The 144179-nt window shown below is 47.0% G+C and overlaps 1 protein-coding gene and 2 long non-coding RNA genes across 5 annotated transcripts; 2 read left to right on the plus strand and 1 right to left on the minus strand.

Annotated features, from left to right (window-relative positions):
• Positions 1–3918: 3918 nt before the first annotated feature.
• Positions 3919–50455, minus strand: DIPK2B (divergent protein kinase domain 2B). Its single transcript, XM_023248930.2, has 5 exons — positions 49977–50455; positions 42655–42919; positions 10341–10514; positions 6860–7148; positions 3919–5436 (listed from the first exon to the last, which is right to left on the minus strand). The coding sequence occupies exons 1-5, from the start codon at positions 50207–50209 to the stop codon at positions 5096–5098; spliced, it is 1302 nt and encodes a 433-aa protein (XP_023104698.2). The 5' UTR covers positions 50210–50455; the 3' UTR covers positions 3919–5095.
• A 1033-nt stretch (positions 50456–51488) lies between these two features.
• LOC123383451 lies at positions 51489–83101 on the plus strand. Of its 3 annotated transcripts, none has more exons than XR_006593190.1 (5): positions 51489–51708; positions 61881–62008; positions 70589–70725; positions 81138–81193; positions 82154–83101. It is a non-coding gene; the product is annotated as an uncharacterized LOC123383451 (long non-coding RNA). The 3 variants fall into 3 exon arrangements; XR_006593191.1 differs by lacking the exon at positions 51489–51708 and adding an exon at positions 60351–60513; XR_006593192.1 differs by lacking the exons at positions 81138–81193; positions 82154–83101 and adding an exon at positions 71636–72677.
• Positions 83102–102712: 19611 nt separating this feature from the next.
• LOC123383420 lies at positions 102713–117045 on the plus strand. The gene is made up of 3 exons (XR_006593130.1): positions 102713–103203; positions 103289–103426; positions 116986–117045. It is a non-coding gene; the product is annotated as an uncharacterized LOC123383420 (long non-coding RNA).
• The last annotated feature ends 27134 nt before the right edge of the window (positions 117046–144179 follow it).

Here is a 144179-nt window from a genome sequence, read left to right on the forward strand (position 1 = left end):
AAAAGAACCCAACATGTCCCCTACCCTGGCTATTATGAGTGACTGCTGCTTTGATAACTACAGGGTTAGCCTCCTTCATTCCTCCTGCCCTATAGACGGGATATGGAGATGGGCAATCATGGATTTACCCCCACTTCTTGACAGCATCCAATCCAGAGCAAAGCCCCCCTTCCTTGAACCGTCCCCAAACTCACCCAACAAGCTCTAATCCTCTAAGAAGTCCTTTCTGACCCCCCTCTTATTGGGACACCTTATGTTGCTCCTCGGGGTGCATTTTCTCCTTGTTCCAAGGAGCAATAGACCCTACTTGTTCAACTTGTGGGTGGGTTCCTGGTAAGTCTTGGCTGGTGGCCATTGACACCACCGATGTCCTTCTTCTGGATCAGGATCCAGACGAGGATCCCACGTTGCATGTAGTTCTCAGGTCCCGTTAGTTTCCCCCTCCCCACCCCCACCCCCCAATCTGTGACAATTCTCTAGTCCTTCCTTGCTTTTCATGGCCAATCGTCGGACGTCCCTCAACTTGGTAGATGTTATCTCATGAATTCGATTGAGGTTTTGCATTTGGGGCAAGAATACCACGGAAGTGATGCTGTGCCCTTCACGGGGCATCATGGTGGGGAGCACACGATGTCTATGTGACTCATCACTGCTAATGTTGACCCTCCTCACCTGGCTAAGGTCGCGTCTGCCAGGTTTTTTCAACATCAAGTTACTATTTTTCCTTTCACGCTTAATGAGTATGTTGGTGGCAAGATAACTTTGAGATGATGCAAAGGCCCTGTTTCTCATACTTTCATCTACTAGTTTTAGCCCCCACTGGGAATTCTTGCTTACATCTATTATTATTACTTTTTTAAGTCTGTTTATTTATTTTGACAGAGAGAGCGAGCGAGCAGGGGAGGGGCAGAGAGAGAGAGAGAGAGACAGACAGAGAAGAGAGAGAATCCCAAGCAGGCTCCGCAGTGTCAGTGCAGAGCCCTGTGCGGGGCTCGATCTCACCACCGTGAGATCGTGACCTGAGCCAAAGTCAAGAGTCCGACGCTTAAGCGACTGAGCCACCCATTGCCTGCAACAATTATTGGTGTGGTGTTGGCCAAGTGGTCATTTTCCACTCCCACCCTTTCTTCTACATTCATGAGTTGGAATTCTGTAAGGAAGAGCCCTCGCCTTCCCCATTTATTTACTTATTCGTGTATTTATTTAGATCAGTATGGTCATGTAAGAATGGATGTCATTTCTGGGTTATGATCTGTTGCTAGCATTATTTATTTTGTGGCCCTTTTGGCTGAGAGACCCTCTGTTCGTGCCCTACATTGGCAAACACAGAATGCCTGTACGTGCCAGGCTCTCGAGACACACTCTCTTATTGAAATAAGACAGCAACCCCGAGAAGGTAGATCTCCACCCCCCCACCCCCCTGGACTCCGCCCCCGCCATTTTATGGAGACTCAGAGAGGTTAAGCAACTTGACCCAGGTCGCATAGTAACCAGCAGAATCATTGTTTGAAACCAGGTCTGTCTGATTCCAGGGCTGTAGATCTTTCCAGAAAGAACACAAATCCAACAAAGTATTTATGTTGAACCCTAGAGGAAATGGTCAGGCTCACGGAATCACTTACGGGCAGAAGTCAGATGTTACAGGAGAGGTCTGGAAGGCGAGGGACCTAACAACTGTCACTCTGAGCGAATTGCCTGAACTAGTTTTCTCATTTGAAAAGTAGGACTCGCCCACCTCATAGCTGCAGCCGGTGGAGTCCTTTCTCGTAGATCAGTTCCTTGGCCATGGTGGTGATGAAGTGTTTTGTATATCACCTCTGATCCCACACCTAGTCCCCTTGGTTGTGGAGGTCAAGTGAGACCCCAGTGAATCCCAGGAGCCCTCTACACCAAGGTTAACAATTAGTATTCTCAAGCACCCAGGACCAGCTTCACGGGCCATGCAAACTGTACAGTCTCACAGGGCTTGCACTTAATTTAATGCTCTGTGGTCTCGCAAATCTCAATACTGGGAGGCCCCCCTGTTTCGTTTTCTACTAGTCCCCCCCCCCAAATTATGTAGCTGGTCCTGCTATAAAATGGCGGTGGCTAGCAAAACTCAGCAATACACTCTGAGGCCTCCAGTAGGATTCCCGAGGACTGAGAATGTACCACAATGATAATCTTTGTGACCCAAGTCTCTTGAGTGCTGACTCAACCCGTCTCCCGGCCGTTGAGGGGAAAGAGCCGTTCTCAAGGAAGCCCCTCTGTCCTGTCTATGGCCAGCATAATGTCGTAGTCTGTTCGGGCTGCTGTAACCAAATACCACAGACTGGGGGAGGCGGGGTGGGCTTGTGAGCAATCGAGAGTCGGTTCTCACAGTTCTCACAGTTCTGGAGGCTGGGAAGTCTGAGATCAAGGCGCCGGCAGATCTGGTGTCTGTTGAGGGCCCACTCTGGTTCGTGGGCGGCCATCTTCTCACTGCGTCCTCATTTGGCACAAGAGACAAGGGGGCTCTCTGGGGTCTCCTTTACAAGGGGACTAATCCCACCCCCGAGGGTCCCACCCTCAGGAGCTAACCACCTCCCAAAGGCCCAGTACCAAGCAGCATCACACGGGAGGGTAGGATTTCACCGTAGGAATTCTGGGGCGACGCAAACATTTCGTCTAGAGCACACGGTCTGTGACAAACACCAAGCCAGAAGGGCTGGAGAATGCAGTCGTTGTCCTCATCAAGAGCATTTTCCAAGCACCCGCTCTGTGTCCAGCCCGGCTGCCGTGGGGAACACAAAAAGACCCCATGTCACAGCCATGCTGAGGGAGCTCCCAGCTGGATGGCGGGCTGGGACACAGATCTGGAACCATCTGAACCTCAGCCCTGGGTACAGGTGCATACAGTGGGCAGGTCCGGCTTTGGAACCTGTCACTATAGACTGGCGTTGGGGAATACTGCAGGTCGGGTTCTTGAGGAGCAGACGCTAAGACAGAGTGTGGGGGCGCGTGTCAGTTTCCTGTGGCCGCTAGAACCAATTACTACAAAATGGGTGGCTTTCAGCTGCTAGAAATGTATCGTCTCGTAGTGCTGAAGGCCAGAAGTCTAGAATCAGTTTCGCTGGGTTGAAAGCAAGGTGTTGGGAAAGGTGGTCAATCCTTGCCCTTCCAGACCAAGCCAGAGGGCAACGGCCTCAAAGACTCTCAGGCAGCCCAACCCTGCCCTTCCAGAAGCTTGGCCCGTCATCCTCACTATTGTCATTGCCCTGGGGATGGGGGGGTGGGGTGGTGCCTGGAACAGTCGAAGGGCAAACCCCAAAGACAACCAATCTGGTGGACCACAAATACGACTTTTCTTGGCCCATCTTTAAATGTGAGTGAAGGGACCCAAAGTGGTTAGGACGGGGTGAAAATCAGCAGGTGACGGGGAAGGTAGGAGGGGCGTGGACTGGTAGCAGGAGTTCTGGAACTATCTCAGCGAGTCGCTCTTCCTCCTTGGGCCTCAGTTTCCCCATCTGCCGTGTGAAGCCTGTTAAGTCAGGCATTCTGACCTAAAGGTGGTGATTCAGAGGGAAGAAAGAGGAGGCCGACCGGGAGGTCCCTGAGAGGAGAGGGCTGACAGGGAGGCTGGACAAAGGTCCAAAGAGCCCCCCACTGAGGTTTGAGGTGCCGGGGCAAGACTACACACAGGGGCCCACATAGTATGTGGCTAAATATTTCAAAGGTACAAAGCAAACTAACAGACTGTCGAATAGAGTATGTTTTGTTGGCTGACCTTGAAAAACTATTTTTTAAATGTTTATTTTTGGGAGAGAGAAGAGAGAGAGAGAGAGCACGCGAGCAGGGGGAGGGGCACAGAGGGAGAGGGAAACAGAGAATCCCAAGCAGGCTCTGTGCTGTCAGCACATTCCCCGACTCGGGGCTCGATCTCACGAACTGTGAGATCATGACCTGAGCCGAAGTCAAGAGTCAGACGCTTAATGGACTGAGCCACTCAGGCGCCCCCCCCCCCCCCCCCAACCACCAAAATTTTTATAATGACCTGTAAGGTCAAGTTGGAATGCACATTCTCAGACTCCTTAGCCTCCCGCACTGGAGGCTGTTGGTGACGACAGAGCTGGCCTGGGGCCCTGGCTGTGGCTGCGGTGTCCTCACAGACCTCCCGCTCCAGGGAGAAATCCATCTTGGCGGTTAGGCCAAGGCCACGCTCGCCGCAGGCTGTTTTCTTGCCAGCGACCGAGTGCAGCCGGGATATGAGGGCCGGCTGGCCTGGGGAGACTCGGGGCTCCTCTGACGGCTGGCTTGTCCTCCAGGAAACCCCAGCAGCCCTGCCGAACCTTCCTTTAGATTGTGCAGCTGACTGTCTCTCCCTCACTTGGGCTCAGACTTGAGTTGCTCCTTCTTGCCTTCCACGCGGGCATCTTCTTGAATCCGATGCTCGCCCCTCTCACCCCTGTCCTGACACCTGCTTCTCGGAGCTCCTGGACCGACACATCGCCCCCCCCCCCCCCCCAGCCCACCCGTCATCGCTTCTCACCCTTGGCTCGCCCGGAGTGTGGCCCTGTCCATGTGTCTCCTCCCCCCGACCCGTGGCAGTGTGGGGAGCACGGCAGGAGGGCCAGTGGGAGCACACGGAGAGCAGGCAGGGGGCCCCTCTCCTTGGAGTCTAACAGGGTCTTGGCCAGAGGGCCTCCCCGTCCCCCTGCCTTCCTTCCCAACGGCCCCCACCTCCACGGCTCTGTCTCATTTGCCCCGCCTGCGCACACTTCTGGGACACTCTGTAACCACCGGCAGGTGTCTGTGACCCTTCACATCCCCCTGTCTTCTTTCACGAACTCGTGAGTCTGATGGAGAACAGGGGACACTGAGGCTCCGAGAGGTCCAGGGAGTGTCCACACCCGAGTCTGCCACCGCCCGGCCCTGGGATAATCACATCGTGTGACACAAGCCCCCTCTGGCTGTCAGCAGGTTCCTCGGGTCCTGGGAAATGAACGTGCATTTCTCCTAATGTCTGGGGACACAGCCGCCTCTTTGCACCCTGTAGCCACGCGACTGGGGGGGGGGGGGCGGGGGGGAGGAGCCAAGGATGTGGTCCCCCGCCGGGCCACCAAAGGCCCCGGGCCCCTCAGAACTTCTCATTATACTTGCAATCCGGGTAGCGGTAGGCGAATCTGGGGTCGCAGGTTCTCAGGGGCCTCAAGAGGTCCTTCAGGCGGCTGGCGGCCCCGAGGACTTCGGGGTCTGGGCTGGCGTCCTCCCCACATCGAGCAAGGGCGGCGTCTATCTCGTCCTGCACGGGGGAGGGGAACTTGCCCTGGAGAAGCTGAGGCAGCACCCGCCGACACACCAGCACCAGGCTTTGCTTCTCGGGGACGGTGTCGCAGGAGGGCAGCGGGGCCCGGCAGCCGGAAACCAGGCAGCTGAAGATGTCTGGACTCTCTTCTGCCCCGGTGGCTGCCTGGCTGCCTGGAAGAGAGATGGGAGATGTTAGACGCCCTGCAACCGGCAGGGGGCGCCACTGGCTAGACTTGCGGGGTGAACGGTGCGGCCAGCGCCCCGGCGTGTCCCGTCACCAGATGCAGAGCGTCGGGGACACAATGGTCCCGGCTGGGAACAACAGTGGGACGGGCTCTCTGTGCTGCGGTAGGATGAAGCCTGGGCACGGAGCGTGCGCTTGTCCCTGCCACAGGCTGGGTTCGAATCAGAGGGCTCGCATCCACACTGCGATGCTCCCATTATGACTCAATAGGCGAGCCCCAGAAATCGCTAGAACGGGATCCGCTGGTCCTTTTTGAGTCCAGAGTTGGGAGAAACAACAGATGATTCAGAATATGCATTCAGTGCAACCGACAGGTGCAATAGTTTTTGTATCCCCAGTATTATGGAACCAGACTCATTTCTTCTAACTTCTTTTTTTTTTTTTAATGTTTATTTATTATTCTTGAGAGAGAGAGAGAGAGAGAGAGAGAGCACAAGTGGGGAAGGGGCAGAGAGAGAGAGGGAGACAGAATCCGAAGCAGGCTCCAGGCTCTGAGCGGTCAACACAGAGCCCGACGCGGGGCTCGCGCTCACGAACCGTGAGATCACCACCTGAGCCGAAGTCAGACATACAACTGACTGAGCCACCCCGGCGCCCCCTGACTTGATTCTTGTTAATAAAGGCAAATCAGGAAGCAAGTGTGGCTTAACCGGCCTGTCTTCGTAGGCCTTCTCGTATAAGCAAAATCGGAGATCAGAGAAGAAAATCCTCTGTCCTCTGATTGGGTTCGGAAAATCCGGTCACCGCTAGAAACTGGGACGTTCCAAGAGTTCTAGAACCCTGGATGAGCCGGGGCACATGGGGAGAAACATGATTCGCTCATACACCTCAATTGATGCCGTGGTTTTTAGTCTGAACATCTTTACAAAGCGAAAGTGCCGAAAGGGATGGCAACGTGTAGCAGTGAATCAGCCAGATATGTAAGTTTCAGATAAGGGCTAGAAGCATCTGATGTGCAAGGCTCTGAGAAAATGGATCCGGTGGTGGTGTGTGTGCGAAGAGGGGGCAGGGCGAGTCCCAGTGTGCCCAGACCGAACTGGGTCAACAGCAGCGCCCTGAGGGTGCAGTCGGGGCCGGGCCACGATGCAAAATGCCTCCATGGCCAAGGTCCAGTTCCCCTTTAGAGATAGAGTCGGAGCACAGACTCAAACGGGGGAGAAGGACATTTTATGTGACAGCTGACACCCCCCGCCCCCCCCACGCCGACCGTGGGCTGCTCTCACTGTGACACCCAGAGACTGGAAAGACCCGGGGGTGCGACCTCCCCCTCCCCACTCAGTCACCCCTCCCTGCCTCCTGTCACCCCGACTTCCCCTCTGACAGCTGCTCAGCCGGGCCCACGCTGGGTACCTTCCTGCTTGTCGATGACGCCCAAGGCGCTGGCATCCCGGATGAACAGATGCCCGTTGTTAAAGATGCCAAACGTGCCCGCATCGACGTGGGTGAAGTAGAAAAAGTAGTTCAGATCGTTACTCCTCAGGGACTCCAGGACCCCGAGGAGCTGGTAGGCCAGGTCGGCCGCCTGGTCCGGGGCCGCGCCGTAGAATTCCCGCAGAGGGCTGGTGCTGGTGCTGACCAGGAATCTGCCGCAGGAGCCCAGGTACTTGGGCAGCGGCCAGCCCTCGGCGCCGGGGAAGATCTGGAAGCGGGAAGGAGGACGCATTAGAGGATGAGAGAGAAAAACTTGCCGGGACACCTGTTCCCCTGCCTCTCACCGGCAGCACCCAGAGGGATCAATCAGCCTTACCGGGCACCCTCCATCTCCAAACGCGTCCGCCACGGGGCCCTCAACCACCCTTTTTTTTTAAGAGTTGAAGAGTTGAGAAAATATGACCAGTATTTGGGATTTCACAGACACCAGTGCCTAGGAAGAGGCCATGGGCTTAAAAAAAAAAAAAAGAGGCTGATTTAAAGAGAAAAATATTTTTAAAATGTTTATTTATTGAGAGAGAGAGAGAGAGAGAGAGAGAGTGCAGAGGGGCAGAGAGAAAAAGAGAGAGAGAGAATCCCAAGCAGGCTCCTCGCTGCCAACGCAGAGCCGACTCGGGGCTTGAACTCACGAACCGTGAGATCATGACCTGAGCCGAAAGCAAGAGTGGGATGCCTACCCAACAGAGCCACCCAGGGGCCCCAGAGAAAAATATTTTTTAAAATGACAGCACAGGCACCGGGTTCTGGGATAGAGCAAAAATCACGAAAGTGGCCCCTGGTGGCACAAGTTTTGGGAACCATGGCACTGACTCTGGGTGAATCTGCCTGGTTTGGGTAACTACCTAATCACAAATGCCCCCCCGCTCCCAAAACTGGAACCTTCCAACAGCCTGACACTGATCTAGGGAAGCATACAGCCCCCAGCGGATGTCCTTTGTGTCCTCACAAGAGCACCACTTGTGTGGATTTGGGAGATGACAGAGGGAGGCGGGAATCCTGGCTGGTCTTTTCTTGACTATTTATTGAAGCAGCTGTATCTAGAATAGTTCCTTCCTTCCTTCCTTCCTTCCTTCCTTCCTTCCTTCCTTCCTTCCTTTTTATTTATTTTGAGAGAGAGACTATGAGCCGGGAAGAGTGCGAGGGAGAGAGAGAGAGTTCCAAGCAGGCTCCGCACTGTCAGCACAGAGCCCGACGTGAAGCTCGATCCCACGAACCGTGAGGTCGAGACCTGAGCCGAAATCAAGAGGCGGACGCTTAAACGAGCCACCCAGGCGCCCCTAGAATGGTATTTCTTTAAACCAGGGGGAAACGGCAGAAAGGATAAATACCACTTTTTGTTTCTTATTTTCCTTCTTTAAGAAAAAGAACTGATTCCCCTCTCTGATGATTTTCTGTGGCCTTCTGCCCCCCTTTTAACCCATCCGCATGTTGTGAGGCTCTCCCACTATTGCCGTAGAGGGAGGTCTTGGCCTCCCCTCCCCCAGCCCTGCGTGGATGGAGGGTCCCAGCCCAGGCCTCTTGGGAGTTGGCTGCCACCACTGAGGTTGGGACAACGGGAAAGAAGACCCTCGGGGGTCACTAGGCAGGTTTTAGCGGAAAGAGTCCGGACCCGGCACTGGATTTGGGTCCCAGACGGCTCTGGGTTTGGGTCCCATTGCTGACCTTAGCTAAGTGACTTGTGGTCAGGTCACCTCATATCTCGGAGCCCCACCCACATCATCTGGAAAGGGGGACAATGATAATATTTCCGTGCAGTTGTCGAGTGGTCGTGATGTAAAGCATTCAACACAATATCCAGTACCTGGCAGGTGCTCAGGAAGTGAGCAGCTCATTATATTTACGACACAGTAACTTATACATTAATATATTAATGGTTATATAGCAAATCATATTATGATTATTAATATATTATTATATATGTTATCATAGAATTATAACTCATTTTATATATTTTATATTATATTCTATTATATTTTACAAATTATATTACACATGATGATTAATTTTATATTATAGTCTATTATTATATTTTACAAATTATATTATGCATGATGATTAATTTTATATTATAGTCTATTATTATATTTTACAAATTATATTACGCATGATGATTAATTTTATATTATAGTCTATTATTATATTTTACAAATTATATTACACATGATGATTAATTTTATATTATAGTCTATTATTATATTTTACAAATTATATTACACATGATTAATTTTATATTATAGTCTATTATTATATTTTATAAATTATACTATGCATGATTAATTTTATATTCTATTATTATATTTTACAAATTATATTACGCATGATGATTAATTTTATATTATAGTCTATTGTTATATTTTACAAATTATATTACGCATGATGATTAATATATATTAATATATGATATATAATAAATAATTATATATCAAATAATTATAGATGAGAAATATATTAATATATCAATTAGTTATTAATATATGGTAGAATATGAAATCTAATTAATATAACAATAATTATTAATTATGCACAATTAACAACAGCATATGATTATATTTAAAGTTACATTAACATGATGAAATTAATAATTATAGAATTAATTGTGATCATAAATGTCAAGTGTCTTTGCTGGGGCGTCTTCTTCCTCCACTTGTACCTTCTCCCTTTCCTTCTCTTTTCGTTCTTTTGTTTTTTTAATTGCTTTTTCATGTTCATTTATGTATTTTGAAAGAGAGAGAGCATGAGCGGGAAAGGGGCAGAGGGAAGGGGAGACAGAGAATCGCAAGCAGGCTCCACACTGTCAGTGCAGAGCCCGACAGCAGGGCTCGAACTCACAACCCACGAGATCATGACCTGAGCCGAAATCAAGAGTCAAGAGTCGGATGCTTAACCGACTGAGCCACCCAGGCGCCCTTCCATGTCTTTTCTGTCCCCCTCCCTCCTCTTTCTCCCTCCTCCTCTCTGTAGCCCTCCTCCTTTTCCCGCTCCTTCCCCTCACTTCCTAGTTTCCTTTGTGCCCATGGTGTGAGCATCCTGATTCTTGGCATTTGGGGGAAATGGGTGCGACTGGGCTCCCCATGTTCTGTGGATGCTTGTTGACTTGCTCGGTGGCTGCCTCCAGCACTGGATTGGAAGCTACAAGAAAACGGGGAGCCACCATGACTGCCTTACTGATCAGTGTATCCCCAAGTTCAAGTGCACCCTCATTTATTTGCCCATTCCCCTATTGTAGACATCTAGGGTACTTCCACGGTTTTGTCCTTTCTAAGCATCGCTGCGGGGCTCATCTCCAGGAGGTGTGGCCCCAAGGCTTGCTGTAAAGGGGAAGAGAGCTAAGCCCGGGACTGGCCCCCTTGGAGCCCGACCTGAACCCCCTCCCCAGGGTGGGGGGGGGGTCCCCGCGTACCTGCAGGAGGATGGGATGCGCGTTGACAGCCAGCGTGTAGAGCAGACGTAGCTTGTCGCGGTCCGTGAAGTGGTCCATGAAGATGCTGCCAGCATCGGCCACCTCGGCGTAGCGTCGGACCACACGGTCCAGGAGTCGCTGTGACGGGCAGCGCAGGAAGGGACTGGGCAGGCCCTGTGGGAGGTGGGTGGGAGAGCCCCCAGGAGGGGGAAAGGCTGCTGAGGTCTTGTGGGGAGCCATCAGGATGGGACACAGGCAGGCCCTGATGGTGGGAGGAGACACTAGATTTGGAGGATGGAGAGAGTAAGGGGCTGCACGGGCTCGGGCTGGGGGTGGCCTGGGGGGGAGACCCCGAAGGCCAGGGAGAAAGGATGAGCTGTCCTAGGGGCAAGGTAAGCGGGCGCTGGGCAGGTGGCACAGCCCAGCAGGCAGTGAACTTGTTAGAGATCCTGCATTTGGCCACTGTCACACCCCCACTGTGCCCCTCCACGGAGAGCCAATCTCACACCGAATTAACCAGAGCGGCCCTCACTGACCTTTCCGATTCCTTCCACCGTCTCGTGACACCTACCACGATCGTGGTGTTACACGTGAGCATCTTCTCGGGATCAAATTGGGAGGTCCGGACCTATGCTTACCTTCCGTGACCTTCCACCCCGCCGCCATTTTCTCTTCACGCTGAACCAAGAGAATGAACCCAACCGACTGATAAAAGCGAGTTAAAAATAGGGGCCTGGGGCCCAGCTGGCCACAATTCAGCCCCAGCCCCACACCTACCGGCTAGCTGTGTGACCTTGGACGAGTTACTTCATCTCTCTGTACTTTGCGTTAAAGTCTAAAGCGAGGGTGCCAGTAATAAGAGATCATGAGGATGAAATAAACCAATAGCTGTAAAATACTAGAAGAGCGTCTGGCCAGCAGTAAGCACTCAGTAAACGCTATCGGCTCTTATTACATGAAAGAAGTTTAAACTCCCAGCACAGAGGATGGGGTGATAGCCAATGATAGCAGGGGGAACAGGAGTCAGGCTTTGTGGCTGAGAACAGGATTTTCAAGCTCTAAGAGCCTCGCTTTGAAGATTGCAAACCAAAGCCTGAAAGGTCCAGGGCCAAAAGTGTCCCACAGGTGTCTGTAGACCGTGTTTCCGGGCTGCCCGCCTAGCGGAGGCTCTGGCTGAGTGAGCCGTTGGGGTAGGTGGCGAGGGGGGGGGATTCTCCAGAGCCCCCGGACATCCTAGCATGGGGCCGGGGTGGCAGCCTGGAGCTCCGCCATCCGCACAACCAGAACCCAGGAGGATGGAAGGATCACTGGGAGCCTTGAGATGCCTTGAGCATCTTGGAGGTTGAAGAGGGCACAGATAGACTCAACCATCCCTGTTTGCTTGGGACTGAGAGTTTCCTGGGACATGGAGCTTTCAGAGCTGAAACTGGGAACCTGAGACGGTCACATTCCCACATGGCTAGACCACGGCCGAGGGCACGGCATGCCTCTGCCCCCTGACGACGACCAGAACTGACTGGTAGAAGCCAGTGTGGATGGTTGCTGAACTACCATGGACAGTACCATGGTACCATGTTGAACTACCCAGTGAGCTCTTGGACTCCCCAGGGAGGGAGGGGGTTGGTCCAAATTCTGAAGTGACTGGGCATGATGGAATGTGACTGGGGTCGTCTGACGGTGTTCAGATGCCCCAGCTTACTCCCCAGAGGGGTGACAGCGCGGGAGTTGAGCTCAGAGAGAGAAGATTAAAGACCATTCCATTTTTGCACCTCTGGGTCTGTGAGGGCCCAGTTCATGTGTGTTCCATCCTTCGGGAATGTTCATAGATGGGAGGAGTGGGGACTAACCCACCACCTGCCAGGCAGTGAGCTGGGTATTCCCCGTGTAGTAGTTCATTTCATCCTCCCAGGCACCCAGGAATTGCAACCGAGGAATTGGAAGTCTTCAGAGTGTGGGCAAGGGTTGGATTCAGGATTTGAACCGGGTAGGGACTGCATGTTTGTCCCCCTGCCGCCCCCCCCCCCAAATTCATATGTTGAAACCTTCATCCCCAGCGGGATGGTATCAGACGGTGGGGCCTTTGGGAAGTAACTAGGCCACGAGGGTGGAGCCTTCATAAAGGGATTAGATAAGAAAAGACACGTTGGGGCACCTGGGAGGCTCAGTCTTGATTTTTGACTCTTGATTTCGGCTCTCATGATCTCATGGTCATGAGATCGAGCCCCGATTTGGGCTCTGCATTGGGTGTGGAGCCCACTTAAGATTTTCTCTCTCTCTCTCTCTCTCTCTCTCTCTGCCTCTCTTGCTCTCTCTCAAAAAAAGAAGAGACACGGGAGCATCACACAAAGAGAGAGCTTTCCCTAGGAGCCAATGGACCGGCACCTTGACCTGGAACTTCCCAGCCTCCAGAAGTGTGAGAAATAACCTTCTGTTGTTTAACCCCCCCTAGTCTATGCTACTCTGTTACAGTAGCCCGAGCTAAGACAGGACCTGATCCGTTAGATCCGCGCCATTTCCCCTGAATAGGTCCTGCCCCGCTTCTGTCCCCATAAGCTACCCAGGTGGAGTCCACAGAAGATGATTTGAAGCTACAAGAACATCTCTTTGCTTCTGATCTCTGTCCCGGGGAGCCTGAAATTCCACCTTTACAGATAATCATTGGGGACAGGGGGAGATAAGTAATCTCTTCTCTTCTGTGAGCCCAACGCCTGGGAAAATACCTCTGGAAGAGGTAGGACACGATTTGGCCATAACAACCACAATAATAATAGGTGATAATTATTGAGCGCTTCCTGTACAACAGGAGCCGTTCTAAGCCCCTCACAGGTAGTGGCTTCTTTTATTTACGCCTTCCAAGAGCCGAGGGAGGCATGTAGTATGAATATTGAGAAACGCGAACATTTTCTTGAACCCAAAAGCTCAGTTTTTCTGCGCGATTCTAAAAGAAACGAAAACACATCTATCGGCTCATCAAATCTTGGAGGACGGGGACGTCTCGGCTGAGGCCGGAAGCGTGGGTAGAGTGACCCCACAGAGAGGGTGGGAGAGGATTCTTTGCAGACGGAACACCTTGAATAAACCTTGAGATGAGAGAGAATACGCTAGTGACAGTGGGAAGAGAGGAGGCCAGATGGCAGGAACCTTGGGGTCATTTTAAGGAATGTTAATTTTATCCCGAAGGGCTGGGAACCACTGAAGGCCTTGAGCAGGGAAGTGATACACTCACATACGCACTTGAGGAAAATGATTCTGGGTGCAGTGTGGATAGATTCAGAGAACTGTGTCTTCTAGTTATGGGCTCTTGGATGCTAGTGAGGCATATGGCTGCCTAAAGATTGCATTCTCTCAGCTTCTTTTGGAGCTAGGTGTGGTGATGTGACTGGGTACTGGTCAATGAAATATACGGAGAAAGTTCTGGGAAGGACCCTTAAAGGGACAGGGTGTATCCTTCTTCATTCTTCCCCCCCCCCCCCGCTGGAATGCGGAAGCGATGGCTGGTGATTAGGCAGCCATTTTGGACCAGGGCATACTGAGTGTTGTAGAGCAGCAAAATGAAAATAGCCTGGGTCCTCGAGAATTACAGAGTCACTGTATCATCCCTGGACATTCAGGTATCAGTTTCTTTTCTTTTAAAAAAAAAATTTTAATGTGTATTTATTTTTTAGAGAGAGAGAGAGGGAGAGAGAGAGAAACAGAGCATGAGCGGGGGAGGGGCAGAGAGAGAGGGAGACACAGAATCCAAAACAGGCTCCAGGCTCTGAGCTGTCAGCACAGAGCCCGACGCGGGGCTCGAACCCACCGACCACGAGATCATGACCTGGGCCGAAGTCGGCCGCTTAACCGACTGAGCCACCCAGGCGCCCCTGGATCTGTTTCTTTTACGGAAAAGGGAAATATATCTCGATCTTGTGTAAGCCACTGTGATTTGAACTTCTTGTCATATGCGACTGAACTTAATCCCAAGTGTCACAGGAAGAAAGAGTGGACGCAGGGAAATCAGGAAGATGCAGTGGTCCAGGTGTGAGAGGGGAGGATGAAAAGCTTTGATTTGAAGATATTCGTCGGTAGTAGAATCCGTAAGTCTGGGCGATTGGCTGGATGGGGGAGGAGGGGCAAGAAAAAGGGACATGTTGGAGATAACACCCAACGTGAGGGTGGATGCCATTTGCTGAGTTTTTTTTTTTTTTTAATTTTAGAAAGAGAGAGAGTTGGGGGGGGCAAATGGAGGAGAGGGGCAGAAGGAGAGAGAGAGAGACAGAGGGGGGTGGGAATCTCAAGCAGGCTCCCTGCTTAGCACAGAGCCTGACACGGGGCTTGATCCCACAACCCCGGGACCCTGGACACGTGCTGAAATTGAGTCAGGCGCTTAATGGCCTGAGCCACACAGGCACGCCAGCTGTGGTCATTTTAAAACATGTTCGCAAACTCTTCGACTCTCCTCCCCTCAAGGGGTGGAGTCTAATTCCCCTCCCCTGGAACATGGACTGGCCTGGGTGACTCACTTTTAGTGACTGGCATGCTTAGGGGAGTGATGACACATGACTGCCGAGCCTTGGCCATGAAAGGTGATTCAGCTTCTCCTTGGCTGTCTCTCGCACCCAGCTACCATGCCGTAAGAAAATCCTGGCCGCAGGGAGAGGAGGCAGCCCTCAGTGGAGTGCCTCGATGACACCAGCCCCAACGTGCCACCGCGTGACTGAGCCATCTTGGAAATGGCTCCTGGTGGCTGTATTGAGCCACCCCAGCGGATGCCACGTGGAGCTGGGTGAGCTCGCTCCTCTAAGCCCTGCCCAAGTTGCCTATTTTTGGACAAAATCGATGGTTGTCGTTGTTTGAGGCCACTAGGGTTTGTTACACAGCAATACGTAACTGACACATTTGCCGAGAAGGTTCTGAGCCCCGCCCCCCCGCCTCTAGAACGATGGCCAGAAAAGGCTCTGAAGCCATCTCGTACCCCAACTCCCTTTATGGTGGAGGCAGCTGCTTCTCGGGGTCCCACCCGCAGAGTGGAGCTCCAACTAGTTCCGTCTGGGGTGTATTCTGGCCAAGTGCAAGCCCGCGATTATCTTGGCTCACGGCGAACAGAATTGGGAAACGAAGCATTTTCAGTAAAACCATGATTCATCCCCAGGCCAAAGGCACCCTCTTCGGGGATCGCCCACTGCTTTGGAATTTCTAAGCCACCACTCCCTTCTCAACAGGGCTAACGCAGCACCTGCCAGTGAGAGGTTAAAGGAAACACAAAGCCTGGTCCTCTGTTGACCCGCTCCTCCCAAGCGTGCCTGGATTCCTTATCTTTGCGTTTCCTGCCTCATACCATCTCCTGGGGCACCCGGGCAGCCGGTCAAAGTCTTCATGCTGTGCTGCTAGTGACTGGGCTTCTGCTCTGCCACACGGCCACTTACCAGGGGCCATCTGTGCTGGGTGGGTCACATGTCTCCTCTGCAATCCCTAACAGTCTGTACATCGGCCAATACAATCTAACGGGTATGTCACCGTGATGGCATTTTACGTGTCAACTTGGCTGGGCTATGGAGCCCGGTTTTCAATCAAACGCTGATCTAGGTGTCGCCGTGAAGAGATTTTGGAGATGTGGTTACCATCTACGGCCAGCTGACTTAAAGGAGAAGGGATTATCCTCCATAGAGTGGGTGGGCCCGATCTAACCAGCTGAAAGGCCTTAAGAGCAAAACTAAGATTTCCCCGGGGAGGAAGAAATTCTGCCCTGTGGATGTGGGATTTGCCAGCCCCCCATCATTGGGTTCTGCTCCTGAAACCAAGACTAGTCTGTCTGTTAACTAACTTGAATTTAAATTAAGAAAGACAAAACAGGGGCGCCTGGGTGGCGCAGTCAGTTGGGCGTCCGACTTCAGCCAGGTCATGATCTTGCGGTCCGGGAGTTCGAGCCCCATGTCAGGCTCTGGGCTGATGGCTCGGAGCCTGGAGCCTGTTTCCGATTCTGTGTCTCCCTCTCTCTCTGCCCTTCCCCCGTTCATGCTCTGTCTCTCTCTGTCCCAAAAATGAAAAAAAAAATTAATAAAAAAAAAAAGAAAGACAAAACAAAACAAAACAGAAAAAGCTATGCATGGGTTCGCCTGGGTGGCTCGGTCGGTTAAGTGTCTGACTCTTGATTTCGGCTCAGGTCATGATCTCACAGTTTGTGGGCTCGAGCCCCGTGTCGGACTCAGCCCCCCATCATTGCATAAGCCAATTCCTTGAACTACATCTCATATGTATGTATATATACGTACATACATGTGTATTTGTATATATACATGCATATAAAATATTAGATATTCTGCAAAATATTTGTATTATATTAATAATTTACACCATGTGAACTAATATTAATTAATAAATGATTAATATGGCACTGAATATAACCTATTAACACGATACACAAGATACGTTACACCCAGATTACACACTGGTGCTAAAGGAAAAGCATTTGTTCATTGTGGACATGACAGTAACTGAGACCAAAATCTGGAGGTGCTTCCACTTTTGAAGCCTCTCGGGAAATCTGAGTACACGAGGCCTAACTTCCCCGATGAGTTCTTTGATGTTTGGTTGGCTTTTATCCACATTCTCGCGCGTGTTTGCTCAAAAAACATCACCAGCCGCCAACAGGGTCCTCATTGCAAGGGTTCTTACGACAACAGAAACATCAGTGTCGAATTGTCTAGACAAATGATCCCATGACTCTGTTGGAGGTACTTAAACAGGGAAGGGTTCGTGTCCAAAATCTATAAAGAACTTCCCAAACTCAGCACCCCAAATCAAATCATCCCATGAAGAAACGGGCAGAAGACACGAATAGACGCTTCTCCAAAGAAGACATCCAGATGGCCGACAGACACATGAAAAGATGCTCCGCGTCACTCCTCATCACGGAAACGCAAATCAAAACCACAATGAGATACCACCTCACACCTGTCGGAATGGCTAACGTTACCCCTCAGGCAACAGCAGACGTTGGCGAGGATGGCAGGAGAAAGCGGAACCCTTGTGCGCTGCTGGTGGGAATGCCAACTGGTGCAGCCACTCTGGAAAACAGTATGGAGGTTCCTCAAAAAATTAAAAATAGAACCACCCTACGACCCAGCAATCGCACTACTAGGAATTTGTCCAGAGGATACAAAAATGCTGATTCAAAGGGGCACATGCCCCCCAGTGTTTATAGCAGCCCTATCAACAATAACCGAACTATGGAAAGAGCCCAAATGTCCATGGATGAATGGACAAGGATGTGGTATATATAATATATATATATGTTATATATATATTATATATATTATATATATTGTGTATATATAATATATATATATTATATATATACATGGTATACACACACAATGGAATATTACTTGGAGATGAAAAAGAATGAAATGTTGCCATTTGCAACAACATGGATGGAACTAGAGGGTATTACGCTAAGCAAAATAAGTCAGTCAGAGAAAGACGGGTATCATATAATTTCACTCATATGTGGAATTTGAGAAACACAACAGATGAACATAGGGGAAGGGAAGGAAAAATAAAGATAAAAACAGAGAGATAGGCAGCCCGTAAGAGACTGTTAAACACCAAGTATAAACTGAGGGCTGCTGGAGGGGAGGTGGGTGGGGGGGATGGGCTAAATGGGTGACGGGCATTAAGGAAGGCACTTTTTGGGATGAGCACCGGGCGTTATATGTAAGTGATGAATCATTGGGTTCTGCTCCTGAAGCCAAGACTAGTCTGTCTGTTAACTAACTTGAATTTAAATTAAGAAAAAAAAAAACAAAACAAAACAAAACAGAAAAAGCTATGCATGGGTTCGCCTGAGTGGCTCGGTCGGTTAAGTGTCTGACTCTTGATTTCGGCTCAGGTCACGATCTCGCGGTCCGTGAGTTCGAGCCCCGCGTCGGGCTCTGTGCCGACAGCTCAGAGCCTGGAGCCTGCTTCCGATTCTGTGTCTCCTTCTCTCTCTCTCTGACCCTCCCCCGTTCATGCTGTGTCCCTCTCTGTCGCAAAAATAAATAAACGTTAAAAAAAAAAAAAGAGCTATGCATGTTGTTCCTTTCTAGAAGCTAGAGATAAGAGAGTTCATCCATAGGTGGAACAAGACGGGACTTTCCCTCGGAGCAGATCACCACTTCAAGTTATGTGGATCTTCAGTAATTGTGCGAAAATGGCCCCAGCTTCTTCTCAAGTTCCATCCCATGGGTGAGATCTGCCCAACCTGAGGGTTTCCACTGGAAGTGAAAGATGGCAGCCAAGGGACCGCATGTGATGATTATCACGGGAGCTGCTTGTGCCGAGAGGCCTCAGCAGCGATCACTGTTTGACAAACAGGGCTGGCATGACACCATCAGGGTAAGGAAAGTAACGCCTTCTACAAGTTATAAGCGTCAGGCTCTATGGCCAGCCTTGTCGCAGACATTACCTCGGCGTTTGCAGGGACTTTGAACCTTTAGTTCTCTCTTGCCCTGGTGACGATCCTGGACATTTAGTGATTGCTTCACAAATGGCTTCCAAAAGTTGTGGAAAATTCCGTGGCGTTCAGTTTCACAGCCCATGCTGCCAAATGCAAATGGTAGGCTGTATCATCAAGGCAGCTAGTAAAATGCACCCATTTTCCAGAGAAGTGTACTAAGGTAAGAACCAGGAAACAGAAGTGACTTGTTAAAGATCATGCTGCTTACTGGTACCCAAGCCTGCTTTCATACCCAGATCTCAGTAGGGGATTTAAAATGATTGCATGGAGAGAGAGAGACAGACAGACAGACGCTGGGAGAAACTGGTGATTTCAGAGTAGGGTAGCATGTCCCAAGCTTGACCGACAACTGAAGCCTTCAAAGTGCGATAAAAATACAGATCCCTGGGGCACCTGGGTGGTTCAGTCGGTTAAGCATCTGACTTCGGCTCAGGTCATGATCTCATGGTTCGTGAGTTCGAGCCCCGCATCGGGCTCGCTGCTCTCAGTGCGGAGCCTGCTTCGAAACCTCTGTCTCCCTCTCTCTCTGCCCCTCCCCTGCTCACTCTCTCTCTCAAAACTAAAATAGACACTAAAAAAAAATACAGATTCCCTTGGCCCCATCTGAATAGGTAGGTCCAGTGGGGGCCTAGGACTCTGCATTTTTTGACAGGTGTCCTGGGTCATTCTTGTTATCAGGCAGGTGGGAGATGCGGGGTGTGGGGGGGGGGGTGGCGAGCTTTATTTTGGATGCAAACACAGTTGTGCACTTTGGATGGCAGAGTGTGGACACCTGGTGGAGAAACACTTCCCAGACACTCCTCAGACCGTTTGAGACCTTCTTCCAGAAGAGCGACCCTCTGAAGGGGGTGCTGTGCATGCCGTAAAAGGGATGCGGGGACCACCTTCAAAACCCAGCTGGATGAATCTCTCAGGAGGGAATCAGATGCCTGGAGGAGGGATAGGTGGCTGACCCCTGCCGTCCCGTCTCAGACCTGCTCTGTTTTCTTAGGAGGCTGGAACATCTCTTGCAAACAACGTCTCTTCCTCGGGGGGGGGGGGGGAGGCGAGCTACAGCTGGAAAGGCCTCGAGTGTCCAAGGGCCGCGTACTGACCCAGACTGCCCATTGGTCTCAAGCCACAACCCAGGGGGACAGGACCGGAAGGGGGGGGCTGGACTCCTAGACTCCTCCATTTTTATGCTTCCTATATTGGGTCAGGGATGGGTCAGGATGGCCCCTTTGGTTATCTTGGCCAGGAGATGGCTCCAGAAGTCACACAGCTGAGTTGTCCATTTTCACATGGTAGACAGGCTGGAGAAGTTGTTCACATTCGCCACTATGGCCTGTCCTGCTATCTCTTTGAGGACTGGGCACAGACCCAGTTTACAAGCCCCGCAGAACACGCGTGCAAAAAGCTTGGTGTGGCGGGAGGTGCGTGTTCTGTATTCAGTAAATGGTACAGATCATTGTCGCCCTCGTTGTCATCAACATCAACGACATCACTGCCACATTATAGACGCGCCTTCTAACCAGCCATGGAACTCTCCATGCACTATGTCCCCGTTTAGCTGAGGCTTCCCTTCCCCGGGCTACACGCCGGGGGGGAGGCCATCTTTGATGGGATCGGGGTGCCTGGTGTGAAAGACTCTGTCTTGGAGTTTAGATTTGGATTCCATCTGAGAAACAGGGAATGGGGCCGAGCTGTGGAAAGAAGGGGTGCCATGAGCCGGGGTGATTGGGCGCCCACGAGAGACTGGCTGATGTGCTAGACGCACGGTAGCTGGATGTCAGAGTTGCCTCGGGTCCCGGAAGCTTCCAGGCCCAGTTTTAGGCCAGGATGAGCCTTACCACAAACTCCTTTTCCAGAGAGTGGGTTCCCTGACTCTTTGCTCCCGAGCAGCCTGATTAACCCAGAGAAGGTGGCCTCGTTGAAGCACGAGGGAAAGTCAGTGGGTCCGGATCAGAATCTTGGCCCAACTGAGACTCAGTTTCCTTCCCTGCAAAAGGAGATGATGGTGCCTCTTCTGCCTCACAGGATGGCAGGAGGGCTCGGGAAGATAACACGGGTGAGTGTGAGCGCATTATCGGAAGATAATGCGAATACTCTGTAAAGTATTCGACGCGAAAGGGGAACCCTCTTGCCGTGCTGGTGGGAATGCAAACCGGGTGCAGCCGCTCTGGAAAACAGTGTGGAGGTTCCTGAAAAAATTAAAAATAGAACTACCCTACAACTCAGAAGTTGCGCTACTAGGGATTTATCCAAAGGATACAAAAATGCTGATCCGGATGAAGAAGATGCGGTTTATATAGACAATGGGATACTACTTGGCAGTGAGAAAGAATGAAATGTGGCCATTTGCAACAACGTGCATGGAGCTAGAGTGTATTCTGCTCAGCGAAAGAAGTCAGAGAAACATAAATCTATGATTTCACTCATATAGAGAATTCAAGGAACACAACAGACAAACGTAGGGGAAGGGATGGAACAATGAGATAAGAGAATGGGAGGCAACCCATAAGAGACTCTTCATCATAGAGAACAAACTGAGGGTTGCTGGAGGGAGGGGGTAGGCGGGCTGGGCTAAATGGGTGATGGGCACAGCATCAATTGAGGTGTATGAGTGAATCATGTTTCTCCCCATGTGCCGCGGCTCATCCAGGGTTCTAGAACCCTTTGAACAAACATCCCAGTCTCTAGCGGTGACCAGATTTTCAGAACCCAATCAGAGGACAGAGGATTTTCTAAAATTAAAACACTAAACAAACAAACAAACAAAAAAATTAAGTACTCAACACCTTGGGCCGCTTACAGCCGTACTAACCCCCAACTCGTTTCCCAGATTAATCGTCCCACTTGGTTCTGGATAACTTTTGGCTGTTTCCCAAATGCAAATATGACTCAGAAGACAAAAGATTTACCACCACCGGACATATTTGAACACTTGCTCCGATGGAAACAAATGTGTCGAAGAAAGAGCGCTAACTGCTCTCGGAAAGAAAATCTACGATGAGAAGGGTCGCTTTTCAAGGACATCGTCAACGGACCAGTGGAGAGCTTCATGTTGAAATGAGAATTAGTTTTCACTTGTCAGATAGAACCTGTTCTTTTAAGGCTTTACAGAACATAGAAATAAGGCAAATAAATACGATTTTTCTTCTTATTGTTTAAATTATTCCTTTTTTGTATGCTTATTTATTTTTGAGAGAGAGAGGGAGAGAGAGCACGGGCGGGGGAAGGACAGAGAGAGAGGGAGACAGAGGATCCGCGGCTGGCTCTGCGCTGACAGCAGAGAGCCTGATGCAGGGCTCGAACTCACAAACCGCGAGATCGTGACCTGAGCCAAAGTCGGATGCTTAACCAACGGAGCCACCCAGGTGCCCCCAAATAAATATTATTTTATGTGCATAAATTATGGCACACGTGCTTAAGTCACTTCCCCCCACCCCCGGCCCCCCTTTTAACCTTCTCCACCTCCTTCACCAACAGTTAACCAGTGCACTTTTTTTTCCCCCCATGCACTGGGAGGAAAGAAGTTTCCAAAGTTGGCCATCCGTGCACACTCATTGTGGGACATTCAAACCATTTCCAAGCAACCATCGTTACACGTGGGGATGTAGGAATACACTCGTAGTGATACCCGGGAAAAAAAAAAAATTGGAAGTCAGCTTTTCCAGTAAGAAGGCTGCCCTGCTCTGATTTGGCGGGATTGGGAGGGCTGAGGGAAATCTCGAACACGTTTTTGTTTTGTTTTTAAATTTTTTTTTTCAACGTTTATTTATTTTCGGGACAGAGAGAGACAGAGCATGAACAGGGGAGGGGCAGAGAGAGAGGGAGACACAGAATCAGAAACAGGCTCCAGGTTCTGAGCCATCAGCCCAGAGCCCGACGCGGGGCTCGAACTCCCGGACCGCGAGATCGTGACCTGGCTGAAGTCGGACGCTTAACCGACTGCGCCACCCAGGCGCCCCAGAACACGTTTTTGTTTTTAGTGAATTCACTGTTATCAAGCTCTCCTAGCACCCAGGGAGAAGAGGAGAGCGTTCGGGTGCTAATAAAGCCCCGAGTGGGTTTTCTGGATACACACCCGAACACCTTGTACATGATTTAGTTGTTAAATATGCTCGCGAAGCAGGGTTTAGGTTAATTATGTATCAGAGTTAATCAATGTGTCATAATTAAAACAGCGATGATTCACTGGCTGTACCCGTTGTTCTGGATAATTAAGTCGCAAGTTACTGAACGTTTCTTTGAGCTGCATTGTATTTATTCAAAACCAGGAAAACCCCCTCGGCTTTTGTTATCACGAGAAACAGCTCCCAGTTCTCTCCTACTCCAGTAGACGGATCTCTGACCCCCTTTTACTGACGTGCTTTCTGATCGTCTTGTGTTTTTTGCTTTTTCATCTAAACTTTTTAAACCAGCCAGCACAGCGATTATTTGGGAGAAACCATTTGGCTGATTTAAAAAGTTTAGATGTCTAACAATGTCCTCAGGGGCACCTGGGGCTCAGTTGGTTAAGCGTCCGACTCTTGATTTCGGCTCAGATCACAGTTCATGAGTTCGAGCCCCATGTCATGCAGTTCCTGGCACCAGAGAAGGGAGGGGACTTTGTACGGTAGGTGGTCCCTTCTTTCGATTTGGCTTTGGAACCCGTGATAGGGTAGATTTATCACAGATTTATCACTTCCCCATGAGGAAGTTTCTCTCCGCTACAGATTGCCTGGGCTTCTCAGTTCAGGGTCCATACAGGTCAATCACTGATGGAAAGTCGGGCTCAACGAGTAGAAACAGAGACAGGAAACAAGCCAGGAGCAGGTCGCGAAGTTAGAGTTTGCTGTGGATCAACTCAGAGTGGACAACACACCCAGGAAGGTTGTGTAGATATAAAAACAACATTAATTTAAAAATTGGGGCGCCTGGGTGGCTCGGTCGGTTGGGCGTCCGACTTCGGCTCAGGTCACGATCTTGCGGTCCGTGAGTTCGAGCCCCGCGTCAGGCTCTGGGCTGATGGCTCAGAGCCTGGAGCCCGTTTCAGATTCCGTGTCTCCCTCTCTCTCTGACCCTCCCCCGTTCATGCTCTGGCTCTCTCTGTCTCAAAAATAAATGTTAAAAAAGATAAATAAATAAAAAATGAACAGGGAGGCTGAGGGGTAGAAAATGTTTCCCTTGCACAGGAAGGTCTGTCTCTGGCTGAGCTCTGGTTTCCACGGAAAACAGGGCCTCTAACTCTGGGTGACATCCTTTCCTTGCGGAGGGCTTCTGTTTGCTTGGATTCGTGGTACTCTGCGGTTTCTGCGTTGAGCCCTGGTGGAATGTTCGAGAAGTTCTGTTTGAATCGATGGACCAGGTTCAAAGGAGAAGAACGATGAAGAGTTCCCCCCCCCCCACCCTCCAGAGGGCGCAGTGGGTGGCCTTTTCCTTTCTCATGCCTCTACCGCGGCTCCTCTGCCCGAACGGGCCTACAGCCTTCACCCCAAACTATGAAGGTGAAAAAGTGACACCACGACAAAGTGGTTCGGAGCATGTCCTTTAGAGACAGGCTGCCGGGGTTCACATCTCCGCTGTGTCACTTAACGACCTGGGGGGAGCTCTTGAATTGATCTGTGCCTCAGTTTCCTCATGAGTAACTGAGGGAAAAGAGTTAAGGAGACCTTACGACCCATCTTCTAAACCAGGATAGTTTTGAGAGGGAAAGGGATGATATGAGTAATTACATCGGCACGACAGGCATACGCTGGGACTGTCTCAGGCAACCCTGAAGGTATGGTTACCTTAATAATTAGGGCACCCACCTTATCCGGGTGCTGGGGGGTTTTAGATCTGTGCGAAAAGTGTCTGGTGTGGGGCAAAGGCTCTATAAGTGTTTGTTGTTGTTTACCCCAAAGACAGCACCTTTCCCTGTTTTTCCCACTCCTGTAAGTGAGCCCGTGATTCTCCTTGTCCTCCAAGGTCTGGGCCTGTTTCCTCGTCTCTTTATGTGGGCACAATGATGGCTGCTCAGCCTATACCAAGGACATCACGCCGTTGCTTGGCTCTCATGGGACTCTGGACATTGTAGGCACCTGATACGGCTTTCCCGAATGCGTGATGAACAGAGACTGTGAAGGGCCTTGCGAACACAAGAGACTGTGGTCAGGTCGGGGAGTCGATGGGCTCAGTGGTCATACACCCCTCATTCATCAATTTCACAAGCTATCATCAGATCTCTGGGTAGGAAACGAGGTTGCTTTTGGAGGGTCCAACAAATGACCTCCACGCTGTGACTATGATTGACCCCGGACTGTCTTTACACATGGGAAAACCAGTTGGGAGCCCCGGGAAACCCGAGGCAGAGAGGTCTGGAAGTAATAGTAACAGATGGGAAATGAGTGTTATTGTCTTGTTCCCCATTTGCAGAGGCCAAGCGGACATAAAGGGTTGGTCAGGTTGGGCACGCGGACAGGAAAATCCCAGCATCAGAAGTCAGCCTTGGGGTCAGCCTCCAGCACTGTGTCCCACGGGCAGGTGGCTGGGCCCCTGACGATCCGTTGGCAGAGCCCTTCTCGAATGGGCACCCGCCCACCACCTTTCTGACCGCAAGCTGTCTTCTACGGCGCTTGTCTTCATGCACAGAGAAGTACATTCCACGCTGGGTGACGGTAACGCTGTTTTAGTGGCCATTTCACTTGGTGACCAGCGCAAACGCCAGCCTGCGAGGTTCTTTAGGAGCTGGCAGAAAGGATGGCCTTTCCGGCGACACACCCGCGCGTGGCTGTGTTTTACATCCTCTGATGACGATAGCAGCCGCAGCTAACGTCATCGGGGGGCTTGCTCTGTTTCGGGCGTGGCGCTCTGTGCCTCACATGGGTTGCTTTGGTGACAGCCCACGGTGAGGATTCTGTATGCCAGGATGTTTAGGGATACTCAGGGTTTCCTACTAAGTGCTGGAGTTAGGGTTCGAACTCAGGCCCGTCTGAGTCCCAGACCAGACCATACTGGCCTCTTGCGTGGGCCCCTGCAGCCTCCGTATTAGGCCTTCTCTCCCAGGTATTGCCAGGTGGTCATGACCTGGATCCCAGGTGTCCTTGTTCCTCCAGGAACCCTGGGCATCAGCCGGCCGGTAGCAGATGCCGTGCATCGTGGATGTGCCCTCCCCTCCCCTCCCCCAACTTTCTTCACCAGCAGCTGTTGTATGTGTATGGCCCTGTCTTACTTTTGCTGTCCAGCCGCCCCGACCCCACTCTAGACTCTTGTCCGTCCACCCTGCCTACTCCTTTTTTAGGCCCATTTCTGGAAAGATCCACTGTCCTTAAGCCACGTTCCTCTAGAAATGCAAATGCTGGGGCGCCTGGATGGCTCAGCGGGTTCAGCGTTTGACTTCGGCTGCGGTCATGATCTCACGGTTCGTGAGTTCGAGCCCCGCATCGGGTGAGCTCGAGCCCCGCATCGGGTGAGCTCCAGCCCCACTTCAGTAAAAAAAAAACCAAAAAAACCCACGAGCCCCGCTTCTCTCTCTCTCTCTCTCTCTCTCCACCCACGCTCACTTGTGCTCTCTTTCTCTTACAAAAAAAAAAAAAAAGAAGAAGAAGAAAAAGAAGGCGGGGGGGGGGGTGGGAAGAAATGCAAGTTCTCAGCCCCTGCCCCAGACCTGCTGAATCAGAACCCCTGGAGCTGGGTCCCAGCGATGCCTGTGTTAACAAGCCGTCTGGAAGATTCTGCCGCAGGCTCAAGTTTGAGAACCCCTGTACCCCTGTCTTACAGAATGAACTTCAACACCTCCCTGCCTCTCAGTCCTGCCCTTGCGATGTTACCCACTGCTGTTGACACAGACTGTGATCACGGGGCTTGACACTTTCTACGTCCTTAACAAGCAAATCCTGGGTCACGGACTGATTGATGTGCCAGGGCGCGCTTACTTGGGGTGTCTGCTCCAACCCACAGTTCCTGAGAGGCTGAGTCAGGTGGCCGGTGTCTGCCTCCAGGTGCCTTAGAACTTTCTAGTTTCCATGAGGTCCAGAGGGATGTACTTCCAGCACAATAAGTCCCCCTTTTTTTACTTTAATTGTTCTAAGGTTTCTCTTTCTTTCTTTCTTTCTTTCTTTCTTTCTTTCTTTCTTTCTTTCTTTCTTTCTTTCTTTCTTTTTTTTATGTGTGTTTAGTTTTGAGAGAGAGAGAGAGCAAGAGACAGCAAGTGGGGGAGGGGCAGACAGAGAGGCGGACAGTGAGCCCGGCGTGGGGCTCGAACTCACGAACCGTGAGATCATGACCTGAGCTGAAGTCAGAAGTTCAAGCGACTGAGCCGCCCAGGTGCCCCTCTCAGGAGGTTTCTGATCGCTGCTTAGGTTACAAGCAAATGTTTCCCTTTTGGAAGACATGTATCACTGTGGTTCCGTAGGTGACTGTCTTAGCTGCACTCCCCACTGTGTGACTCCTGGCATCTGTGTAGCGGAAGCTGTGATCAGGGCTCCTCCTTTCCTTGCCTACCTGGGCTCCTTGCTGTCAAACTTCCGGCCGCCAGAGGCTCACTTGGTGGCAATCGTGGTCCCCTCTTCCGTGGGGGGAGCGAACGTCTTCGATGACCCTGCCTGTGGGGTTGGTGGCTAGCTTCGTCCTATTGGAGTCTCTCTCTTTCTTCCCACCTCATGCTCCGTCTTCCCCCATTCTGGGGCCCCAGGCTTTGCCCCTGAGGGATTTGTGAGCTGCTCAAAGCTTCTCACTGTGGCAGATGACGTCATCGTGGCGGCGGCAGGCAATTCAGCTGATAGTTGGGACAGACAGGGCAGCTGATGCAGAGTAAACCACATTATTTCATGGTCTGTCATTCTGATTCAGGCATGCCAAGGTTGGTCATAATTCTCCACAGGGCCGTTCCATTTTATGGGCTGCTGGGTTCCCTGCCACACCCCGCCCCCCACCTTTCTTTTTGAATCAGAAGACAGGACACCGAGTGCTTCTGACAACTCATTTGAGCGTGCAAGCTTGCAGAAACTTCCATAGGAGCTCAGTGCCTTCTGCCGTGCAAAGGTCCTGTGGTTCAGGAAGCTCAGACAGAATCCTGATTGTCAGGGAAAGCTTCAAACTAGCCTTGTGCTCGCCTGGGGGCGGGGATGCCAGGCTTCTTCTCTCCGGCCCCTCTCTGTTGAGGTTGTACCACCCGTATCTGTCACGGTTCAGTCAGAGAGGCAGAATCACTAGGTTCTTTGTTTTTAAAAGCAGAGATTTGGCCTCCCACAATGACAGGAGTAGGTGAAGCAGTCTCTGTGGGGCTGCTGTCCCCCTATCTGATGCTGCAGCTGAAGTCCACAGGCAGGCAAGATCAAGGACAAGGCTGAACCCACCAGCACAGACTGGAGCTCACGAGGCTGGACTGAAACCTATGTCAGATCTTAGCCTGATGCTGCGGTGACCTGTGGAAGCCGGGGTCCCGTGGGATGGAGCTAAACCCAGCCGGGGAGTCAGAGAAGCTGAGGCCACCCTGTGTGTGAGCGACGAAACGGTCACTCTTTCCCTTCTGCCGTCCAAAACTCCCAATCAAATCTTGAAACAGACATCGACGGGGAAGGGAATTCTGGGAAATGCAGCTCGGCCCCGCCCAGGCGACACCTGACAAAGCCACTGCCGCGCATTGACCTTTCTGTGGGTCTCGCCCGGTGACTTTTCTCTTCATTAACGATATAGGAGATAGTACGAGATGCAATATTAAGTTACAGGGGAACGTGCCACGATCCACGCATTGAATATTTTTTTTTTAATTTTTTTTTCAACGTTTATTTATTTTTGGGACAGAGAGAGACAGAGCATGAACGGGGGAGGGGCAGAGAGAGAGGGAGACACAGAATCCAAAACAGGCTCCAGGCTCTGAGCCATCAGCCCAGAGCCCGACGCGGGGCTCGAACTCACAGACTGCGAGATCGTGACCTGGCTGAAGTCGGACGCTTAACCGACTGCGCCACCCAGGCGCCCCCACGCATTGAATATTTAAAGATTATTCTTGTAAGTTTTCAACTTATTCCACCTACTATTTGACTTATTTTCATTTATTTAGTTTTTAAAATGTGTTTTAATTATTTTTGAGAAGGAGAGCACAAGTTGGGAAGGGGCCGAGAGAGAGAGGGAGAGACAGAGCAGGGGAGGGGCAGAGAAAGGGAGACACAGAATCTGAAGCGGCTCCAGGCTCCGGGCTGTCAGCACAGAGCCCGACGCGGGGCTCGAACCCACAAGCTGCGAGATCATGGCCCGAGCCAGACGCTTAACTGAGCACCCAGGCGCCCCTGGACTCATTTTTAATGAAGTTAATATGACTAGAGGAAAGACTAGAAGAAAGAACTCCAATGGGTTAATGGTGGTTGCCTCTGGGGGGGCAAGGGGTGAGTTGTGATTTCCCCCCCTACTTCCTTATGGGTTTTTCAATCTATATACTTTAGCCATTTTTATAATGAATATATGTTCCTTTGATGATTAGCAATAACATTTAAGCATTGAACATGAAAGGAAAGATCTGGTTTTGGGGGTGACGGGTGACAGGTGGCCGGGGTGAGAATGTGTCCGGGAACGGAGTGCTGGGGAAGAAAGGGACAGGTCACAGGGCTCCTTGCAGCGGGCCGGAAGTGGTGTCCTCCAATCCCACGGCGGGCGGGGAAGGGCTGGCACGTTGTGAAGGGGAAGGGCTGGGTTGGAAGAGCTCTCTGTGCACAGCCAGGGAGTCGGAACAGAGGGGAGGCGATCTGCCCCGGGGACCTCCAGGGGGAAAGTGTGCTCAGGCAATCCGATGGCCTCCAGACCCGCGAGCCCTTGAGGAATTCAGCTGAAACCGACAACCGAAAGGGGAGGCCTTACATAGAGCGCTCGCTACTGGGCCATGGGCAGGATATCTGGGAGGACCGGGGGATCACATGGACCCAGGAACAGATAGACTTCTTTAGACCAGAGCCCCGGGGGAGGACCATAACTTTAGGATGACAAGAAGATGCCAACTTCGAAATGCTAGAAGGCCGTTCTGTTTGTTGGCTAATACCCAAGTCATCTATGTCGTCGAAACTGCCTGCCCCACGAGAAGCACACAGGCCGTCCACTGTCTTGTCCCCAGGATTGGAAAATGCCAGTCCGAAATGTCACCTGCTGAATCTGAATAAATGATGGTGTGCAGAAGGTCTCCACCACATCCAGTGGTGCCATTTTGGGGGCCCTAGATGCACGGTCACCCCGGCCCCCTGACCTTCCCAGAAGCGCTTCGTAGGGAGGCAGTGCTGACCCTAGGAGGAAGAGTGATGGAAGGGGGATTAGTCTCTGCACTTCACCTCTCCTTCTGGTGTCTCACCTTCCCTTTGAAGTACAGTCCTCGGAAGTGCTCAGTCCAGCTTATCAGGCAACCCCCTGGAAGAACCACCCCTTGTTGTCCCGAGTAAAAGGCATCTACTTCTTCCTCCCCTGCCCTGGGTCAAAACACCTTCGTGGTCTCTTTTCCAAGGCCACAGTGGAGAGATCAAGCCCTGGAGAAGGTTAACGGATAACCAGGTCACCATCCCTCCTCACCTAAATCTGGTAGACGTTTCTGGCAGTGAGAGTCACATTCCAAGGAGTAGGGACCATGATACTTTCGGACGTGTTAACACCTGGGGCAAGCCGGTATAGAGGTTCTTTGGGAGAAAGTCAGGATCTTCAGGCTCTGAAATCCGACGGCTTCTAGAGCTGACCAGGGACTAGGCGCTGGCTTGGACTGAGAGTCACCCTGAAGCCACGAATAGCGAGTGGTGAATGATGTCCCATTCATTCCCTCATTCTATCACTCCTTCATCTCCCAGACTTTTCTGAAGTGTCTACTCCATGTCAGACATGCGTGAGGGAAGACATTGATGAATAAGATGCATCCCTGGGGTGCCCGGGTGGCTCAGTCAAACGTCCAACAGCAGCTCGGGTCATGATCTCAAGGATCGTGAGTTCGAGCCCCGCGTCGGACTCTGTGCTGACAGCTCGGAGCCCGGAGTCTGCTTCCGGTTCTGTGCCTCCCTCTCTCTCGCCCCCTCCCCCGCCTTGTGCTCTGTCCCTTTCTCTCTCTCTCTCTCAAAAATAAATAAACACTGAAAAAAGCTAAACAACAACAACAAAAAGATGCCGTCCCTGCCGGCAAGCAGCACCCTGTCTGGCTGGAGAGGCAAAACCCGAGAGACAGAAAACCAATGCCATGTACTCTATAGAAAGTGCCTTCCTGGTCTGCTGTGTGTTAGCAAGTCAGATTCTCCTCCGGCTCCCAGGCCAGGCTTCCTTCCTTTCATTTTTGCTGGTCGGAAAGCCACAGGTATCCCCTGCACTTCCTTCAGCCTTGAAATAGTATCCCAAATGCCAAAGCCTTTGAGAATAAGGTGAGATTTTCAAAAGCAAGAAAGGCGGCTTTAATAGCTATATTTAGGATTTGGATAATATGAATGCAATAGCACCAGTTTTTTTTTTTTTTCCCCCTCTCCTGGAAAGTAGATCATTCTGAGATTCCTAGCTCTGATCGTGGCAGAAACACTGGTATCAGTAAATAGCTCTAAAACCTGGACGAAATATATAGAACAACAGCTTGTGGGCATTGGATCACGACCAACATAGGGCAATGGTTCTGGAGAAAAAGAGTGCCCATGAGCCAAACCCCATATTCACACTATCTTCTTTCCCTGAGGGCATTTTCCAAGCGGCAGTGCAGGGTCTTGCTGGGTAAAGGAAACAGTTTGGGGCTGCCAGAGTAGCTGGGATTGGGTGGGGGGGGGCAGGGTCCTGTAAAAGAGAAAGCCACAGAGAAGGACCCCCTCTCCCCTCCCGCCATATATGTAAAAGTGGCGGTCAGGTCTTTGGCCACACACTGCTGGCAGGATGGAGGCTGGACCTTGGGCATCTCAGCACCCTGGGCTTTGAATCGGACCTCAGCAAGTCCTACCGTGTCCGTGGTCCAAGGAACATGTGCTAGGAGCAAAAGCAAAACTGAAAAAGATTTGCATGAACCGAGTCTAATGCCCAGCCTCAAAAGGACGAAGGCAGTGGCTCTCAACCGGCGGACAATTTTGGACCCTACGAGATGTTTTGCAACATCGAGAAACGTTCTGAGTTGTCACGGTTGGGGGTTGTGAGGCTACTGGCGTCTAGTGGGCAGGGGCCAAGCACGCTGCTAAACACCTTACAAGGCACATCCTCCCAACAAAGAATAACTGTCCCCAGATGTCAATAGTTCCAAGATTGGGAAACCCCGGATTTGGGTCATCTGCAAGCAACATCGTTGGCTCCTGGAACAAAACTCAACAATCTTTCGTGGAAGGCGATGTAATTCGGAACCTCTACAAAACTCCCGAAAATCCGGCATCTAATAAAAAATTACCAAAAAAAAAAAAATGTGAAGAAGCAAGAAAAACTGACAATCAAGAAAAAGGAAAACAACCCACAGAAGTGGGAGTAGAACCAGAGATCACCCAGAGTTGGCACGTATGGAATTCAAAGTAACTATGATTAAGATTTTAAGAAAATGGGGGAAAAGACCGATAAAATGAATGAAGAGGAGAGAATTTCAACAGAGAATTGGGATTTATAAAAAGAAAAAAAACCCCAAATGACATTTAGAGATACACAGTGCAATATCTGAAATTAAGAACGTAGTGGCTGGATTGAACACCAAACTGGGCACAGCAGAGCAGATGATTAGCGAGCTGTATATGACAGATGACTCGTGGAAGCTTCTAGAAGTACATAGGGGAATACGTTTAGGATCGCGGGGTAATCAGGATGCTAACAGCATTAACTTTAAAATACACAGTGAATACATTGGACTACACTGAAATTTAGGATTTCAGTTCATCAAAAGATACCATTGAGAGAGTGAAACGAGGAGAAAATGAGGAGAAAGTGAACTAGGAGAAGATATTTGTAATACACATACCCAACAAAGGGCTCGTGTCTTAGAATGTAAATGCAACTTTTACGCATCAGCAAGAAAGGCAGGTGACCCGATAAAAAATGGGCAACTAAACCCAGCGTTTTACAAGGGACGAAGTCAAAGCGGCCAATACATCTACAAAAAGGGTCTCTATATTATTAGTTAGGAGAGAAATACAAATTCAAACCACGCAACGAGATACTGCCAGGCACCCACCGAGATGACGAAAATGGAAAAGTAACAATATGAGTGTTGAGGGCGACGGACGCGGGACAATGGAACTCGCTTCGGTACAACCGCTTTGGAAAACTGGTAGTATCTATTGAATGAGTCCACATGTACATGCTATCATCCAGCACTTTTAGCTCCGTAAGTATACTGATGGTCGCCAGTTGACATACGCAAGAATGTTTGCAGCAGCTGTAATTCACAATCGCCCAAACTAAATACAACCCTAGTGTTCATCAACAGCAGAATGGATAAATAGCGACATCATCACACGGCGGAATACTATACTGCGATGAAAAAAAAAACCCAGACTACGGATTCATGCAACAACATGGATAAATAGTACAACACCGTGCAGGATATGTACTGTGTGATTTCATTTCAACGAAGTTCAAAACCAGGCAAAACCAATTCATGGTGAGTTAGGTCAGAATAGTAGTTGCCATTGGGGGTGGGGTGGGGTGATCAATGGTTCTGGTTTGCTTAGGATTGAGAAGTTTCCTGGGATGTGGGTATTTCAGTGCTAAGCCCAGGATAGCCTCGAGAAAACCGTGCCATTGGTCACCCTGGGGGGGGTGTCTTTTTAGGGAGGGGACATAAAAGAGCCTTCTGAGGGGCTGGAAATGTTCACAGTCTTGATGTGGATCGTGGTTACATGAGTGGATACATGCAAAACTTTAGGTGTTCACTGAAGATTTTTGCATTCAAGTATATACTTTCTCCTTTGATTTTAAAACTTTGAAAATAGCTATATTTTATAATATAGGATTCATTGAATGAAATCATCCTAGACCAACTTCAGTTTTTTTCTTTGACCTCATTATTTGATTTTTAATCCGAGAAATGCAATAGACTTAGAATATATTGACTTCAGCGAGCCATTCAACAGTAATGAGAATTAACGGATTAATCCTCATCAAGAAAGACTTTCTCTTTCTCCCTGATCTGTTTAACATTTTTATTTATGACTAGGACCTAGATAAAAATTGCTTTCATCAACATAAGATGATGATACATAGTTGGGGTGATAGTGACAATGATAAGTAACAGAATCAAGTTGACAGGCTCTTAGAGTAATGGATTTAATCTAAGAAGGTCATATATAACCGGATAACTAAAAGGCTGTGTTTTTCAAAACTAAAATCTAGCTGTGGAAGGGGCTTTAGCTGACACAATGTTTAATATGCATCAATTTGAGGGGAATGACCTAGATAGGAAAGGGAATTGGGGATTATCTAGACTGGGAAGCCAGGATTTAGGGGGCAAATATATGGGAGGGGGAAGTGTCATATGTAACTCCAAGGAGTAAAAATAATTTAATAATTTAAATGAGCGAAAGCCACAAGAGGACAGATTTGAGATGAACTTTCTAATTATTTGGTCGGTTCAAAGAAGGAATCGGCTGTCTCTTTCTTTTAATTTATTTATTTTGAGGGAGAGAGAGAGTGCGTGAGAGAGAGCAAGCACGACCAGGGGAGGGGCAGAGAGAGAGGAGAGAGAGAATCCCCAGCAGGCTCCAAGCTGTCAGGGCAAAGCCCGACTCGGGGCTCAACCCCATGAACCGTGAGATCATGACCTGAGCCGAGATCAAGAGTCAGATGCCTAACTGATTAAACCACTGGGCGCCCCAAAGAATAGGCTGTTTCTGAAGATAGTGAGTTTCCCAATTTGTTTGGCAACGTAAAAGATGCAAAGATGTTGAGAGTTTCAATTGGTAAGATTTCAAGTTTCTTTCAACCCCAAAGGTGTGGTTCAGTGGGTAGAGATCTATGTCGATCTTTAACAGGTTGATACATTGTTCTGCGGTTTGCTCTCTTATATGTAAACCAGGGGTAAATAATCCACTTATTTCATACTTAATCTAGCGAAACGGTTTACAACTCAAGCCTTCCATAGAATTCTCGGTAATCCTTAAAGAGAAGGGCTAAAAAAACTGGAAAATTTTTATTGTTATAAGTGGCCCTAAGTCAGGACCAAATTGACATGTAATTCCTCATTTTTATGTCTTTTTGTATCATTACTCCTCTGCATTAATGGCCAAACTTGTATCGACAGCTGCCTAACACAACAATGGAGCGGTTTCCAGTTTTCCTCTGAGCAGTGATTTAGCAAAGGTTAAATCATAGATTGGGGGTACATAGAGTTTTTATCATTGTTATTTTCTCGATATAATTACAATTTCAGTTATTTGTGGCTCCAAAGATAATGTTTTGAAATTCCGGGGTTGGCAGGGTTCTTTTTTCTCCCCCTTTTTGTTATTGTCAATGTCTGCTGTCATTGGCTTTTAATCAGAGAAAATGGTCTGTGATATTTCGACGTTTTCAAATTTATTGAGAGGTTTTGTGGCCAAATAATAAACAGTTTTCAGAACACCACCAATATATCAATCAGTTTCAGCATCGGTTTTTTCGAGTGAGAACCTTTGTAGATATCTATTATATACTATATAGTTTAACCTCTGTTTACTTAATATTATGTGGACATGTGTAGAGGCACAGCCAATTATCAGGCCGCTGAGCCAAGCAAAAGCATTCATTCCAGCATATGGAAAAATAAGGATATTGAGAGGTGCCTGGGTGGCTCAGTTGGTTGAGCGTCTGACTCTTGGTTTCGGCTCAGGTTATGACCTCACGGTTGTGAGTTCAAGCCCCGAATCGGGCTCTGTGCTGAGTGTGGAGCCTGCTTGGGATTCTTTCTCTCTCTCTCTCTCTCTCTCTCTCTCTCTCTTCCCTTCCCGATCATGCTCTTTCTCTCTCTTTCTCAGAGAAAGCTGAAAGCCTGCTTTGAAAGCACGGCCTGCTTTGGCTGGTCCATCTTGATGATTGTCCAGGCTTCAGTTAGGCCTTGGCTGGGGGCTGCGTCTATTCTGCATCTGAGCCCTTCGGGAGGGAACCCCTGGTGACTCATCTCACACCTCCCTTCCCTGAGTCTTCTCTTGCCTCTTTCTAATTTCCCAACTTGTTTGTGTCAAGGTGGGGAACACCTTTCACCGTCTTCCTTTCACTCATGAGCTCCATCAGGAGTCATTTAGGAGTCATTTGAGCGTGACGGGCTGAGTGGTCCGTCAGTCCTTTTTCTATGAGCCTTCCATACAACGGAGGCCTGGAAATTAATAGGTTAGTCTCTACCCCATGCCAGATAACCCGTTTGCCCCAAATGCCAAGGTGATGAGGTCTCGGTGGCTGTAACCCTCAACAAACCCCATGATTCAGTGTCTTAGTTGTTTCAGCTGCCCACAATTCCGTGACTAGAAGGAGAAGGTGGGTGGGGCGGGGCTCAAGCCCAGGCCATCATCTCTCTCCAGTTGACTCCCGACACCCCCACGGGCAACAGGCAAAGCACCAGGAAGACTTCCCAAGGGTCATGGCGAGCAGGTATGTGCTGATGTTCTGGGAATATCGACCTACGTGGGACTGGCGAGGCACTTTTAGTAGCTTAAATTTCCTTTTCTACAAATACTCATTTCATCTTTGATGCCCAGCATCAATCAAGTCATGTCATGTTTAAAAAACAACGAAGGTTGGGGCACCTGGGTGGCTCGCTTGGTTAAGCGTCTGACTCTTGCTTTTGACTCAGGTCCTGATCTCACGGTCGGCGAGTTCAAGCCCCGCCATCGGGCTCCACGCTATCATTGGGGAACCTGCTCTCTTCCTTCTCTCTCTGCCCCTCCCCTGCTCTCTCTCTCTCTCTCTCCCTTTCTGAAAATAAATAAATAAACTTAAAAACATAAAAATAAAAACAAGACGGTAACTTTTTGGAAAGGTCTTTGACCTGGTAGCCTGTGACACATGAAAATATTTACACTCTGGAAACTAGCTGTGAGCCCAGTATAAAATTTTCATCTTCCTTCAAACACTTTATCATAACCTGTCTTGTATCACAGTGGGTCAGCTGGGGCCTGTCCCTCCCCAGTGTCCCTCTCCCAGAGTGCAGGGACCTTGTCTCCACACCTTTATGCCCTCTCCCCGGCCCTAGGGTAGGTCTCGCAATGACCCCTGAAGTGTTTTCGGATTAAGTTTAAGCAAGAATGAATTTTATTTTAGTGTTTATCTCTCAGACCATGTTCTGAGTAGATGGCCAACATGCGTTTTTGCTTAATGTCCTTATTTCCCTTATTCTAGCTATTAAAAAAAATAATTGAGACGGAGGAAGAAACATTGCTGGCCATCCCTGTTTAAACAAAGCTGCCTGGACGCTCTATGCTGCCATCTAGTGGGAGAAAAGGATTCAAGGCCACGGAATCCGGTCCCGCGAGAGGGCAAAACAGGGTCTGTGTTTAGAACAAGGTCAGCGACGCCAGAGTGGAGGGGATGGGAGGGACACACGATGGGGGATATGTGTTTTCCTCCCATTAGCCACGCACCGCCGCCGAGGGTGGCTGCCTCTTTGCACTTGGCATAATAGAGGAGGAAGCCTTCTCTGCGGTTTCTCGAACAAGCACATCACGATAAACTGGGTGGTGTCCTTGGCTGTGATTCTATCTGTGGGCTAGTAATTTAGGCTGTGGGACATTCCCATCAGAACAATGCCGTTTTTAGAGGAGAAAAGTCATGGTTTTATTAGCATAAGTGACACACACACACACGCACACGCACACACACACGCACACGCACGTAGACACAATGCATTGTTTCAGCCTCTGGCTGATTTCTGGTCCTGCGCTATCTCCTTAATCCAAAGCAGCACTTGGCCCTACAGGAGGGAGACGCGGGGTCCCTGGCTCAGCCTCTGATGATGACTACTGGGGCTTTTCATCCCAGTCGACTTTATTTATTCATAAGCAGAACGCACACTCAAGGTTCTGTGGGCCCTGTCCCGGTCACATCCCCCTTGCCTTCAATTTTCTTTTATTTCTTTGTTTCCCTTCTCTCCCTTGCCGTTCCTCTGAGCAAACCGGTGAGTTCCTCGGGGCCCCTTTTTCTTTCCCCAAACACACACCAGCACTCGTGCGCGCGCGCACACACACACACAGAAGCACAGTCTGGAGGGCCCTGGCCTAGATCTTTGTTGGAAAGTGGCTTTTGAGAAAATCAGAGAAAACCCACTTAGGTCACGGTCAAGAGAATCCCTGGGGCCAGCAGAGCTGTTCAGCCAAATCTGGGACAAATGATCACTCAGAAAGAGGCTGCTTGGGGGGCGCCTGGGTGGTTCAGGCAGTTAAGTGTCTGACTTCGGCTCAGGTCACAGTCTCGCGGTTCGTGGGTTTGAGCCCCGCATCGGGCACTCGGTTGACAGCTCAGAGCCTGGAGCCTGCTTCGGATTCTGTGTCTCCTTCTCTCTTGGCCCCTCCCCCACTTGCACTCTGTTTCTCTCTCCAAAATAAATAAACATTAAAAAAATAAAAAATAATTAAATAAAAGAGAGAGGAACAGGCTGCTTGCTCGGAACATCGAGAAGGATTCTGGGGGCACATCTCGGTCTTGTGGGGGGAAGAACTCAGGGATGTATCAGGAAGGTGTGATGGGTGGACGAGAAGGAGTATTACCCTATGGGCTTAACCCAAAAACGGTTTCTTGGGAGGCTAACAGTGAGATGCTGTTAGCTGTTAACATCCTGGCTCGAATCAAATTACTGGATTAGCTGCCCATCAGGGCTCCAAAGAAATACACTCACAGAATTGGTGAAGTTTCTTTGGGGCTGAGTCTCCCTTTTTTTTTTTCTTTGCTTTGTTTTTAGGTGAGATGCAATTCACATAACATGCAATGTACAACTTTCATTCTAACCATTTTAAGGTATAAAATTCAGCGGCTTTTAGTATCCTCACAAGGCTGTACACCTATCACCACTCTCTAACTCTGGAATTCTTCCATCACCCCCAAAAGAAAACCTGTACCCATTCAGCATTCTTGCCTAATTCTCGAATTCGTGCCCTCTGCTCCTGGTGGCCGCTAATCTGCTTCCTGTCTCCATGGATTTGCCCATCCCGGACATTTCCTATAAATGGGACCCTCCAATATTTGTCCTTTTGCATCTGGCTTCTTTCACTCAGTGTAATGTTTTTAAGGGTCATCCGTGTCATAGCAGGTGTCCGTTCTTCACTCTTTTTTACGGTCAAATAATATTCCATTGTATGGATATAACCTATTTCGTGTTATTCCCCCCTCAGTTGATGGAGGTGTGGATTGCTTCCACTTTTTGGCTACTGCGGAGAGCGCTGCTCTGAAGGTTCACGTACAAGTTTTTGTGTGAACACACGTTTTCAACTCTCGGGCAGAGAGGTGAGTTTCTCCCCCCATCTTTGGTGATGACGGATCCATCGGAAACTGTCTGGTAGGTGAGTTTTGTTAAGAAGAAAAGGGCAGGAATTTCGGTGCTGCCCGGATGAGGGAGGTCTGGGAGGGAAAGGACAAAGCGTCTCTGGAAAGGAGAACAGGAGAGGGAGGAGACGGTGCCAGACGGGATGCCAATAACCTTGAGCTTTGGTGGGTGGAAGAAAAAGGGGGTTTGTTCCGAATTTATAAAATGGCTGCTGATATTTTTCTGTTTTTTTGTTTGGTTTTGTTTTGTTTTACAACGAAAGGAAAGATCTCTGGTGGGGATGATAAGGTGGGTTAGCAGAAAAGCAAAAACGGTTATGGCTTCGGCAGTGTCGTAGGGGGAAGTCCTGGGCTTAAATGCGAGATCAACTGGTTAGTGAGCGAAGGACCCAAGTCAACAGTTTGTCCTTCGCTCTCTTCCAGGGTGTCATCAGAACATAACATGCGTTGCTTTGCGGTGGTTGTTGGTGTTCGAATCTGTCCTCGCTAGTGGGCCGCGTGCGCCTGGGGGTGGGGCTTGTGTCGCAGTCATCTCTGTGTCCCCAGGTTACAGCGCAGTGTTGAGACTTGTTGACCAGAGGCACCGGAAGCGGAAGCCCTGTGCTCTTCCTGGTTCTCTGTTCCTTCTCATTTTGCGGCAGCTTTTAGCGGCAGAGTCGGGCCTCAAGGCCAGTGTCCGGGCCCCAGAGATCTATTACCAGGCCCTCTACGATAATCCCCACCGTAGTGTTATTATGGAAATCTCTGGAAGCTGAGGGAAAGAGGAAGCTTTCTTCAGTTCAGAGCCTAAGGTCAGTCTGGCTCCTTTCCGTTGGGGTCTCAAGTGTATCCTGAACACCGGGATGCCTTCTGGTATGTTGTCCAGGTCCCAAGTGGAGGTCGTCTGGAACCAGGGTCTTGGGGGAACTTTGTCCTTCGGCACGGGACCTGACAATGATGGGGGCAGGAAGAGGTGATGGGGTTTTCGAGGGGCTCTGAGACAATGCCTTGTGTATCTTGTTTTGTTCTTCCTGGGGACTTCTGCTTGCTCCTGAGCACATACTCGAGGCAAAGCAGGAAAGGTCTCATATCGGTTCTCCTGCGCCTCAGTACTTGAGGGCAGCCTGCCAATGGCAGATGGCAGGTACCCAGGCCAGCGTGTGGAGGGTCTGTCGGCGAGTGCAGAAAAAGAGGTGCGGGGAGATCGTGCCTAGGGTGTGGACCCTGGCGTGGGCTTTGTTATCTGTCTTCTGTCGCCAGGTTCCGCTCAGCGTTCCGCTCCCTGGCCTGGGAACAGCTTGACTTCCTCTGGCTCATCTCTCCTCACTCCGGTGCCAGTGACATTCACAGAGTCTAGAGTGTAGATTGGTAAGCTCAGCGTCAGATGACGGCCATATTGTCAGCCACTCGATTCCTCCTGATTTCGAAGCGGTTTCTGCACAACCTAAGAGCGAAGCCAGATGGCCTTCTCACGCCTCTTCCTTCCCATCTTTGCTGAAGGGGAGCCCCTCCTCAATCCTCTGGGGTGGCATCTTTGCCCCCAAGAGGCCCAGTGGGGGGTGTGTGGAAGCACATGGGCATGATGGGGGGACGATAGTGCAGGAGGGGAACAACGCGCGATACGACAGCACTGGCAATTTCCGAGGCAGCCTACTCGTGCGAGTGAGTGGGAGCTCTCAAATGGGAAGAGGGAGCTGGATTACCAGAGCCTCCTTCTGTCGTGACTCAGATTGGGTTCTTCTTTATGGTGGGAAATCGATGAGAATCTGACTTTCTTTTTCTTTCTTTTTTTTTTTTTAAATTTTTGCATTTGATTTAAATCAAGTTAGTTAACACACAGCGTCATCGCGATTTCAGGAGTAGAATTTAGTGACCCATCGCTTCCACATGACAGCCAGTGCTCATCCCAACAAGTGCCCTCCTTCGCGCCCGTCCCCCATCTAGCCCATTCCCCCACGCGGCAACCCTCTGTTCTCTGTACTTAAGAGTCTCTTATGGTTGGGGTGCCCGGGTGGCTCAGTCGGTTAAGCGTCTGACTCTTGGTTTTGGCTCATGACCACATGGCATTGTGGGTTCGAGCCCCGCATCAGGCTCTGCACGTACAGCATGGAGTTGCCTTGGGATTCTCTCTCTCTCCCTCTCTCTCTGCCCCTCCCCAACTCGCGCGGTCTCTGTCTCTCTTAAAATAAATACATACGCTTAAGAAATTTTTTAAAGTATTTATTTATTTTTGAGAGAGAGAGACAGAGAGAGAGCGCGAGCAGAGGAGGGGCAGAGGGAGAGAGGGACACAGAATCCGAAGTAGGCTCCAGGCTCTGAGCCGTCAGCACAGAGCCCGACGCGGGACTGGAACTCACGAACTGCAAGATACCTGAGCTGAAGTTGGACGTTTAACCGACTGAGCCACCCACGCACCCCAAATAAATAAACTTAAATAAACTTAAATAAATAAACTTAAATAAACTTAAATAAACTCCCTCTCCGTTTTTATCTTACTTTTCCTTCCTTCCCCCTATGTTCATCTGTTTTGTATCTTAAATCCCACATACGAGCGAAATCATCTGGTATTTGTCTTTCTCTGACTGACTTATTTCGCTTAGCGTAATACACTCTGGTTCCAGCCATGCAGTTGCAAATGGCAAGATTTCATTCTTTTTGATTTTTGAGTAATACTCCATTGTGTGTGTGTGTGTATGTGTGTGTGTGTGTGTGTGTTTTGAGAGAGAGAGAGAGACAGAGTGTGAGTAGGGGAGGGGCAGAGAGAGAGGGAGACACAGGATCCAAAGCAGGTTCCAGGCTCCGAGGTGTCAGCACAGAGCCTGACGCAGGGCTCAAACTCACAGACCGCGAGATCATGACCCGAGCCAAAGTCGGACGCTTAACCGACTGAGCCACCCAGGCACCCCTATACCACATCTCCTTTATCCATTCATCTGTCGATGGCCATTTGGGCTCTTTCCATACTTTGGCCATTGTTGCTAGTGGTGTTATACATGTGGGGGTGCGTGTGCTCCTTCGAATCGGTATTTTTCTATCCTTTGGCTAAATACCTAGTAGCATTATGGCCGGGTCGTAGGGTAGTTCTATTTTTAATTTTTTGAGGAACCGAGGAAGCTGATTTCCAAAGCGGGCTCTCTGGCTGGTGAAACAGGTTGTGTAGTGAGACCTTCCAAGAGAGGGCACAGTCTGGGGGTTGGCCTAGGTCCCCTGAGAAGGTCGTAGGGAGGGTTGGTGAGGGTCATCCCGTCGGATCTTCAGACCAGAGGTAGCAGCCAGAAACCGTTTGCCAAATGGCTGCTGGGGGTCGCATCGGCGAGCATGGAGGATGACAATGGGAAGGGTCCCTACCACTGAACCTGTTAGGTCACTGTCTTCCCACGAGCCACTGTTTTGTGGCCTTGTTTGGTCCCATTTCCGGTAGATCACGACCCCTCTTCCCCCACCCTGAGATGTGAGGTGGGAATAGACACCTCCCCCCCATCTCACCCCTGTGACCAGCACACTCACCTGCACCAGGTCCGGCGTGAGGCGCTTGGCCTGCAGCCATTTCTGGAACCTTCCTGTTTTCCGCAGGACGCGCTCGATGCTGCAGGTCTTTGGGGCTGCTGCAGAGGCACAGATTCTCCCGTCCGAGATGTCACTTTCCTGTTTGCCGACCAGCCTCGAGATCTCCACAGGGCGCCAGGTTTTGGAATCATCTGAGTAATTTGCAGGGTAAGAAGGTAGGGGGTCGGGAGGCAGTCCGAGGCGGGAGGCCAGCCGGCTGTCAAACCTGGAAGAACAGCCCTTTTAGGCTCTGCCTGGAGCCAGAGGGACGGAGGGGGGGCCGAGGAGGGACTAGCTGTTCTTGCCAGAACCAGCAGGGCCTGGGGACGGGGAGACAGGAGACAACACCCAGTCTGCTCCATTTCTCCTCCTTACACGGGGGCGCTCCAAACTCTGCGAGAACACTACTTTCCTTTCCTCAAACTCAGGAGGTAAATATGTGAGGCCAGAAGAGGGGACATAGATGCATGCCAGACGCAAACTTTCTCCTCTTCATGAAGCTGGCACGGAAGGACTAACCATGGCTTTCTGAACTTCCTCTCCAGGTAAAGACAGCAGCTTTACACATGCCGGTCCCTTAGGATTCTCCTAATACCCCATCCCCACTTCACAGATGGGAAAACTGAGGCTTCTCGAGCTCACGTACCTTGCCCAAGGTCAGGCGATACGTTGCCAGGCAGAGGGGCAAACCCAGGGCCCTCTGTCAGAAAACCCCAGGGTCTTTCCCCTTCCCTACACCAGTTCTAGAAACAACCTACCCTCTGACCACTGGCTGGGTCTTGGAAGCATAGTTCGTGAAGAGGCTTCTCGGCCTTCACTCGGACGAGCGCGGCTCTCCATATCCCTCCCCCAGAGGCCCCATCAAATTTGCTCTCAGTTGAAAGATTTAAGTCATCCGTACCAACCAAGTCACAGGGAGCGGCGGCTGCTAAATGGTCACCAAACCCAAAAGCCATCTGGGATCCAGGAAGGGTGTAATTCCAGGGGAGAGGCACTGGCCTACGACCTTGACCCTTTTCTCCAGTCATTCTTCTAGCTGTGTGCCAACATTTCCATTAGGGAAGAATATTAAATCTTCTTCCGATTTATGGATGAAAAATTACCAAGGCGCCATCTACTCTCATGATTAATAACATTTGGCTTGTAAGATCTGCTCTATATTTAATTGAAGGAAGAATCTTTAACTTCTTGCTATCAGACATTATGGGACAACCTCTTTCTCTATATCCCTCTCTCTCTGCCCCTTCCCAGTTTGTGCTGTCTCTGGCTCTCTCGAATCACTAAATAAACTTAAAAAAAATAAAAGTATATTACGAAAAAAGATGAAACCTTGTAAACTAGCAATGAGTCCATTTCACTGGCATTTTCAGGACAGCCACTGGAAATGAAACAAGCATGCCAGTCACTGCTGAACGCTTGGTGTGTATTAATTCAGTTAAACCTTGCAGCAAGCCTATGAAGTCGGTACCGTTATTAGCCGTACGGATGAGGAAACTGAGGCACGGAGAAGTCAAGTAATTTGTCCGAAGTCCTACAACCAGAAATTGAAGGAAGCGGCATTCAAGGCTCCAGAGCTCGCAACCTCAACCGCTTTGCCGTTGCTTAGTCCTCTGTCATCCTTTTTATGAGTTAGCTTTGGGGACCAGATCGGGAACATTATTAGGGGGTGTAGCTAGCAGGGTCCTTCATGACAGGTGACCTGTAATGGATGCGTGGTACACATTCAGGGGTGGCCCTCAAGGCATCCCGTTAAGAACCAACTGAGAACAAATAAACAAGTTTACAGGCCGCTTTCCCCCCTTCCGAAGCGGTACTAAATTTACGGCATGGAAAGGAAAACATGTATATTCTTACAACTTTGAACCCTACTTTACTGAGCAGAAGAGTGTCAGTGAGAAAATAGGGTCTTCCCCTTCACTAACATGTTAAAAATCCCAGAATTTGGAAACCTGCAAAACAGACGCAGCATCCTTTTTTTTTTTTCTTTCAGAGAGAGAGCGCGTGCGCATGTGTGAGTGGGGGAGGGGGCAGAGGGAGACAGAGGCACAGAGAGAGACAGAAAGGGGGAGAGAGAATCCGAAGCAGGTTCCATGCTCAGCACGGAGCCCAACACAGGGCTCCATCCCAGCACCCCGGGATCGTGACCGGAGCCCAAATCAAGAGCCGGATGTTCAACCGACTGAGCCACTCAGGCGCCCCCCGCCCCCCAAAGGCAGCCTTTTAATCTTCCTTCTGAACTGAGATCATGAAAGATACACAAGCAGTATCACAGCTTCCACAGCAGGAAGCAAGCAGAAAGGTCGTGTGGTCCAATCCCCACGAGCCCCTCAACCTGGAGAGCAGGGTGGAGGTGCGGAGGAAAGCAACAGTGTTGCAATGAGAATAAAACACTCCCTTCTAGGGCATGACCCTCAGGCTTCCGTCCAGTCGAACGCCACGTGGGTAGACATGCCTTCCTAAATATTTCTTCCCTGTCTTTCCTCATCTCCATTCGCCAGCTCTGCACAGAACCCTCAAAGCATCCGGCGGCTTCCCAAAGCTCAAAGGACGCAGTTTGCACTCCTTAGGTGTATGGATGGATAGATGAGTGGAGGGATACGCGGAGGGCTGGCTGGCTGCAGAGTGGTGGCTGGGTGGAAGAATGCATGGATGGATGCCCGGATGAATGGGTAAATGGAAGGATGGGTGCATGTTCGGACTATTAAATGTGTAGACGGAAGCTTTGGTCATAAGCTCTGGGGCCCTGCAGCTCTCAAGACTTCCGAGGTGAAAGAGACAGGTGAGGGCAGGGGAGAAGAGAAGGCAAGGTGGCGCCTAATGATTTACTGATTTTACCGTGAGCCCTCCGCTACTCAGAAGTATTTAAAACATCCCTTAAGACGTGGGGAGTGGGGGGCAGGGACGTAAGGCCAAGCGAGTACATTAAGGAAGGGCAAAGTAAAGCATCTGTCTTGGTAGGAGCCCAGGAATCCGTAGGAGCGATTCTGATCAGAAATAGTGCTACTAAGTACCCCCCTTTCTTCCCCCTGAACCCCCACCTATTACCTGCATATACACCAATACCGATCAGTCAGTTCCTGGTACATCTTGCCTCTGGCTGTGATATCACTTGGGATTTCACAGATAGGTATGTTTGCAGGAGGAAGAGTGCGTCAATCAGGTTTACTCTTTTTTTCTTTCTTTTTTTTTTTTTTTCTGGCTTCCCTTAACTTTTTCGTTTAGGATTTGAAAGTCCACATGGAATGCATGGGAAAACTGGTACCGAAAACAAGGAGACGTTCAAAGGTTAATGGGTGAGTATGGGAAGCATCTGATTGATTTATCGTTAGCATTCTTGCCAAAGAGAAGATAAGGGAGAGAAAGAAACATGACTTTCATCTACGAATTACGCATCTTCAGCTTCCCAGGCTCGCTCTCGGCTGCTGAACAAACATTATCCAATTTGTACAGAGGACCTGGCCTGGAATGTTAATGCTTGCCTGGTGAGGGCATTTCAGTCAAACATCTGCGAGTTTGGGAGGGGCTTTTTCCTAAGGTATCATCGTCATAATTTTTATTATTTTTATGATTAAAAAAATTTTTAATGGTTATTTATTTTTGAGAGAGAGAGAGAGATACAGAGCGTGAGTGGGGAGGGGCAGAGAGAGAGGGAGGCACAGAATCCGAAGCAGGCTCCAGGCTCTGAGCTGTCAGCACAGAGCCCGAAGTGGGGCTCGAACCCACGCACTGCGAGATCGTGACCTGAGCCGAAGTCAGATGCTTAACCGAATGAGCCCCCCAGGCCCCCCATCATCATAATAATTGTTAAAAGCGGGAAAATATTTGGAGATGAACGAGGCGAATGAACACACCATTTAGAGAGAGAGGCAAACGATGTGAACTTGTAGACGATTTAGCGAACGAGAAATAGAAACAGCCAGTAAGCCCGAGGAAAAAAAAAAGGCTCGACTCAGAAGAAATACATACGAAAAGTACAAATATTAAATATTTGTGAGTGTGCAATCTCTTTAAAATGTGCTGTATTTTTTGACCCAGAAATTCCACCCTTGGGAATGCGTCATGGGAATTTATCACTGATATGCACAAAAAGCCGGCAACAGCAATGTTCAACATAATGTTTTAGAAGACTGAAAAACAAACAAACAAAAAAACATAGTCGTCTCATAGTATGGGCTGGTTCAATAAATTATGCTTGATTGACGCAATTGAATACCACAAAGCCATTAAAAATCTAATTGTGGATACATCATTTGCAAATATCTTCTCCCATTTAGTGGATTGTTTTGTTTTGTTTTGTTTTGTTGATGGTCTCCTTCGCTGTGCAAAGGCTTTCTATTTTGGTGCAGTCCCAATAGTTTAATTTCACTTTTGTTTTCCTCGCCAAAGGAGACATAGCTAGAAAAATGTCTCTGTGGCTGATGTCAAAGACAAGAGTTAATAATGTGAAAAGGGCGTTCCGGACACATTGCTAAAGAAAAGTTTGCAGAAGGGTGTACATAGGATGATCGCAGTTGTGTGGAAAGAATGTTAAATCCATATACTTGGAAAAAAGGTGGCAAGGACACTCACAAGATGTTAAACTAAGGGACGATCTCTTGGCGGAGGCATTGTACGTGATTTTTATTTTGTGCTTTCTACTATCAATATTGCCAGAAGATTCTAAAATCAACAGGCACGACTTTTAAAATAAGGAACCAGCTGCTTAAATTGTCAAGAATATAAACGAGACCCACTCGCTGCCTCTCTCTGCTTCTTTGTGCTTGAGGAATGTGCCTTCTCAAGGCGGAGAGCCCTCAACCCCAACCTGCCCGCCCCACCCCCCACCCCCCATGCTTTCCTGAGTGTATCAGCACATATCCCTTTCAGGCGCACGCAGAAAATAAATTCCGAGGGAGCTGAAGTGATATCCTGAACTTGAATGGATGAACACAAACCTATTTGGGGAAATGCTTCCCGAATTTGGCTAACACCTGCCCGCTGAGAAAAACTTCATTTACTGCCACTTGGTGAAGTCAACTGTAAGATTCATATACTCTTGTTTACTTACCTGGGAGCCCCCTTTAGTCGAATCCCATAATTTCCCTCCCTCCTCTCTGAAAATATGTCCACATTCTCCCTGCCTCCTTTCTCTAGGGAATCAGCCCCAGATCGCCTTTGTTCTTGGTCCTCTCCATCCTGTCTCTTAGGGGGGAATCTATCTCTTTTTTTTTTTAATGTTTTATTTACTTTTGAGAGAGAGAGAGAGCGCGCATGAGTGGGGGAAGGGTAGAAAGAGAGGGGACAGAGGATCCCAAGTGGGTTCTGCGCTGACAGCAGCGAGCCCGAAGCGGGGCACGAACCCACAAACCATGAGATCGTGACTTGAGCTGAAGTCACCAGTTCCCCCTGCGCGCTGCTTTCCATCAGATTCTTCCCTAACACAAGGCACGTCTTGTGCCTACCCCCTAAACTCCTTCCCCATCGTCTGCAAGAGCTCCCGCAGTTGGGAAGGTCTTTGAACGTTTCACCATTTCAAATGCCTTTAAAAGGGGCCTGATGGGAAAAGTCCACATCAATACAGTATCTGTCATCTCACAAAAGAAGTTCCCCATTTTTGATCAATGTTTTCTATTTGTTATATCTGTTCGGTACCTTAGAGGAATCATCCAATATGTCTTTGGTTAATAAAGATTGGAAATCATGTTTATTTATTTATTTATTTATTTATTTATTTATTTTTTTCAACGTTTATTTATTTTTGGGACAGAGAGAGACAGAGCATGAACGGGGGAGGGGCAGAGAGAGAGGGAGACACAGAATCGGAAACAGGCTCCAGGCTCCGAGCCATCAGCCCAGAGCCCGACACGGGGCTCGAACTCACAGACCGCGAGATCGTGACCTGGCTGAAGTCGGACGCCCAACCGACTGCGCCACCCAGGCGCCCCAATACAGATTGGAAATCAAATTGTTGTAAATGAATGCCTTCTGCTCACCCTAAGATAGGTCCTTGGGGGAGGGCTGAGGAGCAAAGGCCTATTACGAAGGGTCTTTAGTATCGAAGGGGCAGGGAAACACTGGCCCACAGGTGAAGGTCCCAATTCCTGGGCACGGCATTCAAGGTCCCTGCCCCATTTGTCTCTTCAAATCTCCTTCTGCCACATATGCCCCATGTTCCAGCCTCTAAGTGCTTCTCACCTCTCCCCACACTCTGGGCCATTGTTTCGCTGGTCCTTCTACCTCAAACCCTTCTCCTGAATCTCAGCTCCTCCTTTAAAGGCCTTGCTCACAATACTTTCCCCATTTGACAGTTCCCTTCTGGCCTGCATCAGACCAGGTCATATTACTGTTTTTTGTAACACGGCTCCCTCGTCCTGCACCCCTGGAGGGCCATGGCCAGAGTTCTAGGGATGTCCCTAGAGTACCTGCTGGCTCTTAGTTGCGGGAAAGACTCGCTGACCGTGTGCCGACAGGCTTGAATTCCAGAGTGTGATACGATCCTTGGGTGAGATCCCCGTGCACCGCCATTTACTAAGCTTGGCTTTTCCTCTGGATCAGAAAATTGGTTCAGGAACTTGAGAGCAACCTGCCCTGATCTGAATCCCAGATCTGCCACTTACTAGGTGGTGACCTTGGGCGAGTCACTGAATCTTGCTGTGTCTCAGTTCATTATCTGAACAATGAGTTGCAACACAGTAACTTCCAGGATGGTGACGAGGGGTAAATACAACTAACTTGGTAGCGCCTGGGTGGCTCAGTCGGTTAAGCGTCCGACTCTTGATTTCAGCTCAGGTCGTGATCTCACGGTTCCTGGGATTGAGCCCCGAGATGGGCTCTGCGCTGACAGTGCTTGGGATTCTCTCTCCCATTCTCTCTGCCCCTCCCCTGCTCACACGCGCACCGGCTCTCTCTCTCTCTCTGTCTCTCAAAATAAATAAATAAACATAAAAAATAGCTTTAAAATGTCTGTCACGTAGTAGGCCTTCTAGCAATTTTATTTCCCTCTTTTTATGAGAAACGAACTTGGTAAACAACATAATCCCAGGCTACTCCATCCGTGGGAAGGAACACTTTAAGCTCCCACCTCAAAAGAAAACTTGGAAGTCAGCATCTAGGGTTAGAATTCAGCTTCATACCTTCTCCCCCTCTGCACCCCAACTTCAACCGGTCACCACTATGATTCAATGGCTGTGCCTCGGGTCCCACCCATCAATTACATCCTGACTCCTTTTCAGTAACCCCCTGGATATCATCACATGAAGGGAACAGAATTTTGCCCCTCCGCGTTAGCTAATGGAGATTCTGACCTTATTTCTTCTTTAAAGAACTTCTTGCAAATGGATGTCCCGATGCAGGCATTGCATTTATCAAGACCGAGGAAAGTCCTTCCAAAATTGTAGCTGGTTCTGATTCGGGGCACCAGAGAAGGAGAGGGAGAAGCCAGCGAGGAAATGCAACAGCTCAGGGCTGAGACCCACAGCAGCAGGTGCGGCCGGCCCGGGCAGAGGCTGGCAGCCGTAGGCCCCAGCTGGGGTTCCATCTCAGGCTCAGGATTCCGGCCACAGCCTTCAGCTGCCCACTCAAGGCTGCGCAGGGGTTAGGTCTTGGCAAAAGACAGGGGGCTGGCTTCAGGGCGCTGAGCCCATCCCAGGCTCCCCGGTTCCTGTCGGAGGATGCTAAGAAGCTTGGGGCGAACGGGGCTGGGGAGGAGGTGAGGAAGTCCATGGAGGATGCTGATAACACAGTTTCCAGAGTTACTCTTCCTTTGTCTGGGGCGGCTGCCGCAGGCTGGGGAAGGGCTGACTGGCAGATTTCGGGAAGGACAATGGTCAGGGCTTTCCCTGTGCGGTCCTTTTGACAAACACAGGATATCCTGGCTGGGCAGGAAAGGTCCATGCAGGATGTGTGTCCCACCTGGGTTCCACCTGGGAGTTTCAAAGGATCCTGAAGGCCTCCGCCCTCCACTGTTTCAGTTCTGAGTACATCTGTCCCTATGGATCATACACGCACACACACACACACACACACACATACACACACACACACCCCAATTACATCTGTCCCAATGGATCACACACACACACACACACACACACACACACCCCAATTACATCTGTCCCAATGGATCTCACACACACACACACACACACACACACACACACACACCAATTACATCTGTCCCTATGGATCACACACACACACACTCCAATTACATCTGTCCCAATGGGTCTCACACACACACACACACACACCCCAATTACATCTGTCCCTATGGATCATACATGCACACACACACACACCAATTACATCTGTCCCAATGGATCACACACACACACACACACACACACACACACACACACCAATTACATCTGTCCCAATGGATCACACACACACACACACACACACACACACACCAATTACATCTGTCCCAATGGATCACACACACACACACACACACACACACACCCCAATTACATCTGTCCCTATGGATCACACACACACACACACACACACACACCCCAATTACATCTGTCTCTATGGATCACACACACACACACACGCATACAACTTCCCCTGTCTGCAGCGGATACTTTGGCCTACCCCTTGACTAGCCAGACCAGCCCCACTTTGACTCTATTTGGCTGTGAACTAACCCGAGGTCAGTTTGCTGGCCCTTACGTGGCACATTTAACACTGATTCAAATGGCAAAAACTTTTGGCTGCTTAGGGAATAGAAACACTCAAGTAAGCCCGTGTTTCAGCTCCTCCCCCAGGTCTAAGAAGGGAGGGGAAAGAATCTGGTGGCCTCTGATGTGATGAGGGAGCATCAGAGAGATTCTTCCGCCTGCCCCCAGCTGTGTCTGTCCCTCTCCCCCGCTGCCGGCGGGTCCCACTTCCCTTCACCATCCTGCCTCGCTTCTCCGCGGCCGGCCTGACTTGGTGGCATTTCCTGCCCCGAGATTGACAGCAAGATAAGGTCCACAGCATGGACCAAATCAGGGAAGGCAGGCTTGGGTTAGGAGAGGGGAGAAAAGGCAGGTAAGACTGGGCCGAGGATGGTCTCAGGAGAATTGAGGAGTTGTGCCAAAAATTGGCAGGAAGAGCAGGTTAATGGCACTTCTCTGATGGTTAAACATGGGCTTATTAGCAAACTGTCTATTCTCAGTGAAATGCCTGGTTGTGTGTCTGTTTTTTTCAAGTAGTACAAACTTCAAATTTGTTTGTTTGTTTGTTTGTTTGTTTGTTTGTTTAGAGAGCATGAGCAGAGGAGGGGGCAGAGAGAGGGGGAGAAAGAATCCCAAGCAGGCTCTGGGAGCCTGACGAGGGGCTCGAAATCACGAGCCTCGAGATCGTGACCTGAGCGGAGACCAAGAGTCAGACGCTTCACCGGCGGAGCCACCCAGGCGCCCCTTGTGTTTGTTTCTAATTCTGGAATCGTGAGAATTCTTTATGTATTCTAGATACTAGTTCTGTGCTGGATATGTGGCTTACAAATATTTTCGCCCAGGTGGCAACTTGTCTTTCGTCTTCTTAAGAGGGCCTTTCGCAGAATCAACAGTTTTTAAAATTTTTATTTATTTATGTGTTTTTTAATGCTTACTTATTTTTGAGAGAGAAAGAGAGAGACAGAAACAGAGACAGACATAGAGCACGAGAGGCGGAGGGGCAGAGAGAGAGAGAGAGGGAGACACAGAATCCGAAGCAGGCTCCAAGCTGTGGGCACAGAACCGGACGCAGGGCTCGAACTCACAAACTGCGAGATCATGACCTGAGTCGAAGTCGGACACTTAACCGACTGAGCCCCGCAGGGGCCCCAAAAGTTTTAAGGTTTTGTATTTTACACTTAAGTCTATGATCCGTTTTGAATTCGTTTTTGTGTAGGATGTGGTTAGGTCAGACAAGGCTCATATTTTTTGCGGTTGAATTGCTTTTGCATCTTTGTCAAAAATCAGTTGTCTGTAATCGTAGGTGGCTGTGTCCGGATTCTCAATTCTGTTCCATAGACCTATGCGTCTGTTCCTCTGTCAATATCACACAGTCTTGATTATTGTAGCTATAGACTGTGTTTTGAAATCGGGTAGGCTGATTCCTCCAACTTGCTTCTTTTTCAAAGTTATTTTAGCCATTCTAGTTCACTTGCTTTTCCATATACATTTTAGAATAATCTTGTCTATATCTACAAAAAATCTTGCTGGAAGTTTGATAGGGATTGAGTTAAATCTGTATATCAATTTGCGGAGAATTGACTTCTTTTTTTTTTAATTTTTAATGTTTATTTATTTTTGACAGAGAGAGAGAGAGAGAGAGAGAGAGAGACAGAGCATGAGCGGGGGAGGGGCAGAGAGAGAGGGAGACACAGAATCTGAAGCAGGCTCCAGGCTCCGAGCTGTCAGCACAGAGCCCGACGAGGGGCTCAAACTCACAGACCGCGAGATCATGACCTGAGCCGAAGTCGGACACTCAATCGACTGAGCCACCCAGGCGCCCCGAGGATTGACTTCTTTATTATGTTGAGTCTTCAACTGCATAAACATGTTATGTCTATTTATTTAGATTTTTATTTCTTTCATCAGGATTTTGTAGTTTTCAGCATCTAAGTCCTGTACATTCTTTTTTTTTTTAATGTTTATTTTTGAGACAGAAAGAGACAGAGCATGAGCAGGGCAGGGGCAGAGAGAGAGGGAGACACAGAATCCGAAGCAGGCTCCAGGCTCTGAGTTGTCAGCACAGAGCCTCACTCGGGGCTCCAACTCATGAACCGTGAGATCACGACCTGAGCTGAAGTCAGACACTTAACCGACTGAGCCACCCAGGCACCCCTAAGTCCTGTACATTCTTTTCTTTTTTCTTTTCTTTTTTTTTTTCAGAAAGAGAGAGAGAGAGAGAGAGAGAGAGAGTGAGCAAGCAGGAGGGAAGAGCAGAGGGAGAGAGAGAGAATCTTAAGCAGTCTCTATGCTCATCTTGGAGCCAGATTCGGGGCTTGATCTCACGACCCTGGGATATGACCTGAGTCAAAATCAAGAGTCAGATGCTCAACTAAGTCACCCAGGTGCCCCCTGTATGTTTTTTTTTTTGATCTACACTTAGGTATTTTATTTTGGGGAGAACATTTGTAATTAGTGTTGTGTTTTATTGATTTTTTATTTTTTAAAAATTCTTTATTTTTTTAATGTTTTTCTTTATTTTGAGAGAGAGAGAGAGAGAGAGAGAGCACGAGCAGGGAAGGGGCAGAGAGAGAGGGAGAGAGAGAATCCCAGCAGGCTCCAGGCTGTCAGTGCAGAGCCTGACATGGGGCTCGATCAAAAAATCAAGCACATTTGAGACAACTCAAGAGGAAAAGGAAACTATATTGTATTCACCCAGGTTGCTACTCTTTCATTGTTCTTTTTTTTTAATGTTTATTTATTTTTGAGAGAGACAGAGAGAGACAGAGTGCAAGCGGCCAAGGGGCAGAGAGAGAGGGAAACACAGAATCTGAAGCAAGTTCCAGGCTCTGAGCTGTCAGCACAGAGCCCGATGAGGGGCTCGAACTCACAAACTGAGACCATGACTGGACCTGAAGTCAGACGCTTAACCGACAGAGCCACCCGGGGGGCCCCGATCCATTGTTCTTTCTTCCTTTTTGATGATACAAGATTTCTTCTTTTGTCATTTCCTTTCTGCTTAGAGAATTTCCTTCAGTTATTCTTTTGGGGCAAGTCTGTTAGTGACAAATTCTCTTAGTTTTCCTTCATATGAAAATGTTTTATTTGCCCTTTGTTCTTGAAGGATATTTTCTGTGGATACAGAATTCTGTGCTGACAATTCTTTTCTTTTAGCACTTTAAAAATGTTCTGTTGGGGTGCCTGGGTGGCTCAGTCGGCTGAGCGTCTGACTTCAGCTCAGGTCACGATCTCGCGGTCCGTGGGTTCGAGCCCCGCGTCGGGCTCTGTGCTGACAGCTCAGAGCCTGGAGCCTGTTTCTTTGTTCTCTCCATTCCGTTAAGTCTTTCCAGTAAGTCTTAATTTCAGTTAGCGGATTTTTCAGTTCTAAAATTTCTATTTTGTTCTTTGTATCTTATTTCTTTTCTGGGACTTTCTCTTTGTTTACTCAGTCTTCCTGTTTTTTTTTTTTTTAAGTTTATTTATTTATTTTGAGAGAGAGAGCATGCAGGAAAGGGAGAGTCAGAGAGAGGGGGAGAGGAAGAATCTCAAGCAGCCTTCGTGCGGTCAGCATGGAGCCAGATGCGGGGCTCGAGCTCATGAACTGTGAGATCGTGACCAGAGCCACAGTCGGCCACTTAACTGACTGAGCCACCCAGGCACCCCTACCGAATGGTGTAAGTTCTTAATATATTTTAGGTATCGACCCTTTATCAGATAAATGATTTACAAATATTTTCTCCCATTCTGTAGGTTGGCTTTTTGTTAGTAGTTTCCTTTGCTGTGCTGAAGCTTTTTAGTTTGATGTAGTCCCACTGGTTGATCTTTGCCTTTTTTTTTTCCTTTGCCTTTGCTTCTGGTGTCAGTCTAACAAATCATTGCCAACTGATGTAAAGGAGCTTACCACCCATGGTTTTTTCTAGGAGTCTTACGGTTTCAGTCTTATGTTCATGACTTTAATCCATTTTGAAGTGAGTGGTGTGTATGGTCTAGTAGAATGGCGTACCTTCACGCTTTGGCAGAAGCTGTCCGGTTTTCTCAGCCCTATATATTGAATAGACTGTCCTTTCCTCGTGTATATCCTTGGCTCTTTGTTGTAAATTAATTGTCCTTATATGCACGGGTTTATTTCTGAGCTCTCGATTCTGTTCTATCGGTCCATGTGTCTAACTTGATGCCAGAACCATACTGTTTTGATTACTAGAGCTTTGCAGTGTAGTTGGAAATCAGGAAGTGCGATGCCTCCAACTTCATTCTTTCTCGGGATTGCTTTGGGCTATTTGTTTTTTGTTTGTTTGTTTTGTTTTGTTTTGTTATTATTAGTTTTTTGGTTCCATGCCAATAGTAGGATTTTCTTTTAATTTTTGATGAAAAATGTCATTAGAATTTTGATAGGGATTGCACTGAATCTGTAGATGGCTTTGGGTAGCCTTGACGTTTTAACACTATTAACCCTTGCAGTCCATGAACAGGGGATATCCTGCACTTATTTGTGTGTTCTTCAGTATTTTTCAGAGAAAGTCATAGTTTTCAGCATACAGATCTATCACTTCCTCGGGTAAATTGATTCCTAAGTATTTTATTTTTGGTACCGTTGTGAATGGTGCTGTTTTCTTTATTTCTTTTTCAGACATTTCATTGTTGGTGTGCAGAAATGCAACTGATTTTTGTATATTGATTTTGGCTTTTAAAAAAATTTTTAAATGGTATTTAAGTAATCTCAACATCCAATGTGGGGCTTGAACTCACCACTTGGAGATCAAGATTTGCATGGTCTTCTGACTGAGCCAGTCGGGCACCCCTGTGTGTTGATTTTGAATCTGGTAACTCTACTGAATTTTTTGATTAGTTCCAATGTTTTTTGTTGTTGCTGCTGTTGTTACTGAAGTCTTTAGAATGTTCTATATATGAGATTGTATCATCTGCAAACAAAGGTAATTTTGCTTTTTTTCCCCACTTAGGATACCTTTTATTTCTTTTTCTTGCCTGATTGCCCTGACTTCCTTGTACTATGTTGAATAGGAGTGGTGAGAGTCGGTATCCTTGTGTTATTCTTTTTTAAAAAATTTATTTATTTAAAAAAAAATTTTTTTTTCCAACGTTTATTTATTTTTGGGACAGAGAGAGACAGAGCATGAACGGGGGAGGGGCAGAGAGAGAGGGAGACACAGAATCGGAAACAGGCTCCAGGCTCTGAGCCGTCAGCCCAGAGCCTGACGCGGGGCTCGAACTCACGGACCGCGAGATCGTGACCTGGCTGAAGTCGGACGCTTAACCGACTGCGCCACCCAGGCGCCCCAAAAATTTATTTATTTTTGAGAGAGAGTGTGAGAGCATGAGTTGGGGAGGGGCAGAGAGAGAGAGGGAGAGAGACAAATCCCAAGCAGACTCCACACTGTCAGTGCAGAGCCTGATGCGGGGCCTGAACCCACAACTGTGAGATCATGACCTGAGCTGAAATCCAGAGTTGAACGCTCCACTGACTGAGCCCTCCAGGCGCCCCCCACCCCCCATGTGTTTTCTTTTTTGTTGTTTTTTTGTTGTTGTGAGAGAGTATTTGAGTATTTGAGTCTTCTCTCTTTTTTTTTTAACTGAATCTAGCTAAAGGTTTGTAAATTTTATCTCTCCGGAAACGCAGCTCTTAGTTTCACTGATCTTGTCTATTGTTTTTTCTAGTGTCTATTTCATTTATTTCTGCTCTGATCTTTGTGGTTTCCTTTCTTCTGCTAAATTTGGGCATAGTTTGTTCTTCTTTTTTTCTAGTACCTTGAGGTGCCAAGTTATGGCTGTAAAACTGCCCCTTATAACTGCTTTTGCTGTATCCCATAGGTTTTGCTGTGTTGTGTTGCCACCATTGCTTATTTTGAAATATTTTTTTATTTCCCTTTTGGTTTCCTCTTTGGCCCACTGGGTTTTCAGGCGCGTGCTGTTTAGGTCCTACATGCTTGCACCATTTCCAGCTTTCCTTTGTTGTTGTTTTCTAGTTTTGCACCACGTGGTTAGAGAAGATTGCTATATCTTCTTGATGGATGGATCCCTCTTCTTGACGGATGAGTCATTATATAATGACCCCTATTCTTGGTATCATTTTTAACTTAGTGTCTTTTTCTGTCTGATGTAGGTATAGAGCTACCCGGCTGTCTGTTTTCCTCGTGCGTGGAATTTATTTGTCCAGCCCTTTGCTTTGAAACTATGCGTGTCCTTAAAGCTTCAGAGTCTTCGGTTGGCCATCATATAGTTGATTCTTGTCCCCCGCCCCCGTCCAGCTAGTCTATTTCTTTTGATTGGAGAATTGAATCCCTTTATATTTGGAGTAATTATTCACAAGGTTAGGAGTTACGAATGCTGTTTTATTCATATTTTGGGGGATTGTTTGCAGTTTTCTTGTTCCTTTCTTCCCTTCTTGGTGCCATCCCTTGTGACTTTATGATTTTCCACGGTGCTCTGTTTCGATTCCCTCTCTTTGTCTGTTGTGAACCTACTGCAGGTTTTGCCTTGTGGTTATCATGAGGTTTGCATAAAACATCTTACTGAGGTAACAGTCTTTTATGCCAATAACAATTTAACTTTGATCACATTCAAAAGCTCTACCTTTTTTTCTCCCTCCTTTTATGTTTTTGATGTTGCAATTTCTCTCTTTTTACATGACATATCCATTAGCAATTATGGTGGCTGTAGTTATTTATTTATCTATTTTAGATTTTGGACTGGTCTATCCCTACATGGCCCAGACTCAGGACTGATCCAAAGGAGGCTGGAGGTCAAGTCATGTAACGCTCAGGGGCATAACTCACCCCTGCCCTCAGGCATCAAGCCCTCCCAGCCTACTGAACAGGGCCCATCCTTTCCCAGCAGGCCATCATCCTGAGGCCAGCAACCTTCTGCATACTGCCACTGGCCAGGAGGCCTGAATTATTGTCACCATGAGACCCCACACAGCCCTGAGGTCCCGGAGGGTCCTTCGGGCCTAAGGTCCCACCTTGCCTTAAGTAAAGTTATTTTGAGTATTCTATCCTTCAACATTTATACTAAAGTCAAGTGGTTAATACACCACCATATTATAACACTAGAGTATTCTGAATTTGTTTTTTTTTAATTTTTTACATTTATTTTTTGAGAGACATAGAGAGACAGAGCACAAGTTGGGGAGGGGCAGAGAGAGGAGGAGACACAGAATCCGAAACCAGGCTCCGGGCTCCGAGCTGTCAGCACAGAGCCCAACGCAGGGCCCGAACTCACAAACTGTGAGATCATGACCTGAGCCGAAGCCGGACGCTCAACCGACTGAGCCACCCAGGCGCCCCTAGAGTATTCTGAATTTGTACACTTACCTTTACCAGTGTTTGTATTCTTTCTTCCTGCAAAACCTACCAACAGCCTTTTGGGAGTTTCCTTTTAGGTTACAAGCTTATTTTCTCTTTCTGGTTTAAAACATTGGTTTTTTTTTTTTTTTTTGATTTTTGAAAATACTATTTTAATGTCTTGGAGAGGATCTCTTTGAGTTTGTTTGGTGACCCATGAGCTTGATTAACTTCCCCTGATTTGGGAAGTTCTTGACCGTTACTCCTTTAAATTTTTTTTTTTCAACGTTTATTTATTTTTGGGACAGAGAGAGACAGAGCATGAACGGGGGAGGGGCAGAGAGAGAGAGGGAGACACAGAATCGGAAACAGGCTCCAGGCTCTGAGCCATCATCAGCCCAGAGCCCGACGCGGGGCTCGAACTCCCGGACCGCGAGACCGTGACCTGGCTGAAGTCGGACGCTTACTCCTTTAAATAATCTTTCTTCCCCCTCTCCCTCTCTTCTTCTCCAGAACTGCAATCATTTGCAACTGGTTCCTTTGATGGTATCCCATAGATCCTGTTTTTCATCCTTTTTTTCTTTGTCCTTCTCTGACTGGATAATTTCAAGGTTCCTGTCTTCTAACTCAAAGATTTTTTTTTTTTCTGCTTGATTCATTCTGTTGCTGATGCACTCTAGGGCATCCCCTCCTCCATTCCATTCATTATATTTTTCAGCTCTAGAATTTGTTTTCTTTAAAAAAATTTTTTTAACATGTATTTATTTTTTAGAGACAAAGAGAGACAGACCATGAGCAGGGGAGGGGCAGAGAGAGAGGGAGACACAGAATCCGAAGCAGGCTCCAGGCTCTGAGCCATCAGCCCAGAGCCCGACGTGGGGCTCGAACTCACGAACCGCGAGATCGTGACCCGAGCTGAAGTCAGATGCTTAACCGACTGAGCCACCCAGGCGCCCCTAGAATTTGTTTTCTGAAATGATTTCTATCACTTTGTTAAGCTTCTCGTTTTGTTCATGTATTGTTTCCCCTATTTCTTTGAGCTGCTTTTCTGTGTCTTCTTGTACCTTAGTGAGTTTCCTTAACATAGCTATTTTGAATTCTCTAGCGGGTAAATTGCAGATCTCCGTGCTTTGGGGATGAGTCACCAGATTTTGTGATCCTTTGTTGGTGTCATGTTTCCTTGATTTTTCATAGCCCTTGGAGTTTTGCATCCCTGCCTTCACATCTGAAGGAGCGGTCACCTTCTCCGGTCTTTACTAACTGCTCTTGGGAGAGAAATATCCTCTGTCAGCTCTGCTAGAGATTCTGAAGCTTGGATCGATACACCTTCTCCACACCCCTCACTCCCCCTTGCGGCAGAATTCTTAAGCTTGTGAGCCTTCTCTCCATCTTGCAAAGGACCAGAGAGAGTGCTGACAGCCTCACTTCCCCCCCACCCCCCAAAGGTAGCACTAACGCTCCGGTCTGTGGTCTCTTCCTGGGTCAGTTTTCTGCAGGTGCTCCCTAGTCCCCCACCGAAGCTTGCCCTTGACCCCATCAGGAGCATGCACAGCCAGCCAGCCGCAGAGATTTGAGACTGAGGTGCTCCTGGTGGCTCATAGACAGGCTTCTTCTCGGAAGAGGGATGATGCAGGTAAGGTCAAGCTGTTCCTCTAACTGCCTTCAGTGCATCCAAACGTGTGTGTGTGTGTGTATATATATATATATATATTTTTTTTTTTTCTTTTTTTGGCCTCAACAACATGCTGGAACTTCTCAGCCGGAGACCTGGAGTTACACAAAGGCCCTGTGATCTGTGGGTGATTGTCCAAGACGGTGTTTTCCAGGGGATCTTAGAATGTGACCAAGAAGGGGCTGGAGCCGGTCCGTAGGTCACTGCAGGGTCCACAGCCAGGATGGAGGTCTGTATGTCTCTTGCCCGTTCCGTGGGTGGGCGACACTTCTCCTGAATCCGTGGCTCCCACAAAGGCACTTTTGTCTGTGAGCGGACAGCAAATTGTCACTGAAGAGGGGGACAGGAATAAGAAACCTCTCACTCCGGCATGATGTGGATGTCGCTCACCGCGTCTTGGCCCTTGGCTTTAGTTTCAGCCGCGGAGATAGTTTGGATTTGAGAGTTCGTGACTACCAATTTCTGTCTCCCGCAACATGGGCAGACACCGTGTGGACAAAAGGGACAGGGAGGCTGAAAGAGGTACGGGGCTTGCAACAGAGCCCTGGGCAAAGCGTTGGGAATGGTGAGCCAGGGTCAGTGTGATTTGGCTAAATGTTTGTGGTGCTCACCATTACCTCAAAGCCTTACTTTGGGTCCTGCAGGTGGGGTCTACAGTGGGGGAGTCAAGAGCCCAGGGAAATCGCTCACGGCCAGTATAGCACTGGGCTGTGGCAGGGAGGACTTGACTCAGCTCCCGAGACATCGGAAACGGCTCTCCTTAGGGTTACCGACTGTCTCAATACGCCCAGGACTGTCCCTTCCTCTTGGGAAAACTTGGACAGGTGCGCCATTTAGCTATGAGATTAGAGCATAACCTTTGGGGTTGGAGGGCTTGAGAGACCCCTTAAGGCAGACCTGTAGATTATACCACACACACACACACACAGACACACACACACACACTCGCGCGCGCGCGTTTTCTTTGTTTTAAAAAAACTTAACTTTAACATTTTCTCATGTCATTAAATATTCTTCTGTGAGACCATTTATAAGTACTGCATTCCAGGGGGGCCTGGGTGGCTCAGTCGGTTCAGCGGCCGACTTCGGCTCAGGTCATGATCTCACCGTTCGTGGGTTCGAGCCCCGCACGGGGCTCGGTGCTGACAGCTCGGAGCCTGGAGCCTGCTTCGGATTCTGTGTCTCCCTCTCTCTCTGCTCCTGCCCTGCTCACACTCTGTCTCTGTCTCTCAAAAAAGTGAATAAACATTAAAAAAAAATTTAAAAAATACTGCACTCCATCATATAGATGTAGCACAAGTTATTTAACAAAGCCCTTATTTTTGACATTTTGGTTGCTGATGGATAGGATTTTGACAGCTGAAAAATCCTAAAAATGATGAAAAACAGTTTTTTTTCTCATTTCCAAAATGCCATGAATCGTAAGAGCCACCATCAATTTAAATAGCAGCTTTTAAAGGAAGAAAAAAAAAAACCCAGAAGAAACACGACATCGAGCATCCATTAAACAATGATGTAAATTACCCCTGTAATTTTTGATATCTGCTGCTTCCCTTTTTAGAATCATTACCCAATTTGAATGTTTCTCACATTCAGGGCCTGAAGATTTTCCTGAGTGGTTCTTCTCCGCAAGCATTCCAAGCGACTCACTGCTTTTCATAACGTCCTCAAGGTTCTCGGTCTCTTTGGTACCGTTAATTTCATGACCTGGCAAGTGTCGGAGGGTAAGACTCTCAGTCTGGACATTTACATGTGTAAGGCCTGTCGCTTTACATTTTGTGACTTACCTTCTATTTTGAGCCCTCCGTGCCGGATTGGTGGGAAATCGTAGCACGGTTATTTCCTGAGTTCTTTTCTCTTCTGGAATTTCCTTCTGGGAGATTTCCTTGAGATGCAGCCATCGGATGGGGATGCTTGCGGACTCTTGTTTCTTTTCCATGTGGCCTGTCGTGACCAGTTCCAGCTGCTTCCTGATGCTTTCAGGCTCCACTTGGGACACACGCTTCAGCCTCCAAAGCTGCTCACCATGTACCTTTAGAGGTACCTCAATTGCCTTTTCCTTCTTTGGCGTTTCGCTGCTCCCTTTCTCCTACTACTACCAACAGATGGAGCTTAGATCCCCTCTCTCGGGCCATATTTCTTTTTTCTTTTCTTTCCTTTTTTTTTTTTTTTTAACTTTATAATTAAAAAAAAAATGGTTTCAGGAGTAGAATTTAGTGATTCATCCCTGAGGGGCCATATTTATTTTCGAACCTGCCGCACCCTCCCCCTTGAGGAAATAAGAGAGAAACGAACTCTTGGCTTGAACTGGGGGGGGGGGGCAAAGGGCAGAATGAGGAAACAAACAGGGGTGACGATGTATAACAGGTTTTATCTTCTTTGGCTGAAACCATAATTTCACTTTGCCCCCCAAATTGAGTTATTTGTCATTAGAAGTGAAAGAGCTTCGGGGCGCCTGGGTGGCGCAGTCGGTTAAGCGCCCGACTTCAGCCAGGTCACGATCTCGCGGTCCGGGAGTTCGAGCCCCGCGTCAGGCTCTGGGCTGATGGCTCGGAGCCTGGAGCCTGCTTCCGATTCTGTGTCTCCCTCTCTCTCTGCCCTTCCCCCGTTCATACTCTGTCTCTCTCTGTCCCAAAAATAAACGTTGAAAAAAAAATTTAAAAAATAAATAAATAAAAAAAAAAGAAGTGAAAGAGCTTCTCTTAAAAGTCAAGCAGACCCAGCGACAGATTTCTCACATGTATGCTCCACCAGGGTAGAGATGCTTATCTGTTTTGCCTCAAGCACCCAGAGCGGTTCTGAGCATATACTGCCTCATTTTGAGTACAGATTAAGGACCCTACGTTAATGTACAATTGCAGTGACCATTAGACGAACGGATCCCTTCGACGCTTTGCAAAATTCTCCGTTGGCCTTTCTTAACCTCTTCTTCAGCTCTGAGGCTGACACTTTCTTCCGCCCTTGAATACAAGGTGCTTCCTAATTTCAGAAACCCCGGGAGGCTTTAAACATGTGTAGCTCAGCGTTGAAGAAGTCTGCAAGGCAGCTGATAACCAGGATGAGGCACAGTATGGGCAGTACTTTGATTTGTGTGGGTTCAGGGGTGGGACCCATGGGCAAATGGACATAGATGGGAAGGGCATAGATGAAGGGGCCTTGGTTAGCAAGCCAATGGTTTGGGGCCACGGGGAAGGTCAACGTGGATGGCGAGGGATGTATTTGCAGGACACAGCATGGGGTCGGAAGAAATGGTGCCCAGGGCCGGGGACGTAGCAGTAGGAAAGAAAACAAAGGGATGAATGTAAGAGGCAATGAGAAGTGTAGTCTGCCTGACTTGGAAACTGAGTCAGTGAAAAGAATAAGGGAGCAGCAAGCATCCATGTTAACTCAGAGCTTTCAAATCTGGATGTCTAAGAAAATAGAATACTATTGACAGCAACTGGGAACGAGGGAGAGGAGCTAGTGTGGAAGAAGACAAAAATCCTAGCTTCGGACGCTTGAATTTAAAATATTAGCTGCTGGGGCGCCTGGGTGGCTCGGTCGGTTCAGCGTCCGATTTCGGCTCAGGTCATGATCTCGCAGTTCGTGGGTTCGAGCCCTGCGTCGGGCTCGGTGCTGACAGCTCGGAGCCTGGAGCCTGTTTCAGATTCTGTGTCTCCCTCTCTCTCTGCCCCTCCCCTATTCACCCTCTGTCTCTGTCTCAAGAATAAATAAACATTAAAAAATTTTTAAATATTAGCTGCTAACACAGGTCCTATTAATTGATCCCTGGTGGATCTGATTGCTTTAGAATACCAGAATTTGCCCAACTAAACTGTTACCCATGCTTCTATCTCAATGATAAGGCCAGAAAATGTTTTGATAAATATCTTACTGAAATCCAATTATGCTATATCATCAGTCTAAACTCTCCAGAGGCCGCCTTTAAAAACCCACAGATCAACTACGAGGATCGCAGTTAGCTGATGGTTTCCAAAATGTTTGTATTTCGGGATCCATCTTGGTTGGATCCCGCTCTTCCTGGGCAGCCCCAGCCAACAGCTGGAGCCAATGGCAGAGGCAGGAAGGTCTGGCCATGTCTGCTCATCAAGGGATACCTTTAATGGGGAATCTTGGCTCTAGAGCTCCCTGTTGGGTTGACTAAGGCTTGTCAGATGTGCATCATGGTTTGAAGTTCTCCCTGCCCCAAGCTGCTTCCTCTCCCCTTACCTTTCCCGAGCATCTCCTACCAATAAATCTTTTGCACTCCAAACCGCACCTCTGACTGCCTCCTGGAGGACCCCACGGACACGCACACGATTGTTCTATGCTCTCCTGGCATTGGTCCTGGGATCAAACGTCTAAGTTTTAGAGGCAGGCAGTTGGAAATAATTTGTTTAGCCTGAAGTCCCAAGGAAAAGGTCCCCTGATTCCTTTAGGTGGCTTGGTCTTTGCTTCTTTCTCGACAATGTTAGCCCTACTCTTTCCTATTTGGAAATTATTCCCCTTGATATAAAAGATGGCAACCCAACAGAGTTCAACTTTCTCTCTGTCAGCACCTTCTGCCCCAAGAGGTTAAAAAATTGCCCCTGAACATATTTATAATACCTAGTTCTCCACTTTTTCATTTTCCTGACCAGGACTTCAAAATCACTAATGATACTTTGGATTGTGGAGACTTCTAGAGTTTTATAAAGCACTTTCACATTGATTATTCCACTCCATTCTTCTAATCACCCTCATGACGCTGGTTTCAGTTTCTTGCTGCTTCCTTATTCCGGCTTCCCTTTGGGATTCTTTTCTTCCATCCTGCGAAAGACCCCTACTTCCTCTCCAGTAAGTTAGCTCATAGAAGATGTTACTCAAGCCCTGTCTCCTCTTCTGAAGCCAGGAGATCGGTTTGTACCTACCTCGTTCCCACTGGTGAGTGACTCGGGCAGGAGGGCAAACCTGGTGATGCCCATCGAACTGGGGGAAGCCTTCTCACATTGTCCATAACCCTTGTGTAACAAGAGAAAGGGATATCTTTTAGGGCTTCCTTGATAACTCTGCCCCATACAGCTCATGAGGCTGACTTTTTGAAACATAGGTTGCTGCAGACTCCTGGCCACTTTCCGCCCCTCGGTAGGTCCTCTGATGCTGGACGTGTGGTTTTTTCCCTGAGTTGAAGAAATAGAAGAAAGAATCCATGAAAGCCCCTTAGTTATTATTTTCAAATACCATCTTTAAATTTTTTTTAATGTTTGTTTATTTTTGAGAGAGGGACAGAGCATGAGCGGGGAAGGGGGAGAGAGAGAAGGAGACCCAGAATCCGAAGCAGGCTCCGGGCTCCGAGCTGTCAGCACAGAGCCCTACACGGGGCTCGAACTCAGGAGCCGCGAGATCATGACCTGAGCCGAAGTCGGACGCTTAACCGACTGAGCTACCCAGGCGCCCCTCAAATACCATCTTTTAAAAAAACGAATACAGGGGCACCTGGGTGGTTCAGTCAGTTGAGCGTCTGACTCATGCTTTCCGCTCAGGTCATGATCTCACGGGTCATGAGTTCCAGCCCTGCGTCGGGCTCTGGGCTGACCCTGCGGAGCCTGCTTGGGATTCTGTCTCCTCTCCGCCCCTCCCCCGCTCGCCCTCTGTATCTTTCTCAAAAATAAATAAACACTTAAAAAAAACAAATATAAAAACAATGCATCTTCTTAATAGAAAACTTGGAGGATGCCAAAGAAAAATAAAGTAAATGTGAACAGTTCTGAGTATTAGCCTTTATTTTTTTTCAGTGTGTTTATGCCATACTTGTTTTTTCACTTAAAAATACACTGAAATAATTTTCGGTGTCATTAAACAATTTTCTTAAGGGAGGATTTTCCATGGATGTATAGTATGTGCCATGATCTATTGAACCAGTCCCTGTTATTAAGACATCTGCTAAAAATTATGCATGATTTGGTTTGCAAAGGGCGAGGTTTCAAAACAAAACATTTTTTATTTTGGTTCCTGAGAGCTTTGGAAAGGTATATCAGATCGGATTATCTTTAACTGCAAGTTACAGAATATTCCTACTGACACTGGTCTAAATATTACAAAGTCTATTATCTCATGTAAGAAGTTCAGAGATTCATTGGGCTCTGGCTGCTCAAATAGGTCATCAAGGAAACTGGATCTCGCCGTCTCTCCACTTGGTAGATGAGGTGAGTCAGTTTTCCCTGCAGGCTGGTTTCCTGGTCCTGAATTGGCGGCTGCGGTCCTGGGCATCACACTCTGATGTGTCAACTTCCAGCGGAAGAATAGGGGAGGTCTCTTGTTTTCTTTTTGGAGCAGAGAACTATTTCCCAGAGTTCTCCCTTCAGATTTCCCAGAAGTCTCCCTTCTCGTCGGCTAGGACTGGATCAAATCCTACCCCGTCACTGGGAAGGGGACTGAGATCACCATGGTTGGCTTGGCTCTATCTTTAGAGCTGTGGATAGGAATGTATTTTCTTGCGTGCTCTATTGGGGCACCTGGGTGGCTCAGCCGGTTAAGCGTCCGACTTCAGCTCAGGTCATGATCTGGCGGTTCGTGGGTTCGAGCCCTGCTTTGGGCTCTGCGCTTATAGCTCGGAGCCTGGAGCCTGCTTCAGATTCTGTGTCTTCTCTCTCTCTCTTTCTGCCCTTCCCCTGCTTGTGCTCTCTCTCTCTCAAAAATAAATAAACATTAAAAAAAAAAGTGCCTTATCAAGCCAGCTACTACTATGGACAACTGGGGTTCAATCCGCTAGGGGATTCTGAGAGACAGTGAACTGCACACACTTCAGAGTTATTTCAGCTGACTGATTGAGGGCCGCTCTGGGGGATATGAGCTCCATGGTCCTTCTAGCCTGCCCCCCACCCCCCACCGAGTGAACTGTGATGGTCCAAAAAGGCCTCAGGCAAAGCACTGCAGTGTTTGAAGTGGGAAGGCATCCGTTAAGTGGCAAGTAAGGGAAGGAAGCGCCAAGGGCGCGTGTCCACAGCGTCCGTCAAGGTGAGAAGGCAACAGCGTGTACCACAGGAGGCACCTAGGGAACTGCTGAAGGAAAGGTTGAAATCCCCCGGTGCAGGCTGAAGACCAAGGCTAGTCCGTACAGCAGAAGGGATCACAGGGCTGGAGAGCTGGAGACAAGCTTGGCAATGATCCAGACTAGTTTCGTCTCCTACGCCCTTTTCCCTGAGGCCAGAACAGGTGCATCGACGCAGATCTTGGGATGGGGACGCCGGCAGGACTAGCGACCTAACCGAATGTGTGTTTAGGGCACCCGCCAAACAGGAGCATCAGTTCGGGGGGCAAGAGTTTGGTATTTCAAGTACCGAGGTTGTCGTTATGGAACCATTCGGAATTCTGTTAAGCTTTCTTGCACTTACTTTACAATGTGAGTTAGGTTTATTGTGAATCACAGTATATATGGGGTGTGGCATCTACTGTTCTTGAGCCTTTGGGCTTCTTCTGAAGTTTCTGATCGGGACCTGAAGCCCGGGGCTCCGGGCTCAGCCTAGTGAGCGCCGCCTGGCCCCAGGCTCCTTCTTCCCAGGGAAGCACTGTCACTGCTCTGCCCTGGGGCTGCCGTCAACAGGGGGCTCCGATGAATGGACTCAACATTGAGAGGTGAACTATTGGGTTGGAAGATACCTAGGGATGTGGTTCAATGTTTCCTCTTTCTGTAATGTTTACTTATTTTTGAGAGACAGAGAGAGAGAGAGAGAGAGAGACAGAGCATGAGCGGGGGAGGGGCAGAGAGAGAGAAGGAGATGCAGAACCCGAAGCAGGCTCTAGGCTCCGAGCTGTCCACCCAGAGCCTGAAGTGGGGCTGGAACTCACCGACTGCGAGATCATGACCTGAGCCGGGCTCGGCACTTAACCGACTGAGCCACCGGGACGCCCCTGTGGTTCAGAGTTTCTTGAAGTATGTTTTTGGGGAAAACAAACCTGCGAGAATGCTCATAGGTTTTACAAGCATAGTATGACACAGGGAATAAAAGTTACAGCATAGAGAATACAGCCGATGAGAACGTAATAGCGTTGCATGGTGACACTTGTGATGAGCAAAACGTGGAGATGGTGACCCTCTATGTTGTATACCTGAAACTGATGTAACACTGTGTGTCAACTATACTCCAATGAAAAATTTGAAAAAAAAAAAAAAAAACAAACAACAACCCAGAATAAACGCATTTATGGTCGCTTAAGTGTGGTTTTTGTTTCTGTTGTGTTTAACTGCGAGGCTTGTTAGAGCTCTTGAAATGTCAAATTGCTCTACGAAATTCCAAGAGAAAAAAATAGCGTGAAGTGTCTCCTATAATTTAAAAAGTTTAAAAATTCTCAGTTGCTTTGCACTAAGAAAAAAACCCCAAGGAACCAAAAAACCATGGGATGCCTGGGTGGCTCAGTCAGTTAGGCGTCCAACTCCATTTCAGCTTAGGTCCCGATCTCACGGTTCGTGAGTTCGAGCCTCTCGTCGGGCTCTGCACTGGTAGCGTGGAACCTGCTTGGGATTCTCTCCCTCTCCCTCTCTCTCTGTTCCTCCCCCACTTCTGCTCTGTCTCTGTTTCTCTCAAAACAAATAAATAAAAAAATTTTTAAACTAAAAAACCCTCCAGTTTATCCATTTCTCCCACTTACCACCCCCCACCTCTTACAACCACCAATCTGTTCTTTGTATTATTAGCTTGGTTTCTTGTTTTTTTGTTTTTCGTTTTGGTTTTATTTGTTTGTTTTTTAAGATTCCATATATAAGAGAGACCATACAGTATTTGTCTTTCTTGGTTTGACTTATTTCACTTAGCGCGATGCCCTCGAGGTCCATCCATGCTGTTATGACTGGTACGATTTCATTCTTTATTGTGGCTGAAGAATATTCTCATATATATATATATGGTGATTGTATACATATCACAATTTCTTAACCCATTCATCCATCAGTGGAGACTGTTTCCATGTCTTGGCTATTACAAATTATGCTGCAGTGAACAAGGAAATGCTCATATCTTTTAGGGACAGTGATTTCATTTCCTCCAGATATATACCCAATAGCAAAATTGCTGGGTCGTAGGGTAGTTCTATTTTTAATTTTTTGAGGAACCTCCATACTGCTTTCCAAAGTGGCTGCACCGATTTATATCCCCCCTGACAGCGCACGAGCGGTCCCTTTTCTCCACATCCTCCCCAACAGTTGTGATTTATTGTCTGATACTAGCCGTTCGGGCTGGTGTGAGGTGATAGCTCATTGTGGTTTTGATTTGCAGTGCTCTGATATTCATGATGTTAAGCATCCTTTCAGGTACCTGTTGGCCATCTGGATGCCTTCTTTGGGAAAATGTTCAGATCCTTCTGCCCATTTTTAATTGAATTGTTTGATGTTTTGCTATAGAGTCAGAAGAGTTCTTTACATATTTTGGATATCAGCCCCTTATCAGATGTATGATTTGCAATTCTTTTCTCCCTTTCAGTAGGTTGCTTTTACATTTTGTTGACCTTCCTTCCTTCCTTCCTTCTTTTCTTTCTTTCTTTCTTTCTTTCCTTCTTTCCTTCTTTCTTTCTTTCTTTTTTTGCTGTACAGACTTTTTACTTTGATCGAGTCACATTTGTTTATTTTTCCTTTTGGTGTCATATTAAAAAGAATCATCACCAAGACCTATGTCAAAGGGCTTACTGCTTATGTTTTCTTCTTGGAGTTTTATGGTTTCAGGTCTTTTTTTTTTTCTTTTCGTTTTTAATTTTTTTTTAATGTTTTTATTTCTTTTTTTTGAGACAGAGACAGACAGATTATGAACAGGGGAGGGGCAGAGAGAGAGAGGGAGACACAGAATCCGAAGCAGGCTCCAGGCTCTGAGCTGTCAGCCCAGAGCCCGACGTGGGGCTCGAACGCACGGACCGCGAGATCGTGACCTGAGCCGAAGTCGGCCGCTTAACCGACTGAGCCACCCAGGCGCCCTGGTTTCAGGTCTTATGTTCAAATATTTGATCCAATTTGAGGTTATGTTTGTGTATGAGGTAAGAACCTAGTCCAGTTCCATTCTTTTGCATGTGACTGTCCAGTTTTCCCAGCCCCATGTATTGAAGAGACTGTCCTTTCCCCGTTGTGGGTTCTTGGCTCTTTTGTTGTCAATTAATTGATCATATATGCATGGGTTTACCTGTGAGGTCTCATTTCTGTTCGCTTGTTTCCTAGAGTTTTTTTGAACACACACCCTCCTTGGAAATGCTAATATGGTCTCTACCTAACCATTTTAGACGTCCAGTCTTCTTGTGAACGTCTTGGGTTGCCTGATTCATCCTGAATGGGGAATTGAGGCCTGGTCTATGTTTTCCTTTCCCAGGACCATCCTTCCGGCTTCTTTCAAACTGTGTTTCCTAGCTGCCTTCTCTTGGAAGAGGCTTCAGCGGTCTGCCTTGGATCAATCAGTGTCATCTATTTGCAAGGGCCTTTGCTCGACAAAGAGACGAGAGCCAACAGGTAATCTCCCCGCAAAGTTGCCAAGGTTGGTGGGAATGTGGGACCCTTACCGGCAGACCGTCGGGCTCCGAGGGGCCCCTCGGTGCTTTTCTTCAGAAATCTTTTCATTCCCCAAACATTTTCAAATTGCTGTTTCCTTTCCTTTCTTGTGACACAGTCAAAAGAGGCAGTTTTTTTTGTTTTTGTTTTTTTTTCCTGTGGAAAAACAACGCTGGGTTCTGGTTTCTCTTTGTTGGAAGAGAAAGACTTGAAGTGGGCCTCACGGGCCTGAACTATCAGATACACAAACTATGTGGGGATCCCCGGGGTCCTGGCTATGAGTATGGGCTCCCAACATGGCTTAGTATCATCTGTAGGTTTGGCCCAACTGTAATTTGTAATTGGAAAGGGCTTCGTCCTCTGTGGCCCTTCCATCAGTCATGGGCCATAAACTTGGCACAAAGATTCCACAACATGAGAGAAGGGAGATGTGACGTTTCAGAAGGCGGCTGTTGGTTCTTGATGTAAACCGTCAGATCCGATTGGTGATAAGGCCAAGTTCAGACATCGTAAGCTCCTTAAACCAGTGAGTGATGGAGCAGGGGAGCTAAGTGGCTGTCTGGAACGGGTGCTCCTTTCCAAGTCAGGAAAGAAGAGGCTTTTAAAATATTTCCCAAAGCAGTTGTGGTCAAAGAGAGGGGAATATGTGTCTTGGAGGGGAAAGGAGATGATTTTCACGCGTCCCTAAACCCCCAACTGGGATAAAAACGCAGGTAGGTTTCATCAAGGCATAGTAATTTTGTAGAGGTCCAGAGATTTGCCGACTTGACCGACGAGGCCTTGGTTTTTGGAAGGATGGAAAAGAGTGACGTCGATGGCGTCCGGAGATGGTTTGTTTTCTGTCCCTTTACTTTCTCTACCCGCCTTCTAGGTGTTTATGAGACAAGATGAGCCCTAAGCAACTGCCAGTCATCATTGGAAAACGTGCTTTTAACTTAGCTGGTGGGTTTGAAAATCTGACTCCTTCTCTGGGGGTGGGGGGCCTGTTCGTAGCCCCTCCTCCCCCCGAAGACATCTAACGGTACTTTCCATAAGCGGGTAACACATTTCCCTGTTTCTGCGTTCCCCTCCACTCCACGATCCAGTGAAGTCAGATTCTCCTTGTGAAGGTTTTAGGCCTCTCTTGGGGGTCCTCGTGGGCAAGATTTAAATAGTTCCAGATCAGCTGTCTCTCCGATGCCATTCTCAGGCTCCCCAAACTCTGAGAGTGTGGGCTACCCCCAACACAGCAAACTCCTCCCAGCTGCCAGATCTCTCCCCTGTGAGAACTTTTTGTCATGAGCTGGACCCCAAGCCGTTGTGTTTCCCCCAAGTTCTGGGGACGCCTTTCAGACACTCTAGGTGATCCTGTTGCAACCTTACATTGGCTTGAGGTGAGCTCGATAACTCCAGAAAAATTCTATCTAAAATCCTTCTTCCCTTAGGAGGCACCTGTGAGGCTCAGTTGGTTGAGCATCCAACTCTTGGTTTCGGCTCAGGTCATGATCTCGCAGTTCGTGAGTTCGAGCCCCGCATCGGAGCCTCCCTTGGATTCTGTTCCTCCGCCACTCGCAGTCTGCTTCTCTCTCTCTCTCAAAAATAAAGATTTAAGAAAAAAAAAAAAGAGTGCAGATGTTCTACTGGGGAGTAGCACCTGTGCCAGTGAAAGGAGGAAACAGGATTGGGCAGGGGAAACCATCAGACTGTGATGAGACCCCCTCCTCACCCCAGGAGAGAGGTCTGGAGACACGGATGACCAGCTCCAGGAGTCTTGCATTGCATGGAGATGGCAAGGCCTGTTGCCACCGCCTTGCGCAGTCGGTTGCCCCGGGGGGGCTGCCCAGGAAGCAAGTGCCCTCAGCTATCACCTCTTTACTCCGTCATTCACTGGGGGCAATGACCGCCGTACCCTGAGAAAGGCATGACCTTAGTTTGAAGGCCCAGGCGAACCTTGATGAAGCAAATGGGTGGAAGCTGTAAGTTAACCACACTTTCCAGAACTGGACAGCAAGTTCTTCCCTGAAGGGGGTCTGACACAAAACTTTAGTCCATATGCTCTGAGACCAAGTACAGATCTTTTGGCTATCTTTCCCTGTCTTCCTGTCTCTCTCTGAGAAGCCTGTGTGGCTTCCTCTGTCACTTCATTCAGGCCTCTCCCAAAGTGGCCTTCTCAGAGAGGCTTCCTGTCATCACCGTGTCTTCATCCCAATTGGGGCAGAGATCTTGTCTCTTTGGTTCCTTAAATATCCCAGACCTAGTACGCCGTCTTACACGTATTTTTGAACGACTAAATGAGTCTGGGTCGCTTGCTCCCCTTCCTTTCTGGTCTCCTTGCTCTGACACAGAGTGGGGAGGGGAGCTTGGGTCACAGGGCTGAGTCGTTTACACAGCCCTGCTCCTCCAGGGTTCCTGCCCCTGCTCCCTGGTGTCAGCAGAGACGTGAATGTGAAAAAGATCACACTTTCTTTTGTTCGTCTCCACACGACTAAACAATGTTGGTCAGGCTTTTCTGAAGGCCCAGGGCTAAAGAGGAACAATAAAAATTGGAATATTTCGGATGTCTGTCCCTGTGGCCCAAGGGAAAACATGTTAAGCCTTTATTATGGGCTGAACTGGGTTCCCCCATAACTTGTGTTTAAGTCCCAAGCCCCAGTCCCTGAAAATGTGACTGGATTTATACATCGGGCCTTGAAAGAGGTAATTAAGGTTAAATGAGGTCAGTAGAGCAGGCCCTCATCCAATATGCTTGGTGTCCTTGTGAAAAAGAGGAGATTAGGACACAGGCACAGAGGAATGAAGACGAGATGACACATGGAGACGCTGGCTATCTACAAGCCAAGTGGAGAGGTCTCAGAAGACAGAAGAAACAATCCTGCCAACACCTTGATCTTAGACTTCTAGCCTCCAGAACCATGAGAAAATAAATTTCTGGCTCATGAGTTCGAGCCCTGTGTTGGAAGCCTGCTTCGGATCCTCTGTCCCCTTCTCTCTCTGCCCCTCCCCTGCTTACACACACACACTCTCTCTCTCTCTCTCAAAAATAAATAAACATAAAAAAGATTAAAGTAGGGAGATACCTTGATTCCCGGCCTTGTGCCCTCAGGCACATAGTCCAATTCCTAGCCAAGGCTGCTTTCCTGAAAGAAAAGTTTCTTCGAGAAGAGAAATCAAGGAATTGATCCCATTTGCAATTGCACCCAAACCCATGAGATACCTAGGAATAAACCCAACCAAAGAGATAAAAGATCCGTGCTCTGAAAACTATAGAACACTTATGAAAGAAATTGAAGACGACACAAAGAAATGGAAAGACCTTCCATGCTCAGGGACTGGAAGAACAAACATTGTTAAACTGTCTCTACTCCCCAAAGCAACCTACACGATTAATGCAATCCCTATCAAAATACCAACAGCCTTTTTCACAGAGCTAGAACAAACAATCCTAAAATTTGTATGGAGCCACAAAAGACCCCAAATAGCCAATCTTGAAAAAGAAAACCAAAGCTGAAGGCATCACAATTCCAGACTTCAACTGATATTACAAAGCCGTAGTGATCAAGATATCAAGACGGTATGGCACTGGCACAAAAACAGACACAAACATCAATGGAACAGAATGGAAAACACAGAAATGAACCCACAACGATATGGTCAGCTAACCTTCACCAAAGCAGGAAAGAATATTCAATGGAAACAAATCTCTTCAACAAATGGTGTTGGGAAAACTGGGGAGCAACATGCAAAAGAATTGAACTGGACCACTTTCTTACACCATACACAGAAATAAATCCAAAATGGAGGAAAGGCCTAAATGTGAGACAGGAAACCATCAAAATCCTAGGGGAGAATACAGGCAGCAACCTCTTTGACCTTGACCAGAGCAACTTCTTACTAGACACATCGCTGGAGGCAAGGGGAACAAAAGTAAAAATGAACTATCGGGACCTCGTCAAGACAAAACCTTCTGCACAGCGAAGGAAACAATAAACACAATTGAAAGGCAACCTTGGGAATGAGAGAAGATATTTGCAAACGACATATCCGATGAAGGGTTAGTATCCAAATTATATAAAGAACTTATAAAACTCAACACCCAGAAGACAAAGGATCCGGTTAAAAAATGAGCAGAGGACACGAATAGACATTTTCCCAAAGAAGACATCCAGATGGCCAACAGACACAAGGGGAGATGGTCAACATCACTCATCATCAGGGAAATGCAAGTCAAAAGCACAATGAGATCAGAACTCACACCTGTCAGAATGGCTAAAATTAATAACACAGGAACCAACAGGTGTTGGTGAGGGTGTGGATATAGGGGAAGCCTCTTGCACTGTTGGGGGGAAAGCAAACTGGTATGGCCACTTTGGAGAACAGCATGGAAGTATCTCAAAAAAATGAAAAATAGAACTGCCCTAGGATCCAGCAATTCACTACAGGCAGCCCAATGTTTGTATCCACTATCCACAATAGCCAAATTATGGAAAGAGCCCAAATGCCCATCGATTGATGAGTGGATAAAGAAGATGTGGTGGGGGGCGCCTGGGTGGCGTCGGTTGAGCGTCCGACTTCGGCTCAGGTCATGATCTCACGGTCTGTGAGTTCGAGCCCCGCGTCGGGCTCTGGGCTGACCGCTCGGAGCCCGGAGCCTGTTTCGGATTCTCTGTCTCTTTCTCTCTCGGACCCTCCCCTGTTCATGCTCTGTCTCTCTCTGTCTCAAAAAAATAAAAAAAAAGTTAAAAAAATTAAAAAAAAAAAAAGAAGATGTGGTGTATGTTTACAATGGAATATTATTCGGCGGCCGAAAAGAATGAAATCTTGTTACTTGCAACAACATGGATGGAATTAGAGTGTGTCATGCTAAGTGCAATAAGTCAGCCAGAGAAAGACAAGTACCATACGATTTCACTCCCATGTGAAATTTTAAGAAACGAAACAGATGAACATGGGGGAAAAAAGAGAGGCAAACCAGAAAACAGACTCTCAGCTATGGACAACAAATTGAGGGTTGCTGGCAGGGTGTTGGGCGGGGAGACGGGCTAAATGGGTGAGGCGCGTTAAAGGGGACGCTTGTGGGGATGAGCCCTGGGTGTTGTACGTAAGTGATGAATCAGTGAAGTCTGAGCCTGAAACCAATATTACACTGTATGTTAACTACCTGGAGTTTAAATGAAAACTTCAAAGAAAACAGGAAAGAAAAGTTTCTTTAATACTGCACGGTGTGAATTTCCATCCCCTGCCCAGAGGCCATGCCTGGGGTGTAATCGTGACTCTGCGTGGGGGGCTACCAGGGAGTTAACAGCTGTCGGCGGAGTTTGGATCTTTTGTACGAAATGTGGAAAAGTCCTAGGTCCTCCCTGGCTGCCGAAAGCCTGCGTTTCTGAACTCACTTTGCTTGCCAGAGGAGGGCGGACTGTGGGAGGGCTAGAAGAGGAATTAGGAGACAGGAAGGAAGTAGTCACGGCAGTTCAGATAAGAGGGGATTGTGGCTTGGATCACGGCTCAACGAGGAACGAGAAGGAAAGAACGATGGCCAGGATGTGTGTGAGAGACGACTCAAGTTTGACTGCAAGGTTTTATCCTGAGCAGCTGGGTGAATGGCGGTGTCATTTACTAAGACGGGAAAGCCTGGGGGAGGATTGGAGGTTGAAGGGAAATTATGACTCTGGTTCTGGACATGATAACATGCTGCACTGTGAATTTGATGTGACAAATGCACTGTGACATTCGTGATGTCAGTGAGATGTCCAGGTCAAGGTCAGAGGAGAGGTCCAGGCTGGTGATTGGTGATTGTGTCTAAAAGCCCAAATTATCTATGAGATCAACTGGGGAACAGGTGTAAAATAACCCCTAGGACACTCCAAACTGTAGAGATCGGGAAGAGGAGAAGGATCCAGCAATGCAAAGGAGCAGCTAGTGAGATACTAGGAAAGCCAAGAGATGGGTCATTTGGAAGTCAAATGAGAGAAATGCTTCTAGAAAGAGGGAATGATGGATTGTGTCAAACGCTACTAACACGGCTGGCTTCGGCAGCACATATACAAATGCTACTAACAGATGGTTTTCATTTCTCGTGGCTTCAAGCACTGCGGCAAAGAACATTCTCATTATCGGGTCTCTTCACGGGCCTGAGTTTCTCGAGGGTTGGCACCCGGAAGTGGAACTCTCAGGTCACGAGGTGTGAACATCTTCCGTTGTTTTGTTGTTGTTGTTTTTTTAAGTTTCTTTATTTATTTTGAGAGAGACAGAGAGAGCACAAGCAGGGAAGGGGCAGAGAGAGAGAGGGACACAGAGGATCCAGAGAGCCTCTGGAAGGATCCCGAGAGCCGCATGCGGGGCTCCAACTCATGAACCGTGAGATCATCACCTGAGCCGAAGTCAGACGCTTAACCGAATGAGCCACCCAGGCACCCCTTCAGTTGTTTTTTTTTTTTTTTTTTTTTAGTGTTTATTTTGAGAGAGACCGGGTGTGCGCACGCGCGAGTGGGGGAGGGGCCGAGAGGGGGGAGAGACAGAATCCCAAGCAGGTTCCGCACCGTCAATGGAAAGCATCTTCAGTTTTTTTTTTGTTTGTTTTGTTTTTTAACATTTATTTATTTTTGAGACAGAGAGAGACAGAGCATGAACAGGGGAGGGGCAGAGAGAAAGGGAGATACAGAATCCGAAACAGGCTCCAGGCTCCGAGCTGTCAGCACAGAGCCCGACGTGGGGCTCGAACTCACGGACCGTGAGATCATGACCTGGGCCGAAGTCGGACGCTTAACCGACCAAGCCACCCAGGCGCCCCGCATCTTCAGTTTTAATAGGCAGCTCATCCTCACAGCCCTTGATGTTATCACACATTATTCTTTTTTACGATCTGATGGGTATGAAGTGCTGTCTCCTTCTTTGTCACTTTCATTGTCCTCGGTACTCTTGTCTTGAAGCCTCTTGTCATATGTTTGCTGGCCATTTTGGCTTCTTCCTGTGCCCATTTTTTCTATTTGACTGGCTGGTTGGTTTACGAGTTCTTTAGAAAAACATTTTTCTCCCCTCTAGCTTACTTTATCGTGAGAGTAAAGTATGTATTACATGTCACACACAAAATATGTATGAATCGGGTGCTTGTGTTATCGGTAAGGCTTCTGGTCAGCAGCAGTAGGCTGCCAGTAGTTAAGATTTGGGGGAGTCGAAAGTGAAACGCAGATTTTTCAACTGCATGGGGGGGGTGGTGCCCCGAACCCCCGTGTTATTCAAGGGTCCACGGTATTCTGGGTGTTGATCCTTTGTAAACTTCGTAAGTGTTTTTCTTTCTTGTTTCTCTCTTTTTTGATGTCATTATCAAGGACTTCTTCCTTGCCCCAAATGTATACATAAATTCTCCTACATCATCTTCTAAAAGTTAAAAGATTTACTTAGGTATCTAATCCATCAGGAATGAATTTCTGTGTTGGGATCTATTTTTATCTTTTTATAAGAATCACAGATTATCTCGGTATCATTTATTGAATTCTTGTTTTATGTAGGTACACCCGTGAAACCCAAACCCTTATCATGAGACAGAACATGAGTATTATCATTCCAGAAAGCTTCTTCATGCCCCTTTCCAGTGGGCTCTCCGCCCCCAAACACCGCTGTTCTGAGTTTTTTTCACCACAGATTAGTTTTTCTTGTTCTGGAATTTCATTTACAGGGAATCAAGCAAAATACATTCCTTTGTGTAGTGAATTTCACTCAGCACGGCGTTTTTTTTTTTTTTTTAATTTTTTTTTCAACATTTATTTATTTTTGGGACAGAGAGAGACAGAGCGTGAACGGGGGAGGGGCAGAGAGAGAGGGAGACACAGAATCGGAGACAGGCTCCAGGCTCTGAGCCATCAGCCCAGAGCCCGACGCGGGGCTCGAACTCACGGACCGCGAGATCGTGACCTGGCTGAAGTCGGACGCTTAACCGACTGCGCCACCCAGGCGCCCCAACACGGCGTTTTTTAGAGTCATACATGGTGTTGTATGTACTGGGTTCTTCCATTTTATCACCAAGTAGTATTCAGTTATACCACACCGCTTACTGGTTTCTATGCGCTTTTTTTTTCCTTTTTGAGAATCTTTTTATTTCAGGTTAATTCTCAATTCGCTCAAGGTTGCAAAGACGGTATAGAGAGACCTCGCGCCCCCTTCCCCCAGTTTCCTCCGGGAGTTGCATGTTACGTAACTACAGCACAACATCAAAACCAGGAAATTGGCATTGGCACAACGTATGTGTGTGGATCTGTAATTTTATCACCAGTGTAGATTCGTGTAACCGCCACTGTAATCAAGATACAGAACTAGTCGATCCCCACCAAGCTCTCCCTCCTGCTACACTTTTATAGTCGTATCTCCGTCCCTGACCCCTGGCAACTACAATTCTGTTTACCCACAATTTTGTCATTTTGAGGATGTTACATAAGTGGCATCGTATCGCATGAGACCCCTTGAGATTGGCCTTCTTCGCTCTGCATGACCCTGCTTCGTCTTATCGATAGTTTGCTCCTTTTGGTTACTGAGTAGTATTCTATGGTATGAAGGTGCCACAGTTTAACCAGTCCCCTCTGAAGGATATTTGGGTTGTTTCCAGTTTTTGCTTATTAGTGGTAAAGCTGCCATAGACATTTGTGTACAGGTTTTTGGGTGAATATAAATTCCCAGTCCTCTGGGATCAATGTTCTCCAGAGTGGCTGTGCTCTTTTATGTTCCTATCAGCAACATGTGAGAGATATCGTTTGTCTCCATCCGTGCCAACATTTGGCATTTTACTATTTTTTCTTTAGGTGTCGAGTAGGTTTGTAGTGCTATCTCATCGTGGTCTTAATTGGCATTTCCCGAACGGCTAGGGAAGAATATCATTCCGAGTGTCTATTCAACATCTGTATAACCTCTTTGATGAAATGTCCCTTCATGTCTTTGTCCCCCTTTTAAAAACAAGGTCCATTTATTTATTTTGAGAAAGAGAGAGAGCTCAAGCAGGGGAGGGGCAGAGAGGCGGGGGAGAGAGAGAATCTCAAGCAGGCTCCACGCCGTCAGCACAGAGCCCAACATGGGGCTCGATCCCACAAACCATGAGACCGTGACCTGAGCCGAAATCAAGAGTCGGAGGCTTAACTGACTGAGCCACCCAGGCGCCCCTCTTCTTCCTCTTTTCAGTAAATTTTTTTAGCTGTGGGGTTTTGAGAGTTCTTTATCTATTCGAGATATGAAGGATCGCTCAGGTAAACCTGAGTGAAGGATGCACAAGGCATCTCTACTTGTATGTGGCTAGATTCTCTTTTGTTTCATGGATCCACATGTTTATCTCTCTGCCAGTAACACACAGTCTTGACTACTCTGGCTACATAATGTCTTGCTTTTGCCTAGAGTGATCCCTCCCATTTTATTCTTCCTTTTCCAAATTGCTTTAGCAACTCTAGGTCTTTGTATTTCCATATACATTTTAGACCATGCTTGTCACTATCTATCAAAAGATCTGGCTGGATTTTTGATGGACATGGCTTTATGATATAAATTGCTTGTCATGCTTGTCAATATCTACAAAAAAACCTTGCTGGATTTTTTACGGGAATTGCTTTAAACCTGTGTACCAGTTTGGGGGAGAATTGATCTCTTTATAATGCTGAGTCTGCCAAATCACAAACACAGTGTGTCTTCCCATATATTTAGATCAGAGATCTCTGATCTGAATAAGTTTTGTAGTTTTCGGCATCCAAGTCCTGTACCTATTTATTTATATTTACACCTAAGCATTTCATTTTGGGGGCAATTGTGAATGGTGTTGTGTTTTAAATTTTGTGTCTATGTGTTCATGGCTAACATATGGAAATACGATTGAGTTTTTAAAAAAAATTTTTTAACATTTATTTATTATTAAGAGACAGAGCACGAACAGGGGAGGGGCAGAGAGAGAGGGAGACACAGAATCCAAAGCAGGCTCCAGGCTCTGAGCTGTCAGCACAGAGCCCAACGCAGGGCTCGAGCTCACAAACCTCAAGATCATGACCTGACCCGAAGTCAGATGCTTAACCGACTGAGCCACCCAGGCGCCCCTGGAAATACAATTGAGTTTTATATGTTGATCGCGTATCTTGTGATCTTGTTAAACTGACTTATTATAAGACTTTTTTTTTTTGTAGATTTCTTATTACTTTCTATGTAGATTATCATGTCATCTGCAAATAGGGAGTTTCATTTCTTCCTTTCCAATCTGTATGCGTTTTATTTCCTTTTCTTGCCTTATTGTGCTGGCTTGGATTTCGAGCCCTAGGTTGAGTAAGAGTAGTGAGAGCAGACAGCCTCGCCCTGTGTATTAGTTTCTTGTGAACGTTGTGAAAACTTACCACAAACTTGGTGGCTTACAACAACAAAAATCTATTCTCCCGCAGGCCTGAATGCCAGAAGTACCCGAGATCAGTTTCACTGAGCTGAAATCAAGATGCTGGTAAGGCCGTGCTCTCTCTGGAGGCCCTAGGGGGAGACTTCTCTCTCGGCTTTATCATCACATTACCTTCTTCTCTGTCTGTCTTCTGAAATCTCTTTGTCTCCCTTTTATAAGGATACATGTCCTTGCATTTAATCCAGATAATTTAGGATAATGACCCCATCTCAGGATTCTTAATCACATTTGCAGTCTTTGTTTTATATAAGGCAACATTGATCAGTTCTGAGGATTAACATTTATAAGATCTTTGGGAATCACCATTCAACCCACTACAGTCTGCCCTCTACCCCTCAAAGGTTTATATTCATCCCACATGCAAAATACACCCCATACCAACATTCCTAAAAGCCTCATCCTATTATAGCGTTAACTTGAAATTCAAAATGTCAAGTAAGTGTCATTAGCTCAAAAGATCCCAAACTCATGATCTAAATAATCTTTTTTTAAATGTTTATTTCGTTTTGAGAGATAGAGACAGGGCGCGAGTCGGGGAGGGGCAGGGAGAGAGGGAGACACGGAATCTGAAACAGGCTTCTGGCTCTGAGCTGTCAGCCCAGAGTCCGACGCAGGACTCGAACTCACGAACTGGGAGATCATGACCTAGGCCAAAGTTGGACGCTTAACCGACTAAGCCACCCAGGCGCCCCTCATGATCTAAATAATCTTAATCAGGTGTGGGTGAGATTCTGGATACGACTCACCCCAGGGCAAAATTCCTCTCCATCTGTTAGCCTGTACAACTAAAGAACAAATTGTCTGATCCCCAAATACAATGGCGGGGCAGGTATAGTATGACCGTTATAGATAGTCCCATTCCAAAAGAGAGATGGAAGGAAGAAAGGGGTCCCTGGCCCCAAGGAATTTCAAAATTGACCCGTGCAAATTTCATTAAGCTTTAAGATAGTACATTTTGCAGCTGAGTAGTTTTATCAACCTGTTTTTTCTTTTTTTTGCCTGTAGAGTTTTGAGAGTCCAATGGCCTTCTTTCATTCTGTCCTGTCTCTACCACATTCGCCCCAAGCTAATGGTGTTTCTGCTGCAGCCACATTCTGAAAAAGCTTGTGAATTACCTGGGCATGTCACAGGAATTCACACGGTTGGAGAAGAAATGTCTCTACAGATATTTCCTGGCTTCCGCTGAGATGGCGGAGGGGACCCATGAGTCATACCCCCAATCTCTTAAGTACTAGCCAAAGGTCATCCAGCCACCCCCTCGGCCTTCTCTACAGAGCATGCTTTCCTGACAGTGAATCTCCTTTTTTGAAAAAATGTTTATTTATTTTTGAGGGAGAGTGCGAGAGAGAGAGTGAGAGAGAGTGCACAAGCAGGGGAGGGGCAGAGAGAGGGGGACCGAGGATCCAAAGCAGGCTCTCCGCTGACGATCCCGACGCGGACCGCAAGATCATGACCCAAGCTGAAGTCAGACGCTCAACGGACTCGGCCAGCCCGGCGCCCCGACGATGACTCTCTTAATTTTAACATCCTTTGCAATCTGGTTAGCCTGAGAATTTCCCAGATCAGGTACTGGTTCCTTTTCGCTTCGTAGTTCTTTCTTCAGTCGATCTCTGTCCTCTTCCACTTGGCTGTAAACAAAGGAAGAAACCAGGCTACACCTTCACACTTTTGTGTGGAAATCTCGGCGAGATATCCAAGTCCTGCCGTCACTTCCAAGGGCTTGTAACATCACTCACAGGTTCCCCTTTCCGCACAGCTGTCGGACACAACCCGGCTAAAGTGTCCTGCTACCGTAGAAACAAGGATCATCTTTTCTCTAGTTTCCTGTGACATGTTCTGACCCCCTACCAGGTTTCCTCTGATGCTACTCGCAGTAAGAGTTGAGGTATGTCATTATAATCTAGTGGGGGTGGCGGTCTGGACTCGCCACTGTTTTTTTTTTTTTTTTTTTTTTTTTTTACTGGGGGCGGGGGGGTGGAGTTGCGTTTTTTCTCCGCATAGTGTTTGCCTGGAGTAGATCAGTTATTGCCTAAAAGTTGTCTGTCCTGCTTGGTTCTTCCTTTCCTAGTTCTTTGGGTAGAGAAAGCAGGCTTTTTTTTTTTTTTTTTTTTTTTTTTTTTTTTTTTTTTTTTTTGTGGTCTGAATAACGTCCAGGGTCTACAGTTATACTTAGGTACTTAGCAGGGGAATAGGGAAAAGTGCGTCTATTCCATTTTCCTGGAAACGGAAATGCCTCTATAGTTTGAAAAGAAATAAAACTCTTCCATATATATGAAATGCATTTGGCTTGGCCTTGGAGTCAGGCCAACCTGGATTTGAAATGTTGCTTGACTTTTTTTTTTTTTTAATGTTTATTTATTTCGAGAGAGAGAGGAAGTGAGAGAATCCCAAGCAGGCTATGCACTGTCGGCACAGAGCCCGATGTGGGGCTCCATCCCACAAACTGTGAGATCATGACCTGAGCCGAAATCAAAAGTCGGACCCTTAACCGACGGAGCCACCCAGGTGCCCCAAAATTTTGCTTGACTCTTAACCAAAGGTATAACTTAGTCTGATAACCGTCCTGTACCCCAATTCCCTTGACTATACAATGAGAATAGGAATATCTATTTGATGAGGGGTTTTTTTTGAGGGTGAAGTCAGAAATGTGTGCAAAATACTTACCATAGTACCTAGCATGCTCTAAGTATTCAATACGTGGTAACAAATATTGTTACGTTTCAAAATAATGAGATAATTTGTCAGATTCTTCAATAAATAGTTCCTTCCTCATTGCTGTGCGATCCTTCATTATGGATCTTATATTAGGAAGTTTCTGGGTTAGTTATTTATTTTTGGTGATGAATGTATCTGTATGTTTTAGTTCTTTGTGTTTTTATATTTTTTCCCTGTTATTATGTTAGACGTTCTTTGAAAATCTCTTTCGGAGTATCTAAAACCAAATCCCATGGGGACTTTGACTGCAAGTTTGTCTGGCCTTGAAATTAATCGGGGGAGGAATTGATATCTGTATATTCCCGAGGTATTGTCATCTAGGAAAAGCGTATATTTTTCTGGCCATTAAAATGTTATCTGAACAATGGTTTGGAATTTTTCACAGAACTTCTTAGATTCAGCAATTATTACGTTGGAACGCTCAATTCTATTATCAAATTGATAACTAGATATTTTCGTTATGATGAGCCACCTTTTACAATTGGTGGGTTAGTTGGCCAGTAGTTTTTAACTGACTTTCTTAAGGTTTCCAGGTATCCCACCATACAGTGATAAACTGATACCCTCCTTTCCAGTAGTTACAGCTTGGTCAGAGCTCCTAGAGTCATGTTAAAATTAACACGAGATAGTGAACATCATTACTTGGTTTCTGCTGTTTAGAGAAGTGTCTCTCACTATTTCAGCTGAGGGTAAAGTTAATTGGGTTGATATAAAAAGTATTTATCGGGGGCGCCTGGGTGGCGCAGTCGGTTAAGCGTCCGACCTCAGCCAGGTCACGATCTCGCGGTCCGTGAGTTCGAGCCCCGCGACGGGCTCTGGGCTGATGGCTCAGAGCCTGGAGCCTGTTTCCGATTCTGTGTCTCCCTCTCTCTCTGACCCTCCCCCGTTCATGCTCTGTCTCTCTTTGTCCCAAAAATAAATAAACGTTGAAAAAAAAATTAAAAAAAAAAAGTATTTATCCTATAAAGTAATTATTGTTAGTGCTTTGGGGTCATAGAACCCTTTGAGGGACTGATGACGGTTTTATGAATTTTATTTCTTTTTTTTTCATGTTTTATTTATTTTTGAGAGAGAGAGCATGAGTGAGGTAAGGGCGGAGGGGGAGGGGGACGGAGGATCGAACTTACGAACCCACGTGACCTGAGCTGAAGTCACACGCTCAACCGACTGAGCCACTCAGGTGCCCCATGAATTTTATTTCTAAAAAAATACTTGCAGAGGGGCACCTGGGTGGCTCAGTCGGTTAAGTGGCGGATGCTTGATTTCGGCTCAGATCACCATCTCAGGGTTTGTGAGTTCAAGTCCCCCGTTGGGCTCGGCACTGATGCCTGCTTGGGATTCTCCTTTTCTCTCTGCCCCTCCCCTGCTTGTGCTCTCTCTCTGTCTCTCTCTCAAAATAAATAAATAAACTTAAAAAAAATAAAAAAAATACTTGCAGATACACACGTACAATTTTGGATACAATTTCATGGGATCACAGCCCTCCTGAACTATTATTAATGGACCCCCTAGAATCCTAAATTAAGAACTTCTGATATCAAGGAAATATCCTTTGATTCTTAATTTTAAAGGTTTTTTTTTTTTTTTAAGTTTACTTATTTATTTTGAGGGAGAGAGAGAGAGAGAGAGAGCGTGCAAACGAGGGAGGGGCAGAGAGACAGGAAGAGAGAATCCCAAGCAGGTTCCATGCTGTCAGCTCGGAGCCCTCTACGCAGCTCCCATCCCAGGAACCGTGAGATCACGACCTGAGCCAAAATCAAGAGTCGGATGCTTAAACAACTGAGCTACCCTGGTGCCCCAATTTTGAAAGGTTTTGATATTTAAAATCGTGAGTTGGATTTCAAGGTATTTTAAATCCCTGTAAAAACATCCTTGGACCTGGCGCCTGGGTGGCTCAGTCGGTTAAGCGTCTGACTTCGGCTCAGGTCATGATCTCGCGGTCTGTTAGTTCGAGCCCCGCGTCGGGCTCTGTGCTGACTGCTCAGACCCTGGAGCCTGCTTTAGATTCTGTGTCTCCCTCTCTCTCTGTCCCTCCTCCACTCATGCTCTGTCTCTGTCTCAGAAATAAACATTAAAAAAATTTTTGTTAAAAATTAAAAAAATACAAAATAAAAACATCTTTAGTGATGAGCTTCCTTATTTAACCTATTGATGGGATGTATGCTATTTATAGACTTTCCACTATAAATTAAATCCTATAGAGTTGGAACAAACTGTAATTAAGTACAGATATGATAGGTTACTGTTTCAAAATTCTGTTACATTCGATTTTATATGTGCTAGAAAAACAAAATTCAACTGAGAAATTTTAGAGATTTAATTAGCTTGGGGCACCCGGGTCGCTCGGTCGGTTAAGTGTCCGACTTCGGCTCAGGTCATGTTTGGCTCAGGTCATGACCTCACGGTTTGTGAGTTCCAGCCCCATATGGGACTCTGTGTTGACAGCCCAGAGCCTGGAGCCTGCTTCGGATTGGGTGCCTCCCTCTCTCTCTGCTCCTCCCCTGCTCACGCTCTCTCTCTCGAAAAACAAACAAACATTAAAAAAAAATTTTTAAAAACAAATAAAGATTTAATCAGCTTTATTAAGCTATTCAGGCATCTAGCATCCCACCTAGCAAGTAGAGAGATGCTCTGAGGAGTTGCACAAAATGGAAGTTTTTTCTAGCCCAGAAGGGTGGGGCAAGGAAGTTATTAGCAAAAGCAAAGGAAGGATTGTTTCAGGCCAGGACAGCTTATTTTGGGGGGAAGGAACAGAAAGGTTTCTATCATACAGATGACCTCACTAGTGCTAATCAGGAAATTTCAGATTGACTGTTACAAGGTCACATTCCTGGGAGAGACTGAAACTGTTGTAAACGTTAATTGCTGTCATGAGGGGCGAATGACTCCATTTGGGGCTTGGTTTTTCTTTACCAAGTTATTTACGCATTTTGGCTCTTTTACGAAGTGCTAATGGTGTATCTCTATAGCATTTTAGCTGTATCTATCAGGTTTACTGTTAACAGAAGTCAAACTGAGTAGTTCCTGCCTGGATTTTTGTTGTTGTTGTTTTATTTTAATTGCTGGAGTGGTTTATGGAGCATTAGAAATGAGCTAACTGAAGTTCAAAAGGACTCACTGGTAAGGTCCTCTAGCCTTCCTTTGAAGGTGCTTCCTTGCAAACTTCTCTCCTTTTCAGTAACTGGTCCGTTTGCATTTTCTGCTCCTTTATGATTTTCCAGAAAAATTCTCCATGCCGTCAGGATTGCCAAAACGACACATCTGTGTTCCTTTTTGTCCACGATATTTCTATATACTTGTATTTTCCTCTCTTTTTAAAGTTGCATTTTGCAAAGTTTTGTCTAATTTTTTGGAAAACGCTTCTAGTTTCCTTATTTTTAATTAATGGAGTTGTGGTTTTCTATTATGCCTACCCGCTTGATCTCTCTAGGATTGTTTCTGCTATCTTGTGCCAAATGTCTTGAATTACACTTTTATTATTTTTAAGTCCGTTTTTATTTTTAAAATTTTTTAATGTTTATTTATTTTTGAAGGAGAGAGAGTGTGCACACAAAGAAGGGAGGGACAGGGAGAGAGAGAAGGAGACGCAGATTCCGAAGCAGGCTCCGGGCTCCGAGCTGTCAGCACAGAGCCCCATGCAGGGCTCGAACCCACGACCCGTGAGATCATGACCTGAGCTGATATCGGACCCTCAAACGACTGAGCCACCTGGGCACCCCTAAAATCCATTTTTGAACAACAGAATCTATTAAGGCTATGAGTTTACATCTGGGGATGATTTTGGCCACATTCTATAAAATCTGAGATATAGTGTCATTTTCACTCTTTAGATAGCCACATACTATGGTTTTCTTTTCTCTGACCCAATAACTACATAGGAAGGATTATATGCGACTGGTTGATAAAGACTGGATAAAAAAAATCCCATATACTTCTTCAGTATATGGGGATTTCTTCAGACCATCATATGGTAACATGCATTGTGAATTTCTGGAAGGTACCGAATAGGCAGCATTTCCTACATTCATTGCCCACGGAACCCTTTCACCGTGGAACACTTAATACCATTTTGTATGACATTAGGGTCAGGGATAGGAAAGTATTGCTCTGGAACAGGGTTTTTCAAATCGCAGAAAGTGCCCCATTAATTATGCTGTGAGTCAGTGTAGGTTGTGATTAGCTTAAAGAAGAAGGGAGTTTAGAAACTGGCTCAGCAGTGCTCTTGACACACATGTATCCTTGTCCCCTTAGGATCTGGGCCATCAGCTTCATTAACATTTCCCCCCATGTTTCGTTTTTTATACTATTTATTTGCATTCGTGTGGGAGAGCATTTCGTGATACTAACTTTATGTTTTTATGTTAAAGTTAGTATGTGATACTGACTTTATATTTTTACTTTATCATTTGTAGTAACAGTCACCATTATTTAGTGAAACATTCAATTCATTGACATGCGTGGGTCATGATGTAAAACATGCCCCTTACTCCGAGTCGTGGTTGAAAAAGTGGAAAAACAGTTCTAGAATATCAGTCCAGAAGCATAAGAGACACTTGGGAGGATGAAAAGTGTTGCAGGATTTTTTGCCTCAATACCCGGGATTCGTTGTCTCGACGCTTGGAAGAATGAAGAGGTGGGCACAGAGAGAGCAGCGGAGAAAAGTCTATTCGAATAGAAGATTAGAAAGGAAGCAGAGTAGGAAAGCTGTCTTGGCAGAGAGGGGGCATTCGGAAGTGAATGCCCTCGATCATAGGCAAGGGTCCTTGCGGTAGAAGGTTCTGGTCAGCCCTCCCCCTTCCCTCTAGCTCCTTCTCGGGTCCCACCCTTATTGGCTGGACAGCTCTAGGTGCCGGATTGTCCATTCCCGATTGGCTCGTTTCTGTTGTGCGAAGGGTGGCCTATGGCCACAGTTAGGTCTTTGGTCAAATTCCTGAGGGGAACCTGAGGGGCAGCAGGTGGGGTCTGTGACATTCTTAAGAGGGACCTTACGCCTGAGGGGGTTTGCTGTGGTCAAAGGCTCCCAGCATTGTTTCAAAATACGTGTTTTTGCTCACCCAGAGACCTCAGGTCCGAACCTTTCCCTCTCTGCCTACTGAATCCTGTCTTTTCTTATCATAAAAGGAGATGATTCGGGACGCCTGGGTGGCTCAGTTGCTTGAGTGTCTGACTTCGGCTCAGGTCACGATCTCGCGGTTCGTGAGTTTGAGCCCCGTAAGGGGCTCAGTGCTGACAGCTCAGGGCCTGGAGCCTGCTTCCGATTCTGTGTCTCCCTCTCTCTCTGCTCCTGCCCTGCTGACACTCTGTCTCTCTCTCTCCAAAATAAATAAAGATTTTTAAAAATTTTATAAAAGGGGATGATTCTGATAAAGTGAATTAGTGGAGCCCAGTGTAAATTGAAAATGTGAGGCACCTTGTTCAAAAAGCTGGAAAAATTCATTTGTTTTTTTTTTAGATTCCACATATGAGTGAGATCATATGGTATTTGTCTTTCTCTGCCTGACTTATTTCACTTAACCTAATACCTTCTAGGTCCATCCATGTCACAAATGGCAGGATTTTATTCTTTTTTATGGTTGCGTAATATTCCATTATATATAACATACATATATACATATAATCTACACATATATACATATAATCTACACATATAAACATATAATACACATATAAACATATAATACACATATATACATATAATATACATATAATCTACACATATATACATATAATATACACATATAATACACATATAAACATATAATACACATATACACACATAATACACATATATACATATAATGTACCTATATACATATAATATACATATATACATATAATATACACATATACACATATAAACATATAATACACATATACACATATACATATATACATATAATATACATATATACATATAATATACATATATACATATAATATATGCATATACGTATAATATACACATATATACATATAATATATGCATATACACATATAATACACATATATACATATAATACACATATACACATATAATACACATATATACATACAATGTACCTATATACATATAATATACATATATACATATAATATACACATATACACATATAAACATATAATACACATATATACATGTACATATATACATATAATATACATATATACATATAATATACATATATACATATAATATACACATATACACATATAAACATATAATACACATATATACATGTACATATATACATATAATATACATATATACATATAATATACATATATACATATAATATACGCACATACATATAATATACACATATATACATATAGTATACACATATACACATATAATACACATATATACATATAATACACATATACACATATAATACACATATATACATATAATGTACCTATATACATATAATACACATATAGACATATAATATACACATATACATATAATATACACGTATATACATATATATGTATATATGTATCTGTATATACACACACACACCACATATTCCTTACCCATTTGTCTACCAACAGACACTTAGGTTGCTTTCCTATCTTGACTATTATAAATAATGCTGCAATGAACATAGAAGCACAGATACTTTTCAAATTAATATTCATCAGACCTAGAAACACAGAAATCAAACTGGTGGTTGCCAGAGGGGAGGGGGTGGGAGATGGGCAAAACGGGTGCAGGGGAGAGGGAGAGCTAGGCTTCCAGTTATGGAACGAATGAGTCATGGGAATAAAAAGACACAGCCTAGAGAATATCGCCAATGAGAATGTAATAGCGTTGCATGGTGACAGATGGTAGCCACGCTTGTGATGAGATGTTGAATCACACGTCATACGCCTGAAACTCACGTAACATTGTGTCTATTACATTAACATGACATGAGCGAAGGTAGCCTGTTATATACTTTTTTTTTTTCAAAAAGCAGGAAAAAGTGCCGTTGAAGAAACCAAAAGATAAGGCTTTTTCTTTGCTTCCATAGCCTCTCTCCACCTGTCATGCTGATTTTATTTGCTATTTAAAGTCGTGCTCCCCAGGGTGCGTGTCCTGTGGTGCCTCCTCCCTTCAGTGGCGGAACAGGCATGTGGCATGGCCAGGTGGGGAAGTCCATCCAGGCGGTTCCCCAGCCAAAGGACCCACTGCTGCCATCCAGAGCTGATAAAAAGTGATCCCCAAAGGACAGCAAACTCTTCGCCTGACCTGGCTCGGTATCTGGATTGGGAGCGAGCGAGACAATTGTCCCCCTCTGAGTCACCACGAAACGCTCAGAGGAGCTGCTACGCCGGGCAAGGACCACAGCCACTCTGCCTTGCCCAGAGAGCCAAGGGAACCTGTGCCCTACCTGGTACCTAAGTCCTTGTGAGGCAGAGTGCCACATGGATCGTGGAGGTGGGATGGATCGTGGAACCATCCCAGGGAGGTGGGAGGCCTCCAGGCTCTGGAACATGTCCCGTCGGCCCATCTGACTTCACTTAGGAAACACAAATGTAAAGGTGCAGTTTTCCAAGAATCTTCTCCCAATGGAGTCACACATGAATTATGAGAACATGTGTGAAATGTTCCCAACCTTGGAAGCCTATTAATGAGATTCAGTGCCCAGGGTTTTTACCGGGGGCTCGTCACGTGGGCACCCCTTGCTTGGCACCTGTCCAACTCCCAGCCTCCCAGAAGGAAAGCAGTGCAGAAGCCACACTGCTTGTACAGTTGAGGCCCAGTGGGCCACCCCTCTCTGTTCTGGGAATGATGGGAACTCTCCCCAAATCTAAGTGCCCAGATACCGGCCGAGGGCCTATCAAGATAGCACGCCTTTCCCAGGATAAGCGGTCAGGCCTATTGTGTTCATTCTTTTCTGCGCGAGAGCCTTCTGGAATGTGGGGCCCAGCGTGTATGTGGGGAAGGGGGCTACAGATTTTTCTGCTCTCAGCATCCGTGGCCCTGGCTGCTGTCTCTCTCTTGCCATAACAAAGCCTTTCCCTGTGAAATGGCACAAGAAAGCCGAAATCAGGATGGTCCCGAGTAAAGTCTGCCTCGCCATTCTTTCCCAGGTGTGAATCATTTTTTCTGTAGTACCATCAGTGACACCCTTCCGTTGACCTAACTGCTACCGGCTCACAGAGCCATCCTGGGAAGACACGAGAGGAAAGTACGTGTTAAAAATCGAAAGTGATGGCAGTTACACGTATCGCGAGATTAAGCGGACGCTGATGCGACTTGATACGCGTGCCCTTGGTTACTTCTCTTCCTACCAAAAACTTGAGGGTCTGTGTGTGTTAGTTAACCACTGCCGCATAACAAACCAGTCGAAAACACAGCGGCTTAACACGCCGACCGTTGATTTCGCCCACAAGTCTGCGGGTTGGCGACGTGGGCTGGGCTCAGACGGTTCCTCCGCTGGTCTCCTTTGGGTTCACTCGTACATCTGCAGCTGGCTTCCCATTAGCTAGTGGCCCTGCTTCTAGGGGTTGGATGGCGGTGGCTGTGACAACCGGGTGGCTGGGTCATGTGTCTCTCAGGCCCGGGCTTCGTCACACAGAGTTAGGTAGGTTGTCAAGAGAAGCACGCTCTGCTGCACAAAGGCTCCTGAAATCGCTCCTCGCGCTGCCTACGCTAATGTCCCGTTGACCAAAATATGTCATGGTGTCCAGCCCGGATTCCACAGGTGGCAACGGAACCCACCTCTGGGCACAAGGATCTTCAGTGCACCTTTCAAGGTGTGGTTGGGGAGAGGATTCAGAAGAGCCTGCCCGACTGAAGTTTGCTCAAGGAGAGACGCTGTCGGTGGTTAAGGAAAAGGACATGAAAATGAACCCTTTCAGCCTCTGTTTTCCACCCGGCACCTGAGGGCGCAGCAGCCGAGTGGCCGAAGCTCCCTGTCCTCACGGCCGTTGACCCTGAAGGCTTCTGTCTGTGTCTACCATCCTGTTGAGCTACCGCCCGCCCTTTCGGCCTTCTTGTGCCATCTCGCAGAGCGAGGCTTTGTGACGGCAGCAAGAAAGACAGCAGCCAGGGTCATGGACGCGGAGAGCAGAGAAACCTGTAGCCTCCTTCCCCACATACACACTACGCTACTGAGTCACTGGAACCCCATAATTGGAAACAGAGAACTCAACGGCAACTTGTATCATCTTTAAATGGAATTCCAATCCACTGTAGGGATGGCGCGTTCACTCACTCTTTTGTGAAAATCGAGTCCTTTTAAGGGAGCCTGAATCTAATATAATCAGAACAAACAGTCTTTGTGGGGGGAGGGGGGTCTGACACACCCATTGGTTGACTTTCCTGTAGAGGAAAAAACACAAAAATACGTATTTTGTCCGAAAATTGGTAGACGTGCCAGCCGATCACATTGGGACTCTTTTAACTCTTTCTGATGAGCCCAGTTTGTAGAAACCATTAACAAAGCCTCTTCCTCTGTTTCCCATTCTCTTCTTTTAGTTGGCTATTATTAGACCATATTGTGGGTTGTTCTTTCTCCACACTATCCAGACTTGAAGTGTAGCTCAAAAACGTTTCTTCTTCTCCTCCCCCTCCTCCCCCTCCCCCTCCTCCCCCTCCTCCTCCTCCCCCTCCTCCTCCCCCTCCTCCTCCCCCTCCTCCTCCCCCTCCTCCTCCCCCTCCTCCTCCCCCCTCCTCCTCCCCCTCCTCCTCCCCCCTCCTCCTCCTCCCCCCTCCTCCTCCTCCCCCCTCCTCCTCCTCCCCCCTCCTCCTCCTCCCCCCTCCTCCTCCTCCCCCCTCCTCCTCCTCCCCCCTCCTCCTCCCTCCTCCTCCCTCCTCCCCCTCCTCCTCCCCCTCCTCCTCCCCCCCTCCCCCTCCTCCTTCTCCTCCCCCTCCTTCTCCTTCTCCTCTTTCTCCTTCTCTTTCTCCTTCTACTTCTCCTTCTTCCCCTTCCCCTTCTTCTTCTTCTTCTTCTTCTTCTTTTTCTTCTTCTCTTTGTTTTCAGCTTTCACAGAAAAATTAAAGTCGTGCAGGATATGTGCTCTCCCCTGAGTATTTGTTTTCAAAGAAGCAGAAATTTGCATGTCTAACATTGCCCTTGAGGACGATCTCCATTTGGCCTTGAAAACACCCACACAGTAGGGTTTTGATACTTTTACTGTCAATGAACTTTATAAACACATGGCTTCCAGTTCCAGGAAGGCCTCCGATTGCTTTTCCTTCTTCCTGCAAATTATGTGTATTCAAAGGCATGTGATCTAGTTCCTAGAAACATTTAGTCACCAGGCGCTGACTAGACCTTGTCACAGATGACCACAGAGAACACTGTGGGGAGCGAGGACCCCTAGATTCTGCCCCCTCCAGGCAGAAAGCACCCTAGGAGGGACCTCTTCACCCAGGGTCATGGACAACCAGGCCTGGAGTTCCCGTGGCCAGTACCTGGTGGCTCTGGGGTCCTTCCCAGGGGTTGGTGGCTACGTTGAACTAGACGTCAGAAGGAGGGCGCCACTGGCCGGTGCACACACCTCTGTTGGCACTTTGGGAGGGACTCACACATGCGTTCACCTCACTCCCATGAGCATGAGCTCTGTGGGACAAGTTGTTTTATAAATTTTTTTTAACGTTTATTTATTTTTGAGACAGAGAGAGACAGAGCATGAACAGGGGAGGGGCAGAGAGAGAGGGAGACACAGAATCTGAAACAGGCTCCAGGCTCTGAGCTGTCAGCACAGAGCCCGACACGGGGCTCGAACTCACGGACCGTGAGATCATGACCTGAGCCGAAGTCGGATGCTTAACGGACCAAGCCACCCAGGCGCCCCTGGAACAAGTTGTTTTAATCAGCTATGGCTGCCATAGCAAAATACCACAGACTGGGTGGCTGCAACAATAGGCATTTATTTTCTCACACTTCTGGAGGCTGGAAGTCCAAGATCAGGGTGCTGACAGGGTCCAGTTCTGGTGAGGACCCTCTTCCTGGCTTGCAGAGGCCCCTTTTTCAATATGCAGTCAATGGCTTTCCTGGTGCCTGCATGTGTGTGGAAAGAGAGCATTTTCGTCTCTCCTCCCCTTCTTCTGTAGGTACTAATTCCATCATGGGGGCTCCATCCCCATGACCTCATCTAAACCTAATCATCTCCCAAAGGCCCACGTCCAAGTACCATCACATTGGGAGTTAAGACTTCAGCATTGGAATTTGTGGGTGGGGGGACACAATTCAGTCGGTAACAGAAGTGTTGATCTGGGGATGGGGTTCCTCACACCAGAGAGCAATATTCTCCCAGTCCCCGCTTCCCAGCCATTGTTCGGGTGCCCAGGAGCAGCCTGTGGGCCATGAGGACTGTCCAGAATTTCTATTCCTGGGTCCCTTCCCACCTCCACGGGATGGTCACCTTCTCGCTTCCTACAGAGCACCCTGTTACTCATGTGACTGCGGCCCACTGCATTTCCCAAAGATGGCTGAGGTCGTAACTTCCATCGCAACATTCTTCCACACCCGTGCGACTCCCCCCCATTAAGAGGTGGGGTCTCCGTCCCTCCCCAGTCCTCTTCTAGAGAAGTTGCATTACCAGCAGCGTGGGGAACCAGGACTTGGGACTTTGAGCATTAAATCCCAGGATGTCCCCGGCAGCCCAGTATGACGACGGAATTTCCCAGGGCCTGGAGGATTTCTTTGCACCTTTATTGAGATCTACGTAACATAAAACACTGTGTACGTTTAAGGTGTGCATGTGGTGACGTGATAGGTGTTTCCCACAGAAGGGTTATATCTTTCACCTGACATAATTGTCATTTTGCTGTCGTTGTTGTTATGGTGAGAATAGTTAAGACCTACCCTTAGAGCAGATTTCAAGTATGCAATATGGTGCTGTTAATTATAATCACCATTTGTATGTCACGTCCCCAGAACTTACTCTTCTTATAACGGGAAGTTTGTACCCTTTGGGCAACGTCTCCTCATTTCCCTCACCCCGGGAGGATTTAAAAATGCACACTCACACAAAGATGCCTTCGGAGCCTTATTTGCTTAATGGAAAACATCTTTAAAAACCTTGTTGGGGCGCCTGGGTGGCTCAGTCAGTTAAGCGTCCCACTTTGGCTCAGGTCATGATCTCACGGGTTCGTGAGTTCCAGCCCCGCATCGGGGTCTGTGCTGACGGTGCGGAGCCTGCTTGGGATTCTCTCTCTCTTTCTCTCTGCCCCTGTCCTGCTCTCTGTCTCTCTCTCTCTCTCTCTCAAAATAAATAAATAAACTTAAAAAAAAAAAAACCTCTTGATCCTGTTGGGATCAAGAATCTGGGTTGGAGATCGGGAAAGGGGAGGAATTTGAAAACACATTTGTGTGTGTGTGTATTGATGGGAATAATTGTCACAGGATAGGAGTCCTTGCATGCTGCCCACATCAAGATGTCGTCTGACCTGAGCAGGGGGCTGGGACTAGAGTGAGGCAGGTGAGGCACGCCTTCCGTGCAAAACTTAAGGGGTTAGCGCCCAAACACTCAGCAATGAAGATACATAGTAATCTATTTTTAATGTTTATTTATTTTTGAGAGACAGAGCACAAGTGGGGAAGGAGCAGACAAAGAGGGAGACACAGAATCGAGAGAGGCAGACACGGAATCCGAAGCAGGGTCCGGGCTCCGAGCTGCCAGCACAGGGCCCGACGCAGGGCGCGAACCCACAACCATGAGATCATGACCTGAGTCGAAGTTGGCACTTAACCTACTGAGCCACCCAGGCGCCCCAAGGTACATAGTATTTTAATACAATAATATAAGAAATAAAATTGGCAAACTGCAGCCCACAGGCCAGCCGCCTGTTATTGTAGTTAAAGACCCAGAACCTGGGGGCGCCTGGGTGGCTCAGTCGACTGAGCGTCCGACTTGGGCTCACGTCATGATCTCACGGTTCGTGGGTTCGAGCCCCACGTCGGGCTCTGTGCTGACAGCTTGGAGCCTGGAGCCCGCTTCGGATCCTGTGTCTCCCTCTCTCCCTGCTCCTCCCCTGCTCACACGCTGTTTCTCTCTCTCTCTCTCTCTCTCTCTCTCTCAAAAATAAAGATAAAAAAAAAAAAAAGACCCAGAGCCTGGATTACACTGAGGCAATGAGGCTGAGTTGGATCCTGTCTTTATGCAAAATGATGACGCCGTTTTGTCATCACGGATTTTTTTTTTTTTTTTTGCACCGACTTTGACTTTTAGAGATATTACACTGAGGTAGTATTTATCTCTGTGGCTGAGATTTTGGCACACCTTGAAAGTTTGTGCCTTAGGCAAGTGCCTCACTTTCCCCGTTGCTCCCCACCTTGTTTTCATGTTGTTTCGCAAGTAGCTTGGACACTGGTAACGGGCCTCCGGAAGGCCCCAGACACTTCCACTGGTGCGAAGTGTCTCTCCCCACCTTCGGTGGGCTTGGCTGCTGACGGTTGGTGCCTGCCACCTTCTACAGAGGCCTCCACTTGGTTCCTGGGGCCACAAGTGCCGGAAGACGCCCGTCCCTGGAGTGATCCGTGGCCAGAGTCTGACAGAGGCAAGAATCCAGCTCGCCCGCCTCCAGACCAACCAAACTTTGAAGAGCCCTTTGGCCTCGGAGCTTCCTGTGGGATCGGCTGAGGTTGGGCATTACTCAATTCATGGCCTTGTTCGCCAACTTTCCCATCCCCTTAGCGCTTCCTCCTGGGAACATCTCCTGCGCGAATCACTTCTGTCTGAGTCCTTATCCCAGAGGCTGCTTCTGGAAGAACGCTACCACTCAGTAAAACTTAAGATCCCAAACTTAAGAGCCCTGTAGAACTCTTTTTTTTTTTTTTCAGGTTCTGCCTATAAAATTAGGTTTCCTTAGCAACTGGACTCATCACTATGGCAACTATGAGTCACGGTTACCAAGGCAAACTAGACTTTCTGAAAAAAGAGAACGAGGCGCTCATCACTTGTGTGTGTGTGTGTGTGTGTGTGTGTGTGTGTGTGTGTTTCTTCCTCCAGTCTACTTTTTCTCTTTATGGCAGTTGCGTGTGGGCTGTAGGGTCCTTCACTTCTCTTAAAATGGGTTTCCTTCCCTGAAACTTGCATGAAGCGAATCAGGCATGTGAGCGGAGAGGTCGGTGCTTGGCTGCCCCTGGGGTGGGTCAGGGGGGAGCTCCACGAGCCCAACTAGACGCCAAGGGACGGAACGCCCACAGAGGTGGTTGGTCTCTAGAGTGAGGTCAAGGTGTAAAACAGAACCCAGCACCCCATGGCCAGTCTGCTCTCCCAGCCTCTCCCCCAAAGGGCCCGGGAAAAGAATGTTGCAGAAGACGGGTAGAATTGTAGCACCTCAAACTATGAGACCTTGGATGATAACTGGCAATTATTATCATAATTTCAAAACGATGTGTCAATGAAGGGTGTTGTTTTTCCTCTAAGGCACATATATAATCATTTTTTGTTAAGTTGAAAGGACCTGTACAAAGCAGCTATCTCTTTGCATAAGGCTTTGTTTTCCTGGGGCGGGGGGTAACTGTTTTTGTTTTTCCCTGAACATCTCTGCCTCTTCAGGGCTGACATTGTGTGGTCTCCTGCCAGCTCCAGGCGCCTTGCTGGTGGGAGGCCCGTCGAGTGGCCAGGTGCCCTCTTGGCATTCTGTCCTGTTGTCTTCTGGCTTCTCCGGAGAACAATGCAGGGGTCAGCGCTGAGAGAATGGAGGTACCTTGCTGGCTTTATTTGAAAAAAAGCAACTCACAACACAAAACCTTCTATTATTCTAAAAAGTCTTTCTTTTTCCCCCGTCCTGCTCTCTGTTTCCATGGAAATGGAGCTACTCACCAACCCGTGAGTCCATGGCTGCCGTGGTTGTATATTATGCATCGTCCTCTTCTTCACGGAAGAAAAAACACCTTGATATCTATTTGTCAAGGGGCCCGGGACTGTCATTGTGTAGCCCTGCATCGGACACTGAGTTGTGATGGGGGCCAAGAAGAGGGGAGGGCACAGGCTTTCAGAAGACTCCCTTCTTCCTCGTGGCCATCAAGTCCTGGAATAAATGCAACCAGAGGAACGGATCGGGGTCAGGGACAGAGTTGATCTAGTCCCCCTAACCACCGAGTTCCTACTGGAGACTCAGTAATGGAGGTGCTCCCGGGCTTGACAAGGAGCCTTAGCTGATTTGGGTAGTTGTTCTCTCAGGGAAGAAATAGCTCCGAAGGGGCCCACGCGGAAGCTCGGTGGATTTGTGCTGGTAGAGTGACCACTGCTGGTGCCCCGCCCCCCCCCCCCACCCCTCCATTCCTTCTCCAATTCTGCGCACCCATCCCCCAGCATCTGCAGGCCTTGCTGCTAATGACTGGCGCCCGTCACCTTCAGGGGATCCTCCCCGAACGCAAGCGTCACCTCATCTCTGCGGAGTTGGTAAGTGTTTAACAACAAACAAACCAACAAAGACCCTAAAAATCCGAAGTCCCGGCTTGTATCATTTAACCATCTCCTACGGGGCCAATACTCCCACAATGGCTGGTTTCAAGCTACTGACATGATGTTACTGAATTTGGAGTTGGGAACAATCGCCTCTCGGGATCCAGTAGAAACTCGCTCCAGCCCATGACTGCTTGAAAGGGCCTGGGGTGGCTCAGTCGGCTCAGCGGGTCACGATCTCGCAGTCCGTGGGTCCGAGCCCCGCGTCGGGCTCTGTGCGGACAGCTCGGAGCCTGGAGCCTGCTTCGGACTCCGTGTCCCCCTCTCTCTCTCTGCCCCTCCCCTGCTCGAACCCCGTCTGTCTGTCTCTCTCTTTCAAAAATAAATAAACATTAAAAAAATCGTTTTGCTTAAAAGGTAGACGGTGACCGAAAGTGACAGTGACAGAATATTATGGTTACTTTCGGGACTTGTAGTTATTGGATTTTAGGGTTGTGTGGACTAGAGTTAGAGATACAAGGCAATAAAGAAAATAACTGTGATCGTTCCTTGAAAGTTCTCTGAGTCCCACCGTCTTGAGGAAGGCATAGTGGAGGCAATCCAAGGATTGGCGGCTGGTAGGTTGGGGAGCTGTACGTGAAGAAGAATATTTATTTGAGGGAAAAGGCCTTAGTGGGAGCAATGAAAGCAACAATAATAGTCATTATCATTTACTGAGAACTGGCTGTGTGCCAAGCACACGCTTAGGGCTCTACTGGCATTCTTCTGTAATGTGTTCACACAACGAGTCTTTATTGAGCACTTACTATATCCTAGGCACTGTTCTAAGCACCAGCAGTCACAGTAGTAAACAAAACGAAGTCCTTGCTCTCCTGGAGCATTCACTCTAGTTTGCTGGAGATTGACAATAAACAAACGTGGTTATAATATGTTAAATGATGCAAAGAAAACTAAAACGTAAAGAAATGCAGTGACTGGGGCGAGGGTGTGTCTGCTTTTCCGGGGGTGTAATAATAGACGACCACAAACTGGGTGGCTTACAACAATGAGAATCGACTCTCTTGCAGTTCTGGAGGCTGGACGTCTGAAATCAAAGTATTGGCAGGGCCGTGTGCTGTCTGAAGGCTCTAGAGGAAAATCTGTTCCACACGTTTCTTTTAGCTTCTGGTGTGGCTGGCAAACCTGAGTGTTCTTTGGCTTGTAGACACATCATTCGAGTCTCTGCCTCTGTTATCTCATGGTGTTCTCCCCTGCATGTCTCCAGCTCTCTTTGCTTCTTCTAAGAACACCAGCCATACTGGATTAAGGCCCGCAGTGAGGGGACATGACCTCATCTTGATTGGATTACATCTGTAAGATCTTATGTCCAAAAAAGGTCCCACTCACAGGTACTGATGGTTGGGGCTTCAACACACCTTTCGGACAGTCACAACTCAGCTCACCACAGGCTGCCATTTCTATAGAAGTGGATGGCCTCTCTGATAATGTGACATTTGAGCAGAGACCTGGATAGAGCGAAAGAGTGAGCCAGCATGAGCTATGTGGCTATCAAGAGAAACAGCGAGTGCAAAGGGCCTGAGGCAGGGGCAGACTTGGTAGAATCCAGGTGCATCGAGGAGGCTAGTGTTTCTAGAGTAGAGTATGCAGGGGAGTGGGGTGACAGGAGACCAGGCCAGAAGTGTAGCAAAGGGCTAGGTTATACAGAGTCTGATGCCAACCATGGAGAGGGGGACTCTGAGCAGAGGAGGGGTGTGATTTTTTTTTTTTAAAGATCCCTCTGGCTGTTATGTGGGGAATAGATGGAAGGGAAGGGACAGAGGAAACAGGGAGGCCAGTAAGGAGGCAGAGACCTGGGTGACATGTGATACTGACTTGGAACCCAGTGGTAGCTGGGAAGGTGATGAGAAGTGGCTGAATCCTGGGCACATTTGGAAGGTGGCACCCAGCATAGAATCTTCTCTAACACTTTCAGCGACATAGTGAGGTAAGTACTTATTATCCCCATTTTTAAAAAATTTTTTTTAACGTTTTTTATTTATTTTTGAGACAGAGAGAGACAGAGCATGAACGGGGGAGGGGCAGAGAGAGAGGGAGACACAGAATCGGAAACAGGCTCCAGGCTCCGAGCCGTCGGCCCAGAGCCCGACGCGGGGCTCGAACTCACGGACGGCGAGATCGTGACCTGAGCTGAAGCCGGACGTTTAACCGACTGAGCCACCCAGGCGCCCCTATCCCCATTTTGCCAACAAGGAAACTAAGGCTCGGGGAGGTTCGTCAGCTTGCACCAGTGACCTCAACCAGTGACCTTTAGCCATGCTAAAAGTTGGACGTCCCTTTCGCTTTCGCCCTGCCCGGCTGTGGCCTGTGCGTGGGAAAGAGTCTGCAGTGGACTGAATGGTGGCCCCCCAAAAGGTATGTCCATATCCCACCCCCAGAACCTCTGGTGTGACCTGATGTGGAAGAGGGGTCTTCGCAGGGGTAATGAAGTCAAGGATCTTAACATGGGGAGGGTATCCTGGATTCTACAGGTGGGCCCGAAATCCAACGCCAAGTTTCCTGACAAGAGGCAGAGGAGGAGAAGACGCAGCCGCCAAGGAGAAGACCACGTGAGGACAGAGGCAGAGATGAAAGCAACGCGGCCGCAAGCCAAGGAACACCCGTAGCCACCAGAAGCTGGAGCCTTCAGAGGGAGCGCGGCCCTGCCGACACCTTGGTTTCAGACTTCTGGCCTCCAGGGCTGTGAGACGACACCTTTCTGTTGTTTTAAGCCACCAAGTTCATGGTCATTTGTCACAGCAGCCCTGGGACATGAACAGAGTCAGACGGAAATGAGCTTCATTTTCCTCATCTCTACACTGCAGGCAAATACCTTCCTTGCCGGCCTCTGGGGAGGATTAAAGGAAAAAATGTTTGGAAGTACTTAGAAGGTTAAAGAACAGAGCATGCCGGCCCCAGGCTTGGGACGCTGGCCTGTCAGGGCGAGGCGGACAGAGCAGATGTCCTCCGAAGGAAGCAAAAGTCAAGCTGAATTAACATCAAACGAAGTGATTCTTGGAGGCCATTTCTGTCTTAGACGGTTCTCCACTCGCTTCGAAACCCACTCTTGTTGAAATACACGTTGAGTGGGACGCCTGGGTGGCTGGGTGGGTTGAATGTCCGACCTCGGCTCAGGTCATGGTCTCGCTGTTTCGTGGGTTCGAGCCCCACGTCGTGGGTTCGAGCCCTGCTTTGGGCTCACTGCTGTCGGTGGGGAGCCCACTTCAGATCCTCTGCGCCCCCCCCGCCCCTCACCCGCTCACGCTTTCTTTTTCGAAAATAAATAAACATTAAAAAAATATATATATGTACACATTGAGGATATGTGGTAGTACAATGACTCCTTCTCAACGTTTTTTTAATTTTTTTATTTTTTTATTTTTGGGACAGAGAGAGACAGAGCATGAACGGGGGAGGGGCAGAGAGAGAGGGAGACACAGAATCGGAAGCAGGCTCCAGGTTCTGAGCTGTCAGCACAGAGCCTGACGCGGGGCTCGAACTCACGGACCGCGAGATCGTGACCTGGCTGAAGTCGGACGCTTAACCGACTGCGCCACCCAGGCGCCCCAACAATGACTCCTTCTTAGCTGAAGCAAATTAGCGTGCGTTTACGTGACAAACAAGAAAGAAGTAAGCGTTTTGTCTGCAAGATAGCTGAGCCCCAGTAGCGTGTGCCCGGAGCGGTTGCGATAGGAGGTGATGGGGAAGAGTGCATTGACATCCCGTTCCTTCAAAGCTTTCCGAAGACTGTAGTACGTCCGTTTGACCGAACGGTTACAGGGAGCGAAGGTTACCAACTACGACGCCATCAGGAGCTAAGATGCTGTCAGGAGTCACACGACTTGACTGGCCACCTGTCGGGGAGCGAGGTCTCCAGGAGACTGAGCCAGGGGATGGGCTGGTGGTTTGAAACCTGTCCACAGATTTAACGACTCTCCTGCCATCAAGAGGTGGGGTCTAACTGCCTTCCCTTTGAATACGGGCTGGCTTTAATGACTTGCCTCTAATAGGACTCTATTATTTCCCACTGTGCAGAGATCCAAGGGGTGTGTCCTGAAAGAGAGCCACAGAGAAGCCGTATCGAGTTATGTGACTTAGACCTTGGATCTCTGAGCCATCACGCAAGAAGCCCGGTTACCCTGGAGCCGCCACGGCTGGAGACACCACGTGGAGGTAGGGAATGAGGGTTGGGGAGTCCCCAGCTGTTCCGGGGCCCCAGCTGTTGGGGTGTTTGCAGGCCATCTGGCTGTGATTACCTCTGAGACTCTGGGCGAGAAACCACCAGGCTAAGCTCGGTCAGCCCCCAGGCTAGGAGAGATGAGAACCAATGACTGTTTGCTGTTCCACCCTAAGTCTGGGGTAGTTTGTTATGCAGTCTTATCTTTGGTAACTTCTGCCTGCTGAATAGGGGCATAGAGCTGTCCCTTACCTATGGGTCAACACTGGTCAGTTGGGAATTTGTATGTGGGAATCAGGAAAGGCAGAGGCAGCCGTGTCTGGAGGCGATAACCTACGGGAGTCTCCTTGAGCACAGAGGATCGTCTGTTGGCTTGAAGTCGTGGCAGTGAGGGAGACTCGGCAGCAGGTGGAGACACATGGAAGAAAACGGCAAAACATAATTAAAATAACCAGAAGAAAAAGAAGTCCAAATCAGAGTCCTCTGGTGGTTGACAAAAATCTTCCTCTAGTCCGGGAGCGGAACCCATCATTAAAGGAAAGAGAGGGATCGTTGAAAGAGCCAATTTGGGGGTGCCTGGGTGGCTCAGTCGGTTGAGCATCTCACTTCGGCTCAGGTCGCGATCTCACGGTTCGTAAGTTCAAGCCCTGCTTCGGGCTCACTGCTGTCAGCGCAGAGCCCGTCTCAGATCCTCTGTTCCACTCTCTCTGCCCCTCCCCTGCTTGAGGTCCCTCAAAAGTAAATAAACATTAAAAAAAAAATAAATCCAGTGCCAATTTGAGTATTCATGTCTTCTTGTCACATTTCTGGGGTAACCCGGAGTATATACTTAACATTCTGTTTTAATAAAGCATAAGTTCCTCTTTCTTTTTTTTTCTTTTTTAAAAAATGTTTATTTATTTTTGAGAGAGAGAGACACAGAGCGTGAGCAGAGGAGGGGCAGAGAGAGAGGGAGAGACACAGAACTTGAATTGGGCTCCAGGCTCCATGCTGTCAGCACAGAGCCCGACGCAGGGCTCGAACTCATGAACCGTGAGATCGTGACCTGAACTGAAGTCGGACGCTTAACCGGCTGAGCCACCCAGGTGCCCCGTCTAGGTTCCCTTTTCAGTTGCGGTCAGGATGTCAAGAGCCATTCGGTTTTGGAAGGCCACCTTTTGAATTTATGGGTGACTGCGAGTTGGGTTTGGTTAAAGGCGGCCACGGTATGCTTGGCTAAAGCCTCTATTTACAATTCTACATCGATAAGGACAGCTCCTAGGACGAAGGTGGCCAGGCGATAAAACCATCAAGAAGCCCTCTTTGATATCTAGCCTTAACACTATCCTAATTACAAAGAATCACTGGCAAGTGGAAGACTTGTCTGGGATATGGGCATCCCCAAGTGTCGCATCCAATCCAATCATAAGTGGGTCCACCCATTACTTCCGCAAGTTCATAGCTAACCCCATGGAATGGGGTGCTTTCAGGCTTTTAAGGAGCGACTTTGTCACCCCAGCCACACAGAATTGGTCAAGGTGCTAGCTGAGTTACACAACTGCTGGGGGGTCCATCCCATTTCCCAGATGTTCAAACAACCATATGCCCCAGGGGCCTGTTATTATCCCCACAGAGTAACTAGCAGGAAGACTGTCTATACATGAGCTATCGTGGCAAGTTTTCTGAAGTTTACCTCAAGTTCTCTAGCTTAGCCAAACGACAAACATTCAAAGACCATCAGAACTAGAATTTAACATCCACAAAGGTGTGGTGCTGAAACATAACGGTTCATTCTAAATCACCCTTATTTCCAGAGGTAGCCAAATCAAGATTAACTCGTTCGAAAGACAAGTCCGTGTTCAACAAATTTGGCCTAATTATTTACATAAGTTCAGCAAGAACAGTGATCGATCGTACAGATCTTTTAAAATCTGCTTTGCTGGAACGTTTCGATTGAACTTTTAGTAGACTCTCAAGGCCAGAAGCCAAGCCAAATACTGGCCATCAGACGTGGTGGCACTGTCTGTAGATTTGGGTGACTTCTTTTTTTGCGAGGCCCCCAAGATATCCTGAGGTTCCTGTACCTGCCAGGAAGTGGCCTTCTTTACTCTCCTGGTAAGGTTGCTGGGAGCTCCGTAAGCAAGCTATCAGGCCAACATTTCCAAGGGGCTTTATTGGCTCCATAAAGTCAACCTTAGTTCCTTTTAAAAATTTTTAATGTTTACTCTTTATTTTTGAAAGGGAGAGAGAGAGAGTGTGTGTGTGCATGCAAGTGGGGGAGGGACAGAGTGAGAGGGAGACAGAGAATCCGAAGCAGGCTCCAGGCTCCGAGCTGTCAGCACAGAGCCCGACGCGGGGCTCAAGCTCACGAACCATGAGATCATGACCTGAGCCGAAGTTGGACGCTTCACCAACTGAGCCACCCAGGGGCCCCAGTCAACCTTAGTTCCTTAAAACTGTCCGGTCATATCTGAGTCTATGCATGTCTCTTTCAAATATGACGTTGCAGGCAAAGCCTTGGTAAAATAAACAGTATTTCCCATGGGTGTCCCATTACAAGGAGAAGGGATTCTTATGGAACTTATGTAAATAACTGTGATTGCCATGGAAGAAAGGGCACTCACTGAGACTTTTTGAATTTCAGAGGGTTCAGGTATAGAAAAAAGTTAAATGCTTTAATTTGTTCACAAATGAATACTTTATCACGTTTCTGCAAGTCATAGAAAACTTAAGAGAAAATTTCCTTAATCTGGAAGAGCAAACAGAAAACCAGTGGTGTTTCAAACGAGAATCACCAAAACTGTAATCATCTTCCTCGGTTCATTTAGCCCCATGTTACTAATTCTTATTCAGTTTGAACAGAGCCTTTTGGTTAGTTCTGGAAATTCTTACCCGTTTCAGTTTTACGATTTTAAAGATATTAACAACCTGTATTTGTTAAAGGTCCCTTTTCATGAATCTCCTTGAAGATGAAACTTGTTTCCCAAAAGCATCAGAACAATAACAGTAAGTGACAAAAGACCCCAAAATGGACATGGTTAAAGATCTGCTATGAGAGTTCATCATAATGCAATTGGCAAGGTCACTCAGTTATCTATGCGACCCATAACACTTTAGTCATCAGAATATCAAGTGATGACTTTATACCACGCCAACATAACAAGCCTGATTAGTCAAACATAACACACCAACGAAACAAGACTGATTCGTCAAAGAGCCTTCGTTTACAATTCAAATCTCAGGGAAGTTTGTTAAAAACATTAGAAAGTTCTGGGACACCTGAGTGGCTCAGTTGGTTAGGCATCCGACTCTTGATTTTGGCTCAGGTCATGATCTCACGGTTCATGGGTGGGAGCCCTGGGTCGGGCTCTGTGCTGACAGTGTGGAGCCTGCTTGGGATGTTCTCTGTCTGTCTGTCTCTCTCAAAACAAACAAACAAACAAACAAACAAACAAACAAACAAACAAACATTAAAAACCCCCAAACCTTAGAAAGCCTTAAAGCACATGCCTAAATAGGATTATGGATCATCAAAGACCTGATAAAGACAAAACATAGAAACTGGTTTTTCTGAGCAGGAAAAAAAGAGGAAAAAAGAAAACCTTCATTTACATTTTTCTATCAAGAGCAGACCAACGATCCAAGAAATCTTGATCTCTGTTTCACAGAGAGAAAAGTAGACTTTCAACCTTATACCAGTGTACTTTAAAAATCCATTCGTTTCTGGGGCGCCTGGGTGGCGCAGTCGGTTAAGCGTCCGACTTCAGCCAGGTCACGATCTCGCGGTCCGTGAGTTCGAGCCCCGCCTCGGGCTCTGGGCTGATGGCTCGGAGCCTGGAGCCTGTTTCCGATTCTGTGTCTCCCTCTCTCTCTGCCCCTCCCCCGTTCATGCTCTGTCTCTCTCTGTCCCCCAAAATAAATAAACGTTGAAAAAAAAAATTAAAAAAAAAATCCATTCGTTTCAATCTTAGTCTGTCTTGACCACACATAAAATCCCTGTCCAAAGATTTCCCTTCACGAACCTTCTACAACTTTCTTTTTTCACATTCAGATTTTATTCCAGGCCATTTCTCTCCAAACAACCAGTCTCCTTTTAGGACAACATTACCTTCTTTTTCCTCCAACAAAAATGTATTCTCATTCCTTACTTTCCTACATATGGAGTTATTTCCCTTATTTAATCAGCCTTAACTATATTTAGCAGAATTTCAACTCTTAGAGACCTTAGTTAGTCTCCAGGGAAAACTAAGTAGGACCCAATTGTGAATCGTCGGTTACACCAGAATTCTTTAGATGGCAAATCGATGAATACATTTTATCAATAAGGCACAAAGCATGTTTTCCAACAGACCCAAGTATCTTTAGCTTCTCTGCAATAAGAAGCCAGAAGCACAAACCCATGTTCAGTAATCAATGCTTCAGTATTTTATCTCACTTGGAAAAGACTTATATGTCCAACGAATTCAATCCAGTTTGTCATCCAAGCAAAACTTTGAAGTTTCAAGTTGCCAAAGGGTTTGAAAGCTATCTGAACAATTACCCGTAAAAACTTTGGGACAGGTACAATTAACCATCATTTTAGGTCTTTTTGCTAACCAATCACAGCAGAGATAATACAAGCTTATTTGACGTTTCATATTTCATGCTGTTAACTCTGCAAAGACATGTCTGTCTTAATTAAACCAACAAACTTAAGTTAGTTTACATACCGAATATGTCCCACCTGGGTCCACTTAAAAGTCAAGCAAGAGGCGCCTGGGTAGTTCAGTCAGTTACGCATCTGACTCCTGATCTTAGCTGGGGTCTTGATCTCAGGGTCATGAGTTCAAGCCCAGCATCGGGCTCCACACTGGGTGTTAAGCCTGCTTTAAAAGGCCAATCAATTTGTTCCCCATTGTCAGTCTTTGCCTGGGGCACTGGTGGGGAAATCTCAAGTGGGTGGTGTAAGTCCAGCGGGGTGCTCTTTTCTCATTGACAGCGAGGGTAGGAGCAGGGACCAATGGTGCTGGAGGCACCAAGGAGGGTAAAGGAGCCAGTCGTGCAGACTGCACCCAAGGTGGTGCAGAAACAGGAGGAGGGGGAAGGGAAAGCAGAAGATGTGCAGTGCCTCAAAGCCCAGAAGGAAGAGAAAGAGTGTTCCTGGTTTCAAGGCTCATCAGCTGGATGTCTCCAGAGGGAAGGGAAACAAAAGCAAAATGAACTATTGGGACCTCGTCAAGATGAAAAGCTTCTGCGCAGTGAAGAAAAACAATCAGCAAAACTAAAAGGCAACCCATGGAATGGGAGAAGATATTTGCAAAGGACATATCAGATAAAGGGTCAGTCTCCGAAACCTATAAAGAACTTACCAAACTCCACACCCCAAAACAAATAATCCAATGAAGAATGGACACTTCTCCAAAGAAGACATCCAGATGGCCAACAAGCACATGAAAAGATGCTCAACAACACTCATCATTGGGGAGATACAAATCACAATCACATTGAGATACCACCTCACACTGGTCAGAGTGGCCAACATGAACAACTCAGGCCACAACAGATGTCAGCAAGGATGTGGATGAAGAGGAACCTTCTTGCACTGTTTTGGGAATGAAAACTGGTGTCGCCACTCTGGAAAACAGTATGGAGGTTCCTCAAAAAATTAAAAATAAACCTACCCTATGACCAGCAATTGCACTACGAGGTATTTATCCAAAGGCTACAGGGGTGCTGATTCAAAGAGGCACATGCACCCCAATGTTTAGAGCAGCGCTCTCGACAATAGCCAAATTATGGAAAGAGCCCCAATGTCCATTGACTTATGAGTGGATAAAGAAGACGTGGTATTTATATACAATGGAATACTACTCGGCTATCAAAAAGAATGAAATATTGCCATTGGCAACAAAGTGGTTGGAATTATAGTGCATTATGCTAAGCGAAATAAGTCAGTCAGAGGAAAAAATATCACGATTTCACTCATCTGGAATTTCAGATACAACACAGATGAACACCGGGGAAGAGAAGCAAAACTAATATGAAAACAGAGAGGGAGACAAACCATAAGAGACTCGTAAATACAGAGAACAAACCGAGGGTTGCTGGCCGGGTGTTGCGTGGGGGGGATGGGCATTAAAGGAGGACACTTGTCGGTATGAGCTCTAGGTGTTCTATGTAAGTGATGAATCACTAAATTCTATTCCTGAAATCATTTTTGCCCTACACCTTAACTAACTTGGGACTTAAATTAAAAAAAAAACCAAAGCTCATGAGCTGGGACAGATGAGCAGGTGCCATGTTTTTGCACAAATAAGTAAAAATAGGCAGTCCGTGTTGGGCTGGAGAAGACAGGGAACTTCCTCGAAACAAAAGGAATTTGAGCAGCTGGTTGAGAATATTCCTTAAAGTCTCTGGTCTGAGGTAGCCCAACCAGAGGTAGTTGGCTCCAATTTTCATAGCCATTAGCCCAGAAAATGAGTGAGGGAGAAGCCCCCACACACACCTAGAGGAACCGGGGTCTATCAGGAGGAGCCGTGAGAGAAGGTCAGTGTCCCCTTGGTCAGGGATGGCCTGTGTTTCCTCCAGCAACCTGGGTTTATCAGAAAGAGGCCTATTTAGATACTCCTCGTCTAGTAGGTCGGAAAGGGGGGTTATTGGCCTGGTTAGTGGCCAAACACATCCGGCAAGAGGCCCTGAGTTCGGGGTCCTGATTTAGGGCCATGAAACCGTGTAAGACATGTTCTACAGTTTTTGCGAAGGTCGGAGTTTGGGGACAATGTCGTGAAGGCTTGCATGTATGGGACTTCCAACCATTTGGAGGGGTGCTGGCAAAGGACGTTGAGGTATTACAGTGTTATAAGAAAATAGTATTTTGATAAGAGTTCCGCGAAAGGGCCAAAGCTCTAGACCTGGGACTTTGAGCTGAGGCCAGGAAACATAAAAAGATGAGATATTTTTCCTTATGCCTTTGGCAAGGGGGTGGGGGAGTCACATTTGTTCCAGCTTTTAAGAACCCAGCCCAAGGACGAGTCCAAAGGAGTAGAGGGGCCAGAGATGTTCAGTTGTCTGGGAAGAGAAAAGAGAAAGGAGAGGGAGGGAAGAATGCTTCTGAAGGGCAAAAGGGGAAATCCCCACCCTTTTGGGCAAGCGTCTTGGGCTGGTTCCCTCTGGGGCTGCGGATCCTCACTGAGAAGTAACCTCAGCCACAGGCCGTCAGTTCCCCAAGGAAAACTAGACTCGCTCCACAAAGGGAAAGTCTCAAGAAATTCCCAGAGAATTCCGGGGGGAGCCCCGGAGGGGCAAAGGCCCCTCATGTAGGGTTCCCCCAAATGTGTGTGTGGGGGGGTGCATAGTCTCCCTGCATGGGCCACCAAATATGGCGTCTCAATCGGATGGGGGTCCCCAAATGTGGGGCGGTGATGGGGCAGAAGCCCAGGGCGTAGGGGGTGATTCACCTGAGGGAGAACAAAGGAGATCGAAGTTTACTGAACCCACACAAAGGAGTGGCGAGCAGGACAGTACAGGGGAGACAGCAACAAGGCAGCAAGCGGGAGCGGTTTTCAACAGGGGAGGATGAGGAGGTATGGGGATGAGCGGACTTTTTCCTTTTTTGGTAACTGTGCCTGGTTGTAAGTAGCCGGTTGGTTAGTTTAGGGCCTGTGGATATTTTGAGGCTGTGGCCTTTTTACTCTGGTCAAGTTTTCACTGCTCAAGGCTATTGTCTAAAAGTGGCCGCAGGGCGCCTGGGTGGCTCAGTCAGTGAAGCATAAGACTCTTCATTTCCGCTCAGGTCACGGGTCTCCCAGTTTGTGAGAGATCGAGGCCCGCAGAGGGCTCTGGGCTTACAGTGCACAGCCTGCTTGGGATTCTCTCTCTCTCTCTCTCTCCTCTCAGCCCCTCGCCCGCTCTCTCTCTCTCAAAAAATAACTAAACTTAAAACATAACTAAATGAAAGGAGCCTCACATACATGATACAGAAGCAGCATGGGAAGTGAACGATCATTTTTATCTGGGAGGGGAAAAGGGACAGCCGAGGGTCAGGGAAACCTTCTTTGCGGGTCAGAGTTTAGTTTTGAAGCCTGAATAGAAATAAAGGGAGATTTCCTGTAAAGCCCTTCACATGCATGGCCTTTCTCAGGCCCTAGGATGGGCCTTAGTAATATACTCATACGGTCCCATATTTTTGTAAAATTTGAAAACGATGTTTTAACTGTAATCGGTTAAAACCTTGTATTTGTCAAGGTTCTCCAGAGAAATGGAATATTTATGTATGTATGTATTTATTTATTTATTATGTTTTTTAAGGTTTATTTATTTTTGAGAGAGAGAGAGAGAGAGAGACACGGCGGGCAGGGGAGGGGCAGAGAGAGAGGGAGACACAGAATCCGAAGCGGGCTCCAGGCTCTGAGCTGTCAGCACAGAGCCCCACGCGGGGCTCAAACCCGCGAACGGCGAGATCATGACCTGAGCCGAAGTCGGACGCTCACCCGACTGAGCCACCCAGGCGCCCCTAAATTTATTTATTTATTTTGAGGGACAGAGAGTGCAAGCAGAGAGGGGGTAGAGAGAGAATCCCAGGCTCCGCCCTGTCAACACAGAGCCCAATGTGGGGCTCGAACTCACGAACTGTGAGATCGTGACCTGAACTGAAACCAAGAGTCGGACGCTTAAACCGACTGAGCCACCCAGGCGCCCCGCAAAACGATTCTTGTCTAAACACATGCAAGTTCTGTGCTGTCTGGGAGAGGTTCAACTGACTTCCTTAAGCCTGTTCTGATTGGCTTGTAGAAATAAATAAGCACTTCCGTACATTGAATATTCCCCAAATTACCAGAAAATAAGAAAATTGAAGTTCCAATTTTTAAATGTGCTAGAATTATATATATAAAAAAAAAAACCCTACAGAAACTAACTCAAAAACATTTAAAAATCCAATATCTTAATTTAGGTAAATCTTCAGTCAATAAGACTAGCTTACTATTGGGGGTTTAATAAAAACAGATGCATTTTCTCTGATTTATTCCATGTGTTTATGTTCTTCCTAACTTGCAGAGATTTACCGACCAAATAAACTAGTGTTTCTTTGGTTTACTTTTTAAGCTTATAGAAATATAAATTTGTGTTTAACCAGATGGAATCATTATGCTCACAAATTTTATGACGACAGAAATTGCACTTTGTAGTCTGCCCATTTGAAGAGAATTTCCAAGATTTTCAGGGTGCTCAGAAATTGGATTGCTATTAAATTGAAATAGTGGCTATTCATTGGATGCCTGGATCATTCCTAAATAAGTTAGAATGCTAAAACACTGATTATGAAGTATAGCTTCAGATTTACACGCTTCACTTCTTTTTTTTATACGCTTGCAGAGAGGCTCTATCTTTGAGTCTGTGAAGGAGTGTGTTCATTTTTGCCACACTGAGAGTTTGTGTAAAGAATATGTGTGCTTGTAGGAAGTTGTGTTATGAGTATTGAGTATTCACGAGCTCTACAAATGCATCAAATCCTGGTGTGTGACAGACAGTTCTCAATCCTTCCTGCTCCCCCCACAGTCCTCTCTGTGCAATAGAAATTATTTTAGTTAATAGTTATGGAGGGGAGGAAAAAGATTTCCTCTACTCTCTTAGATTCTGTGACTGGGGACTGCAAATTAAACTGACAAAAGACAGATTAACAGAAGAAAAAAACCCAAAGTTTATGTGTTCGTGCAATGCACATGCATGTGGGAGAACTCAGTGATGAGTAACTCAAAGGGGTGGTTAGAACTTGGGGCTTATATGCCATGCTGATAGGCGAAGGGAAGGGAGACAAAGGCATTAATGAGAAAACAAATGATGATTGGAGAAGTGGGTTTTCAGGAGAACACACAGGAGATAAAGAGTTTCTAGTGATGTTTCTCCATATAGGTATGAGTACTCTCCTTCTTGGGCCATAAAACTCCCCTGGAGGAGGAATTTGGGGGTAGGTTTTATCGGCATTCTCCCTTCTGGGAGTAGATCTAACCTAAAGAGGAATTGCTTTTAGTCAGGTAAGGGAACCTCTGAGAAGAGTTTTTGTTTTTCCTTTTTTATTTTTATTTTCCTGCATCTGTTGAATCTCAAATGTCTTCAGCTTAAAATAAACTTTATACCAGCTCTGGGTTTCCAAGTGGGTCCCCCTAGTTATCATGAGCATAGATGATTAAAACAATACTTAGGAGGAACACTTTCAGGAAGATACACTTGCGTGTGTGGTTTTGCGTTTCCATCAAAATAGTAGTTTTGTCTCAGAATTGGCAGTTCTAAAAGTTTTTCTTTTTTGCTTGTTTTTTTTTTGGGGGGGGGGAGCGGGTAGAAGGGGGATCTCCAAAAGGACGCCCAAAAGGTAGTTTGTTGTTACTGTTTTTCTGGGTTGTTGCTAATGATATTTACCATATTGGAAATTGAGAGTGAGACATTGTTTAAATGTATAAGTACTCAGTGACTAAAGACAGTAATGACAAACATGTTACATGTTAACAGCATCTTAGTATTGTTACTAAATGAGTTCTGACTTATAAACCCTCTGAGGTCTGCCCTAAAGTGAAGTGTCAGTTTATTCCAGAATATGAACAAGCTTAACAAAAAGCCAAACTTGGAGAGTGGATTTTATTTGCCTTAGTTTGTAATCCTTGAGGCTAAAAGGCTATGAAATGGGTTAAACTCTGAGCAAAGTTTGCCCAGCTTTGATGGCTTGTTTCTTTGGTTTACTTTTTGCCTTTATGTATAGTGTGAATACTTTTTCTCTGTATTTTGCCTAGATGACAATTTTCTATGCTGTTTGTTGACTCTACTGTGCTATTGGTCACTTAAACAAAAGTTCTCACTTGCTAAAGAGCTAAAATTCATTATAGGCATGTTAAAATCTATACATGTTTTTTTTTTTAATTTTTTTCCCACTTTTATTTATTTTTGGGACAGAGAGAGACAGAGAGAGAGCATGAACGGGGGAGGGGCAGAGAGAGAGGGAGACACAGAATCGGAAGCAGGCTCCAGGCTCTGAGCCATCAGCCCAGAGCCTGACGCGGGGCTCGAACTCACGGACCGCGAGATCATGACCTGGCTGAAGTCGGACGCTTAACCGACTGCGCCACCCAGGCGCCCCAAACTCTATACATGTTAAAAACGTTTTCTTGACACTTTGGTTAAACGGGTAACGACGTATGGTTTCTTTGTTACCCATGGTCCCATCACGATCAAGTGATAACTTCTTTTGGTAACTTTTTTTTTTTTTTAATTTTTGCCCTGTCTACAGCAAATCCTAAGTAAAACCTAAAACAAAATAAAACCCTCGAGATATCTTTTTCGACCTAAAACTATCTTTCAGGTATTTCGAAGAGCCCCTGGACGATTACAAAGATTTGTTCTTTTGTCTTGTGAAAAAGATGTGTTGGAAATAAATTGAGTTTCTTTGATGAATTGTTATTGATGAGTTGTATGGAACTATGCACTTGGTATATTCATGATATATTATGCCTCAGGATTATTATATTATATGACTTATGTTGGTATTTTATTTTACATTATGCCTCAATATTTTTCTCTAAAAATATGTTTATCCAATTTCATAAATCAGATGCAGTATTCATTACCTTCCTTCATAACAGTCTTAATCATAATGCTTATAGACATGACGTCTAAAACTTTTCTTTAAATGTCTTATTTTCTTTTTTGAGAGAGAGAGAGAGAGAGAGAGAGGGAGCGGGGGAGGGGCAGAGAGAGAGGGGGGACAGAGGATCCAAAGCCAGCTCGCCGACCGATGTTTTGGAAACATCAGTAGTAAATTAAATGCAGCCCTTTCAAGTCTGTGTCATCTACAGATCTTTTTGGGGGGGTGTTCTTGAACCCCATGGACAAGGACGGTACTGGGTACTTCAAAGAACAGGCTCTTCGGCACGGGCTTCCCACGGCATCAGTTAGAAAACTTTGAGACCGAATCAGTGGGCTGAATTAGGAGGTAGGCTCTAACCCAAGATGCGGAGGAGCGAGAATTAATTACATACGACCGAACGCATTGCTGAAGGACGGTGGTAGTTTTGTTTGGAATATTACCGAGGCTAGTTTAATGTTTGCTATAGTCTGAATGCTTGCGTCCCCTCAAAATGCGTGTGTTGAAACTGAATCCCCAACGTTGGTGGTACGACGGGGTGGGGCCTTTGGGAGGTGGTTTGGGATCAATGCGCTTTATAGAAGAGAACTCAGAGGGTTAGCTTGCGCCTTCCGCCCTGTGAAGACACAGAGAGAAGATGGCCGTGTAGAAGCAAGTGGGCTTTCACCAGACTCTGAATCTGGTGGCGCCTTGATCTTGGACTTCCCAGCCTCCAGTACTGTGAACAATAAACGTCTGTTGTTTTATAAGCCCCCAGTCTACGGCATTTTGTTATAACAGCCCAAAGAGATTAAGGCAACGTCCTATTTTCTATTTATAAGGAAGCCCCCTTTTTTTCTTCTTCAGAAAAAAAAAACCTATTGAAAACAAGACAACAGGGCCCAAATGGCGTCGCTTACGTTAAACCCCACGCCACCAAACTGAGATAATCCTTAATTACAGTTTTGGCTCTCCCAGAAATGGAATCTTCCACCGGTCGGTCAGGAACTACCTGATAGGCCCTTGTGATCCCCTAAAGGAAAGTGACCTTGCCATAAGCAATCCACTTCATGTTAGTATAACTTCCTTGTCCCTGCTCCCTCCTGCCTCTAAAAGCCTCTCATTTTGGGGGTGCCTGAGTGGCTCAGTCGGTTGAGCGTCCAACTCGGCTCAGGTCATGATCTTGTGGTCTGTGAGTTCGAGCCCCGCCTCGGGCCCTGTGCTGACAGCTCGGATCCTGGAGCCTGCTTTGGATTCCGTGTCCCCCTGTCTCTCCGCCACACCCCTGCTGTGCTGTGTCTCTCTCTCTCGGTCTTTCAAGAATGAATAAACATTAAAAAAAATTTTTTTTTAAAGAACTAAATTTTGGCTCTATGGAGAACTGGTCTGGTAACTGGATTGGGGGACCTCAACACAAAAGGCATTTACTCAAATTTACTTATAGGTACTGCAGGTAAATCCCGGTGGTGAGAGTTTCTTGGCCTGGCTTCCTAGCTTCAGCAAGGCAAATAATAAAAGGCTTTTAAAAGCCAATCTGAGATTCCTTATGAAAATTTCCAGCAAACGTAAGAAGGCCTCTTATGTGGGACATTAACCCTCTTCCTGCACCTATCTAAACAATCAGGCCAGACCTGGGGAGACCAACACTATTTTGTCATCATGAATAATCTTTCTTTAAGGTTGTTTTTGATTACAAGTGGGAAAACTTGTAGTGGAAAAGCATGCCTCAGTGGAAAACTACCCACCATCTAAAGGGCACGCTCTGGGTTATGAGGTTGGGGTTCTACCGGAGCCATTTTCCAAATCTTGAAGTTGTAAATAACAGATTCCAATACAAAACGATTCTTGGGCATAGATGTGTGAAATCCGTTCTGTCCTGTTCAACCGATCTCCCTCCTCTGTTGTAGAAAAACCAGTTCTGCCTTTGTTTGCATATTCATGTCAATATTCTTAAAAAAAATTTTTTTTTAACATTTATTCATTTTTCAGAGTGAGAGAGACAGAGCATGAACGGGGGAGGGTCAGAGAGACACAGAATCGGAAACAGGCTCCAGGCTCCGAGCTGTCAGCACAGAGCTCGACGCGGGGCCCGAACCCACAAATGGCGAGATCATGACCTGAGCCGAAGTCGGACGCTCAACCGACTGAGCCACCCAGGCGCCCCCGTGTCAATATTCTTTTACTCCATATTATATTTGTGCTTTTGTTGAAATGCACAAAGGCAGAAGCCAATCATATGTGTAAAATTCTGCGTGGAAGATTTGGTTCTCAGTGATGGCTAGTCAGAGCAGCTTTCTCCTACTAGGAAATACTTTACAATGCCACAAACACAACAAAACAACTAACACGCTTTGGAAGTGGGTTGGTCTATTAATTAATAAAATTTGTGTGTCTTTTTCAGGAAGCGTTGTCATATTTGTGTTACATGCTTTAAAACTTGCATGGCATGTGTTTTTACACTTGTAATTTGATGGCATATACTTCCTAGTTCTAAATAAGTATTGACTTTCAAATTGAATTTTGTATTTGCAATTTGTATTCTATTTCTTTGTGTTAAATTGTATTTATTTATTTTTGAGAGAGGGAGAGAGACAGAGAGCACGAGCAGGGGAAGGGCAGAGAAAGAGAGAGAATCCCAAGCAGGCTCCGCACTGTCAGTGCAGAGCCGACGTGAGGCTGGGACTCACGACCATAAGATCATGACTGGAGCCGAAATCAAGAGTCAGCCACTTAACCTACTGAGCCACCCAGGTGCCCCATACTGTGTTGTATTTCTTTCTTTCTTTCTTTTTTTTTTACTTTTTTAAATGTTTATTTTTGAGAGAGAGAGAGAGTGCAAGCAGGGGAAGGGGAGGGAGAGAGGGAGACACAGAATCCGAAGCAGGCTCCAGGCTCCTAGCTGTCACTACAGAGCCTGACGCGGGGCTCGAACTCATGAAGCACAAGATCGTGACCTGAGCTGAAGCTGGACGCCCAACCAACCGAGCCACCCAGGCGCCCCACATGTTGTGCTTTTTTTTAATGCAGACTTTTAAAATTTGAGTTGGTTATGGGGCGCCTGGGTGGCGCAGTCGGTTAAGCGTCCGACTTCAGCCAGGTCACGATCTCGCGGTCCATGAGTTCGAGCCCCGCGTCAGGCTCTGGGCTGATGGCTCCGAGCCTGGAGCCTGTTTCCGATTCTGTGTCTCCCTCTCTCTGCCCCTCCCCCGTTCATGCTCTGTCTCTCTCTGTCCCAAGAATAAATAAACGTTGAAAAAAAAATTAAAAAAAAAATAAAATTTGAGTTGGTTATGATTGCCATCCCTTTTCTGCTCTCACTCTTTTCTACTTCTCCTTGTGTTCGGTAGCATCGGATTAGCAAGCAGCAAGTGTCAAAGGAAAAACAGAGGCGGATAGGAATTAAAGGGTGAAACCAGAGTTTATCGAGGGCTCTTACAATAGGTGAAAAGAAACTTCGGTAAAGAACCAGGCTCAATTCTGAATAGAGCACAAGCAAGTGGAAATTTATAGCCTAGGAGCAGGGAGGGGGGGGTGTATCTGCGGATGGAAAATGGCTAAGAAGAAATGTCGGGGGTCAGGGGAATTCTGGGTAAACCAAGCTATCAGGATTCTTGCTGAGGGCAGGCTAGGGTAATGAGACATCGCTGGGGGAGGGGCGGTGGAGGATCCGGAACCGGGTCATATATGGAGGGTGACCAGCTATGGAAGGTGAGGGATGCTGGCTTAACCGACGTTAGCGGGATTCTTGCTAAAACTAGACAGTGGCAAGATGAATATGGAAATCCAAAAGCTGACACCCGGCTGAAAAGTTCAGGGGAGCCTGAGTAGAGTTTGGTCAAAGAGGGAATCTTTGTCAGAGGTTAACGGTAGGAATTCAGCAAGTGTTGGTTGCACTGGGGACACATCTAATTTAGGCTTAACGGGCTCTAATAATGTGCTCATCGGTCATTTTGGTCAAACAAAAAGCGAATCCAGACTTGGTGCTGATGTCGATCTGCGAGGCTGTCAGAGGCTCACCAGACAGGCCTTTCTTTGAGAGCAGGAGTAAACAAGGCAAAATAGAACGGGGTGTGGGCAAGAGCGATGAAGATAACACACAGTTCCCAACACAACACACAGTAAGACGGTGCGGACATATTGGACAACCAGTGTGGTCAATCCAAAGAATATTACAGAATATTAAAGATCCACCAACAGAACAAGAAAACTTGGAAAGTCCTGAAGGAAACTTGATAGAGCTTTGCCCAAATTTGATGACTCCCCTAAAAATGTCCATATCGCATGAGTTGTGAAGCTGAAAGGAACATTTCTAAACCACCAATTATAAACAATATTTTTTATTATAAATACATATATATATATATTTTTTTTGAGAGTGGGAGAGAGTGAGAGAGTGTGCACGCACAACAGGGGGAGAGGGTAGAGGGGGAGAGACAGGGAGAGAGAGAGAATCCCGAGCAGGTTCCATGCTCAGCGCAGAGCCCAACGTGGGGTTTGATCCCATGACCCTGCGATCGTGATCTGAGCTGAAATCAAGAGTCAGACACTCAACTGACTGAGCCACCCAGTTGCCCCTATACGAAATAAATTTTGATCGCTTGGACCAGAAGGTAGGCAATTATCTTTTCCTTCTTTCTACTGGGAAATTATATTACGAAGTCTGTGTTGTCTTGGCAAAGCGAGCAAAGGCATTGTGGTTGAGTTTTAGAAAACGGGCCCCAAAGCGGCCTATCTCTTAGCAAAGTGACTTTGCAGCTCCTCCGTGGGAATCTGCACTGGCCTCGTGACTTAATTTCACCAGTAGAATGTCGCGAGGGTGACACGGCGCCCTCTGCTTTGCAGCTTCTGTTCGCCCCCTCGGGGCGCTCCTGTAATAAGGTGGAGAAGACCAGGCTACATGATGAGAAACCGTGAGGAGAAAGACGGTCAGCCGACCACGGGCATCAGGACCACAGACATGCGGGTGAGGCCATCTGGGACCGTCCAGCCTTCCTTGATGGCAATTGCATGAGTCGGTCTGGAGGAGACCCACCCACAGAATTGTGACAAATAAGAAATCATTGTTTCGAGCCACTAAGTTTTAGGGCATTTTTTAAATCATAGGTAACTGATGTAAGTATATAGCCCGAACTGTATAAAAACAAATAAATAAGCAAGCAAACAGTATGGAGGTACGGCAGGTGATTAGTTAATAAAAATGCAAGGGCATCTTTTTTGGATTTTATGATATTGACGTTGTGGTACTTACCAGCCTTTTACATTTGGTCGTCCACTATCACGTCTTTCTTATTCTAAATAAATATTCACTTTCCAGCCTCGTTCTGTGTTTGTAACTTTGTATTCTTTTCTTAAAGAGGGATCCCCAAATCATTTAAGCCTTAGGCCCCACAAAGCCCAGGGCTAACAGGAAGTCCTCTCTTCCTCAATCACTGTCTCCCCGCTCCCGGAGCTCTGTCCCCTCAGGTTTTAAGCTTCCTTCCACCGTGCACCCCAGCTCCTTGGAGTCCCCCTGCTTCCTGAATACGCCTCTTATTCTGGGCATGTGATCCCTGGGGATAAAAGCCCTAAACAATATTAAAGTATAGGCTCTGGCCACCTATGGAGTCACTAATGGTATGTCTAGGATGATGAAGAAGGGTAGGAGAGCACATCTGGGAAATGACCTGTTCTCAATGTGTGGCAGGCGGATGCTCGAGCCATCCAGAACGGGGGAAGATAGCCTTGGTGTCCCCATCAGAGGGTGAGGGGGGTGTGTCTTAAGACCTGGGACATCCTTCTCTTCAAGCTTGGAAGCCTGACTTTGGGTGGGATTCTGCTTTGGGAATGGAGTCGGGAAGGTTCTTTGTTAAGAAATAATGTAGGTGGCTAGTGAGGGTGAGATAAACAAGGACCCAGGTGGGCAAGTGAGTTATTTTTTGCAGTATGGCATGGCGGTTAAGAACCAGACTGACCACGTTCATGTCCTCACTGCTGTTTGCCCTTGGGAAAGTTGCTAAAGTTTTCTGTGCCTTAGTTTTTTTCATCTATAAAACGGATATACCTATAGTATCTGTCTGTTCTGGTTAAACCTTCCCAAACGTAGTGGTGTAAAACAACCACCATTTTATTATAGTCAGACATTTGGTGGGGGGGGGGGGGTGTCAGGAATTCAAACGGGGCACAATGGAGGCGGTTCATCTCTGTTTCCCGATGTTTGGGAGTCCCATCTGGGAAGATATGACAAATTGGGGTGACTTGAAGTGTGGGTGGGGCGTGTGGAATCATCTAGAGGCTTCATTCCTTACACGCCTGACTTCTGGGCTGTATTCAAGGGACGATGGGATTGCTGACCAGAACAACTCCATGTGGCCTCTCCAGGTGGCTTGGACTTCTCACAGCTCGGCAACTGAGTTCCAAGAGGGAGAAGAGGACCTGGAAGTAAGCGTCCCGTGAGAGTCAAACAGAAGCTACGTGGCCTTTCATGACTTAGAGAGTCATGTAGCCTCACTGTGCTGTACTCTAGAGGTTGAAATAGTCACCAGCTCACCAAGATTCAAGGAGAGGGGACATAGATCCCACCTTTTGATGAGAGGGGTTGCCAAAAACTTGGGGGCAGTCCAGCTTTAACATCATCGCACTCTCATAGGGGAGTTGTGGAGACTGAGTTATTATACACAAAGCACTTAGAACGGGGCCCAGATCAGTGCAGATGTCATTAGGTGAAAGCTTTATTGTTATTTGCAGGACATAGTTCTTCTGGGCAAAGTGTTTGCCAGAGGAGAGGGCAGAGTTAGGGATCATGTGGAGGGACTGACCCTCGGTGGGTGTCGGCCGAGAGGGAGGTTGGGAATGCCTTCAGGGTGGGTGGCCCAGCTCACACAGGACCTATCGCCTGGGCTGTGGCTTCAGGGCTGGCTGTCAGCTGTCTTGCCCGGGGTCTGTAGAGCCCAAATGCATTTGGGTCCACCAGAAACATAACTCGACACAGCAGGGCCCCTCATTCTCTTGTGGAGCTGTTTCTGCCAGAGCCTGCCCCTGGAGGGTGACTCCAAGATGCCTCAGGGGCCCATAAGCACAGGCCTCCTTCTGGGGAGGCTGCTCTACTCTGGAGAGTAACCAAAGCCCTGAAAGTTTCTGGTAAACACTAAATCCCACTGCAGGGGGAACAGTGTCCATGTGTGCTCCGCATATTTGGAGAGAGCAAAACCCTATTTTGCAAGCGTCTCTGGGCACAGCTACCTTCTGTTCAGCAGCAGTGACAAAGGCGGATATTTAACATCTCTTTGCAAAACAACCCCCAAAGCCCTTGCTACTCTACGTGTGGTCTGTGGACCAGAAGCACGGGCATCACCTGGGAGTTGTGAGAAAGGCGGTATCTCTGGCTCCACCCCAGACTTTGCCTTTTACAAACGCTCCGGATGCTTCTTCCATGTATTAGAGTTTGGGAAACACAGATATGATTTCCCGGTGGACCTTCACTTCCCCTTCTCAGGCTAATTCTCGAGACTTCATGCCCTGCTCCATTTTATCCTCATTTATTTAAAAGAAGGTACAATGGTCTCAACACCCAAATTTCACCCAGTGAACAATCCAGTGAAGAAATGGGCAAAAGACATGAATAGGCACTTTTCCACGGAAGACATCCAGATGGCTGACAGACACATGAAAGAATGCTCAAATTCACTCATCACCAGGGAAACAGACATCAAAACCACAATGAGATACCACCTCACACCTGTCAGAATGGCTAACATGAACAACTCAGGCCACAACAGATGTCGGCGAGGACGCAGAGAGAGGCGAACCCGTTTGCACCGCTGGGGGGAATGCAGACTGGTGCAGCCACTCTGGAAAACAGTGTGGAGGTTCCTCAAAAAATCAAAAATAAATCTACCCTACAACCCGGCAATTGCATTACTAGGTGTTTATCCAAATGATACGAAAATGCTGATTCGAAGGGGCACATGCACCCCAATGTTTATAGCAGCATTATCAATAATAGCCAAAGTATGGAAAAAGCCCAAATGTCCATCGACTGATGAAAGGATAAAGAAGATGCACACACACACACACACACACACACACACACACACACGATGGAATATTACTCAGTCATCAAAAAGAATGAAATCTTGCCATTTGCAACAACGTGGATGGAACTAGAGTGTATTATGCTAAGCGAAATAAGTCAGAGAAGGACACATATCATCTGATTTCACTCATATGTGGAATTTAAGACACAAAACAGATGAACATACGGGAAGGGAAGGAAAAATAAGGTAAAAAATGAGAGGGAGGCAAACCGTAAGAGACCCGTAAATACAGAGAACAAACTGAGGGCATTGGGTGTGGGGGCTGGGCTAAAGGGGCGATAGGTATTAAGGAGGACACTTGTTGAGATGAGTACTGGGTGTTATGTGTACGTGATGAATCACTAAATTCTACCCTTGAAATCATTATTACACTACACGGTAACTAACTTGAATTTAAATAGAATTTAAAACAAAAAAAATTAAAAGTGGTGCGATGGCATTTATAGACAGTGAATGGTGACTTCCTGAGATAGGGCAAGGGCAGGTGTCAGATCATAGGAAGTGTCTTTGCAGAGTAAGAACCATTCTTATTCAGAGTGGATGAGAAGGAGAGGGAGCTGCGCTAGAATTCTTTTTATTTTTTTAATGTTTTTAATGTTTATTTATTTCTGAGACAGAGACAGTGCATGAGCGGGGGAGGGGCAGAAAGAGAGAGGGAGACGCAGAATCCGAAGCAGGCTCCAGGCTCCGAGCTGTCAGCACAGAGCCCGACGCGGGGCTCGAACTCACAAACCGTGACATTGCGACCTGAGCCGAAGTCGGACGCTCGACCGACGGAGCCACTCAGGCGCCCCTATAATTTCTGACAAAGAGGAAAGGAAGCCACGATACTGATGACTTAAAAAACCGACAATATCTGGTGTCAGGGGAGATGAAGAGGGGAAGAGGCAGGCCAGAGCCGGGGAGTTGTTGTGTGTGACTGAAAACACAAGTGGGCTTTGTGCACGCGGGCTTCTTTCTCCTTCTGGATGATGTCAAACGCTTGGAGTCTGGAGGTGAGCCTTGCCCTCTCCTTTTTCAGCCTTCAGAGCGACACGGGGGGAGTTTTACGGGGTTTGGTTGTGGGAGATCTGAGTTTCCTTCGGTAGAATTCTAGGAGGAATGGAGAGAAGAGGAAAGATGGTTGCCCAGATACTAATTTCGGTCCCGCACCCCGAGCCACTGTTACGGTGACTCCGTTCACCCACATCTCTCCCGGGGGCCCCCCACCCCCTGCCACCCCACTACCTGCGTGCAGATCGCCCACCCCCCCTTCCTTCATGGCCTGCCCCCCTTCAGGGGCATTTGTCTATCTGCCATGTAGAGGTTCTAGGACTCAAGAGAGCAAGATGAAATCAACGATCACAACGTGGGCACATCTGTGGGACCCCCCCCCCGAAACTCATACGGTGAGGGACCTCCTCTGTAGCCCTCCAGGGACGTGCAAATCCAGTCCCATTTTCTGGGTTCCAGTTCGGTTCCGTAACTCCGTGCTCCTGTTCCAGCCTCCCTGGCTGATGCCCTCTCTCCCCTCACTGAACCCCTGTACTTGGGAGCAATTAGAGGGTCCGGCAATTTCCCTGACACGCCCGACACACGTCTTTCTTCAGTTTACCACTGCGCCCCAGCCCTCGGCACCTTGTAGCTGGGTAAGTTCTGAGCTCCTAAGGGGGGTTTGCCTCAGCAGCTCCAGGGGCCCGCTGGCGTCTTAGCGTGGGAAGGGGGAGATTCGAGAGGCAGTCTGAACAGGAACGAATGCCCAGGGTTGGCGAAATCTGGTGGCCACCCGTCCTGGCTTCCATTCTAACCTCAGTGTCTTCAGGACGAGCTACTTTTGCGGTCATTCACCCCACGCGTTTTTGGCTAGGTGATTCCAGGGGTCGACATGGCCATTCGTGTGTGTGCGTGTGTGTGTGTGTGTGTGTGTGTGTGTGTGTACAAATGCCTTTCTTATCCATCCGTGGTTATGTGTGACTCCGTGTGTAGGAGGGAGGGAGGGTCTGGTGAACACCTTTACTCCATCATAAATTTAGCTCAGTCTGGCAATTTGCTCTGAGGTAAGCTTTTCCAGATATTTCTTTGAACACGGCTTCTCTCCTCACAAACACACCGCTGGGGGTGGGCGGCGGGGCGTGTCCCACATGGTTCTGCAAAGCCTGTGCTGGGAAAAAGGGCACAGGCGGATTTTGCTGGGCCTTTGTCTTTTATTTTTTATTTTTTCTCTTACTAGATAATGTGTACTTTCTTCCTCACCAACCGAGTTCTGTATGCCACCCTTCCTGCGGGAAATAATTAATTGAATGACCCCTCAGCTAGGAATTCTGGAAGAAAGGCATTCAAGCACATCTAGGCTGGTTTGAATCAAAATTGGGGTAGCAACGGAAGTCTCGAAGGGACAGCCAGCAGAACTGCAAATGTCAGCAGAAGTAAAGCTCACAAAAGCATTCCGTAGCCCCTCCGACGTGAAGAGGACCAATAAATGTGAATTCAGGGTGTCTTCTGCTCGCTCAACCTAAATTGTGCGTCTTCAGCCTTTTCAAGGCTGGATGGTGTATGCTGTTGACTGAGGGTTCTGAGAAGTGGAGGCTCTGATGGGGCGCCTGGGTGACTCAGTTAAGCGTCCCGCTTCAGCTCAGGCTTGTGAGTTCGAGCCCCGCGTCGGGCTCTGGGCTGACAGCTCGGAGCCTGGAGCTTGCTTCGGAGTGTGGGTCTCCCTCTCTCTCTGCCCCTCCCCTGCTCATGCTCTGTCTCTCTTTGTTTCTCTTTCTCTCTCCAAATTAAGGAGACCGTAAAAACAATAATGAAACAGTAAAAACGACTTAAAGAAGTGCAGGTTCGGGTATGTGTCTCTGTGGCATCATTCTTGACGCATGTTGGTTAAGGAATCAGTATTTTCTGAGCCTCTGGATGATGGGAGAGTCACCGTGGACTTTCTAGTTAGAGGCCTTGTAAAAAAAAAAAAGTACCAATCTGTTGGGTCAAATGTGCAGTGCCCCATGAACCTTTATTGAGCACCTACTATATAACGGGCACGGTCAATGACGTTGGGTTGAATAAAACCGGCAATGCCTCTGCTCTGGGTAGTGGCTGCTAACATGCGCGTCGTGCCTAGTATGGGCCCCAATGCTCTTATAAATGCTTTACACGTATTAAGTTAATTCTCACCAAAAACTTATGTGGAAGGCGCCATTACCCCCATTTTACAGATGGGGAAACTGAGGCACAGACAGATTAAATAACCTCCCTCCAAGGTCACAGAGCTACTGTTAAGCTGGTACTCAACCTAGCCTGCCTTCTGAGGCTAAGCTCCCGGTTGCTGGGCAACACTACTTTTCAGGGAGCTTATGGCGAAGTGAGGAAAGATACACCATAAACACATAAACAGGTAATTAAGGAAAAATCCACGGAAGTGCTCCGAAGAAAATAGAAAAAAGCTCTCTTCCGATGAACAGTCAGGGAGTGCCTGGGTGGCTCAGTCGGTTAAGCGTCTGAATCTTTTTTTTTTTTTTTTTTAAAGGGAAGGATTTATTTAAGTGTTGATTTATTTTTGAGAGAGAGAAAGACAGAGCGTGAGCTGGGAAGGGGCAGAGAGAGACAGACGGAGACAGAATCGGAAGCAGGCTCCGGGCTCTGAGCTGTCAGCACAGAGCCCGACGTGGGGCTCGAACTCACGGACCGTGAGATCATGACCTGAGCCGAGGTCGGACGCTTAACCGACTGAGCCACCCAGGCGCCCTTAAGCATCCGACTCTTGATTTGGGCTCAGGTCATGATCCCGCGGGTCACGAGTTCGAGCTCCACAGCGGGCTCTGTGCTCACAGCACAGAGGTCTAACTGTGGGCAGGGTCGGCGCCTTCTGAGGGCTGTGAGGGGGAAATCTGGTCCAGGTTTCTCCCCCACCTTCTGCTGGTTTGCTCGCAGTCTTTGGTGTCCCTTGGCTTGTAGATGCATCCCCCCAATCTCTGCCTACATCATCACACGGTGTTCTCCCTGTGCCTATCTCTCTCCATATTTTTCCCATTTTATAAGGGTACCAGGCATATTGGATTAGGGGCCCACCCTCCTCCAGCATGACTTCACCTTAACCAATGACGTCTATAGCAGCCCCATTTTCAAATCAGGTCACATTCGGAGGTACTGGGGGGTTAGGATTTCAGCGTATGAATTTGGAAGCGGGGGGCGGGACACCATTCGATCCATAACGGGAGCCCAAAGAAAGGAATGCTAGTGTTACCTCAAAGGCATTTTACGTCCTGCTGTTGGTAAAGATGTTCCTAAGGGAAGTGAGCTGGAAGGCAGAGTTATCTTTGAACAGAAAGGACACAGCTGAACGAATGGATGAACAAGTCAGTTTTGTCTTTGAAGTTGACATGACGGATTTACCGGGGGGGGGGCCCTGCACTTGGGATGTTGTTTCAGCTGGCCTCGACATGTGCTTGCTCAGCTACATTTCCTCCTTCAGTTCTCTTTGGAACAATGGCCGCCACTCACGAGATCAGTGAGCTCCTGGCTCCACCGGCTGAGGCAGAAAGAAGAGAAGAAAGCAGTCCCTTCAGCAAACCTAGAAGTGTGTGGGTCAGGTTGTGGCTGAAACACTCGAGCTGTCCACAGAAGCCATGTCTCACGTGGCTGCGAGCCCGCCATTAGTCCTATAAGCACACCTCTTGACCAAACTGGGGCACCAAAAGGAAGACTAGTAAGTCTGAGCCTGAGCCGAGGGCCGCGGGGAACAGGAGCGAAAGACAGAGTATGATGTTCCACTCGTTTTGCTGGGTCAGGAGCCCCAGGCCTTACAAATATTGGCCTGGAACAGCTTTAATATCTTCCCTGCAACCCCTGACATCTCCTGATTCCCTTCCCTTTTCCTCCACCCTGCATGTGCTCCCAGCAACCTCACCGTCCTCCTGAGAAGGCCCCTTAAATGGGAGTTGGCCTTCTCCCCAGTGAAACCTTCCAGGCTCTCAGCGGAAGCGTAACAGCTCAGACGTGGGTTAGGGGATTAATAAAGTCGGGCCGATGGACTCAGATCAGTAATTCTCAACCCTGGCTGCACACTGGGGTCACGGGACGAGTTTTAAAAACACCGATGTTTGCGTCCCATTCAAAGAGGTTTTGATGTAATCGGGGTGGCCTGGGTTTCAGGCTTTGTAAAGGTCCCCCCAAGCGATTCTAATGCTCAGCCAGGGTTGAGACCTCTGGTCTACGTGAGTCTTAAAAGCGCAATGAATTTGAGCAAGACAAAAGGAAGTGTACAAGTGTGCTATAGAGGTGGCTGGGGTGGGGGTAGGCAGTGCTTTTTATCTTCTTTTCAACAAATGTTCATTTATTCTGAGACAGAGAGAGAGAGTTAGAGAGTGAGGGAGGGGCCGAGAGAGGGAGAGAGAGTCCCAAGCCGACTCTGCACGGTCGGAGCACTTAACTGTCTCTGCGCCTGGTCATCTCCCAGAAGAGCTTTTAGGTGGCGATTCTGGGGGCTCTGGAGGTTTCGAGGGTGAGCAGGGGTGGCATGGGAGGCAGGTCTCTGCGGCTGACTCGTTCCAAAGTCGGGGGCTTCTCGAGTAGCCTGAGCAAACAGTTGGAGAACGATCGACTCGTGTAACCTGGGAATACACCCGGGTAGAAACCCTCACTTCAAGCCAGAGTCTCTCAAATCACAGCTGTCCAGCTGATTTGCAGCTGACGCTAAACTGGGATGCCTTCCCTGGGCTAATGAGACCTAGGATTGACACACGAGAGAGCTGAGGGAGGAAGAAAGCGAGGCTCCTCTGAAGAAAGACATCCTTTCTCAGCTGGACGCAGCGTAACCAGTGAGCGCAGGTCCCCACCAAGAGGACGAGTGAGAAAGCAACCAGGAGACAGTACCGGGCAGAGTCTGAAAGGAAAGCCTGCTTTTAGAGCTCTGTGATTTGGAGTATCTGTGTTCGTTTTCATTGTAGTAAAATAAGAAGAGATCTCCTTGTTTTCTGCTCGCGGTTACTCTTGATGGGCTACAGTGGTTCTCCAAGGGTGGGGGTCCCGGGACGGGCTGTATCAGCATCACCCCGGGGACTCGCTAGAAATGTCCATTCTCGGGCCCCACTCGAGGCCTAAGGAATCAGAAACTGCGTTTGAATTGTGTTTTGGCAAGCCCAACAAGCGATCTCATGCTCACTCAAGATGGAGAACCTCTGTAACGAGGAATCACGCCAGGCGCTGAAAGAGTAGGTCTTCTTTGGGGGCGGTGGTTTCCCTCGACTGAACATGTGTATTATAACGGTTTCAAAGAATTTCGGGCCTCTTGAAAATTGTGTCCGGGTCAGCCTGGATGGTGCCCAGCCAGGAGAGGCCTAGCCTCCCCATCTTCTGGTCAAGGTTGCAGAGAAGCAGTATCTCGCCCGTGGTTACCAGTGAGTGTAAAATGATGTCATCTAGAACCGGGATAAGAACTTGTTCTCAGGGCCGAGGTGAGCCCAGAGTCCTTGGCTCTTGATTCCCGGTCCAAGGATTCCTTCCGTTGCCAGAGGGAACCCGCTTTCCAGTTGATTCACGGAGGTGGTTCAGGGGTCTTAGAGCATCTTGATTCCATGTGGTCTGTGAATGGAGAGACATTTCCTCGACTCAGCGATGGCAAATTACACACATGTTCTTCGCAGAAATGCTTAGTTCTACAACTGATCATTGCATGTGTATTGATCGTCTACTACGGGCCTGGCCTTGTGCTAGGCAGTGTGGGGGTTGCATGGATGACCGAGGCTCAGATTCTACCCCTCTGGATGGTAGGGTGATCATTCAACAGGGTGGCCCATTCCATTTATCGTCTAAACCAGGATATACTTTGCAAGCTGGAGGGATTCTTGTTAATATCTATCCTGGGACAACAGATATAAACTAGCACTCTCCTGAGCAGACAGAGAGGTAGGGTTGTGCTGCTTATAGACAAATGGGGGTGGGTATTGAAAAACACAGCGTCGCTTGTTGAAGGAAGAGAAAGCAAACATAATATCTGTATGTAACAGACATACAAAATGTTATGAAAACATGAAGGAGGGGAGGGTCAGGAGAGTAGGCGTTTGAATTGGGCTTTTATTTTTAATTTTAATGTTTATTTGTCAGAGAGAGAGCGTGAGTAGGGGAGTAGGGGAGGGGCAGAGAAAGAGGGAGACACAGACTCCGAAGCAGGCTCCGAGCTCTGAGCTGTTGGCCCAGACAGCTCAGAGCCTGATGCCTGGGCTCAAACTCATGAACTGAGAGATCATGACCTGAGCTGAAATCGGACACTTAACCGACTGAGCCATCCAGGCGCCCCTGGCTTTTTTTTTTTTTACTAAAAAAAAAGTTTATTTACTTATTTTGAGAGAGAAAGAGCATGAGCAGGGGAGGGGCAGAGAGCAAGGGAGAGAGAGAGAATCCCAAGCAGGCTCCTCATTGTTAGCGCAAAGCCCGACCAGGGGCTTGAACTCACAAACCGTGAGATCATGACCTGAGCTGGAACCAAGAGTCGGACCCTTAACTGACTGAGCCTCCGAGGCCCCCGCCTTGAGTTGGGCTTTTGAGTTTGGGTAAGATTTCAATTGGTATCGTGTTTTGGTAAGAACGGGCACATGTGTGTATGCCGTCTGGAATGGTAATGGAGTTTTCTCTAATACGTGTCATTCAATGACTGGGAGTCAGTTGTACAGAATGTGAATTACAGCTTTCATTTCTTTTATGGTTTGGTTGAGTCCCACTCCCTGGTTGGTCCGGGTTGATGGTTTTAGAATGGAAGGGACTGGATCTGCTTTACAGAGCTGGGCTCTGGGTGGCCCACGTTTATGATAAAACTTCATCGATGTCTCTCCACGTTAACCCCGAAGAGCGTCCCTGGGCACTGAAGAGACTGACAAATGAGCTGGACACAAGGCTCGTTTATCATCGGTTCCTCGAGGGAAAGGAAATAAGGGATATCACTTTTTTTTTTCTTTTAGTTCCTTCTTCCCCTCTAAGCTGTGTTGCCTCCTTGGTTTGAAAAGGTTTTTCATGATGATGAGGTTTTTGGAGACATTGGCGGTGGGGGGAGTTTCCGAGCCGACGGCCAAGAAAGAATTCTTGAAGACATCTTTGGTGCAGAAAAGGTGATTTTATTAAAGCACAGGGATGGGACCCGGGGGCAGGAAGAGCTGCCCTGGGACCATGAGGCGAGACTGGCTATATACTTGGGAGGGAGGTAAAGTCAAGGGGAAATTTCCAGTGAGATTTTCATAGACCACTGACAGGGTATTGGGGGCCTATATTATCAAGCTAAGTTTGTTTTTCCCTCTAGCAAAGCAGTAACGTTAAGACAGTCAGAGTTCCTGGAGAAACGTTTTACTCCGCCTGCCTCAAGTATCTGCCAATGGGCTGCAGGTTATAAGGAAGTTTAATTTTATCTGCCATTTCTTCCTGCCTTTGTTTCCTACATCAATCAGAGTAAGTTTTCCAGAAAGGATCCCTCTTTTGATGGATGTATCTTTTGAGGAAGATATAGGAGGAAAAAAATGAAATTTAAAAAATGTCTCCTCTTTTCGGGGGGCCTGAGTGGCTCAGTCAGGTGAGCGTCAGACTCTTGATTATGGCTCAGGTCGTGCTCTCACGGTTCGTGAGTTCGAGCCCTGCATCAGGCTCTGTGCTGACCTTGTGGAGCCTGCTTGGGATTCTCTCTCTTCCTCTCTCTCTGCCCTTCCCCCCACCCCCCGCTTGTGCACACATGCATACTCTCTGTCTCTCCTCAAAAATAAATAAATAGGGGCGTCTGCGTGGCTCAGTTGGTGACGCATCCGACTTCGGCTCAGGTCATGATCTCACGGTGGGCGAGTTCAAGCCCCGCGTCGGGCTCCGTGCTGACAGCTCGGAGCCTGGAACCTGCTTCGGATTCTGTGTCTTCCTCTCTCTCTCTGCCCCTCCCCTGCTTGTGCTCTCTCTCTCTCTCTCTCTCTCTCAAAATATAAAATAAACATGGAAAAATAAATACATAAACTTAAAAAACGCCTCCTCTTTTCTTCCAATGGTTTTCATTCTCTTCTCAAACTTCTCCTGTCAAGACCACATAATTCCTCCACATTGCTAATTCCAGTGGTTGATTCTGAGTCTTTCGTCTTCCTTGGTGTTTTTTCCCTCTCTTCCAACCTCAATGGTAGCTCCTCCTCAGTGTTCTTTGCTGGTTTCCTTTCTTCCCCCACAAAATGTCAACATCGGCACACCCTGGTCCTTGGGCCTCTTCTCTTCCATGTGTGCCCTCGCTCCCTCGGTGACTTCAGTCAGAAGGGTGTGAGTACCGTGATGTCTCCCGATCTCTCTCCTGGATGTTGGGTTGCATTCGCCATCAGATAGCAGATGTCCCCACCTAAATGAGTAGAGGCCACCCAAGTGTAACACACTCGAACGTGAACTCTGCTCTTTCTTATAGATTCTCGATTCGATCCATCAGGAAGTCCTGAAAAGGTGCTTTGCCCTTCGAATGTCTCCACCGTCTGACCACTTCTCTCTACCTTCACTGCCACCTCTGGGCACCAAGCCACCGTGACTAGTCACCCGGGGGTGACTGTGGTCTCCTCCTACTTAGCCTCTTGCTTCTGTTTTCCCCCCTACAGTGTATTTTCCGCACGACAGTCAGAAGCGGGGGTGATTTTTTTTTTTTTCAAAGTGTAAGTCTGATCACGCCATACCTCTGGCCAAAACCAGCCAATGATGGATTGTCCCTTTCATGTTGAGTAAAAGCCAACCACCTTATTTCCTACTAGTGCCTTTGAACTCACTCCCTCCCAGCCTCACTGGCCTTCTTACTGTTTGCTGGCCAGGCCAGGCAGGATACTGCCTCCGGGTCCTTGCCCCGGCGGTGCCCTCTGTCTGGAGTGCCCTTCCGCCGGATATATGCGTGGCTCACTCCACTCCGCCATTTCCTTCAAGCGTTTGCTCAAATGTCACTGTTGTGGGTTGGATTCTAGGAGAGGCAGACGCTGAGATGATGTTTGGCGTGCGGGATGTTTATTAGGCAGTGAGCTTGCCATCAATAGGTGTGAAAGGGAAGGGACAGAAGCAGAAACGGGCAGAGGGAGAGACAGCCTCAACTGGTCCCAGTGCAAACTCTGGAGCTAAAATGGCTTGTCAGAGTTGTCCTCCATTGGGCTAAAATGCCAAGTCCTCTATGCTCCCCTCTCTGATCGGGGCTGACCTTGGGAGAGGTAGCTTTCTGGCAGAGAAGGCAATCTCTGAAGGAGTGGTCAGCATTTCCAGAAGCCGGGGGCCACAACTCCTTCCTTGAAGGGGGATCTGCCTCTCCCATAGTCACCTTCCCGATAAGTCTTATCCTCTAATTCTGGCAAATTGGGGCCCACTCTCTACTCTTCTAAACGTCCCTTATCTTCTTCTATTTCTCCATAGCATTAACCACAGTCTACACGCTATATCATGTATTTACTCCGTTTTTTTTTTTTTTTTTTTTTTTTTGGTTTATAGTCTGTCTCTGCCCTGTGAGGGCAGAGATTTCTGTCTCTTCTTCACTAATATATAACCACGTGCCTAGAACCGTGTCTGGCACCCAGTGGGCACTCAAAACTACTTGTGAATGAGTGATGCTTGGTGCCTCCTAGCTGATAGTCGATGTCGCATCGAACGCGGTCAGGAGTCAGTACTGAAAACAGGGGACGCATTTTGGCCTTCAGAGCTCCCGGTATGCAAAATAAGAGGGAGACCCTGAGGTGTTTATTGTTTCGAATTTTCTACCACGGTTCACAAGCCTCCGGTGTTGGGTGACCTGTTTCTGACCTGTAGTTGATTAACTCAGCTCTGGGGCCCCATGGGAGAAAAATGAATGATGACGCATAGGAGTCTGCTGACCCACACGAAAGTGTGCCTCTTCTAATATTTATGAAGACTGACATTTCATGTGTATGAAGTTATTGTTTACCATATGTATTTTCTCATGGCATGCTCACGTTAACTGGCCTGGCATGTTAAAAATCAAGAGCTGTCTTAACAGTCGGCCCGTTAGGCCCTGACGGTCCACACAAGCTGGTAATGCAGACGGCAGTCCCACAATGGCAGGATTGCGGTAGGAAGAAAAGAGGAGCATTTAGCAGAGCAAAGATATAAATTCCTTTTGTTACCACTGACCGAACTTTCAGATCGGGTCAGGTTCAGGATTTATTGCTCTTGGCTAAAAGCCAGCAGAAGATTTACAGAGCGAGGAAGAGGTGCCGCGTGAGATCAGAGGGAATTACAGAGTTGGCTGGAGAGAGGCAGGAGAGTAGTTAAGATGTCAGAGGTAATTTTCACAAAGGAAATCATCAGGCCACGGCGCGTCGTCGTCGTCAGCTCCGTTACAAAGTTTTTAAACATTTGCAAATACCCGTGTGTGTCTCCTGGGTTTATTGAAGAGACTCCGATGATCTAGACAAGCACGAAGATGAAAATAAAAATGGCCCGTTAAAACTCCTGTTTAATGTTCCCTTGCGTTTGCTTCTAGATTTTTTTTTTTTTCTAGACATGTTCCCTTATGCTCGTACACAGGCGCTCTTGATTGTTTTCCCAAGCTGGATCAAACCGGGGGTATTTCTGCGGGGCCAGCTTTGTTTCCTTGATAGGATATCTTCAGCATTTTCCCATATTAACTGTTTGTGAAAATGATTCCCGATTTAAATAGCATAATATGGCATAGCTTGTGTGTGTGTGTGTGTGTGTGTGTGTGTGTATGTGTGTGCGTTTCTTTTCACCACTCTTCTGTTTGTACGTTTATACTGTTCTCAGATGTTTGGTATTGACCAATATTGCTATGCCCGTTCTTGAATGTCAGCCATTTTGCACATCTTTGACTATCGTTTTAGGGTGATTTTCTAGAAATGGAATTACTGGCTCAAAGGCAGATACTTTAAAGACTCTTGATGCATATTGCCATACAATGTCCCCAAAGCCTGCTTCCATTTAGACCTCTACCGAGAAGCATATGAAACTCTCCCCACACCCTAGACAATGCTGGATCTTCTTGTCACAGAGGGACAAATTTCCTCCGAGCCCTCTTGGGTCTTTTGGCTGGTCTAATAATGAAACTGACGCAAGCAGATTAATAGGAGAAAAAATAATTATTTCCTATGTACAAAGCTTTCAAAGGTTAGGAGACCTAAGAAGTGACCAAAGCAGGCTGTTTATATACCTTTCAGACAAAGAGACGATAAATTTGTGAAGAGCAGGCAAGACAAAGAAACTTAGGTTTGGGTACTAATTAGTGAAAAAACTAAGCAGAATTTATTTACATAGCCCTTCAGCCCTGAATTCTCTATCTCTGGCTGTTTCTCAAGTAGCTCTAATTCAGAATAATTAATACACCACTTTGGCATATATTGAGGCAGGCTGCCCTGAGCCCCATCGTACATAATATTTGTAATCTTTGCCAGTCTGGGTTAAAAATGACATTTTTATTTCAATTCAAATTTCCACTTATGGAGTAGATTCCTTTTTCACATTACAATGGCTTATCTGAATGTACTGCCTTCTGACACGTCCTTGTTTTGTCCTTTGCTCATTTTCTATGGGGAGTTACATTTTTCTTATCGTTTCGTGTAATTTGTTCTAACTTAGATATGCATGTATTTATTATAACCTATTTAGGAAATACAGGAAAACACAAGGAAGAGAAAACCCCACCCACAATCCCCTGACCCAGATGTACATGTGCTTTTGTGTGTTGTGTATACAAAGGATTTTAGAGAATTTTACAACTTTAGAATAAAAACTACTTTTCGTTTTCATTTTTCTTTGTTTCTCATGCTGCCACCAAAATTTACCTTTAATTGCACAAGTATACACGAATGATGGACTTTTTAAAGGAAAAATGTGATAGAGAAGGTCAAAGTCCCTGTCCTCAATGCTCGGCCCCTGTCCTCTTCCTTCCCTTGCCACAGGCTACCACTAGTCTGTGATTTGCATCCTTTAAGCAGATTTAATGCATTTATACCACAATTGGGATTGTGTGTGTGTGTGTGTTTTAAAATGTTTTTTAAGTATATTTGTTTATTTCGAGACAGAGAGAGCACGCATGCAGGGTAGGGGCAGAAAGAGAGGGAAAGACGCGAATCCCAAGCAGGCTCCGCACTGTCAGCACAGAGCCTGACGCGGGGCATGAACCCACGAACCGTGAGATCACGATCTGAGCCGAAATTAGGATCCCGATGCTTAACTGACGGAGCCACCCAGGCGCCCCTTTAAAACTTTTTTTTTTTTTTTACTGTGATAGAAACTCAGAGAAAAGTCATGGAATGTAAATCTCCAATATGATGAATTACTCAGAAGTGGACATTGGTGTTACCCAAACCAGGTCAAGGAATAGAACATTTGGACCACCCCTAGCTTCCCATGGGTTCCTCACTGATCACATCCTGTCTCTGACTACTATCCTGAATTTTATGGTAATCACTTTCTTGCTCTTTTTTTTTAATTAGTAATTTTATCCCCTCGGTATATATCCTTACCTATCACGATTTTTTTTTCCTGCTTTTTGACTTTATGGAGATAGAATTATGCTGTGCGGGATATATTCTTTTGCGCCTTGAATCTCTCACTAACCATGATGTTTGTGAGATTGACCTATCTTTTTGCTTGCGGCTAACCTTTGCTCATTTTCACCATGGTGTAGTACCCCACTGCATGACTACGCCACCGCTGGTATCCTTTCTACTGCTCATGGACATTGGGATTGTTTCCAGCTTGGGACAATGACAAACAAGGCTGGTATGAACTTCCAAAAAGCGTGTGTCTTTGTACACGTGTGCGTGGGCTTTCCTAGGTTATAAATCTCGTGGAGTTACTTGGTCATTGCGTATGCGGATCTCCAGCTTTATTAAATAATGCTGAAGTGCTTTTCAGACTGTTTGTGCCCATTTACACTTCCCACCCCCAGTGTGCGAGGAGTTCAGTTACTTGTTCCACATCCTCTCCAACACTTGGCATTGTCATATTTTTTGAGTTTTTGCCAGCCTGGTGGGCGTGTAGTGGTACCTTATGTGACCTTACATTTGTCTGATGACTAATGAGGCTGAGCACCTTTTTTTCATATGGATTTAGATTTTATTAGCCATATGGATTTACTATTTTATGGAGGTACCTGTTTAAATTTTTGCCTGTTAAAAAAAAATCATTTATTTATTTATTTATGTATTTACGTATGTAAATCATTTATTTATTTAAATCACTTATTTAAGAAATATCCATGCAAATTATTCATTTAATAAATTATTCACGCAAATTATTTAATGAATTATTTACGCAAACCATTTGCTCAATGAATAATTTATGCAAATTATTTGCTTAATGAATTACTTATGCAAATCATTTACTTGATGAATTATTTATTTGAATTATTTACTTAACGAATTGTTTGAATTATTTATTTAAATATTTGTTAACTTTATTTAAATTAAATTTATTTAAATATAGTGTTATATTCGTTTCAGGTGTACGATATAATGATTCAACACTTCTATACATGACTCAGTGCTCACTGTGATAAGCGGACTCTTGGTCCCCCTCACCTACTTCACGCATCCTCCTCTGATAACCATCAGCTTTTATTTCTATACTTAAGAGCCTGTGTTTGGGTGTGTCTCTTTTTTGTTTTTCTTTGCTCATTTGTTTTGTTTCTTAAATTCAACATGTGAGTGAAATCGTATAGTATTTGTCTTTCTCCAACTGGCTTCTTTCACTTAGCATTATATTCTCTAGATCCATCCATGTCGTTGCAAATGGCAAGATTTCACTCTTCCATTCTCTTTTATGGCTGAGTAATATTCCATTGTATATATACGTGTGTGTGTGTGTGTGTGTGTGTGTGTATAGTATATATACGTATATATACACACATACATATACACACACATATATAGTACATATATATGTATAAGAAGATATTGTGTGTGTGTATATATGTATATGTATATATGTGTATATGTATATGTATATGTATATGTATACACACACACACACACACACAATCTCTTCTTGATCCATTCAGTTATTGATGGACACTTAGGCTGCTTCCATAATTTGGCTACTATAGATAATGCTGCTATAAACATCGGGGTGTTTCCGTTTGAATTAGTGTTTTCAGATTCTTTGGGTAAATACCCAGTAATGGCATTACTTGATCATATAGTAGTTCTATCTTTAATTTTTTGAGGAATCTCCATACTGTTTTCCAGAGTGACTGCACCAGTTTGCATTCCCACCACAGTGCAAAAGTGTTCCTCTTTCTCCACATCTTCTCCAACACTTGTTGTTTCTTGTATTTTGATTTTAGCCATTCTGACAAGTGGGAGGTGGTGTCACATCATAGTTTTGATTTGTATTTCCCTGATGATGAGTATCTTGAGCATATTTTTATGTCTGTTGGCCATCTGGATGTCCTCTTTAAAAAAGTGTCTATTCATGTCTTCTGTCCATTTCTTCCCTGGATTATTTGGTTTTTGGGTGCTGAGTTTGATAAGTTCTTCACAGACTTTGGATTATAGCTCTTTATCAGATATGTTATTTGCAAATATCTTCTTCCATTTTGTAGGCTGCCTTTTTGTTTTGTTGATTGTTTCCTTCACTGTGCAGAAGCTTTTTTTTTTTTAACATTTATTTATTTTTTGAGAGACAGAGAGAGACAGAGCATGTGCAGGGGAGGTACAGAATCGGAAGCAGCCTCCAGGCTCTGAGCTGTCAGCACAGAGCCCGACGCGGGGCTCGAAGTCACGAACTGTGAGATCATGACCTGGGCGGAAGTCGATCACCTAACCGACTGAGCCACCCAGGCGCCCCATGCAGAAGCTTTTTATATTGATGAAGCCCCAATAATTCATGTTTGCTTTTGTTTCCCTTGCCTCTGGTGAGATGTCTAGTAAGAAGTTGCTATGGTCGATGTCAAAGAAGTTGCTGCTTGTGTTCTCCTCGAGGACTGTGATGGTTTCTAGTCTCACATTTAGGTCTTTCATCCATTTTGAATTTATTTTTGTGTATGGTGTAAGAAAGTGGTCCAGTTTCGTTCTTGTGCGTGTAGCTGTCCAGTTTTCCCAACACCATTTGTTGACAAGATTGTCTTTTTTCCATTGGATATTCTTCCCTGCTTTGTTGAAGGTTAGCTGACCATATAGTTGTGGTTCATTTCTGTGTTTTCTCTTCTGTTCCCTTGATGTTTGTGTCTGTTTTTGTGCCAGTACCATACTGTCTTGATGACTACAGCTTTTTAGTATATCTTGAAGTCTGGGATTGTGGTATCTCCAGTTTTGTTCTTCTTTTTCAAGATTGCTTTGACTATTTGAGGTCCTTCGCCATTCCACACACAGTTTAAGATTATTTCTGGTAGTTCTGTGGAAAATGCTGTTGGTATTTTGAGGGGGATTGCATTAAATCTGTAGATTGCTCTGGGTAGTATGCACATTTTAACAATATTTTCTCTTCCCATCCATGAGCATGGAACGTCTTTCCATTTTTTCTGTGTGTTTGTCTTCAATTTCTTTCATCAATGTTTTATAGTTTTCAGACCACAGGTCTTTCACCTCCTCGGTTAACTTTATTCCTAGGTATTTTGATATTTTTTGTAAAATTATAAGTGCATTTCTTTTCTTTTTAAAGTTTGTGTATTTATTTTGAGAGAGAGAGAGAATGAGCAGGGGAGGGGCAGAGAGAGAGGGAGAGAATCCCAAGCAGGCTCCACACTGTCAGTGCAGAGCTCAACGTGGGGCTTGAACGCATGAACCGCAAGATCATGACCTGAGCCAGAACTAAGAGTCAGCCGCTCAACCAACTGAGCCACCCAGGGGCCCCCAATGCAATTTAATTTCACTTCCCGCTACTTCATTATTATTGGTATATAGAAGTTGGATGGATTTCCGTATATTGATTTTGTATCGTGTGACCTTACTGAATTCATTCAGTTCTAATAGTCTTTTGGTGGGGTCTTTAGGATTCTCTCGAGTATCATGTCATTTGCAATAGTGGAAGTTTTACTTCTTCTTTACCAATTTGGATGCCTTTTATTTCTTCCAGTGTAATGTTGAATAAAAGTGGTGAGAGTGCGCCTCCTTGTTTTGCTCCCGATCTTACGGGAAAAGCTCTTGAGGATGATGTTGGCTGTGGGTTTGTCTTTATTCTGTTGAGGTACGTTCCTTCTAAACCTGCTGCGCTGAGGGTTTTTATCGCGAATGGACGTTGTGCTTTGTCAAATGCTTTTTCTGCATCCACTGAAAGTAGCACATAGTTTTTATCCTTTATTTTGTTGAGGCGATGTGTCACATTGATTGATTTGCAAATATGGAGCCATGTTTGCAATCCGGGAATACATCCCACTTGATCATGGTGAATGATTTTTTTTTTTTTTAATGTATTGTTGGATTCGGATGGTTAATGTTGTATTGAGAATTTTTGCATCTATGTTCATCAGTGATATTGGCCTGTAGTTTTTTTTTGTTTGTTTTTTTTTTTGTAGGGTCTTTATCTGGTTTTGGTATCAGGCTAATGCTGGACTCATAGAATGAATTTGGAAGCTTACCTTCCTCATCTATGTTTTGGAATAGTTAAAGAAGACTAGCTTTGGGGCGCCTGGCTGGCTCTGTTGGTTGAGCTTCTGACTTCAGCTCAGGTCACGATCTCATGGTTTGTGAGTTCAAGCCCCGCGTCGGGCTCTGTGCTGACAGCTCGGAGCCTGGAGCCTGCTTCGGATTCTGTGTCTCCCTCTCTCTCTGTCCCTTCCCCACTTGTGCTCTGTCTCTCAAAAATAAATAAATGTGAAAAAAATATATATATATAAAAGAATAATAGATGTTAACTCTTTTTTAAATGTTTCTTCTGCCCATTTTTTTTTCCTGTTAGGTTGCCTGTCTTTTCCTAATGATTTGTATGAGTTCTTTATATATTTCAAATACTAGTCATTTACCAGTTTATATGAATTGCAAATGCATTCTCTTCTTCTGCATCTTGAGGATTATAACTTCTTAATATTAATGTAATCAAACTTATGAATATTTTCCTTCATTACTAAAACACTAAGTTTTCTGTGACTTGGGCGTGTGTTTTTACTTTATATATCATATCATATATGTAACATCTTTCAGCTTTCTTTTTTTACACATCACCGCGTTCTAATGATCTACCTTGTCAATACATACAAAGTTCTTGATTCTTCTGAAATAGTGTACACTGTTCTAGATTGTGACTAATCCCAAATTCGTTTAGTCATTTCTCACTTGAAGGTAATTTAGATTGTTTCTAGTCAATAATATAATACTGAACATCTTTGTATATAAACCTTTTTTGTCACCCTTATTATTTTCTTAGGCTGAGTTCCTGGTTGATGAATACTTAGATCAAACATCAAAAGAAAAATTAATTAATTAATTAAAAAGTAGAAAAAAATTTTGTTAAGTTTCCCAATTACCTTCGGGAAGCTTGAAAGAATTTACGTGGCCGTTAGCATTGTGTGAGTGTTTTGTGAATGAAGGAGTAAGTTACTCTTGTGGGGTCTTTATGGATCAGTCTAGGGGCGCCTGGGTGGCTCAGGTGGTTAAGTGTCCGACTTCGGCTCAGGTCACGATCTCACAGTTAGTGAGTTCGAGCCCCGCATCTGGATCTGTGTTGACAGCTCAGAGCCCGGAGCCTGCTTTGGATTCTGTGTGTTCCTCTCTCTGCCCCTCCCCGACTGATGCTGTGTTTCTCGCTCTCTTAAAAATAAATTAACATTTAAAAAAAATTTTTAAAGGATTAGTCTAACATGGCTGTGGAGATTACATTTGGAGAGGTGTATGAAATGGAAGGATTTATTATGCTTTCAGATCCTGGAGATGAAGGCCTGACATGCTACACAGGGGCCACACAGGCTCAACCCAGTAGTTTCAATGTCACTAGGTCTCAGTCAGAGGAAGGCAGGAGGGGGAACTGGTTGTAGGAACCAACCGTGTTATACTGGTGCAGCCGGTCACCTGGGACAGGCATTCACAGGCTGTTTGTGGGAATGTTAAGCAGTAGGAAAATATGACATCTAAAAAATTAACAATATTGTGTATCCATTTTTCTATAAGTTGCTGTCATTGAGTGTTTTGTTTTAAAAGTGTTTGCCAGGGGCGCCTGGGTGGCTCAGGTGGTTAATTAAGCGCCCGAATTGGGCTCAGATCATGATCTCACGGTTTGTGGGTTCGAGCCCCACGTCGGGCCCTGTGCTGACAGCTCAGAGCCTGGAGCCTGCTTCCGATTCTGTGTGTTGCTCTCTCTCTGCCACTCCCCCTCTCGTGCTCTGTCTCTCAAAAATGAATAAATGTTAAAAAGAGTCTCTGCCAATACTAAAACCATAAATCTTTTATAGGAAAACATAGGAGAACATGTTTGTCACTCTGTATTGCTTAAGTAGGACTAATAAAATGCTGACCATAAAATACTTTCAGGGGCGCCTGGGTGGCGCAGTCGGTTAAGCGTCCAACTTCAACCAGGTCACGATCTCGCGGTCCGTGAGTTCGAGCCCCGCGTCGGGCTCTGGGCTGATGGCTCAGAGCCTGGAGCCTGTTTCCGATTCTGTGTCTCCCTCTCTCTCTGCCCCTCCCCCGTTCATGCTCTGTCTCTCTCTGTCCCAAAAATAAATAAACGTTGAAAAAAAAATTTAAATAAAAAAAATAAATACTTTCAAAGAATATATTAAATTAAGGACTTTTGTCCATCCAAACAAAAGGGCAACCCAGAGACTGGGAGATAATATTCACAAGACACATAGGTGAAAATGGACTGATATCCACCATATATAAAGAATCCCTACTTATCAACAAGAATCCCTACTTACCAACTAAGAAAAAAATGGGCAAAAGATTTGAACAGATACTTCAAAATAAATATTTCTAAGAACAATAAACCTAAGAAAAGGCACTCAGGTTCATTATATTTAAGGACATGCAAAGAAAAGTCAAAATGAGATAATGTTACATACCCACCGGAATGATGATAATACAAACGATAACACCAAGTGTTGGTGAGGACGTGGGGCAGTTGGGACTCTCATACATTGCTGCCGGAAGTGTTAATTGGTACAAACATTTTGGGAAACTATTTGACAGTGTCTACTAAGCCTGGAAAAGGGCACACCCCAAGAGCCAGCAGTTCCATTCCTAGGTATATATCCAACAGAAATGTGTACTTAGGGTCACCAAAAAACAAGTACTAAAATAGTCAAGAGGGTGTTATTCATAATAGCTCCAGACTGGAAACTACACAATGACCTTCCACGGTAGAATGGATAAATTTTAGTGCATCTACGGTGGATGACTTAACATGGCAGTGTTACAACAATGAATGATCTATGGCTAAATATGATAGCACAGGTCAGTCTCACAAACCTAATCTGAGCAAAAGAAGCCGGACAAAAGAGCCCAGGGTGTATGATCGCATTAATATGCAAGATAAAAATGGGCAAAGGTATGCTCTTAGAAGGCACTATAGTTGTTACCCTTGAGTGGGGGTGGGAGGTTGTGACTAGGAGGTGCTTCCAGGGCGCAGGGAAATGTTCTGTTTCTTGATCTGGGTGCTGGTTGTAGGGACAGGTTCCATTTGTGAAAATTTAGCCAACTATACACTTTACATATGTGTCCTTCTTTATTTATGGTAGGCTTCCATGGAGAGCTATTTTAATTTTTTTTTTTTAATATTTTTTTTCAACGTTTATTTACTTTTTGGGACAGAGAGAGACAGAGCATGAACGGGGGAGGGGCAGAGAGAGAGGGAGACACAGAATCGGAAACAGGCTCCAGGCTCTGAGCCATCAGCCCAGAGCCAGACGCGGGGCTCGAACTCACGGACCGCGAGATCGTGACCTGGCTGAAGTCGGACGCTTAACCGACTGCGCCACCCAGGCGCCCCCATGAAGAGCTATTTTAAACGTGTTTATAGACTGCAAGTCATAAGCCATCATTGCTTCTATTTCCATTTCTCTGATTTTCATGCAGATTGAATATTCTTTCATATGCTTATTGGCACTTTGTGCTGTTGGCCTTTTTTCCCTTTAAGTACTTTTTAAATGTTTATTTATGGTTAGAGAGAGAGAGAGAGAGAGCACAAGCCAGGAAGGGGCAGAGAGAAAGGAGACAGCAGGCTCGAGGCTCTGAGCTGTCAGCACAGAGCCCCACGCAGGGCTTA

The sequence above is a fragment of the Felis catus genome, chromosome X (genome assembly GCF_018350175.1).
Source record: "Felis catus isolate Fca126 chromosome X, F.catus_Fca126_mat1.0, whole genome shotgun sequence".
NCBI classification, from domain to species: Eukaryota; Metazoa; Chordata; class Mammalia; order Carnivora; family Felidae; genus Felis; species Felis catus.

What these genes read in the sequence shown, in the direction of transcription:
- DIPK2B (XM_023248930.2), bottom strand. Translation starts at nt 50,209, where the DNA reads ATGGAACCCCAGCTGGGGCCTACGGCTGCCAGCCTCTGCCCGGGCCGG. An exon ending in TTCTTTAAAGAAGAAATAAG is followed by an intron (nt 42,920 to 49,976) that starts GTCAGAATCTCC and finishes CTGTTCTTCCAG; the next exon opens with GTTTGACAGCCGGCTGGCCT. An exon ending in TCACGCCGGACCTGGTGCAG is followed by an intron (nt 10,515 to 42,654) that starts GTGAGTGTGCTG and finishes CACCTCCCACAG; the next exon opens with GGCCTGCCCAGTCCCTTCCT.